The 144,179-nt window shown below is 40.7% G+C and overlaps 2 protein-coding genes and 2 long non-coding RNA genes across 4 annotated transcripts; all 4 read right to left on the bottom strand.

The window, feature by feature from the left end:
* Nucleotides 1–14,953: 14,953 nt before the first annotated feature.
* On the bottom strand, nucleotides 14,954–19,956 carry si:dkey-243k1.3 (endonuclease domain-containing 1 protein-like). The gene is made up of 3 exons (XM_007234516.4): nucleotides 19,590–19,956; nucleotides 17,648–17,804; nucleotides 14,954–15,476 (listed from the first exon to the last, which is right to left on the bottom strand). Exons 1-3 carry the CDS (start codon nucleotides 19,887–19,889, stop codon nucleotides 15,088–15,090), a joined length of 846 nt encoding a protein of 281 aa, XP_007234578.1. The 5' UTR covers nucleotides 19,890–19,956; the 3' UTR covers nucleotides 14,954–15,087.
* A 9,627-nt stretch (nucleotides 19,957–29,583) lies between these two features.
* Nucleotides 29,584–138,061, bottom strand: dpf1 (double PHD fingers 1). The gene is given in 13 exon segments (XM_049467158.1): nucleotides 29,584–34,191; nucleotides 37,037–37,118; nucleotides 38,699–38,811; nucleotides 38,900–39,019; nucleotides 69,584–69,715; nucleotides 83,064–83,142; nucleotides 86,974–87,063; nucleotides 93,545–93,672; nucleotides 95,179–95,286; nucleotides 99,721–99,881; nucleotides 108,836–108,865; nucleotides 137,939–138,039; nucleotides 138,041–138,061. Coding segments are annotated over 13 exon segments (1,236 nt in total). The 3' UTR covers nucleotides 29,584–34,120.
* On the bottom strand, nucleotides 45,747–46,963 carry LOC125782610 (uncharacterized). The gene is made up of 2 exons (XR_007425330.1): nucleotides 46,047–46,963; nucleotides 45,747–45,993 (listed from the first exon to the last, which is right to left on the bottom strand). It is a non-coding gene; the product is annotated as an uncharacterized LOC125782610 (long non-coding RNA).
* Nucleotides 47,015–47,454, bottom strand: LOC125782611 (uncharacterized). Its single transcript, XR_007425331.1, has 3 exons — nucleotides 47,350–47,454; nucleotides 47,187–47,296; nucleotides 47,015–47,133 (listed from the first exon to the last, which is right to left on the bottom strand). It is a non-coding gene; the product is annotated as an uncharacterized LOC125782611 (long non-coding RNA).
* Nucleotides 138,062–144,179: the final 6,118 nt, after the last annotated feature.

Raw genomic sequence — 144,179 nt, 5'->3', positions numbered from 1 at the left:
TCACATGGTGCATAAACCTACTATTTGGCCACCCATAACCAGAGCTCAATGGTTCAATGGATGCAAAGTTCAATGGATGCAAGAATTTTGAAGGTGATATCAAAGAAGGGTTTCAATGTTAACGTGTCACTTGGCCTGTGAGGATGTTTTGATCCTTATTATTAATTGTGTCATATTTATCATATGCGTATACAGTATCAGTCAAAAGTTTGGACACACCTTCTCATTCAATGTTTTTCTTTATTTCTTTATTTAATGTATTTTCTACACTGTAGATTTGTCCTCCACAGTCCCCTGATCAAAACCTGATCAACTGAGATGGTGATTTGTAATGAGCTGGAGAAAAAACGTCGACTATTGTTCAGCATCTCCAGGAAATCCTTCAAGATGCTGAGAAAAAAAACTTGACAATATGTGTCATTAGAAGTCATTAATGAGCCAGTAGCAGTCAGTAGGGGTCATTTGGGATTTGTATGTCATACAGTGGGAAAATTTTTCCCACTGTATGAGTGAAAACAGATGAAGCAATGTCATCAAAGCTTTCAGAGATGAGTCATTTGACAGGAGAAAGTGTACTCGCTATCTTTTCTCCGCACATCACTCTTGTCATTGTGACTGCAGAGTTGCAAAGTAGATTTTAATCTTCATTTTGAAAAGTCCAACAGCCTACTAACAAATTGACATCAGTCCTACACTGCAAAGAGTTTATTGTGCATTGTGATAAATTCACAGTTATTTACCCTGGAGAAAGGTTACTGTATAATAAGAAAAAAATAAAATTACACCATATACTATAAAAAGGTTTTAGTTTAAACCATAGACTTTGTATAGCTGGACAGAGCATCATCTCTCAAAAGTGAAGCCACCACAGGTCGGGCGCCCCCTGCTGTTCGGTTTCAGAAAGCTGTGTAACCCCACCCATCCCCATAGGTTTCAATGGCAAAACAGACAACTTTCAATCACGTTTTTTTCCAATATACAGTAATTCTACCTCCATTATTTAAATGCAGCAGCTAGTGTAACCTCTGCTTATATTGTCAATTTTTTTTAACCCCACATAATTTTTTTTAAAAACGTTATTCAGCTCTATTCACAAAAGGTGTGGTTATTGTAAAAGGGCTGGTTATGGGCGGGACCAATAACAGACTGTCAGCTCCGCTCCGCTCTGCAGTCTGTGACCGCGGGGCAGCCCTCTGGGGCAGGGTTATTTAAATGAGTAGGCTGTCTCTCCACAGTCTTTCTCTCTCCTCTGGTCTTTACTGTGCAGACTCTGGTTTCAGGATTGCCAACATGGAGGAAGATTTTGGCTTCATTTTACATTACATTACATTACATTACATTTGGCAGATGCTTTTGTCCAAAGCGACTTATAATAATGAAGTACAAAAGTAATAGGAATTAAGATAAACCGTTTTTAGATAGGGCTTAAAGGAGGTCGAAGGGAAATAAAGGGATAGAGAAGTGAAGGAGGGGAAGAAGGAAATGAGGTTAGAAGTAGTGTGTTAGAGGTGTTAAGAGAGTAAGTGCTCTTTGAAGAGCTCTGTCTTCAGGATTTTCACTGACACGTGACTAGGGTTGCAGCGGTAACCGGTTTCACGGTATACCATGGTATTAAAATGCACGGTTATCATACCGTGTGTGTTTGCTTATTACCGGTAAAAGGCAAGCCAGCGGAGAAACTCACCCGCGCATGCGCAACTCTGCTCCGCTTCAGCTACTCAGCACACAGCGGTGAGAACAGCAGAAAGTGCATCAGACTAAACAAATCTCCGTCCGCCTAAAAAAAGGCTAAACTAATATCTGCAGTGTGGGACTATTTCGGATACCTGCCGAACGCACCCGAGGATGGTTATCCGATTTGTAATCAATGTGGCCGTAAAGTCACAGCTAAAGGTGGACATACATCAAACCTGTTCTCCCGTCTCCGAGAACACCACCCCGCTGTGCAGCGCAAAGTGTGTGTTTAGTTTATAATTTTAATCTGAACCTAAATAAAACCGCTTTGTAGTCGTGCACAACCCCTGCGGTAAGCGCCCGCAAAAGCGCCGAGTTATCCGAAATTTGGGCACGCAGGTACAGTGCGTGCTACGATGGATTCACGTGTCCGTGTAAAGGTCCTGGCCGGACTGGATGTGAAAGACGCCATTCAATTACATGCCTTCATTTTCAAATTCTGACGTGCCTGTTTTTCATATGTTAAAACCAGACTCGATGTGAAAGCCTTAAAATAGAAGTCTCTGTTGTGAGGATCATGTCAGAAATAAATCCCCTCTTTCTGCAGTATCTGGTTATATACCAACTTGGCAGTAAAACGGACGTTTACAACAGTTGTTGATCAGACACTGACCCAGGCTCAGTTTATCAGATATTAAATAATTTAAACTTAAATAATTGTACTGAATATTTTAAATACAGGATATATATATTTTTTTATTTTTATATATATATATATATATATATATATATATATATATATATATATATATATATTCATATATATATATATTTTTATATACAATCTTAATGCCCTTAAGAGTAGTGGAAAAACCTGGTTTCCTTCACCTGATGGTGTACAGCTTATTTTTTTAAGGAGACATTATCTATATAATTGTTCCAGGTTTCTACAATAAATAGTTAACTGAACAAAAAACCTTTGTTGTAATTTCTTTAAGGGTCAATATAATAATATATGTAACAAACTGTGATACCGTGATAACCGTGATACCGTGGTATTTTCTGAGACGGTTATCATACCGTGAAAATCTCATACCGTTGCAACCCTACACGTGACAAACACGTGAGGCTGGCCGACCCGCAGACCCTGGAGTCCGCGGTGGAGGTGGCGGAGGTGGCATCCTCTCAAGCCATCCTGGACCGTGGGGGGTGTCGTCGGTTGCCCGTGACCCCAGAGGTGGGGTCGGAGCCGGTCTGATGCCCAACTGGAGTGCTGGCGCTGCGGGGGGCGTGGCCACAAGCGAGCGCACTGCAGCCGGCTGGGAAACGGAGCCGGGACCACCCAGTGAGGGTTACGGTGGCCCCAGGAACGCTATGCTTACCCTCGGGATCTGATTCCGGAACTGCCGGACTTTTTCCTGAAATGCACATTGAAGCTAGCGACGGAGGTAGCGGCCGAGTTTGTGACTGACAACAGCCAGCGCATCGCTCTCTCTTCAGTCACCGGGGATCCTATAGGTCTCCTAGGATTAACGGAGTTGACGATTGATGTCGGTAAGGGGCCCTTTCAACAACAGTTCTGGGTAGGACGCATCAACGACCCGTGCATTCTGGGCAAGGACCTGCTCTCACGCGTCGGAGCTATCATTGACTGTGCACGGGGCTCGGTGCTGGTGACTGGACTCCCCGTAGAGATAAGCGATGAGTTAGGGGTAATGTGTGTGATTCGGTGCGTGATACGGCAGAGGGTCCGCTGGATGCGGGGTTGAGTGTAGATCCGATAGAGGAGATGCTGGAGCGCAGTTGTGTGGGTTTATCTGGTCCCCAACAACTCCGTTTGCGCGAACTGATCGGCCGTTTTCGCATGAGTTTCGCTGTGTCTGAGCGCGAGTGTACTAAAACTAGCCTTGCGGTTCATTTGATAAACACGGGTGACGCCCAGCCCATCAGGCTGAGGCCGCACCGTCTGGCGTTAGCAAAGCGCGTAGCGGCGGAGCAGTTAGTCCGCGAGATGGCGAGTACGGGCATTATTGAGCCTTCGAGCAGCCCATGGTCGGCCCCGGTGGTCCTTGCGAAAAAGAAGGATGGAAATTGGCACTTTTGCGTGGATTATTGGCAACTTAACGCTGTCACGAAGCTTGACTCCTACCCGCTACACAGGATCGACGATACGCTGGACCAGCTGTCTGGCTCGGCCTGGTTCAGCTCGTTAGACCTGAGGAGCGGATATTGGCAGGTGCCCCTCGCAGCGGGGGATAGGGAGAAAACCGCTTTCTCGCTCGGCTCAGCCCTATGGCATTTCACGGTGCTTCCGTTCGGATTGTGTAACTCGCCGGCTACTTTTGAGTGTCTTATGGAGCGTGTTTTATGCGGGGTTCCGCGGTCGTGCTGCGTCGTTTATTTGGATGATGTCTTGGCGCACGGAACCGACTTCGACTCCGCACTGTCTCACCTTGAAATGGTGCTCGGCGCGATTCAGGCGGCTAACCTGAAGCTCAATCCGGCAAAGTGTAATCTGCTAAGGCAGCGCGTGAGCTTCCTGGGCCACGTAGTGAGCGGTGCTGGTGTGGAAACCGATCCCAAAAAGACGGAGGCGGTCCGTGACTGGCCCACACCGCGAGATGCAAAAATGGTTCGCAGCTTCGTGGGGCTCGCCTCGTATTACAGGCGGTTATTAGGGGGTTCGCGGACGTGGCAGCGCCGCTTCATGCTCTGACTAAGCCTAGTGTGAAATTCCGCTGGTCTGACGAGGCGGAGCGGCTTTCGAGGAGCTAAAAAGCCGGCTGTGCAATGCTCCGATTCTAGCGTATCCGAAGGTGTCTGAAAGTTTCATTGTGGATACTGATGCGAGCGACCACGGCCTCGGAGCAGTCCTGTCGCAGGTTCAGGACAGCTCCGAGCGCGTAATAGCGTACTATAGCCGCCGCCTGGACAAGGCGGAGCGCAACTATTGCGTAACGCGCCGGGAACTACTCGCGGTGGTCGAAAGCCTTAAACATTTCCGAGCGTACGTGTATGGGGTGCCCTTTCTGCTGCGCACTGACCACGCCTCGCTACAGTGGCTCATGCGTTTCCGGGAGCCCGAGGGCCAACTCGCGCGCTGGTTATCTAGACTCCAGGAGTATTGTTTCGAGGTTGTGCACCGCCCGGGCCGTGGCCACAGTAACGCGGATGCTTTGTCGCGCCGGCCGTGTGTGGCCGCCGACTGCAAACATTGTGCTCGTGCTGAGGAGAAATCTGCTGAGACCGCACGCTGCGCTGCAATCTCCGGGGATGTTACTGGCGCTGTCAGGGTGGCTCAGGTGTCCGTAGAGCAGCTCCGCGATGCGCAACGGGCGGAGCGCGAATTATCGTGGGCAGTACACGCGCTCAGTGCGAACGTCACACCGTCGTGGGGGGAGGTGGTGCCGCTGGGCCCGATTGCTAAGGCGTTGCGCTCCAACTGGGCTAGTTTTAGTTTGTCCGACGGCGTGCTGTGCCATACCTGGGAGGATACGGCGAACGGGCGGCACGTTTTTCAGGCGGTGGTACCGCGGGCGCTTAGGGGATCGGTCCTACGGGGAGTTCATGGGTCACCTGGGGCTGGGCACTTTGGTGTCACCAAGACTCTGAAGCGCCTGAGGCAACGCTTCTATTGGCCTGGGTGTAGAACCGACGTGGAACTCTTCGTGCACTGCTGTGACGTGTGCGCTGCCAAGAAGGGCCCCTCGAGGGTGCCCCGCGCCCCACTTCACCCTTACCAGTGCGGCAGCCCGATGGAGCGGGTGGCCGTGGACGTGCTGGGCCCCTTTCCGGTGATGGACTCTGGAAATCGCTTTATTCTGGTGGCGATGGACTATTTCACGAAGTGGCCAGAGGCCTACGCGGTGCCGGACCAAGGGGCGGTCACTGCTGCGGATATCCTGGTGCGGGAGTTCTTTTGCAGATTCGGGGTTCCGGAAGAACTGCACAGCGACCAGGGGAGAAATTTCGAGTCGGAGGTCATGGCGGAGGTCTGCCGCATCCTGGGAATCCATAAGACCAGGACGACGCCCCTTCATCCGCAAAGTGACGGACTGGTGGAACGTTTTAACCGCACGCTGGCAGCACAGTTGGCCATGGTGTCGGACAAGAACCAGCGTAACTGGGACAGGCACCTGCCGGTAGTGCTGCTGGCCTGTCGCTCCGCCTGTCGCTCCGCCGGCTCTGCTTATGTTCGGGCGCGAACTGAGGACGCCGGTTTCCCTGGCTTTTGGGGCGCCTCCTGATGGGGGCGGGTACGCTTCGGACACGCCCACTTTTGTCTCGGACCTTATGTCTTCGCTGGAATTAGCACACCGTCTAGCGCGCTCCAACCAGTCTGCTGCCGGACAGAAGCAGAAGCGTGCGTACGACACGCGCTGCTTTGGGGACCCGTTGGCGGTGGGGGCGAGGGTTTGGCTATATAACCCTCAGAAGAAGAAGGGACTGTGCCCGGTCGGCCTGGGTGGGTCCGTGCTTGGTGCTGTCCAGGCTGGGAGAGGTGGTGTATAAGATCCGGTGGGGCAGACGCACTATGATTGTGCACCGTGATAGGCTGGCCCCCTATAGGCCGAGACTGTTGGACACTGTGGACGGTGGTGCGGAGCCTGCCGGCCTTGCACTCGTGCCTGACCTGAACTCTGGCTCTTCGGAGCCGCTGGCAGACGGTGCCGTGCCCGGCCCCTCCAGGCTGCCGTGGGCACGGAGGCCGCCCGCCCGCCTTAATGACTTTGTTTGCGACTGATTGTAAAAAAAAAAAAAAATGTTCTGTTGTACACGGGGTTTGTGTTGGGTTGGTGGGGTCGCCGGGACGGCTGACCCTTGGGAGGGGGGCTATGTGGCGGCTCTGGGTTGTGTGTGTGGCTGCCTGCAGGCATGTTTCTGTTCTCCTGTGTGCGAGGATGACAGGGGTGGGGCATCTCCCTTGGGAGGGGTTATGCAGAGAGGGTGGGCACCACTCTGGATCTGCCATCTGGGAGACACACAGCTGGGTTGGTGGCCTTTGGGCTATTTGAGCTCTGTGGGGATGGTTTTAGCTCTCCTAGTCTTGTTAAAGACTGTAAGTGAGTGGCAAGCCGGTTCAATAAAGGAGCTGTTGAGCATTAAGCATGAGTCTCACGGGTCTTCCTTCCTCTTCCACGCCACAGTATTGTCACGCCACAGAGTACAGGTGTTCATGTGAGTGAAAAACCTGGGTGCAGATTCCCACCAATGTGCAAAAAAAAATAATTACAAAAAGAATAAAAAAATAAAATATAATATAAAATAGACATACAGATAGCTTTACAGTATAAACACTATACAGAATACACTCAATAACAATAAACATAATAACTTACACACATCTAGTGTGTGTGTGTGGAAGTGATGAAATAGTCCAGTAGGTGACAGAATAACTAGGAGTAAGTGCAGGTAAGGAATGAGTTGAGTGGGGAGTACAGGGGGCAGAATGCTGTGTAAAATGGGAAGTCTGATAGATGCAGTGTAAAGTAAAGTGCAGGGGGCAGAGTTTGTATGGGTGTCAGTGGGGTGGGGTGGGTTGGGTAGAACAGTGTTCTAAGGCAGCGCCCTGCCTTACCTTAATTTTCCTTAGTTTAAATTTTTGACTGTAGACAATGAACTCTATTCTTATTAAATGTGATGTACATATATATTGAAGGATATATACAGTGCCCTCCATAATTATTGGCACCCCTGGTTAAGATGTGTTCTTTAGCTTCTCATAAATTGAGTTTTGTTCAAAATAATATAGGACCACGATGGAAAAAAAAGTAAAGTCCAACCTTTAACTCAAGTAAATTTTAAGGGGGAAATAAAATCCCCCTTAAATAAATAATTAAAAATAATTATTCTTCATAAAATCACCTGTTCCACAATTATTGGCACCCCTAACAATTCTTAGGAAATAAATTTAATAAAAGTATTTCTGTCACTTCTACAGTAGTTTACGAAGTTGATCAGAGTATGTAGGAACATTTAATTAGTAATTCACAACTTCCTGTTTCCCTGGGGTATAAATATGACGTGACACAGAGGCCATTTATCTTCAACATGGGAAAGACAAAGGAACATACCATTCAAGTGAGGCAGATGTGTGTTGACCTTCACAAGTCAGGCAATGGCTACAAGAAAATCGCTACTCGCCTACACCTGTCCACATCTACTGTCAGAGGAATTATTAAGAAGTTTAAAACAACTGGAACAGTGGTAAACAAGCCTGGACGAGGACGCAAGTTTATTTTGCCACCACGCACAGTGAGGAGGATGATAATGAAATAAAAAGTTCTCCAAAGCTCACTGTTACAGAATTGCAACAAATGGTAGCTTCTTGGGGTCACAAAGTCTCCAAAACAACCATCAGGCGCTATCTACATGCCAACAAGCTGTTTGGGAGGCATGCACGGAAGAAACCATTTCTCACTCACAATCATAAACGCAAACGTTTGGAGTTTGCTAAGCGGTACTGGGACTTCAACTGGGACCGTGTGCTTTGGTCAGATGAAACAAAGATAGAGCTTTTTGGCAACAAATGCTCTAAGTGGGTCTGGCGTAACACAAGAGCTGAGTATGCAGAAAAGCACCTCATGCCCACTGTGAAATACGGCGGGGGATCAGTGATGCTGTGGGCCTGTTTCTCTTCTAAAGGCCCTGGGAACCTTGTTAGGGTGCATGGCATCATTAATGCTCTAAAATACCAGGCCATTTTAAAACAAAATCTGGTGGCTTCTGCCCGAAAGCTGAAGATGGGTCGTCACTGGGTCTTTCAGCAAGATAATGACCCTAAACATGTGGCCAAATCTACACAGAAATGGTTCACCGCACACAGAATCAAGCTCCTCCCATGGCCATCTCAGTCCCCAGACCTCAACCCCATTGAAAACCTGTGGGGTGAGCTGAAGAGGAGAGTGCAGAGGAGAGGACCCAGGTCGTTGGATGATTTAGAGAGAATGTGCAAAGAGGAATGGTCAAAGATCCCTCTTTCTGTATTCTCCCATCTTGTGAAACATTACAGGAGAAGATTAGGTGCTGTTTTGTTGGCAAAGGGGGTTGTACAAAGTATTAACATCAGGGGTGCTAATAATTGTGGCACACATGATTTGATGTTAAATAATTATTTCTTAATGTGGGATTTTTTTCCTACTGAATAAATTCACTTGAGTTAAAGGTTGTATTTTACTCTTTTTTTCCATCGTGGTCCTATATTATTTTGAACAAAACTCAATTTATGAGAAGCTAAAGAACACATCTTAACCAGGGGTGCCAATAATTATGGAGGGCACTGTATATTATATCCTTCAAATATCCAGCTGTAAAGAAAATCTGATGAAGCAATGTCATCAAAGCATTCGAGAGTCATTCGACAGGAGGAAGTTCATCTGCTATCTTATCACCGCATCTCATTCTTGTCATTGTGATTGCAAAGTTGCAAAGTAGATTTTGAAATTAAGTTTGAGAAGCCAATGATATGCACATAGCTTAACAGTACAAAATTACAAAGAAATAATAAAGAAAGTGGATATCTGAAGATGTCTGTAGGAACGTGTGTGAAGATTTGCCATTGGACAGTAGGACCATGCATCATGCTTGTCACTCTGATTGCAAATTTTCGCTTTTTTTTAATGAAATATATGTGATCACACACAGTACAGTCAGCAGTGAAATGCTATTGGGATGGAAGTTAAAAACTTAATTTAAATGTGTGGAAGAACACTGTTTGAGTCATTATATATATTTATTTTTTAACTTGGGACCAAGGGGCGGTCACTACTGCGGATATCCTGGTGCGGGAGTTCTTTTGCAGATTCGGGGTTCCGGAAGAACTGCACAGCGACCAGGGGAGAAATTTCGAGTCGGAGGTCATGGCGGAGGTCTGCCGCATCCTGGGAATCCATAAGACCAGGACGACGCCCCTTCATCCGCAAAGTGACGGACTGGTGGAACGTTTTAACCGCACGCTGGCAGCGCAGTTGGCCATGGTGTCGGACAAGAACCAGCGTAACTGGGACAGGCACCTGCCGGTAGTGCTGCTGGCCTGTCGCTCCGCCGTGCCGGAGACGACGGGATTCACGCCGGCTCTGCTTATGTTCGGGCGCGAACTGAGGACGCCGGTCTCCCTGGCTTTTGGGGCGCCTCCTGATGGGGGCGGGTACGCTTCGGACACGCCCACTTTTGTCTCGGACCTTATGTCTTCGCTGGAATTAGCACACCGTCTAGCGCGCTCCAACCAGTCTGCTGCCAGACAGAAGCAGAAGCGTGCGTACGACACGCGCTGCTTTGGGGACCCGTTGGCGGTGGGGGCGAGGGTTTGGCTATATAACCCTCAGAAGAAGAAGGGACTGTGCCCGGTCGGCCTGGGTGGGTCCGTGCTTGGTGCTGTCCAGGCTGGGAGAGGTGGTGTATAAGATCCGGTGGGGCAGACGCACTATGATTGTGCACGGTGATAGGCTGGCCCCCTATAGGCCGAGACTGTTGGACACTGTGGACGGTGGTGCGGAGCCTGCCGGCCTTGCACTCGTGCCTGACCTGAACTCTGGCTCTTCGGAGCCGCTGGCAGGCGGTGCCGTGCCCGGCCCCTCCAGGCTGCCGCGGGCACGGAGGCCGCCCGCCCGCCTTAATGACTTTGTTTGCGACTGATTGTAAAAAAAAAAAAAAAAATGTTCTGTTGTACACGGGGTTTGTGTTGGGTTGGTGGGGTCGCCGGGACGGCTGACCCTTGGGAGGGGGGCTATGTGGCGGCTCTGGGTTGTGTGTGTGGCTGCCTGCAGGCATGTTTCTGTTCTCCTGTGTGCGAGGATGACAGGGGTGGGGCATCTCCCTTGGGAGGGGTTATGCAGAGAGGGTGGGCACCACTCTGGATCTGCCATCTGGGAGACACACAGCTGGGTTGGTGGCCTTTGGGCTATTTGAGCTCTGTGGGGATGGTTTTAGCTCTCCTAGTCTTGTTAAAGACTGTAAGTGAGTGGCAAGCCGGTTCAATAAAGGAGCTGTTGAGCATTAAGCATGAGTCTCACGGGTCTTCCTTCCTCTTCCACGCCACAGTATTGTCACGCCACAGAGTACAGGTGTTCATGTGAGTGAAAAACCTGGGTGCAGATTCCCACCAATGTGCAAAAAAAAATAATTACAAAAAGAATAAAAAAATAAAATATAATATAAAATAGACATACAGATAGCTTTACAGTATAAACACTATACAGAATACACTCAATAACAATAAACATAATAACTTACACACATCTAGTGTGTGTGTGTGGAAGTGATGAAATAGTCCAGTAGGTGACAGAATAACTAGGAGTAAGTGCAGGTAAGGAATGAGTTGAGTGGGGAGTACAGGGGGCAGAATGCTGTGTAAAATGGGAAGTCTGATAGATGCAGTGTAAAGTAAAGTGCAGGGGGCAGAGTTTGTATGGGTGTCAGTGGGGTGGATTGGGTAGAACAGTGTTCTAAGGCAGCACCCTGCCTTACCTTAATTTTCCTTAGTTTAAATTTTTGACTGTAGACAATGAACTCTATTCTTATTAAATGTGATGTACATATATATTGAAGGATATATATATTATATCCTTCAAATATCCAGCTGTAAAGAAAATCTGATGAAGCAATGTCATCAAAGCATTCGAGAGTCATTCGACAGGAGGAAGTTCATCTGCTATCTTATCACCGCATCTCATTCTTGTCATTGTGATTGCAAAGTTGCAAAGTAGATTTTGAAATTAAGTTTGAGAAGCCAATGATATGCACATAGCTTAACAGTACAAAATTACAAAGAAATAATAAAGAAAGTGGATATCTGAAGATGTCTGTAGGAACATGTGTGAAGATTTGCCATTGGACAGTAGGACCATGCATCATGCTTGTCACTCTGATTGCAAATTTTCGCTTTTTTTTTTAATGAAATATATGTGATCACACACAGTACAGTCAGCAGTGAAATGCTATTGGGATGGAAGTTAAAAACTTAATTTAAATGTGTGGAAGAACACTGTTTGAGTCATTATATATATTTATTTTTTAACTTGATGAGTAACACTAACACCTTTTACAGTATGCATACTGTGTTTGTCTCCCCCCCCCCCCCCCCCCTTCACTTACTATCAGTGTGTAGCCATTCCCCACAGGCTACCTTCCCCAATGTGTTGACTTAAAATATATATATTGTGGTACAGCTGACACATACAACACACAAACACACAACCTGAGAAATACAAAAACACACACAGAGTGGATGTAAGTAAAGCTAACAAGGCAACAGCTCTATATTGTGGTCAGTAATATACATTCAGTAGAGGAGAGCAGTGGTGAGAAGTCAGTAGGGGTGAGTAGTGTTCAGTTAGGGGTCAGTGGAAGACAATATGTTTCAGTAGAAGTCATTAATGAACCAGTAGCAGTCAGTAGATATGAATGTGCAGATGTGTAGAAATGATTGGGTTTAGTAGGAGTGAGTAATGGGTTAATAGGTGTGAGTAAGGAGTCAGTATGGATGTGTAGGTGTGATTGGGGTTAGTAGGTGTGAGTAAGGGATCAGTAGGGATTTGTAGGGATCATTGGGGTCAGTAGGTGTGAGTAAGTGGTCAGTAGGGATTCCTAGGGAAGATTGGGTTTAGTAGGAGAGAGTAAGGGGTCAGTAGGGATTCCTAGGGAAGATTGGGTTTAGTAGGAGAGTAAGGGGTCAGTAGGGATTCGTGGGGAAGATTGGGTTTAGTAGGAGAGTAAGGGGTCAGTAGGGATTCGTGGGGAAGATTGGGTTTAGTAGGAGAGTAAGGGGTCAGTAGGGATTCGTAGTGAAGATTGGGTTTAGTAGGAGAGAGTAATGGGTCAGTAGGGATTCGTAGTGAAGATTGGGTTTAGTAGGAGAGAGTAATGGGTCAGTAGGGATTCGTAGTGAAGATTGGGTTTAGTAGGAGAGAGTAAGGGGTCAGTAGGGATTTGTAGGGATAACTGGGTTTAGTAGGAGAGAGTAAGGGGTCAGTAGGGATTTGTAGGGAATATTGGGTTTAGTAGGAGAGAGTAATGGGTCAGTAGGGATTCGTAGTGAAGATTGGGTTTAGTAGGAGAGAGTAAGGGGTCAGTAGGGATTTGTAGGGATAACTGCGTTTAGTAGGAGAGAGTAAGGGGTCAGTAGGGATTTGTAGGGAATATTGGGTTTAGTAGGAGAGAGTAAGGGGTCAGTAGGGATTTGTAGGGAAGATTGGGTTTAGTAGGAGAGAGTAAGGGGTCAGTAGGTATTTGTAGAAATGATTTGGTTTAGTAGGAGAGAGTGAGGGGTCAGTAGGGATTCGTAGGGAAGATTGGGTTTAGGAGGAGAGTAAGGGGTCAGTAGGGATTCGTAGTGAAGATTGGGTTTAGTAGGAGAGAGTAATGGGTCAGTAGGGATTCGTAGTGAAGATTGGGTTTAGTAGGAGAGAGTAAGGGGTCAGTAGGGATTTGTAGGGATAACTGGGTTTAGTAGGAGAGAGTAAGGGGTCAGTAGGGATTTGTAGGGAATATTGGGTTTAGTAGGAGAGAGTAAGGGGTCAGTAGGGATTTGTAGGGAAGATTGGGTTTAGTAGGAGAGAGTAAGGGGTCAGTAGGTATTTGTAGAAATGATTTGGTTTAGTAGGAGAGAGTGAGGGGTCAGTAGGGATTCGTAGGGAAGATTGGGTTTAGGAGGAGAGAGTAAGGGGTCAGTAGGGATTCGTAGGGAAGATTGGGTTTAGGAGGAGAGAGTAAGGGGTCAGTAGGGATTCATAGGGAAGATTGGGTTTAGTAGGAGAGAGTAAGTGGTTAATAGGGATTCCTAGGGAAGATTGGGTTTAGTAGGAGAGAGTAAGGGGTCAGTAGGGATTTGTAGGGAAGATTGGGTTTAGTAGGAGAGAGTAAGAGGTCAGTAGGGATTTGTAGGGAAGATTGGGTTTAGTAGAAGAGAGTAAGGGGTCAGTAGGGATTCGTAGGGATGACTGGGTTTAGTAGGTGTGAGTAATGGGTTAATAGGGGTGAGTAAGGAGTCAGTATGGATGTGTAGGGATGATTGGGGTCAGTAGGGGTGAGTAAGGGATCAGTAGGGATTTGTAGGGAAGGTTGGGTTTAGTAGGAGAGAGTAAGGGGTCAGTAGGGATTTGTAGGGATGATTGGGGTCAGTAGGTGTGAGTAAGGGATCAGTAGGGATTTGTAGGGATGATTGGGGTCAGTAGGTGTAAGTAAGGGATCAGTTGGTATTTGTAGGGATGATTGGGGTCAGTAGGTGTAAGTAAGGGATCAGTAGGTATTAATAGAAATTATTGGGTTTAGTAGGAGAGAGTAAGGGGTCAGTAGGGATGATTGGGGTCAGTAGGTGTGAGTAAGGGATCAGTAGGGATGATTGGGGTCAGTAGGTGTGAGTAAGGGAATCAGTAGGGATTTGTAGGGATGATTGGGGGCAGTAGGTGTGAGTAAGGGATCAGTAGGGATTTGTAGGGATGATTGGGGGCAGTAGGTGTGAGTAAGGGATCAGTAGGGATTTGTAGGGATGATTAGGGTCAGAAGGTGTGAGAAAGGAATCAGTAGGGATTTGTAGGGATGATTGGGGTCAGTAGGTGTGAGTAAGTGATCAGTAGGGATTTGTAGGGATGATTGGGGTCAGTAGGTGTGAGTAAGGGATCAGTATGGATGTGTAGGGATGATTGGGGTCAGTAGGTGTGAGTAAGGGATCAGTAGGGATGATTAGGGTCAGTAGGTGTGAGTAAGGGATCAGTAGGTATTTGTAGGGATGATTGGGGTCAGTAGGTGTGAGTAAGGGATTAGTAGGGATTTGTAGGGATGATTGGGGTCAGTAGGTGTAAGTAAGGGATCAGTAGGTGTTTGTAGAAATGATTGGGTTTAGTAGGAGAGAGTAAGGGGTCAGTAGGGATTTGTAGGGATGATTGGGGTCAGTAGGTGTGAGTAAGGGATCAGTAGGGACTTGTAGGAATGTTTAGGGTTAGTATTCAGTAAGAGGTCAGTTGAAGTCTGTAGGGGTCAGTGGGAGTGTGTAGGGGTCAGTAGAAGCACACTTTACAAAGACATGGCTGTGGAAGAAGAGGGTACAGGCACTGGACTGTCCTGAAGTTATGAATTGTCTCCAGTATAGTTGACGAGATAAAACATGAAATATCTTGGGTTCATGCTTTCTACAATCAAACAATCTAGTCCAAATGTCTGAAACAGACTGTATGTTGTACTCTTTTATTATTGACAGGAGTAAAATTATAGAGGAGACACAGATCAACAGAAAGGCTGTTAAGATGTACCACCTTATTAATATAATAAACACCCATACCAGTGGTTGGATATGCTTTTTTTTTATTGTGTTTTTGAATCTTGAACAGTTTTTACAGAACATGCTGCATCTTCAAGTTCATGATGTTATATGTGATGTGTATCTTTAATAGCTGATTTAAGAATTAATAATACATTCTGTTACTGGCACTGGTTGTAGAACAGCTCCCCTACTGGAGTGTTGGAGTATTTCTGAAGGAACTGAACCAGCTTACTCAGAGTGTACTCCTCAACTAAATTCTGGTCTGTGTTGAGGGCAATTGCTGCTCCGCTGCTAACCGGACGGCCGTTGTTGTCGGTGCAGCAGTAGGCGTTCCACACGTACTCTGGGATGTTGACCCGTTGGACGTTATTCTTGATGATCCAGTTGTTGGCAGAGGGGATGGCACCAACCAGTACGTAGGCCTTGTCGCACTGAGACTTGAACATGCTAGCCAGTTTGGACTCGTGATTAGCCCAGGCATTCTGGTTAAGTTTTGGGTTTTGTGGCACAATATTAGTGAGGGTGAATGTGGCGTTACGGCTCGGGACTAGAAGTGAAAAAATAAAATAAGACAGTATTAGACATGAGACACCAGGTATAGAAGAAATATAATACACCATTTAACCCCTAACAGGCCTTGGCCTGTATACAGACTACAAGTGTAGTTGATACAGATCCCATTTTCTCTGCTGTAAAATTATTTATTTACATTCTGAAACATTGACGGCTTTGGAGACTCTCCTTTTAAACACTTAGAAAAGCTGTTTGTTCAATCTCTGCTTCACTTAATAATTTCAGATCAGTAAGAGGAATAAACCCTAAATACTGCATATTCGAAAATAGACATAAAATTTAGACAATGATAAAAAAACAAAAGATTAGACACTTTCTTGTATTCAAGAAAATATTGAGTGTAAAATGATCATAAAAAGTTCAGGAAAGTGCCAATTTTATTATTTTATTCATTATATTTGGACAGGTGCATATTTTCTTCCCATTTTTAAAAATATTTTTTTACAATTACAGTTCGGATTTTCAGTAGTGTTTCTTATTAAACATGAAGCCTTAAGTAATGTTTTACTTAATCCTCAAGATATAGGTGTGTTATATCAGGCAGAGAAGTTACAAAAACAAAACATTTCTACTTTGTTTTATAATTACCATTTTCTAGCCTTCATTTATATTTCTGTAAGGCCCTTTCACACAAATGACAATTATTTGTGTAAAGGATCCTTCAGACAGTTTGATACGTTTTTAAATCTTCTATTTCAACTCAAAAAAGTGTATTAAATCTACAACTATAATAAATATCCACTCGTTCTGTTTCTTTGTCCACTTTTGCTCTTTTTAACCGTAGAATGTCTAAAGGTATGATCTCTTTTGTACGGCACACAGACCGTGTTGGTTAGACATCATTAGGTCACATTTTTAGAAACTCAATCATTACTTCTTTTGTCAGGTATTACACTTACAGTACCTGAACTGCTGCCTGTGATGGAACATGGCAGCACTGTTCAAATTTGACACTGGTCAAATAAAATCATATCAAAATTTGGTAAATTATTTGGTTGCAGACTGTTGTTTTCCAATCACACAGAATTGTGGCTGTAGAGAGCTGCATATGCAGCTTGAATTAGGGCGTTTCAGCGTGTATTCGTTCTCGTAATGACAGGAAAAGTAGACCTTGCGCCATTTGAAACACGCAAAATACACTAATGCTGATTCTCTTAATAAATCAAGGGCGTATTTTGTGCGCAACATGAAATAAACCAATCAGCATGTCACTTGCCATTCCCTTTAAGAGCCAGGTGAGCTCTGACTTTGGTGAATTGCTATTTTAACGGTCCAGCTACCTGCACATGTCCAACACTTCTCAGCGGAGGAAACTGACCTGCTTGTTCATATGCTGTGAAGGTGCACCAGCAGCTCATTTACAAGAACAGCAATTTTATTTTATTTACTATTCTGTTTTATGTTAATATAAAAGTTGCAGTTGTGTTGCTGTGTGTTCACCTGCATGACCAAGATAGCAATGAACATCTGACTGTTGTCAAGGTTTTTATCAGTCAGTTTAGCAGCAAATTAAACCTCTGTTTAATTTGCCAAGAAATTAAATCTAGCCACACCAGAAATGTGCCTGAACACACCTCTTTTCCAGATCACCACGTCCATCATCGTAGATATATATTTATAAACTCCATTGCTATTTAAACGATGCAGATGGAAAATTCACTGTTGTCGGTGTGTAAGATACCAATGATCATGTAAGATAGCACCCACTCTCTCTGTATCTCCATATATCTTTTTCTCTCTTGCTCACTCTCTAAAGTACGTTTGAAACGTTTTAAAGGGAGTAACAATATATTTATTTTATTAACGCAAAACACATTAATAGGCAAAAACAGTAATACATTTTTTATTATTATTTTATGAAAAATTTGAAGAACAGAATGCTATTAAAACACTGTTTTTGGTTATCAAACAGACTCAAATAATATTTTATAGCATTTTATAGCAGTCCACTGGACACGAATAAGCTGCTGAGCAGCTAGAATCATCTAGGTATTTTTTAATGTTTCAGTTTGTAAATTGGGTTGAAATTTGATGGGAACAGGGCTGCTGTGGAAACGTATTTATTGCAGTGTCGCAGCCAGTATTGCATCATTCCTTAACAATATCAGAGTCAGAGGAGTGTGACTGACTGTGGTTAGTGAATACCTGCATGATGTCCGTTGGGATTGAGGTGGCCTCGGTCAAACCCTGAGTTGGTGTAGTCTTCGTTCAGGGCCTGACGCTCACCCTGGTACACACCGGGATAATCCAGCCCCAGATAATACCCGTCCCGCATCTCACCGGCCCAGTTCTGATTCACCAGCTGGAAAACACAACTTGCAATGTAAAGCAGGGGTGGGGGAAAAAAGGTTGATATTTTGATATATTATTTTGTTTTAGTTTGCAATACATTATGGATATGTGGTGACAAATATACATATAGTTATTGACACATAGGCGCTGTAAACTCCCTGATTCCCACCCCCAATTAGACTTACTAAAATCATTGTTTTATTACTCTACATGGTGGCAACACACACAGATATCATAGCGATACCACAGCAACACACACAGATACCACAGCAACACACACAGATACTATAGAGATACCACAGCAACACACACAGATACCATAGAGATACCACAGCAACCCACACAGATACCACAGAAACCCACACATGTCACAGCAACTCATGTAGGTACCACAGCAACCCACACTGATGCCACAGAAACCCATACAGATACCACAGCAAGCCATACAGATACCACAGTGAAGGTGTGGTTATCTCCAATCACACCCTTTACTAGCAAACCCTACAGATACCACAACTCACACTGATACCAGAGGAACGCATGCAGACAACACACAAACCCATACAGATACCACAGCAACCCATACAGATACCACAGCAACTCATAAATATGCCACATCATCCCAAGCTGATATCATACCAATCCATAAAGATGCCACAACAAACCATACAGATGCCACAACAAACCATACAGATGCCACAGCAACCCACATAGATATCACAGCAACATACACAGATAGCACAGCAACCCATGCAGATACCACAGCAAACTCTACAGATGCCACATCAACTTATACAGGTAACACAACAACCCACACAGATGTCACAGAAACCCATACCGAGTACCACAGCAATACATGCAGACACCACAACAACCCACACAGATAACACATCATCCCATACAGATACCACAGCAACCCAGAGATACCACAGCAACCCACACAGATACCACAGCAATCCATGCTGATATGCTTATGACGTCTGAACACACATATGATCTGATTATTTACAACAAATAACAATGCGTTAATGGTCTTAACAGGTCTGAAATAAGAAACAAATCCAGTATGCCTGCAGTCTGAACACAGCCATAGTGAATCTGATTTTAAAAAGTAACATTTGACATCTTTACACTGCCTGAAAAAAAATTAGATCTACGTCACACGAAATCAAAATAAAATCACTTTACCTGGTAATATGAATGTAGTCCTTAATGCAGACTAGGGGTGGGACAAAATAAAGATATGATGATATAATGTAACGTTTTGTTCCATTCTGTTATCAATACATGTTGTAACATTTTTATTATTGTTTTTTTTTTCTGTAAGCCTATGTTACATAGTTTAAAGAGATGTTATTGTAGTGTAGTTTTAGTGGGTTCTACCTGCACATTTTAACAGCATCAGAATGGTTGCAATTTATGGCAGTTTATGACTATTTTACAACATTGGAATAATTAAAGCCATGCCTTGAAGAGCTACAGTCAGTGAATTTGTGTTAGAGCGACGTGAGGGAGCTTAGCTATGCAGTTTATTCTACTTTGTTTCGTACTTGTTTTTATCTTATTTAATTATTTAGGAGTATTTTATCCTCTCCAGAGTGAAGTATTGTAGAGAATTGTCTTGTGATATATCGAGTATCGCAGAATCACAGTATCATGATATCATCATTATCGTGGACAACATATCATGATAATATCGTATCGTGATCATTAATGCAGACACAAGTCACAGCAATTGATTATCTGTTTTATCATCACTATTTAATATCAGCTGCTAATATTAAATTAAACTCACCTGCGGCTCCACAAACCAGCGCGTCTCCCTGCCGCCGCCGTTACTGGGCCCGAAGATGTAGGCGGAGTAGACAGCGATGCGCTTGTATGTATCGTACAGCGTGGCAAAGTGAAACGTGTTCTGGAAACGCTGGCAGAGCCTGGCAGCACCTGGTGTAGCTGATCCATACTGTGGCACGTTATTTTTGTAGAAGAACTTTATACAATCCGGCTCATTCTGGAAGTTAGGCACCACGTCAGCCGCAGTGAAGACCAGGAGGACGCTCACCGTGAACCACAGAAACCCACAGAACCCATACATGATCCAGCACTGACACTAAAATCTCCAAACCACAACTTCACTACTGACCAACAGAAATCCAAGCTGACCCTCCACCCTTATATACACCGCCTTATCTCTCTTTTTTACACTTTTCCCTTTTTTTTTTTTTTTTTTTTTTACACATTATCAGACTTTAGACAAGGTAACCCAGCAACAGGGAGGGAGTGAGGTCATGTAAACAGAGCATTCATTTCCTCGTTGGTTGGGTCAGTGTTTTTTTATTTGTAGTTTTTACAGAAAAATTCTACCCAAACAGAACACTAGCAATTATCAGAAATATTTTTAATGAGGAGATCGGTCACTGGTGGAAAAATGACTGGGAGTTCTTGATACCTTTTTAATGGATAAAACCCCACCCTTCAACTAAAAAAGCCAATCAACAGCTGTTTATTTTTAGAGTAGAGAGTGCTTGTGGGGAAACCTGTGGAGATCTGGGTAAGCGCAGGAGTTGGCATAAAATGACAAATCATGTTTTGAACAACACTGAGCACAAACAATACAAACTGTTGATGAGGTTTTTATCAGATTGTATCAGTGGTGTTGAATATGTTGTAAAAATGGTAATTAGATTTTCAGTTTGGAGTACTTTTCTCTCCCCATTGAATCAGATAGATGGCTGGTGCTGCTTAACATTTCCCAACCCTGGTTTTAGAGCCACACTGCACATTTTAGTGTTTCCTGCTCTAAAACATTAGCCACATTAAATCACCACAGCTAGCAGTTAACCATTAGCAACAACAGTAAGCCATTAGCATAGCATATACTCTGGCTCACACCACCTCTAGAATTCCCTCCTTTAGCCACCAGGCTAACCCAACACTGAGGACAGTACTAATCCTAGCACATGTCTCGTCACACAGTCGGACTGAGAGTAGGGATTGTTAGTAATTTCTCAGATTTGGAAAAATATAATCATACACTATCAAGAGAACACACATCAGTTTTCGCTATATTTACTTATTACTCATGATAAGTAAGAAAGGTGATAAAACATGATAAGTAAGAAAGGTGTTGTTTCACTGTAACTCAGTGAGAATGATCCAAAACGAATTAAGTCATGATTTACAGACTAACTCTAAAGTAAACTGTGTCACAGTAGTAGATTGAGGTGTGAGGTTGTGTAAGTGTAAGTGTGTCATGTGTGGAGTTTCTCACGGTCCTTCATGAGTAAACAGGAACTGACCTGGTCTCACCTCCAGCAGATAATAACTATAAAGGTGCAATGGAAAAATTAAAGCTTCCAAAATAACATGTTTGTGTACAGCCGACAGAAAACAACTAAGACCCGTCAGAAAAGCAGTACACTAAATATATAGATGTATAGAGAATTATCACAAGGTAAATTTTAATGTTAGGTAGAAATACAAATAGTTACACATAAATGTACAATGGGGAAAATAGGTGTTTGACAATGGAGAGGTCTGTCATTTTTATCGTCAATACAGTTATTATCAAAAACATTTTCAGACTCGCAGCTCTCAACCGGTCAGATTACCTATTTGTGTTGCCGGCAAAACCACTGGCGGCAGCTGATGGCAAGTCAAGAACAGAGGCTTTCTTAAGAGATGTAATTTTTTTGCATTGTTGTGTGAGTCCAAAGCCCATCTATGCTTTAAAAATATCTTTTTCATTATAAATCCATAATATTTAAGTTAAAATACACATTTTTGTTGTGTCCCTGGGTTTCACTCATTCCTGTTACTGTAAAACATTACCCAATCTGAAACATCTGGAACATCTACAACAGGATGTTACATCAGCTGGTTCTTCTGAAGAGTATGGGAAGGCCAAAATTAAGTACCCTCATTTGTTTTTCTGTATCTTTATATTTTTGTAACTATGGCTGAGGATGTCAATCTCAACACTTTGTCCTGTTACCTAAATTAATTCCTAGATCTTTTTGTTTATTTTTAAAATACAATTTTTGGGAAAATCACTAAAATGTGCTTAGTGTCCTTATGCTATTACCATAGCCGCCATTTAGCTATTTTTTATGTCTTTGCTAATGTTATGCTAAAAACTCATTCCTGTTACTCAAAACATAAAAAGTAACAGGAATGAGTGCCAGTGACAGAAGTGAGTTCCAGTAACAGGAGTGATTTTTTTGTGATAAATATCAGTTATTTGGATCAGTTATTTTGGAATGAATGGACTTGCTTTTAAACATGCTTTTTTTAAATGTCACATGAGTTTTCTAAACATCTTCGGCTTAGAAACATTGTAAAAAATTAAGTTAAACTGCCTGAGATTGACCACTACATGTTTTGAATAGTAAAATATATGTGTTATTAGATATAGAGAAAAGAAAAGGTAAACAAAATAAGTTTAATTAGGAAGAGCAAACAAGCTAAAAAGCAAATTGCACCCATTTGTTGGAATGACTCTTATATTATGATCATTGATGTGTCAAGTCGATTGATTTACCTCGGTTGACTTACCTATTGTTCAGGTATGAAAAGAGATTTTTAGAGAACTCCTATCACATATTAGTCAGTACTTGAATTCCCTGTCCACCCATCATCTCTCAGACTCAGCTGCTCCTGCGGTTCTGGTGTTTTTCTCCTGGTGAACAGTAGATGGCAGTGCAGATGAAGGTTTCAGGTTTATAGTTTTACACTGGCAGAGACTGTACTCAGTTGGGAGGAGTTCATCGGGCTTCTGTTTTACATAGTTTGAATTGATTGTGTAAAATCTAAGAGCTCAAAGAATGATTGTAAAACTACAAAACTGAGTCTCCACATAAAGGTTTAAGGAAAAAACATTTCTGACAGGGCCTAAAGGAGGCCAAAAGGAACAGTGGGATAGAGGAGGAAAGGAGAGGAAGAGGAAAATTAGGTTAGAAGTAGTTAGTTTGTTAGATTTATCCATGAAGGGTAGAATTTAAGGTGGACTAACTATGACGGAAACCAAATTTAACTCCTTGAAGGTGGAACAGATTAAATAATCAGCTGGAGAACACTAAATATGTAACAGCTGCAGAACATAAGGTGGAATGGAAGAAAACGAAGCTAGCATTGCTGTTTATTCTCCAGCTTGCAGCTTTATGCCACCTTAAATAGTGCATCGGTTTGGTCCAAGCACTTGTAACTGCTTCACTGTTAAGGTAAAGGTGAAAATAAAACCTCAAATAGGTTAGTGTCAGTGTAACTGTAAAAATAGCTGCAGTATTTAAGGTGGAACTAGTGTGATTATGGCAGTATTTAAGGTGGAACTAGTTTGATTTGGTGGAACAGAAACTTTGACGAATTCAACTAACATCAGGAAGTAACTACTCCACGTTTTTTTAAGAAGAAATAGAACAGTACCGTATATTTCACACTATAAGGCACAGTGGAATATAAGGCACTTGACACTAGTCACTATCAATGAATCAACTTTCTGGTCTATTTAGATACATAAGGCGCACTGGATTATAAAGCACATTATTTGACACTTGTAAGGAACAGGGTGTCACCGCTAACCGCTAGCGACCGACAGCGATACACTGAGAAACCCTGAGGTGTGTTTCGGTAAGCCAGGGCGATATTAGCTAGTGGCTCGTCCCACACAACCTGTTTTAACATGGTAAATGTGCAGACCCACCTCTGAATGGCACAGTTAGTGGCTAATAGTGATAGCCAGGATTAGCAGCAGGCTACAGGCAGATAATACTCACCTCTGAATGGCAAAAGAACTAGCACTTAGCGCGGTTAGCGGCTAATGCTAATACTGCTCCAGTTTTGAGTCTCTGTGTTGGAGAAAGTTCACTAAAACTCCTGTATAACGCTGTACTTCAGCGGAGTGGCTTTACTGCTCCTTACAACTTGATTGTCGATTTAAAAAACAAAAAATTAAAGGATTTTACAGTGTGCCTTATAGTGTGAAAAATTACGGTAAGAAACTTTCAGAGTGTGTTGGAGTATTTGGGGGAGCTTAAATGAGTTATTAAACTAACAGTGTGTTCAGTTTTCTGTTTCAGAGTTTGTTTACTGTTGGACTGCTGAGTTTTATAAAGAGCCGACACCTCTAAATATCCTTCCCTGGTTCTGAGTCCTACATCTTTACTTATTAACAATTAATAAGAACGATCACAAGTTTATCTGATGACTGTTCACTTTCATTTTCCTCTGATTGATACAGACATTACTCTCTGTAACTGGACGTAACGGGGCCCTTATTAAAATTACTCTTGACATCATCAGTGACATCACAAACTTCACCCTTTTTTATTTTTAGAAAGACTGTAAACACTAATATTAATATTAATATTAATTCACCTTAATATTTCTCATATTGGTTCCATACTAAGTTTAAACTATCAATCAATAAAAACCATGAACATGTCTGCAGCTTTGGCTCAACCATCAAATACAGATTTTCACTAAAATTGTCCACCCTGTCATGCAGCTCGCTGTAACATCTTGGAAGCATGACAGAAAATAAAAAGTAAAAATAAAGTGATTAAACTGGTAAATAGAATTATAATAAATAGAACAATTCATGTTTTGTTTGTAGGGCCAAAAATAAATATTTTGTAATAAGTATTTTAATCCACATTTTGTATTTTTGAATTAAACCTGACTTTGAATACATTTAAAATATGTAATGAATTAATTCATGTGTTTAAATTGTAACAATGCTTAACAATAATTTATATATACATATATAATACAACTGCACTTTTATGACACTTTCAGTGTCACACGGCTTGTTTAATGAGGTTTAGGAATCTGAGGTTAGATATTACACATTTCTGAAGTGTGGAATCTTCTGACTTTAGGGTGAAGTGTGAGGAACATTCACACTGTTATTATATATGGTATGTGTGTGTGTTTTATTTTACAGTGTGTGTGTGTGTTTTAATTTACAGTGTGTGTGTGTGTTTTATTTTACAGTGTGTGTGATGTGCCCTGGCTCACGGGTGGCAGCAGCAGTGGCACGCTGTGTGAACAGTGAGTAATGCCAGCATGGTCCTGATGTGGCATCCATCCAGACAATAGGAGGAACAGCACCGCTGTGGGACCCACACCTAACGCCTTACAGAACCAGAACAGAACCGTTAAAAAAGAAGATGAATTAAAGCACCTCTCAACCCCCCACCCCCAGCAAGCCCCCCCACCCCGCTGTCCTCCTATAGCCCCTACAGTCCATGCATGTTAGATTTATTCATACAGTATATTTATGCATGACTGCCCCCCCCTCGCCTTACACACACCCCATCCCATTACTGTAATCCATCACCCCGCCATCCGCCATGCAACCAGCCCCCAGAGTTACCATGGCAACCACCTCAGGCCTAGCTCCACACAGCCCCGCTCTGATTGGCTGCCGGGCTCCGGCAGTCTGAGCCTGTCTGCTGGATGTGGTAATTGGCTTGGAGTCTCCAATCACCCTTCGATACATGCGCACACACACACACACACACAGACACAATCACAAACACACACTCAATTACACACACACAATCACACACACTACACAAACACATACACACAATCACACTATACTTACATCTTGTGTGGACTGTCCAATCACATAATAACTGTATCTAAATTAACGCTAACCCAAACCTTTAAATCATTTCACTCTTTTACATTTTCTAGTTAAAGTTCCCAAAAAAGAATTCAGAGTTGTGAGGACCACCATTTCTTTTTACATACTGCTACAGCTGGTCCTCATAAAGGTACCAAAATGTGTACGACCACACACACATATATATATATACACACTCTCACAATTACTTGCAAACAGACACAAATGAACTGGTACGTGATAATTCCGTCGAGCGCGATGGAGTTGTGTATGGTGTGAAGAAGCTGAGATGGAACTCAGTGTGAGGATTTGTCTTTTTCTCGTTAGTTTTTGGCGAGGGGGAGGGGTGTGCGAGTGTTGGGGTGCAGGGCAGAGGGGGTTTAGATGTGGTGTGGTGGTTTATGAAAGAATCCACACTGCAGTCTGAGCTGCTCAAAGTCAATTTTTAGTTAAAAGAACATTTTCTACATCTACGTTTACATTATCGTTGCTTTACCTGATTTTGAGTGGGACTTTACAATTTAGTCCAAACCAAAACAGCAGGTGTGAACGGTGCCGCAAATCACAGTCCGGTGTTCTCAGTCCGGGTCAGCTGAACCATGGTCGACTTCGTTTTTTGTATAGTTTAAATGGTCCAAAGGCTTTTGACAACATGAAACAATAGAAGAAGATAAGAAAGCAGTTTTGTGCATAGAGTATTACTGTAAAACTACAACTGAGTCTTCTAAATTGTCTCATATCTTTAGGATGATAAACCAGACATTGACATTATCTAATGCACAAAATGATTTACTAATAATTGAGATTTTTCCAAATATTGTTTAATTAAAAACTAATTTCAATCTGCTCCTACAGTTCACATCCAGTCTTCCCAACACTGATCGTAAGACAACGAATGAAGCAAACAAATCAATTCAATTTTTAAAGATGTAAAATTATTTTCAATATGTTCAATTACAATTAAAATGTAGATGAAAGGGTCTGTACACAGTTACTGCTTTAACCTGCAGAACTTCCGTTAATACCAATATAAACACATTTTAAGGTGGAATAATTATAACGGCGGTTTAGTTTAGGCATGTGTAACTGCTTTACTGGTAAACGTGGAAGTAAAACCTCAAATAAGCCAGTGTCAGTGTAACTGTGAATATTAGCCAACAACATGAAACAATAGAAGAAGGAAAAGAAGCAGTTTTGTGCCAAAATTTGTCTCTGGTTGTCAGGTATGTCACGGAGCAGAATAGGTACAGCAGATTATGTGCTGGTGATTCTGTATCTACTATAACTGTAGATTAACCCTTATTTATAAACAGTAAGAAAATAAATCTGAAAATCCGAAATCTGTTACACTGTTACACATATCAGGACTATAAGTAGACACACAATTAACATTTTATGCATCAGCCTAGTAGTGTGGCCAACCAGCAGTGCAAATGAATTTTTCCCTTTAAACCTGAAATAAAAAATATTACATAATTAATGCTTATGCTCAGAAATACTCAATATATACAGTGGTTTGGGCAAGCCTGATAATTTTTATGATATTCCTTTTATATATATATACAGGGGTTGGACAATGAATCTGAAACACCTGTCATTTTAGTGTGGGAGGTTTCATGGCTAAATTGGACCAGCCTAATTGCCAATCTCGATTAATTGCACATTGCACCAGTAAGAGCAGAGTGTGAAGGTTCAATTAGCAGGTTAAGAGCACAGTTTTGCTCAAAGTATTGCAATGCACACAACATTATGGGTGACATACCAGAGTTCAAAAAAGGACAAATTGTTGGTGCACGTCTTGCTGGTGCATCTGTGACCAAGACAGCAAGTCTTTGTGATGTATCAAGAGCCACGGTATCCAGGGTAATTTCAGCATACCTGGACCAACCACATCCAACAGGATTAACTGTGGATGCTGTAAGAGGAAGCTGTTTGAAAGGGATGTTCGGGTGCTAACCCGGATTGTATCCAGAAAACATAAAACCACAGCTGCCCAAATCACGACAGAATTCAATGTGCACCTCAACTCTCCTGTTTCCACCAGAACTGAATGTCACCACAATAAATTATTTTGGTCTAAAACAAGGTGTTTCAGTTTCGTTGGAAGGAAAAAATGGTGTCCTCTATGAATCGGATCATCTTTATTATCTTTATTATAACAAGCAGTGAACATTTCTCCATTTATAAACACATCAACTGACATGCGCTTTTTATCTTACCGCTTTTCTCAACATCTGATTACAGAACATTCTTAGAAAGATGTTGGTGAATGAGGCTCAGTTACGACACATCTTTATCTTTATCTGTAGGCTTGTCAATCCCGACAGGATACACAGCAAAAAAAGAAAAATATCCAAGTCAGTATGATCTCAAACACATTACTCATTCTCAGTAGTTTTGTATTCATTTGTTTATTTATTTATTTTGATCATGGACATTTACATGAAAGGAACCGTTCACACTCTCCGGTGCGGGAACATCTCCGCATGGCAAAATGAAACAAAAACGAGTAAAGAAAATGTAAAAAATGAGCAAGAGATGCAAGCAAAGATCACAGCACAACAATCTACAGGAAGAACCGAGCCCGTCCCTGGCCCAGACCGACCCCAGCGGGTCACCGCGTCCAACACAGAACCAACAGAACCAACAGGCTCAGAACAGAGAGAGAGTATAAACGTTTTAGAGGCTGTATAAAAGTCCCTCTTCGGCTCCTTTAAATGGAAATTCAGCATTAAAAAATAAAAAAATCTCTTCCCTTTGTTTTTTTGTTGTTTTTTTTTTTGACGTGGAAAAAAATAGAAAAAAAAATCTAGCTCATCACACACAACATCCACTTTGGAGCATTTCTGTTTTAGTGTTTTTTTAGTTTTGAGAGTGAGTTTAAGAGAAAGAAAGAGAGAGAGAGAGCAGAACAATGTTTTCAATTTGTCTATTTGGACACAACCACGGCTCGAAGGGCAAGTTATGGCCAAACGTACACGCATCAACTGTACATTTACTCGCCCGTACACACACACACACACACACACACACACGATACATCATTCAAGATGAGGATACAATCAAATCACATGAATACAATCAGCCCCTCCCTTGTACTGCAAATGCCCTCCCCCATCCCGTTTACTCCCAAGAAAAGGCCAGTAAACCAACAAACAGTGTTTAACACCCACCCTTACTTACGTACCAAACTTTTAGAGATGTCCCAACCTGTATCTGAGTCTCTTACAAGCCGAGGACCACCGGTGGGCTGTGAAGAACCCTCTAGTGCCCTCTAGTCTTAACCTGGCGTCACATGTTGTCTATGCTGGATTGAAATTGAGCGTTTTTAGAATGTCAAATTGAAAGCGAAGAAGCAAAATATAGTATGTACTATATTATGTGTTGGTATTCACAGATATTTGATTATGTTTCGTTCAGAGAACCTTCAGCTTGCTCCTCTTGAGGAAGTGCACCGTTGAGAGCTGTAGAAGCTCCATCTCTTATGTTTATTTCACAGATGAGATGTTTGAAAGTTGCTTTCAGAGACGGCAGACTTTACCAGTAAAATGTTGAAATGTTCTTTGTGCCACTGGTTGCAGCACAAAACCAAAGCATGACACACCCGCCCACATGCTTAACAGTTGGAAAGGTGTTCTTTTAATGATGTTATGTAAAAAAAAAAAAAATGTAATTATTGTGTCCTAAATTTATTTATAAGGTTTTGTGGAGAGCATGTATAAAATGGCTTAAAACTGAGCTTTTGTCTGTCTTTCTATCACTTATACCATCTTTAACTTAAGCAATAATACACGAGAGGGAGCACAAACCTGTGTATTATTGTGATTATACCACAGTTCCATTATCGCTGTTTAATAAAAGATTTTGGGTTAAACAGGCAGAGAAAATGCGATCGGTTTGGTTATAAAATAGTTCCATAGCTTCTCTGCTTGGAGCTGCGCTGTAAGCTCTGCATTATTGGCCATTTCGTTCAAAATTGTGGAAATCTAAGCTTACAGTAAATAAACTGAAGCGCATTACTCACCCAAATAAACGTTTTTCAAGAGAGAAATCTGTGTAGATTAAAGTCCAGCCACCGCTCGTTTGACAGAAAGAAATTGTTTGTTTTAAGAGTAAAATTTTTGTTTACTTTGACGAGACCTGCGGAATTACAAGATTACATTCAACTTAAAATACCCGATATTGGAACTGGAAATATATACACTTAAGCTTTTATTTTAATAATAACAATTCTTAACCTGATATTGGTGACTGATAATGTGTGTAATAATGCCTATTTTTGAATCGCTGGGCTTATTTATTTGTGTGGTCCGCGTCTTTGCCTGCGCCACCTACTGGAAACATTCCGTTTCTGCACTGTGCCTATGGGATCCAGTGCCCCAAGTGGTGAATAATGACATCGCATTTGGATTGTATTTGGTTTGTAAGCGCTGCATCGTTACTAGGTTACCTGTATGTGAGTAATACAATTAATATAACAACTCTTCTAATCAGATTGGGACATCCCTAAACTTGGTGCAGAGAACATGGCTCAACTCAGCGTACAGAGCTGAAAGTGTGATTTTAGCCTGGAGGATTCACTACCTTCTTTTTGTAGCCTGTGACATTTCTACATGCAAAAACTTCTCTCTTATCTGAAAAGGGTTCTCATAGTGCCTCTGTTCCAATCACACTCATGGCTGTGCAAAATAGTACAAAAAAACATTGTAAACATACTAAAAAGGGGGATCTGTAGGGTAATGAAGAAAAGTGTTCTGCTGTGAGTGAAATTTCTTCACTTTCTCCATCTGATGGGGTCCTGTATCACCTTTTATCTTTTTCTACTGTTAAAAACAGTTTCTGTAGATAAAAAAATAGAAACAGGTTGAGTGATTTCTCTTATTCCAGGAACACAGAATTAAGTAGCAGAAAAAAAAGTTTGGTTAGCACATTTTAATGCGTGAGGCATTAGAACATCTTGCAGGAAGTCACATGACATGGATGTTCCAATCAGAAACAGACAGAGCGACAGTCTATGTACAGCAAGTATCTCCCAATTTAAAGCTCATGGGGATGAAATGAAAGAACACGAAAAGTCAGACAGTCCCGGGCAGTGTAACGTTTACAAGTTCAGTTTTCTGACTGTTTCAGACTAAAAAAAACAAAAAAACTTTGGATGTAAAGTAAAGTAGCTTTCCCTTTTTCCCAGTATAATGAAGAATAAATGTTTTTTTGTATCAATTCAGTAAAATTTTGTAGTTTTGAATTTCAGGAAAAAGGAATCTTTTTCAAAAAATCTGATGCAATTCATTCTGTGATGTGTAATCCAACCTGTTTAAGGTACTACATGCAAAAAAGAAAAAAATCAGAAATCTAATTAATATTAATAATGTTAACTAAGTTTCTAAATGTGATGAGCAGAAATTACTTGAAAATAAAAAAGGAAAAATTCTTCCTCACTGCTCTACTAATACTAATAGAAAAAATGAAAAAAAAAAAACGTTTTAAACACAACTTTCTATTTTTGAATTTAGTCTCAAACAGTTAGAAAAGTGAACTGATAAAAGTTTCTCTGACCAGTCCTTTAGGTAGGCCACAGATGGACTTTGGGTTTGAAGTATTCACCTCAGCACAAGGTCAAAAGCATGCTGGCACCCTCACTGATCATCTTCTGGTTCTTCAGCTTTTTCCCCGTTTTCTTATTTATTTGAAGCAGGCTGCAAAATACTGTGAATTACACAGTCCCATAACACACACAGCATTCTTACAGGAAAGAAATCGCTCAACAGAACGAGTTACAAAATCAGAACCGGCTTCGTTTCAGTTGAGCGAAAGAAAATGTGAATAATACAAAAAGCAAACGATACAGAGAACGAAGGGCAAACGCGTGGGTCAAATCATCCCCAAAGTCCCGCCTCCCTTCCATTTAGTTCTGTTCACTGCCCAGCACTTACACAGTTCCAGTTCCACAGGAAGTTTCGCGCGCACACACACACACACTAACACACACACACACACAGACGCAACATCCCCCCCGAGAGGGTTACAAACACATTATTGCGAATTAAGTGTGCTTTCATCATCATCATTTTTTTTTTGTTATTTCTCTCATTCTTAAAAGGTTTATTTCAAAACAATCTAAAATTTTACAACATGCACCCAAAATGATCATATAAAAAGAATTGAATCAAACATGCCCTGTTTTTAAAACAAGGCCAGAAGTTAGTCATTAATTAATATACACCCTGGCGAGCACATCTGGACAGAGAGAGAATCTTACGTTGGCTTTTTAAGAAGAAATGGACGAGTGGGGGTCAGTCAAAATGTACAGTTGGAGCTTTTTTTGTAGAAAGCTAGAAAGTTTTGTTTTTCTTTTCTTTTCTTTTCTTCGATGCACAGAAAGAACCACCCAAGCTTTGAATGGTGACATGCAGCAGACCTCCGCAGTCCCACAGTCCTCCAGCTTAAAGGGGTATAAGTTCAGAAAAAAACCTCAGGATGCCAAGGTTCCTCTGTGTTAAAGACGGTAAAGTTAGATAGAGCCTCACAAATAGACTCCCAAAGAAAAAGAAAAAATAAGTATCCCAGAATGCACTGCAGAGTCTCATGGACCTCGCGGGTCTCGGGTTGTCTGACGAGCTTCTTGCAGCTGAGGGCAATGTGTCAAACTCCACGAAGCAGCAGAGTCACACCTCGAAAAGGAAGCTGAATTATAGATGGACTCATTTTTCTCTACCAACTTTAATGAGTTCTTCTCTAATTATAGTCTGAATAAGACCAATTTTGCTGCTAAATACAGCGTCTCCAACATGTGAGTACACCCCTCACATTTCTGCAAATATTTTATTATATATTTTCATGGGAAACTTGGATATAATTTAGAGTAGTCAGTGTACAGCTTATGTATCAGTATAGATGTACTGTTTACTGTATAGATTTAATTAAACTCACAGAAATTCATGTCTAAATATCTGCAACACAAGTGAGTACACCTCACAGTGAACTGTGCCCATGGAAATCAAAGGAGTATCAATATTTTATGTATATGGAGCTGGTGAATGACATTTTGCACTCCTCCACCTTCTGCTTGAGGATGCCCCACAGTTGCTTAATTGGGTTTAGGTCTGGAGATATACTTGATCAGTCATTCGCCTTTACTTTCAACTTCCTCTGCAAGGCAGTTGTCATCTTGGAGGTGAGTTTGGGGTCAATATTGTGTTGGAAAACTGCCGTGTGTCCAAGTTTCCAAAGGGAGGGGGATCCTGCTCTGCTGGCAGCACTCATGTAGCCCCAGACCATGATGCTACCAACATCATGATTGACATCATGAGGCATTGTATTCCTAACCAGGACACCGCCATACAGGCTGGACACCATCTGAGCCAAACAAGTTTATTTGGATCTCATTAGAACACTGGACATGGTTGCAGTAATGCATGCTCTTGGACTTGCTTGTCTTCAGCAAACTGTTTGCAGGCTTTCTTGTGTATCGGCCTCAGAAGAGGCCTCCTTCTAGGACAGTGCCATGCAGACAGAGTGGATGCAGTGTGTGACAGTGTGTGGTCTGAGCACAGCATAATGACCTCCCACCTCCAGATATTATGCTGAACACATGGACTCAACTTCTTTGGTGGACACTGATGAGGCCTGTTCTGAGCAGAACCTGTGCTAGAAAACTGCTGTATGAAATGGCCATAGTGACATATCTCAGTTTCAGGGTGTTAGCAATCTTCTTACAGCCTAGGCTATCTTTATAGAGAGCAACAGTTCTATTTCTCATGTCCTTAGAGAGTTCTTTGCCATGAGGTGCCATGGGGGCCCATTCACATCTTGAACCTTGTAACTCTTGTAAAAGAGTGTCATGACACAATTGAGGGACAAACGACAAAATTGGGTACAATTTCTACGTTTACTGTGGTGTGTTCACTTGTGTTGCAGATATTTAGACATTAATGTTTGTGACAGTAAATCTATACTGCTATACAAGCTGTGCAATGACTACTCTAAATTATATCCGTGTCAATTTTATAGTCTTTCCCATCAAAAGATATAGTAAAGTATTTGCAGAAATATGAGGAGTGCACTTACTTTTTGGAGATACTGTACATTAGTGCTGCTTGCTGGTGTCTAGCTTCCTCACAGTGAGCTGCAGAGACTGGGTGGCGTGATTGGTTGGCATGTTGGCTGCAAAGATTGTTTAAAAAAAAATCCCGCTGCAGTAGAGCATGGCGAACGAGGGCTGCTTATGAGAACGGGGAGACCATATGGTGTTTCCTCATCAGCGGGTCCTGCACTTTTCAATGGGATACTTAGGGTCTCTTCCTGTTCGAGTACCCTCTCAAGCCAAAACATTAACTCAGGGAGCGAGGCCAAGCACTGCCGAATAAACTCACATAGCCAACGAAGAGGCTCCACAGTTCGTAAAGATGTGGAGAGATCCAGAGAGGCTGGAGATCGAGGAGATGTGGCAGGAGGCCATTCAAGGCCTGGCGATCGTGCGAGAGCGAAAGATGCGCTCTTCAGAGTCAGTAGGTAGACGAACGTGCAAGATGAGGGGCAACTTGATCTTGCCGTGAACTGGATGGTCAGGAGATGGAGCAGTCTGTGTGTTAATGTGTTTGGGATTGGGTTGGGGGTTCTTTGGATCTGCCAGGTTGGTGTTGGTGGGCTCATGGTGGCAGAGGTGGAGGCAGGGTGGGCATAGCAAGAGGGCACAGGGATTAGGTTAGCGTGATGTAGGCAGACGCTTTTTCCTTCAGCTGTCGGAGACACAGGTGGCAGCTCCAGCTCCCTGCAAAACAAAGGCCACCATGGTAACACCTGAAGGAAGTGGGGCATTTCTTTGCCAAGTGGTCTTGCGTTATTACAGTGCATGCAGTGTAAAATTCTAAAGGAGAATTTAATTTAATAAGATTAGTTTTTCCGCAGTGTTTGGTAGTACGAAACACAGTACTGTAAAATAAAAATATATACATTATGGTCTAATCAGTTCCATACTTGTGATGAATAAAATTCTAATAAACTAGGGCTGCAACGATTAGTCGATATAATCAGATTACATATTTACTTATTAAATTTAGTACTTCCCACGTTTAAACAAAATCTAGATATTCAAATGCCTTTTGAACCTCATGTTCAGCTGTTTCTACTGTTTTTAGAGATTTTTAGAGGACATGAAAGTCAGAAATAATCGTTGACTAATCGACTATTCGAAAAAATAATCATCAGATTAGTCGACTACCATAATAATCATTAGTTGCAGCCCCACCAGGGGTCTCAAACCCGCGGGCCAATTGCAGCCCACAGAAGGCAATTCTGGCCACCTGCACTCTCTGTCATGGTACATGTCCACTAGCACTTAAGCCTCGACCCATCCTATTCATTTCAATGGAAAAAGCCGATGCATGACGTGGCGCATGCTGGGTTGCGTTGAGATGTTCAGCAGCTGCGTCCAGCAAATCAGGGGACAGCAGGCTGCGACGCCACACACATACAAGCCTCACAAACACAGAACAGGCACCTTCCAACCACAGAAGAGAAGCTGAAAATGCCGGAATATGGATTAATAGAACTATAGATTACAGTGAGGTTGATTAAAAATTCTAAATCTTAAACATACGATTGACTAAATCTGTTGCTTCATTTGAATAAAAAAAATGTCACGGACACACCCATACGGCAAGCCGAGAGATCTGGCAAGGCAGAATGCATTAAAGAAAAGTGCTAGTGCACATGTAGAGTGAATCGTTGTGGCCCAGCCTTACTCAGACTCTACCTCCAGCAGTCCCCAGGTAAGATGAGTAAGATGAGAACCCTGCTCTAAACAAACCTCTATCATTCGAATTATATACATTTTTGAAGGAAACGCAACACCTGGTGCTATTTGCAAATCAACCACCTACTCAAATATAGCTGATATAATTTATAGTGTGTAGTTCTGGAAAGCATCACAAGGCCGTGTCTAAGACTCCAAATGGTGAAGTCTGCAGGCCTCACTCGCCTCAGATAAGCTCAGCATTCGTGATTTTTGTCACAGGCTGTCTTTCACTTCCTTGTCCCTCTGCCTTGTTGTATCCTGTCCACCTTCCCTTCCCAGATAAGGTTGTTCCAAAGCCTAGGCTACAACCGAGGTAGAGTCTTGTCCTTCTTTTCTTTTCGGTCTTTACCTTTCCTGTCCTGTCCTTTTTTTCCTGACCTGTTTTGTCCCGCTCTGCTCTCCTATTTTTTTGCTCTTTACGTTTCTGACTTTTCTTTACTGTTTTGTGCTTTCCTATCTTTTTTGTCTTTTCCCTGGCATGTTCTTCCCTGCCTTCCCTTTCCTTTCTGTCTTTCTTTCTTAACCTGTCCTGTCTTGCTTTCCTGTCCTTTCCCTTGTCTTTATTTCCTTTGCTTTCCTATTCAGTCCTGCCATTTTCTTTCCTGTCCAATCCTCCTCCTTTCTTTTCCCCTTTCAATTCCTGCCTTTCTATTTCCTGTTTCGCTGAATCAAAGGAAGGGTGCTATCTTTTCTGTCTTTCTTTTTCCTTTCCTGTCTTGCTCTTTCCTTGTCATTTCTTTTTATGTCCTTTGTTGTCCTATTGTCTTGCTCCTTTCTTTTCTGAATTTTCTGTACTGCCCTGACCCTTTCTTTTATGTCTTTTTTTAACCTGTCCTGTCTTAATCTTTCCTGTCTTTCCTATTCAGTCCTGCCATTTTCTTTTTCTGTCCTGTCTTTTTCCTTTCTGTCCTGTGTTGGCTATTCCTGTACTTCCTGCCCTGTTGTATCCTGTCTTTCTCCCCTTCACAGATAAGGTCAGCATTCATGAATTTTGTCATACGCTGTGTTCCAAAGCCTAGGCTGTAGCCGAGGTAGAGTTCTGTCCTTTTCTTTTGTTTCCTGTCTTTATCTCTTCTGTCCTGTCCTTTTTTCCTGACCTGTTCTGTCTTGCCCTTTTCTATAAAGTCAGCAGTCTTGACTTTCGTCTATTTCAAAGCCTTGTCTGTAACCAAGGTAGGGCCCGCTCCATTCCTGTCTTACTTGTTCCTGTCCTTCCCTTTTTTACTGTCCTATTTCTTTGTTTTTTCGATTTTCTTGCTCTTTTCTTTTATGATTTTTATTTACTGGCAATTTTCTTCCTGTCTATCTTTTCCATGACATATTCTGTCCTGCACTTTTCTTTCTTTCACTTTCATGTCTTCATTCTTAACCAGTCTTTGTCTTTCTCTTTCCTGTCCTTTTCTTGTATGTACTGTATGTACCTTGTTGCTGTCCTATTCAGTCCTGCTCTTTTCTTTCCTACCCAGTCCTTCTCTTTTCTGTCCTGGCTATTCCTGTACTTCCTGTCATTCTGTGTCCTACCCTCTCCTCTCCTGTCCTTTCCTGCCCTATTTTGTCTTGTCCCTACAAATATTTCCAAAGGTCTGTGCAGTTCTTTTTACCATGGAACACAATACTAGTTTCTGTCCCACTACATTTATCATATCAGTGTATTTAGTGTGAGAAATGTGTAAAAATGGTGACGCAATGGTAACAATTGGTTTACATGTAATTAATAATTGTTTAGTAAATCTGGAGGTGTGTGGTGTAAATATTCCCTCCTTTCAACAAATAAGTTAACTGACTATTTATTGAATTAACATATCAATAAAAATCATACCTTCTGGAGGTTCTGCCATTGGTGGGCTGAGACAGTACATATGGTACCCTCGGTCACAATCATCACAGAATAAAAGTTGATCCTGCAGGAAAAACAAACCATAGAAATTAATAGATAAATACTGACTGTGTAGGCCAGAGTGTCATTCACTCATTTCCTGAGGTCAAACACACTATGGTGTGATTTCTCCTCTCGGACATGTCTAATTCTCCACATTTCATTACATTTAGTTGGTGTAGGTGTAAATTAGCTAGGAACTCTGACCTTCTGTGACCAGAACTGATGACCTCTGGTGTTCACACTACACAACTTGTCTTGTAATTTGAATTATACCTTATACCTTCACTCTAAAAATAAAGCCTTGGGTCAATAACAAAAAACAATCTACCCAACGGTTTGCAATAGACTTTCTGAGTTGTTTCAACTTCTTGTTGAATTACATTGATCCAAAAAAGTATGGTGAATTAGGTTTTCAGTTAAAGTAGAAAGAATTTTTAAATAGCATGAACTTAATAACTGTCTCCGTCAACAGATCATTTCATTTTTTAGTTGCACAAAAATCTATTTACATAAATCCGAGTAACATAATGTGCACAACAATAAATTTTTTGTTAATGTAAGTTAGCTACTGAAAATTCATGACTATTACTTATCCGTCTTATTGTCAGTCATATAAGTATTGCAGTAATGCAGATATGACCAGCTGGACTCAGACAGCATAGTCTGTATGCACTCAGCAACACAAAACACAGTAACTTGCTATTAAAGCCTTCAAAATAAAATCCAGCCAAATTCATATAAACTTATTTTATGAACTAACAACAGGGTATTTTTTTAAGTATTGGCTAATGACCATCAGAATTAGATTTTAGAGTGTATTATATATTTTACCCGGGGAACCCACAATGAATCTGTCTGCTCTTAGCATAAAAAAATACAGAAAAGCATATGCGATGAGACAATTTATTTTTCTTTCAAAAGGTCTATAAGTATTGGCTGAAAAATATATGGTTGTATTACCCAGTGTCTTACACTCTTATTAGCTGTAGCTAGTTGCTACACTATCTTTCAGTCTCAATACTTTTCACACCAGTGGCATTAGAGTCACTGACAGGTACAGATATTAAACAAGATAGATACTGGTTGAGGTTTGTGAGGTATCAGGAATCCTTCAGTGATAATTCAGCAATCACCCGTCCTAAAGAGCTTTCTTTTTTCCATTTTTATCCCATTTTCTCCCCACTCAATAGGACTCCCCCTATCACTAGTAATGCCCCAACACCAGGAGGGTGAAAACTAGCATATGCCTCCTCCGATACATGTGAAGTCAGCCATCGCCTTTTTTCCAACTGCTGCTGATGCAGCATTACAGAGTAGTATCACAGTGCTCTCGGAGGAAAGCGCAGCGACTCGGATCTGATACATCAGCTCATAGACGCCTTGTCCTGAGCGACCTCACCCTTTGGAGTGATGTGGGGAAAGAGCGCCATCTACCCACCCAGAGAGAGCAAGGCCAATTGTGCTCTCTCAGGGATCTGGCAGCTAATGGCAAGCTGTATGACCGGGATTTGAAACCAGTCATTTCCTGATCGTAGTGGCAGCACTTTAGACTGCTGGACCATTTGTAGACCTAAAGAGCTTTCTGAAGTGAACAGTACTAACGTCGTTCTCAGAGGTGCCACAGAGGCTGCAGGACTTGCACTCGATGCACTGCCAGCGGTAGGTTCTCACCGCCGCCGTCATGTTGACTGTGAACTGCAGGCAGGACGGGTGGCCTACAGGAACCAAAACACATGTTTTAGACATGTGCAGCACTTCATACTGACAGAACCCTTCAGCTACTGATGTGAGATTATTCTGCACCTGATCGGCCGCAGTCCGCACAGGAGATGAGGTCCTCCGGGCAGCCGGTCTTCTTGGAGCCTCCCAGGCAGAAGTCACAGTAACCGTTGGGGATGACCGAGCCGTCTGCAGCTTTTTTGGCTGCAACACAAGAGAAAGCAGAACAAGAAATTGATCCACAAGAGACCATATTTAAATGAGATGTGAGCGTGGCCATTGCAACAAGGCAAGCAAACCAATCAATTGCCTATGGCCCCAAGCTGGCCTGGGCCCCCAGACAACGACAGGTTACGAATTAAATGTCACGCCAAACTGTGAGAACCCCTCTTTAAATTCTGTGACGGTCAATGCAGGAAAGTACAGTGTCACGATTATCAGAATCCCCCTCAAGGGGGCGCCTCCCACAAGTTACTGACAGTAGCCAACCCTTATAAAACAATAATATATGACAATATATTGGAAAATATAGTGCAATATATGAAATAATACTTTTTTTGTATGTGGAAAAAGTACATATATTGTTTAATATAGAGCAATATATGCATGGACCATGTATGTCTATTGGTAAATATAAAAACATGTATTGCAATAAAGACAAAATCTTCAAACTGCTCTTAACTAAATATATTAACATACATAAATATATATTTTATTTATTACAATTCCATATATACAATATATGAAAAGCAGCAATTCCTTATGTATTTTTTAATATATTGTAATATATTAATTACTATATACTGTAACACCATATATTATGAATGAACAACTTTATTGTCACACCCACAAGTAACATATTAGTCTTTATATTTTCAATATTTTTTTTAATCTAATATCTGATATATTCAGTCACATATTAATCAGTAACACATACTGTATCCATGAAAAATTAACTTGTTAAATCTTTCCAATTTACCAGTACATTCTTGTGAAATTAAATAATAACATATATTGACAGGTAATATATTGGGACATATATTTTCTTTCCGTAATGGAAAGGAAGAAAAAGAAGAGAAAAAATTGTACAAGTGATAGTTTACCACGTAAATTAGGCCTGTGTGTGCAAACAGTGTAATATAGCAGCAGGTAGGCTGGCAACAACATATATGGGTAATGTTTATGTTAGTTGCCTGCCTGGCAGGGTCACGCCTGGTTCTAAAAGCACTCCTATCTCTCCCACATTCAGCTCTGCCTGCAATCTGCAGTCAGCGGACTACATTGCCTAGTATGCACCACACACAGATACTACACTCATTCCCGATCACTTGACACAGCACATGACAATTGCAGGAAGTAGATCACCTGAGTACTAGCCCCATAAAAGGGGCTCATTGATTATTCTATCCTCATACAGCGTGTTTTCTATTGCCTGTTGTGTTTATCTCTCGTTTTTAACCTTGATTTTTGCCCAATCTCCCTCTGATATTGCTTTGCTGTGTATGACCTCTGGACTATTTACCTACCCTGGTATGATATCTCTAAGTTACTGCTGTTTGGCATTGTTGACCGTTTTGTGTTTTACCATCCTTTTGCCTGAAACTTTTATTAATAAAGTATATTTGTTATCTGTATCTGCGCATGCCTGAATTCTGCTCCGCCATGCTAGGCAGTCAATGCTAGTAATGAACTAGAACAGTCAGTGCAGCTTTCTTCGAACGGGATTATAATATGTCTACACACTGTAATATATGTTATATGAGCAGAAAAAAGCATGTCTGTTCCACTGAACACTGCAATAGCCTAATGTACTTAGCTTAAGTTTTGACAAAGGTGATGTAGTTTTCTGCTATGCTAGCTGCTATTCTTCTGTGATAATCTATCCACACACTAAGAAAAGTAAGTACAGATTTGTACTCGCTGGGGCTGTTCCTTATATTGAGGCACAAAAAAGTACTTTTTTTGTACCCATGTTTTTTGTGCCAGTAAAGATTATAAACATTCTCTTTAATTGAATGTGTGTCAAGAACATGATGATCCAAAATTGTCTGGATTTCAACTAAAAAAATTGCAATTTAAATATATATTGTTTATTAGTACAGTGATACAGAATACTAAATGTACCTTTTGGCTAGATAAATATGACAAATCTGTACTTCCTGCTGTTAGGAAAGACTTCGTACTTCAGAGGGAACATATCTCCTCCCTGTAAAGACCAATATTGTACCTTTAAGGGTACAATTATGAAGAGTGTACCTTTGAGTACAAAAAAGTACTCATATCGTACCTCTGTTTTTAGAGTGCACCAAAGGGGGGGTAGGAATAACCTATGATGTAACAATGTGAATAACCTACAGTATAGTCCATTTTGCTTGAGGCCCCCAAATGCCTTGAAATGGCCCTGGGTGTGAGTATGCCTAAAGTAATGAAGGACATTAAAAGAGAAATAAACAATAGAAGAAGGAAAGGACAGGACACAAATAGAAAGAATAGGAAAGAGAACCACAGAACAGGAAAGAAAAAAAAGGAAAGGAAAAAGAAAGAAATAGACAGACCAGAACAGCAAAGGACAGGAAATGAAAGGACAGGGAATGGCACGGCAATAATAGCAGGTAAGGATAAGGAAGGGCATAAATACAGGGCAGGGCAAGAGGAGGACACTAGAGGAAAGGACAGAATAGGACGGGAAAACATCAAAGGACATGATAAGCAGAGACAAAAATGGACAGGACAACAAGAAAGGAAATGGAAAAATGGGAAAGGACATTAAAAACAATACATTAAAAAGTAGCAATAACAAAATGGGAAGTGAGTACAGAAAGGAAAAAGCAGGAAGAGAAGAGGAAATTAAACAAAGGGAAGTGGAAGTGGATCTGTGCCAGTCGACAGTCAGTCAGTCCCAGCTGGTTTTTCTCTCCATATGTTAGTTGTAGTTGGGGAGAACAGGCCCACTGAAGCCTGGGCCTTTCCTGCTCAGCCACTGTAACAGCACCACGGCGGCGGCAGCAGGGGGGCGGACGGCGGGGGGGAGGGGCTAGTCTCCGGTGGGACGCCACAGTCTCTGTTAAATATTGTCACAGGAACAGAGGGAGGGCCGGCGCTCGGAGACAGGTGTGCTGCGGGACGCTGCTTTACACTCCGTAACGATTTCATAATGTCTCGCGCCTCAAACAGGGAGGAAATACCAGTGTGAATAAAACTATTCTGTTAATCAGATAATACACACAGAGAGGACTGATTATTATGCTGGTATGATATAAATATATTATCAGTATATTATTAATATATTATTAGTGTATTTTAGTAACATAAATGGTTTTAAATGAATTAAAGAGGGAGGGAATACCAGTGTGAATAAAACTATTCTATTTACTAACAGATAAAACACACAGAGAGAGGACTGATTATTATGCTGATATGATATCAATATATTATCAGTAGATTATCAGTATATAATTAATATATTATAATAACATAAAATGGTCTTAAATGGCAATAATTTTTTGCGTATAAGATTAACGTAATTATTTTTGGGACAATATATTTTCCAAACCAAAATAGACATTGGGACAGGCCTGGCTCCTACAGAAAACGTTCACACGTCTGCACTACACCCAAACACACACACACACACACACACACACACACTATTCGTAGTAATGACAGGCGCTGTGTGCTGGGCTGGTGATTTGGAGAGCTCGGGTCCTCTCCAGTGAGGTCATTAATCCACTCCCCTCTCCAGAGATTCTATCAATGGGGGGAAGGGTGTGTGTGTGTGTGTGTGTCTGTTTCTTTGCTTTTTTCCCCGTTTTTTTGGGATTCCACTGCCCGTTGTGTCTCTAATCCCTGGAGAGAGAGCCTCGGATCAGGATGAGAGGAAGACTGGAGATGATGGTGCAGAATAAAAACCCATGATCCAAACGGGGTGATAAAAAAAAAACATCATGAACAGTTTGTAGAATTTGGCTCCAATAATTCACAAAAAAATAGATTTTACAGTTTGTTCTGGCTACTTCACTTACGCAGATCTCCTTAGCAAGGGGGCGGGGCTTACCCACTAAAACGCTTAGCCTTGCACCACTGTCAACGTAACCAAAAAGATGATTGGGTCTTTTTTATTTGAAGGGCGAGAATTTTTATGACTTCATAAGAACTCCCAGTCATATTTCAGTCAGTTGGCTGATATTTTCATTAGTAACGTCTCTAAAACAGCACAGCTCCACAATGGCCTGCACTATCATACAGCAGACCAGGACTGTGGTGCTGCCCATGGTGCTGAAACAGCCTCAGACTGCCTAGAGTAAAACAGCCTTACAGATTTATACAGTACTTATAGACTTACTTATAGACTACTGTAGCCTGGCTGTGGCATATTAAGTAATATTAATTAATATTGATTAATCGTATAAAACAATTTTGTCAAAACCATCCAGCTCTAGCTACTAGAAGTCTGTTGCTCCTCATACATTCATTGCAAAATTAAGCAGTTATGAATGATTTTCTCATCCTGCAACTCTAACGTCAGAAGATGGAGAAGGTGGAGGTGTGAAGAGAAGGTGGAGGTGTGGGGGAGAAGGCTGAGATGTGGAGGAGAGAAAGTAAAAGAAAGGAAAAGACGGTGTAGGTGCATGAAAGAAGGTAGAGTTGTGAAAGAGAAGGTGGAAGAGAATGTGGAAAATAGTACAGAATATAGAACCTGGTTCTGTTTCAGAGTTCTGGTTCTGAGTTTTTCTCTGTGCTCTCTGGAAGTAATCCAGCTGCTGTTGTCATTTTTGCTCATCAGGGGGTTTGAATCTGGATTTGGTACCATGTTCCTTATAAACATAGCTAAACAAATGCAAGTAACTGTAAGTGACCTGAATAGCTTAAGACAATGGTTGTTACATAAAATATCACCGGTATAGATCATGTGATCTGGTCGTGACACTATGAGGCCAGTAAGGTAAATTACAGTATTAATCTTGAATGTCCTACATTAGCAGCAGAATAGGGTTTTTTATTATGCAGTTCAGCACACAGCGTGCCATGCTGCTGCCCACCATCCTAAACCAGCACATATATACTGACTATACAGATACTGCAGAAAAATACTGTACACACACATCACACCATCAAATCACTACTACATTATTTACAGCATCTGTTACTGACTGATGTTCATAACATGAAGGATAGAGAAGGAAAAGGTGGAGGATAGGAAGAGAAGGTGAAGGTGAGAAGAAAAAGTGTGTAATTATGATCTACAGGGATTGGACAATGAAACTGAAACACCTGTCATTTTAGTGTGGGAGGTTTCATGGCTAAATTGGAGCAGCCTTATGGCCAATCTTCATTAATTGCACATTGCACCAGTAAGAGCAGAGTGTGAAGGTTCAATTAGCAGGGTAAGAGCACAGTTTTGCTCAAAACATTGCACACAACATTATGGGTGACATACCAGAGTTCAAAAGAGGACAAATTGTTGGTGCACGTCTTGCTGGTGCATCTGTGACCAAGACAGCAAGTCTTTGTGATGTATCAAGAGCCACGGTATCCAGGGTATTGTCAGCATGCCACCAAGAAGGACCAACCACATCCAACAGGATTAACTGTGGACTCAAGAGGAAGCTGTCTGAAAGGGATGTTCGGGTGCTAACCCGGATTGTATCCAAAACACATAAAACCACGGCTGCCTAAATCACGGCAGAATTCAATGTGCACCTCAACTCTTCTGTTTCCACCAGAACTGAAAGCTCCTCGTAGGTTCTAGCGGGAAACTCGAAATCACGCCACTTTTCTCAGCCAATCACCAACTCCCACCTGTCCTTAAAAGACCTCCCTCATACCTGTTCTCCCCTGCTTGCAGACGCTGACATACGTTTTCGGGCGCAGGTCGTTGCCGCGTGGCTTCATGGTGTTTCTGCCATTTGTCATTGCCTGCTCTCAGTTTGCCGTTTTCGCCCGTCTGCGTGGCTGCTCGTTCGTAGTTTGCTCGATTTCCTGCTCGTAGGCTCCATGTTGGTTTGTATTGCTCTCTGTTCTGTCGCTGGCGTTTTGGTTGGAACCTCGCTGTGTTTGCTGTTGGCGGTCTGGGTTCCTGTTTTGCTGGATCACGTGACCGTGTCGCGCTTGCCTTCGAGGCTTGCTGCTCCGATGCTTTGTCTCGGCTCGCAGCCGTGTGCTGAATCGTGCTGGTTGTTTCGGCTCAGTGTCGATTCTGCGGCATTCTGGTCTAGTGCTGAGGCTTTTCTCTGCGGTGTTCGGATAGTTGCTTGGTGTTTTTGCGTTTTCCACGGCTCTGTCCGGTGCCTGTGGCTGAGTTTGTACGCTTCGCTCGAGAAGTCTGGGTTGGATGGCTGTTTTTAAACCCGCTCCTGCTGGCACCCGATAGTTTTAGCTCCGTTTTTTACGTTTCTGCTGCTCCGCACGCCTGCTTGTGTTGCTTACGTTTAGTGCTCGAAATTAACTTGGGTTTTTTATTGAACCAGCAATGTGGCGCTGATAGCCTGCTCCCTTCCTACTGTCCACACACACACGCCCACGCCTCAGTGGAGCTGACCCTTCAGGCACTGCTTGCAAAGTGTTTCGTTCATGCAGCACCAAAACCTAATTTGATCGATGATAAATAAACTTAGTGTACTTGGTTAATCCTCGTTCGTTGTGATCTCATTCTCGCGACGCTCCTATGGTTCGTTTATCGGTCTTGGGCTTTACTGTTGCTGAATGTTATTGATGTGTCGTTCGCGATCGATCCGGCTCAGGAGCCGACTCTTCGAAGTCACCTATTGGAACCGGCTCTATTATGGGTGCAGTTTTCTCCATTTTATATACCTTTGTGTTTTACACATTAATTTAGAAGCACTGTATTTGATATTTGTATTGTGGCATTTTTTTGTTATGGAGCTGCTTTAATACTTTTTCGTTTTGGGTGATTTGTATTGACTGTTTCATTTGTTTTAAGTTATTTTGTCGAAGTGGCGCTATTTTGTAAATTTCATAATTGGTTGTAATACGTTTTTTGTTATAAAGCATTGTTATGCAGCTGCTTTGCTCGTCGCAAGTGCCTATTGCGCTGCTTCTTATCTCGGACCGTACCCGTTCAATTGCTTTTCTGTACTCGCTTCCGTGCTGCTTATTGTCTCGGGCCGTGCCTGCTCTACTTACTGCTTTAATGTCTCGCTTTCTGCGCTGCCTATTATCTCGGGCCGTGCCCGCTTTAATGCTTTAATGACTCGCTGTCCGCGTTGTTTACCTCGGGCCGTGCCCGCTCTAATGCTTTAATGACTCGCTGTCCGCGTTGTTTACCTCGGGCCGTGCCCGCTCTAATGCTTTGCTGTACTCGCAGCCCGCGTTGTTTCTTATCTCGGGCCGTGCCCGCTCTAATGCTTTGCTGTACTCGCAGCCCGCGTTGTTTCTTATCTCGGGCCGTGCCCGCTCTAATGGTTTACTGTACTCGCAGTCCGCGTTGTTTATTATCTCGGGCCGCGCCCGCTCTAATGCTTTGCTGTACTCGCAGCCCGCGTTGTTTCTTATCTCGGGCCGTGCCCGCGCTAATGCTTTGCTGTACTCGCAGCCCGCGTTGTTTCTTATCTCGGGCCGTGCCCGCTCTAATGGTTTACTGTACTCGCAGTCCGCGTTGTTTATTATCTCGGGCCGCGCCCGCTCTAATGGTTTACTGTACTCGCAGTCCGCGTTGTTTATTATCTCGGGCCGTGCCCGCTCTAATGGTTTACTGTACTCGCAGTCCGCGTTGTTTATTATCTCGGGCCGCGCCCGCTCTAATGGTTTACTGTACTCGCAGTCCGCGTTGTTTATTATCTCGGGCCGTGCCCGCTCTGCTGGTTACTGTACGCGCAGTCCGCATCGTTTATTATCTCGGGCTGTGCCCGCTCTAATGCTTTACTGTACTCTCAGTTCGCGTTGTTCATAATCTCGGGCCGTGCCCGCTCTGTAATGCTTTAATGGCTCGCAGTCTGCGCGGCTTCTTATCTCGGGCCGTGCCCGCTTTAATGGTTTGCTATACTCGTAGTCCGCATCGTTTATAATCTCGGGCCGTGCCCGCTCTAATGCTTTACTGGCTCGCAGTCCGCGTGGTTTATTATCTCGGGCCGTGCCAGCTCTAATGCTTTACCGTACTCGCAGTTCGCGTTGTTTATTGTCTCGGGCGTGCCCGCTCTAATGCGCTACCGTACTCGCAGTTCGCGTTGCCCGCGTGCCCGCTCTATTAACCTGGACTCGTAGTCCGCGCTGCTGCGATCGCGGGCCGTGCCCGCTCTAATAACCACTGGACTCGTAGTCCGCGCTGCTGCGATCGCGGGCCGTGCCCGCTCTAATAACCACTGGACTCGTAGTCCGCGCTGCAGCGATCGCGGGCCGTGCCCGCTCTATTAACCTGGACTCGTAGTCCGCGCTGCTGCGATCGCGGGCCGTGCCCGCTCTAATAACCACTGGACTCGTAGTCCGCGCTGCTGCGATCGCGGGCCGTGCCCGCTCTAATAACCACTGGACTCGTAGTCCGCGCTGCTGCGATCGCGGGCCGTGCCCGCTCTATTAACCTGGACTCGTAGTCCGCGCTGCAGCGATCGCGGGCCGTGCCCGCTCTAATAACCACTGGACTCGTAGTCCGCGCTGCTGCGATCGCGGGCCGTGCCCGCTTTAATAACCACTGGACTCGTAGTCCGCGCTGCTGCGATCGCGGGCAGTGCCCGCTCTAAATACCCACTGGACTCGTAGTCCGCGCTGCTGCAGTCGCGAGCCGTGCTCGCTCTTATACCCTCACCCATCTTGTTCGGGATACCTGATGTTTGAGTAAGTAATTTATGTACATATATATCTATTTATTTATATATCTATTTAATATATCTATTTAATTGCAAACAACTGGAGGCGGTTGTAAGATTTTTATACAGACGTCAAATGAATATACTGTTATAACGTACTGCCACGACAGCTCGCGCTCGCTCAAATATCCTACTCCTTATGCTCCTAGATATCAACACGGGCCGTGCCCGTTCCTATGCTCATAGACTCATAGTCTGAGTTTTTTCTGCACAGCGGGCCGTGCCCGCTCTTATACCCTTTGGACTCGTAGTCCGCGTTTTGCTGCACAGCGGGCCGTGCCCGCTCTTATTCCCTTTGGACTCGTAGTCCGCATTTTGCAACGACGGCGTCCAAAAGTTGTGCCCCTCAAAGGCTTAATGTATTGTTACCCTGCGTTCACACTGGAAAGCGACAAAGCGACAGGCGACCATTCATTTCCTATGGCAGGGCGCGATTTGTCGCCGCGACACGCGAGAGGCGACAAGCGACAAAGCGACAGAGCGACAAGCGACACGGAGATGAATTTTTCTCAACTTTATGCAAATGAGTTATGACGCGGTGAAGCGACATTCTAACCCGATTGGCTCCTAGCTTTTCTTTGGACCAATCACAAACAAGGCGGTTCGACGTCCTCAAGCTCCTGCTCTCTGAATTTCTAGTTTCTTTCCCGGTTCTTTCTGTTGAACGGGGTGGACCCACATCAGTCTGTGGGAACGGCTGCGTTTCTAGCGCAGTTAAATCACAGAAACGCACAAGAGTCCAGCAAGTTTGGGAGTTATAGCTGGAGAATAAAGTGGCCAAGTGATTCCTTTTTTGTGCCTTTTTTCTTGTCGGAGGCTGGACCATGATAAACGCGGGCGTTGAGCTTGACACGCCCACAAGCGACAAACGCTGGGCGACACAAGCGACTCGTCGCGTTCCAGTGTGAACGCAGGGTTAGTCGGCAGTGCTTTCTCATGCTGATCACGTCAACGTTACGCTTATCATACGCTTCTAAAATAGCCTCAAGCAGTGTATACAAGTACTTTGTATACAACGAACCTAATAAATGTATGCTATCAAAACATGAGCGCAACTACTGTAATACACACGTACTCAGCAAATAACACTTTAATCTTGAACGCCTTATTCAAGCTTGTTTATAACTGTTTTCCTTCCAGAATACGTGAACCAGGTAAAGGATCCTCCTGTGGGTAATTATATCTTTTTATAATTTTGGGGATAGGCTCCGCCCCCGCCATACAAGTACGGCAGGATCTGCGAGGTTCCAGACGCTGCGGACCTGGGCTTCGACGGGGCTTTCGCCAAAGACTCTATATACACTATATTCACTATTACTAATTGTCATACGTGTTTATTGGGATTAAATCTTTCTTGCTGCACTTTGTTTCTAGAGTTTTCCTGCTAGAACTGTCCGATAGGACAATAAATGATTGTGGTCTAAAATCAAGTGTTTCAGTTTTGTTGTCCAACCCCTGTATATAGCAATTACTAATTACATAGTGCAGACATCCAAGTAATTGCAAATATTTAATTGTTTCTTAGAACTGTAAATATATTTACTCTACAAATGCTCTCTCTCTCTCTCCATCGGTAAATACTGCAATAATTGGGACAGCACCTCTGGTACTGTGCTGCATGTGATCCACGATGAAATGGCGTAGTGCCAACGTTAAGAGACAAATTGGCCCATTGGTAGTTAAATAAAAGCTTGTGTTACTCAGACAACTGCAGCGAGGGGTAAACACTGTGTGATGGTGGAGGAACGAAGGAACGTGATGGAGAGAAGAGAAATTCTCTGGATTACTGACGCTCAGAAACTTCAAACACCACCACAGAACCACCACTTCCTCCTGCCTAATCCCGCCCACCTCTCCACCGAGCGAGAGGGGGGAGTGAGTGAGTGACAGAGATAGAGAGAAAGACAAAGAGACAAAAAAGAAAGAGAGTGAGAAAAAGAGTGAAAGAGAGAATGAGAGGGGGAGAGAGAGAAAGCAAGAAAAAGAGTGTGAGAGAGAGCGAGAGAAAAAGTGTGAGAAAGAGAAAGACAGGGGGAGAGAGCAAAAAAGAGAGAGAAAGTGAGAGAGAGCGAGAAAGAGTGAGAAAGAGAGAGAGAGAAAAAGAGTGAAAGCGAGAGAGTGAGAAAGAGAGAGTAAGGAAAAGAGTGAAAGAGAGAGTAAGAGAGAGTGAGGAAAAGAGTGAAATAGAGAGTAAAAGGTGAAGGAGACAGAGAAAAAAAAAAAAAAGAAAAAAAAAAAAAAAGAAAGTGAGAGAGTGAGAAAGAGAAAGAGAGGGGGAACAGAGAGAAAGTGAGAGAGAGAGCGTGATAGAGAGAGCGAGAAAGAGAAAGACAAAAGAGAGAGAGAGGTGGGGAGGAGTAGGTGAGTGAGTAAGAGGGTGATAGTGAGAGAATAAGGAGAGAGTGAAAGGCTAGAGAGAGAGAGTGATAGAGAGCAAAAAAGAGAGAAAGTAAGAGAGTGTGAGAAATTGACAATAAAACTACTTGACTTGACAGAGCAAGAAAGAGAAAGAGAGAGTGAGGGAGGGAGTAAGAGAGAGTGAGAAAGAGAGAGTGAGGGAAAGAGGGAGAGAGAGAGAGAGAGAGAAAACGTCTCTCTCTTCCCAGTCATATATCAGTCAGTGGCTGATATTTTTTTATTAATAACATCTATAAAAAAGCACAGCTCCACAACCTCATTATCATACAGCAGACTGGGACCCTGGTGCTGCCCATGGTGCTGAAACAGCCTCAGAATTTATTTGCAGAAACTAACAAAAAAGATGCAGAGCTTTCAGATCTCAAATAACGCAAAGAAAACAAGTTTATGTTCATAACGTTATAAGAGTCCAAACATCAATATTTGGTGGAATAACCCTGGTTTTTAAATCACAGTTTTCATGCATATTGGAATGTTCTCCTCCACCAGTCTTACACACTGCTTTTGGATAGCTTTTTGCCACTCCTGGTGCAAAAAATCAAGCAGTTCAGCTTGGTTTGATGGCTTGTGATCATCCATCTTGATCTTGATTATATTCCATAGGTTTTCAATTTAGTAAAATCAAAGAAACTCATCATTTTTAAGTGATCTCTTGTTTTTTTCCAAAGCTGTACATAACCTGTCAGAGAGGCGTGTGTAAATAGTTTACAAAGATCCACTACACAATTACACAATTTTGAAATTGTGTAATGAAGAGACACAACAGTCTCTCTTCCAACACACAGATAAGTACCAGCATCAATATTTATTTTAACATATTGTGATTAATACCAACATAAATGTAATCTAACACTGATTCTTATATTTAACCTTTATGCATGTACTGTTAAAATCTTAATTCTAAGGACGTTTTCACACCTGTAGTTCGTTTCTCTGGTCCGAATCAGTTGATGAGTTCGTTTACTTGGAGCGTTTACTTTCTCCCTCTGTTCAGTCTGGTTTCACACAGGCATAAATGTAAACGCACCAAAATGCGCACCAATAAACACGCAAGCAGGCTGTGTCCTGTGATTGGTCAGAGCGTGGTCTGGCGAATATACATATACAAAAAAAGTAAATATAGCGAGAAGATTCTGTGTTCCAGCGCATATATGTGTTTTTACACTGAACGCTGAAACGTTGCGCTTTTAAACACAGTGTTTCTACGTGCAGCGCAGATGTAAACATAGTAAACAGAGTTACGCGGACGTGAGCAGTGAACGCAGCACGACCGCGCGCGCATGGACACAGCGTTTGTTCACAGCTGTGGTAATTCGCGTTATCTGGCTAATATATCAGTTTAAACTGTGCTTGCTTTATAATTTCAAATAAATGGACTATATTTCATAGCTGGATCAGATCGAGACCGGAATACGTTCTCACCAAAGCGAACCGCTGCAGAGTTATTTTGGTACCGGACCGAGACCACCTCCTCTAGCTGGTCTCGGTCCGGTTCTTTTGATCCGCACCCGAGTGCGATTACTGTTTTCACACCTGCTCAATCGAACCGCACTAAAGTTACAAACGGAGCAGAGTTCGTTTTAACCGGACCAAATAGTGCTGCTGTGAAAACACCCTAAGAGGAAGGATTTACACCACTATATAAATGTATATATTTAGAGAGAGAGAGAATAGTCAGATTGTGAGTGTTTGGGTAGAAAGTGATATTCCTTTCTCTCTCCCAGTGCAGCACTCGTCCAATTAGAGAGAGAATACAGGCAGAACCGCACACTTCACAGCTCTCAAGTGTGTGTGTGTGTGTCCCTATGGGAATTAAAAGACAGAGAGAGTACTCCTCAAACACCCTCTTCTCTCTCTCTCATTCTCTCTCTTTCTCCCTCTTTCTCTCACATCTCTATCTCTCTGTCTCTCCCACTCTCTCACAGTCTCTCTCCCTCTCTCTCTCTCTCTCTAGTTCTGTTCGGGATCGGGTTGTCCCTGGTCGGGGCTGCAGTCTTATTGAATTAGCACGTCTCCAGGAATTACCCACAACCACCTGTTCACACTTACTGACACCCCATACACTCCATATAAACACACACACAGTCTCAGTGTGGCCATCAACCAGCGAGCAAGAACAACTAAACATTTCAGTGAATGGCTCGGTTCTCCATCTGAAGAGCGCCGCGAGACCCACAACCTCCTGCTGTAGCTCAGACTGCAGTACCCACAGCCGAGTCACAGGAAATTACACTGCTATACGAGCACTGGGAGGCGCTGTCGAGCACAGTTTAAAGATTTATTTATATCACTGTATACCATATTGTACTGTTAGTGTTATTATCTTAATTTAATATGTATATATAGTCTTTACACGTACATATTACTGTCCACTGTATGTTTTTATGCTTTTTATGTAGTTCAATTACATCTGAAGAACCCTGTGCTGATTCTTGAGTGATGCATGGCAAGCAAAAGTTTAAATCATTATGATTATGATTATTCGATTTAATTTTATTAAAAGTTGTCGCAAAGCAGCTTTACAGAAAAAAAAGGTTCAGAGATCTCTTATGAGCAGCACCACAGTGATGCCAATTATTGTGGTGACACAGTGGAAAGGAAAAACTCCCTTATGACTTCCTTACGTTCTTACATTTCCTGCACCATGCATCCTACTAAAAACAATGAGTTGCTAGCTTCTGTTTACAGCAGCTAGTTGTTGTTAGCTATCTTGTATAAGTAAGTATAGGTTAAAATAGGATCTCTGGTTGATTCTGCTCTTTACAGAGACCTTAAATATATACTAGGGAAGCATGGTTTAACAACATTTGCTTGGCTGCTAGAGCTGTAAAACTGACTGTGGGTGGGGCAGGTAGGCGTTCTCTGCTGCAGTGCTGTTAGCCAATCAAAGGCGATATGTTTGCATGTATGAATATTTATGAGCAAGAGCCAAATCCTGTCTTTCTTCAGAGACCATTAATTCAGTGATCTAAAACAGGTCTAAATAAAAACACAAGAGCACTTTTTTTTCACAAAAAAATGGCTGATATGGCATTCATTCATTTCTACTAGAGATCACAACTAAACATTTTAAAATGAATGAAAAAACAATGGAATGAGGCCTTTAAGTCATAAAACTATAAGGTGAAAATATTTGTTTACAGATCTGAGAGAGAGAGCTGACCCAAAAACCCACACTTTCTGTGACTGAACAGAAATAGACATTGTCTTTTAAGCTATTGCCCTAGCCTTAATTCTCAGGTTTTCATTATAAAAAGGAAACCCCTAGGGTGAAAAAGTTGAGAACCCCTGTCCTAAAGCACAGGCCTGTCACAAACTGCAAGGTGCAGCTGTTAAACATGGTGGTGGGAGCATCAAACTGTAAGGCTATTCTGCAGCCAGAGGAAGTGGTACACTGCACAAGGTAGATGGAGTTATAAAGAGCTGGACTGAGCCGAGTCTATCTAAGCTGAGACGAGTGTGAGTGAGGAGAAACACTTCGGGTCTGTCAGCAGCTCGTCTGCTGGAGCCAGTCAGCGCCGCTCACATGTACGGCACCACACTCGGCATTCGGGCCCATCGCCGCCGCAGTCTGAGCAAACCCTCCCACAGCAGCGGGTACAGAGCATATTGGCACCGAAACAGGGCACACACTGCAACACATTAGCAGATGCAGCCGTGCAGATTAACGTGGATATAAACACATACAGATACACACACACATACACACACACACACACACACACAGTACTCTGAGCTGAGATTTATTGCCAGTGCATTTTTGCATAATAACTTTTTCTGGCTTACTGCATTCCCCGGTTTTTATCGTGACAAATGAGAGAGTGCCTGTCCTGATTTCTAATATTCCGCATGCCTGCACACACACACACACACACACACCTCTTAAGAAAACCAACTTTGCAAGAGAAGGGAAAAAAGAACAAGCCTTAACTACCAACAGTTCTTAAGAAGAAATATCGGTAACACTTCCTAACACATATTCATAATGCATTATGTAGCATACATACCACCTTATAATGACGCCATAAGCCAGTGTAATAACCCATTAGTACTTACAGGGGCATACATACCACATTATAAAGTAGCAACACTTGCTAATATATATTCATAATGCATTACATAGCATACATACCACCTTATAATAATGCCATAAGCCAGTGTAATAACCCATAAGTACTTATAGGGGCATACATAAGTTATAAAGTAGCAACACTTGCCAACGCATATTCATAATGCATTACACAGCATACATACCATCTTCTAATGACACCATAAGCCACTGTAATAACCCAATAACCCATAAGTATTTATAGGGGCATACATACCACATTATAAATTAGCAACACTTCCTAATATATATATATATTCATAATGCATTACAGAGCATACATAATACCTTATAACAATGCCATACGCTAGTGTAATAACCCCTAAGTACTTATAGGGGCATACAAAGCATGATATAAAGTAGCAACACGTGCTTACACATATACATAATGCATTACATAGCACACATACCACCTTATAATGATGCCATTAGCCAGTGTAATAACCTATAAGTACTAACAGGGGTATACATAACATATTATAAAGTAGCAACTCTTGCTAACACATATTCATAATGCACTACACAGCATACATACCACCTTATACCGATGCCATAAGCCATGTAATAACCCATTAGTATTTATAGGGGGATACAAAACACATTATAAAGTAGCACTTGTTAACACATATTCATAATGCATTACACAGCATACATACCACCTTATAATGATGCCATAAGCCAGTGTAATAACCCATAAGTAATAACCCATCACACTTCTCTACCTGGCAATCCAATGGACGAGAGTAGGTTTTTTGCAGTTTCCAGGAGATCAGTACTTGTCTGACTGCAATGAGCTGAGTGTAAAGTTTGGTGGAGGGGGGATTATGATTATGATGTGGGGTTGTTTTTCAGGAGTTGGACTCCGCCCCTTAGGTCCAGTGAAAGAATTCTTAATGCTTCAGCAGAGCAAGGGATTCTGGACAATTTCATGCTCCCAACTTTGTGGGAACAGTTTGGGGACGACCCCTTTCTGAACTGTAAAAAAATAAATTTAAAATTGTTCTCCTTAAGGTGATTTTTAAGTCAGCTAAGAAAGAAATATAAAATTGCACCATAAACTATAGCAAACTAGTTGCCTTAACTAACATTATTAAGTTTCTTGTTGAAAGTTGGCCGAACTAAAGCATTTGTGTTGGCAAAAATTAACAAGTTGTAGTTGAACACTACTGCACATGCTCAATGTTACTCTTTAGTTAAACAGGGTCTACTGAGCAATTCTGCAGGGGTTTTCACCTGATGTTGGTCATGCTATTTGCATATTGGATGTGTCCTCCCATCTCTCACTCACCATCAGTGTGTAGTCATTCCCCACAGGCTGCTGCCTTCTCTTGGGATTTGTATATATGTTATATTATAGTTAACTGCCTGGTCTCAGTGTTAAAGGCTATAAGAGCAAGTTACTGTGATATTTTTCATTACCACAATACTTATATGACTGACAATAAGACAGATAAGCAATAGTCATAACTTCTCAGTTGCTAACTTACATTAACAGAAAATGTAGTGTTGTGCTCATTTTGTGAATTTTATTTATGTACAACTTGATCTTTAAGGATGGTCAGCAGAACCTTAAAACACATACCATAGAACATAAATGAGTCCAACTAACAACAAACACAAAGTGATTTTTTAAGTTAGACTAAATAGTAAGACTCCTTATTTAAAGTTTTATGCATACAAAAAATTAATTATCTGAACTAAAGATTTCTAGTTGGCACAACTATCTTTCTTTTTTTTTTCAAAACTTAAAAGTTTGAGTTGGCCTCAAAACTCAAAATCTAGTGCAGTAAGTTTTCTTAATGCAAATTTACAGTGTGTTCCAACATGGCTACTGCACACCAGTGCACAAAGCAAGCTCCATAAACACATGGATGAGCTTTGAGTTCAGTGCGGAAAGTTCATTTGAAAGAATGGTCAAAAATCCCTATAAACACTCCTAAACCTTGTGTAAAACCTCCAACAGAAGAGTTGAAGCTGTTATAGCTGTAAAGGGTGAAGCTACATCATATTTATCCCTATGGATTAAGAATGAGAGATCCCTCAAGGTCATATGTGTGACAAAAGAATTTTGTTAAAAAAAGTATTATGTATGATATATCATGCATTTTAAATGCATTAATAACACATTATGAATACATGAATGAATGAATGAATGAATGAATGAAGTTATTCACTTATATAGCACCTTTCTAGAGTGCCAAGGAAGCTTTACAATTTACATGGATAACACTCAGCACTCATCCATCTACACACCGGTAAGAAGCGGCAGCCAATAGCGCACAGCATACTCTTAACCGGAAACACCCGTCCACATGGAGGACTGCATATAGACGTAGGGAGAGTGGGACATGTGTGAAACTATTCTCTCAAGACTTGATCTCAGTAGACTATTGGTCACTACTGAAACAGTGTAACAAGATGTGGTGGTGAAACTCCAGCCCTTTTCTGCTTTTTGCCCTTTTCAATCAATTTTAATGATGCTGTTTTTTTATTTTTCCCTTAGCAGTGTACTTCTGTAGAGAAATGTGCATAACTGACAGTAAAGTAGGATACATCCTCCAAATCACTCTAAATATCAGCTGTATTTGTTGAATGTATATGAAGTACGGCTGCACGATATTGGAAAAATTTTGACATTGCAATGTTTTTTTTTACTATATATATTGCAATATTAAACAATACAGGATTCATGACATCACCAGCCCCACCCGCGTGCTGTTATGAATCAGTGATCCTGACTGGCCGAGAGCTGAGTCAGTGATATAGAGTCAGCCGATTACTCAAAACCTGAGAAAAACAGCAAAACAACAGTAACTGTCCCTTTAATTTGGCATTTGAATGGTCTTTTAAAAGGTAAATAAGAGCGTTTTTCTGGGATTAAAAGCGTGATTTCAGCTTTAACTGGAAATATTTGCACAAAACTGTGCCGAACCTAGGTGCACAGCTTTCGACAGGCTGTCAGCTGCTGCGTTTACAAGCACGTGCCCAGCCATGTGGAGGCAACACGGTTAGCTCATGTTTACAACCACTCCCCCTTGCTCTTCTCAGGCAGCAGCTTTTCACTTCTGATTAATAACAGATTGATAAACGTAGGGTTCATAAAGTCAATGTAAAGAAAATGTCATCAATTTATGTATTCTGAATTCTGTCAATTTCTATGACAGTCCATTCATTATGAAATGCTCATATAGGGAGCTTTCAAATCAGCATAAACGAGTCGGACAGAGATGATTAACATCTGTATTAAAACCGCAATGCACATATACCACACACACACACACAGACTATATTACACTGCAAACACACACACCACAATACCACCCTGATTCTGTATCCTGCTTCTCTCATTTCATATATGCCTCTCCTGCCTCCACTCCACCACACCCCTCCCCGTCCACACTGGTCCAGTCAGCAGGCCGGGCTGCACATCACCCCCCCAGCCTTAAGTGACACTGCACTGCCACAGATCTCAGAGCTTCTGCTGCATAATAAACCTGATCTATGGTACAATCAGTCCAGCCCACACACACATACACACACACACACACACAGCTACACCCAGGAAGGTTATAAACACACACACTCTCACATATATACACACCACATATTCTAAGACAGGGGCTTACAAGTGCTGACACTAACATCTAGTCCCTGAACCACAGCAGATGTTTTAGCTTTTTTACTTGTGTAAATTATGTGAAGCAATTTTGTGAGTAAGATCAGTGTGCTCATGGTAAGGCCAGGTGAATTATGGGAGTTGTAGTGAGGGCTGATAGTGGGTGCAGGTGAATTATGGGAGTTGTATTGAGGGCTGACAATAGGTACAGGTGAATTACGGGAGTTGTAGTAAGGGGCTGATAGTGGGTGCAAGTGAATTATGGTAGTTGGAGTAAGGGCTGATAGTGGGTGCAGGTGAATTATGGGAGTTGTAGTAAGGGGCTGATAGTGGGTGCAAGTGAATTATGGTAGTTGGAGTAAGGGCTGATAGTGGGTGCAGGTGAATTATGGGAGTTGTAGTAAGGGGCTGATAGTGGGTGCAGGTGAATTATGGGAGTTGTAGTTAGGGCTGATAGTGGGTGCAGGTGAATTATGGGAGTTGTAGTAAGGGGCTGATAGTGGGGGCAGGTGAATTATGGGAGTTGTAGTGAGGTCTGATAGTGGGTGCAGGTGAATTAAGGGAGTTGTAGTGAGGGTCTGATAGTGGGTGCAGGTGAATTATGGGAGTTGTAGTGAGGGCTGATAGTGGGTGCAGGTGAATTATGGGAGTTGTAGTGAGGGCTGATAGCGGGTGCAGGTGAATTATGGGAGTTGGAGTGAGGGCTGAAAGTGGGTGCAGGTTAATTATGGGAGTTGGAGTGAGGGCTGAGAGTGAGTGCAGATAAATAATGGGAGTTGTAGTGAGGGCTGATAGTGGGTGCAGGTGAATTATGGGAGTTGTAGTGAGGTCTGATAGTGGGTACAGGTTAATTATGGGAGTTGGAGTGAGGGATGATAATGGGTACAGCTGAATTATGGGAGTTGTAGTAAGGGGTTGATAGTAGGTGCAGGTGGAAGTATTGTTCCATTTCTGAAGTTGTGTTTCTGGTATTTAACATTTGTTCACCCACAGTGTAGTGTGTACCGGGATTACACTAAGGAATCTAATATTACTACCCACAGTGGACAGTCCAGTGGGGGATATTGATGGTGATCGGTGGCATCTGGCTGGATTTCTGCGAACAGATAAGATACTCTGGCAGACATTTAGAGCTTGTATTTGTATTAAAGCTTACGTTGCACGTACCCCATCTTACTATTTTTTATAGATAGTAGATTATAGATTAGCAGTTTATTCTGTATGCTTATATTCTAAGAATTGTGTATGCATTTGTAGTATGGTTATGGTGTGGCTCGGTTCTGGTAAAATCAGTTCTCAAATGATCAGTACTAGCATTGAATATTAACTACATATAAATACATATAAACCGCCATATAAATGTAAATATAAGTGAAAATTAATATTAGTAATGTGTTTTTAATGCAATACAAGGCTTTCTGGAATCGCCACTGTACCAAAACCTGCAAAGACTAAAAATAAATTAATAAATAAATAAGTGCAGCTCAGCCTCGAGACAATAGTGGTTCTGCGGAATGCCTGTTTTTTCTTACTGCCACTGCATTTATGTGTGTGTGTGTGTGTGTGTGTGTTTGTGTCTATATACGTGTGTGTGTGTGTGTGTAGAAGGCAGTAGAGAGACAAAGACAGAGGGGCGAGTGTGTATGTGGGGTGGGGGTGGCGAGGTTATCCCGATATAGCTCAAATTACTTTCAGAATTCAATCCCTGTCCTGCACTGCACCCCCCAACACCCCGCTCAACACCCATACAACCCCCAACACCACCACATCACCCCCCCTCAGCCCTCTGTCCCGCTCTTAATACAGAATAGCAAATGAGCCAGACTGCAATATCACTCTTCCCCCCCAACTACCCCCCACCCCACCTCACCACCACGTCTGGGCTCATATATATGGTAAATCATAAAGAGAATTCACTAACTCTCTCTCTCTCTCTCTCTCTCTCTCTCTATCTCACTCTCCCTTTCATGCTGCTGCCACACACAAACACACACACACACAATCACACACACTCCTCAAAGCACATTCAGCTCTAAACTCCATGGCCTCCCTCCCTCCGCCACTGCAGCGACGTACATATAACAGCATATTCTTTATAGCTCTAGCCGAGCCGGCCTGCCTGGCTGGCTGGCAGACTAGCTGGCTGGCTGGCCGGTCGTCATGGCAACAGCATCGCTAGGCAACAGCCGCAGCTCTTCCCGTCGCTTTGTTGCGTACGGCAGCGCGAGCCGGTAGCAGGTACCAGCCCGGGCCTCGCCACGTCGGGCTGGAGAGCAGGTGGGGTGCGAACGGGCCCGGCTCACACTAAAATATGATAAAATATGATAAAACATGCTAACTGTACAGGACCAGTCGAGCCCCTACAGACAACAGTGCAGCTAACAGCTAAAATACTGTACACACTCACCCCCTTACTGCACACGTATTCACAACATTACAGATAAGACTGATAACACTATTAATAGCTATGCTACCTACTGTATATCACTCTGATTTACTCTCATGCTAACAGTGTTCTATTAGCCCACCAATTAGCTTCATCCAAACTGTATCGCAATCTCAAGCCAGCTAGCACTGATGCTAACTGGTGCATATACAGCTTTATTAAAGCCCAGTCTGCAGTTTACAGGATGCTGATTGGTGGTCTATAATACAGCTGTAAATTCACCAAATAGCATTAAACTGCATCACAATCTCAAATGTATTAGCAGTGATGCTAACTGTTGAGCCTTGGGCTTTACATGACACTCATTGGTGGGCTGTAATACAGCTATAAACTCACCAAATAGCATTAAACTGCATCCCAATCTCAAACCACCTAGCAATAGAGTAAATTGTGAACATAAATTGTAAAATTGTAAGCTGCATTATAGCCCACTGTGCAATTTATATGATGCCAATTGGTGGGCTATCTCAAACAAATCTCAAACTAATTACAGCTGATGCTAACTGTTGAGCCATCACTGCAGTTCACATGATGCTGATTGGTGGGTTGTAACAAAGCTGTAAACTCACCAATTAGCACTAAACCGCATCACAATCGTAAACCATCTAGCTAAAGGGTAAATTGTGAACTTACAGCTGCATTAGTTTACATGATGCTGATTGGTGGCCTGTAATAAAGCTATAAACTCAACAAATAGCATTAAACTGCGTCACGATCTCAAAATAATTAGCAGTGATGCTAACTGTTGCACGATAAAAAAATGGTACTGATGCTAACTGTTACTGCCATCAGTGCAGTTTACATGATGCTAATTAATGAGCTGTAATACAGCTGTAAAATTGCAGCACAGTCTCAAAGAAATTAGCACTGATGCTAACTGTTGGGTTTGTAGCTGCCTTTTTGCCATCAGTGCAGTTTACATGATACTGATTGATGGGCTATAAGGCTGTAAACTCACCAATTAGCACTAAATCGCATCACAATCTTAAACCACCTAACTATAGTGTAAATTGTGAACTTACAGCTGCATTAGTTTACATGATGCTGATTGGTGGGCTGTAATACAGCTATTAACTCAACAAATAGCATCAAACTGCATCACAATTTCAAACAAATTAGCACTGATGCTAACTGTTGGGTTTATACCTGCCTTTTTGTTATCAGTGCAGTTTACATGATACTGATTGTTGGGCAACACCTATAAACCCACCAAATCATGTCATATAAACTGCATCACAATCTCAAACCCACTAGCAATATTGCTAAATGGTGAACTTACAGCTGCATTAAAGCCACTGTGCAGTTTTTCTGCATTATATCCCACCTGCACTGAGCCAACCATGCTAATTAGTATGCTTGCAGCTGCATTATTGCTCACTGTGCAGCTTACACAATGCTAAATCGTTGGCTATGATGCAGCAATAAACCTACCAATTAGTATCCAAACAATTATTGGGTTTGCAGTTGCACTACAGCCCACCATGCAGTTTGCATGATGCTAACTGGTGGGCATTAATGCTGCTAGAAGCTCACCGATGAGCATCAAACTGCATCTCAATCCAATTAGCACTGCTGCTAACTACTGAGCTTACAGCTGCCCTATAGCCCATCATGCAGTTTGCACTATGCTAATGGGTGGGCTTTAATGTACTGTGGGTGTAAACCCACCAATTAGCATCTTCACAATTATCACACACTTCAAACCTCAGACTGCATTATAATCTTAAACCCATTATCAGTGATACTTTATGATGCTTTTATGAGGCTTTTAACCTCATTACAAGATGCATGATCCAAACTGCATGACTAAATCATCACATACTCGTCTCAAACTCACAATCTCAAACCAACCAAGCTAATTAATGGGCTTGTAGCTGCATAGCAGCCCACCATGCAGTTTAGATTACGCTAACTGGTGGACCATAATGCATTAGCCATAAGCTCACCAATTGGCATTAAAATGTCACATCACCACAATTATCACGTACCGCAAACAAACATTGTTAAATTTGAGTGACATTAATTAATGAGCAATAATGTCGTTATAGCATTTAGGTGGGTTTATATCTGCACTATACCACACCGTGAAGAAGTGTGTTGGTATATACTGCACTGGCTGCTTGTGTATTCATGGTTGGACATGGTTTGGCTTCAGGAAAATGGGCTACAGTGTGATTGATCATGCATGTCGAGACTAAATTGAAGCACACTGATTCTTTCTCTTCCATTTCTGACTCTCATAACTTGCATATTGCTGGCAAAGGTTTATCAGTTGCACTGATTAATACACTCACTAATGCATGCCATATTGCGGCAAATTTCGGCATGCCGTTACAGTGGTGTGAAAAAGTGTTTTTGCCCCTTCATGAGTTCTTATTGTTTTGCATGTTTGTAACTCTTAAATGTTTCAGATCATAAAACTAAAAAAGTGTTTTGCCCTCCCAGTTAAAACATAACTTAACTGTGTATTACAGTATTAACTTACGTGTAATTACGTATTAACGGTGTATTACAGTTGGGTTCTCAATTAAAAAATAATTTAAATTGAACCTGCCTGACAAAGTAAAGTAGACTAAACAATACTCGAAAGCTAGACCTCATGCCAATATTCAAAGAAATTCAGAAACAAATGAGAAAGTAAGAAAGTAAGTGAAATCTATCAGTCTGGAAAGGGTTATAAACACATTTCTAAAGTTTTGGGGCTCCAACAAATTCTATAGTGAGAGCCACTATGCACTAATAGCAAAAACGTGGAACAATGGTGAACATTCCCAGGAGTGACCGGCCGACCAAAATTACCACAAGAGCAGAGCGAAGGTCACAAAAGATAAAACAACATCCAAAGAACTGCAGGCCTCACTTGCCTCAGTTAAGGTCAGTGTTCATGACTCTACCATAAAAAAGACACTGGGCAAAATGGCCTACATGTCAAAGTGCCAAGACTCGTTTCAATTTTGCCAGAAAACATCTTGATGATCCCTAAGACTTTTGTGAAAATACTTGGTTGGCTGAAGAGACAATAGTTGAACTTTTACATGTAACTGAACTTTTTGTCCAATTACATCTGGCGTCAAGAGCAAGAGCATCATACCTACAGTAAAACATGGTTATGCTAGTGTGATGGTCTGTGGCTGTTTTGCTGCTTTAGGACCTGGAAAACTTGCTGTGATAAATGGAACCATGAAATCCACTTTCTACCAAAAAGTCCTGAAGAAGAATGTTCAGCCATCTGTTTGTGACCTCAGGCTAAAGTCAACTTGGGTTCTGCAGCAGGACAATGATCCGAAACACACCAGCAGGTCAGCTCTGAATGGACTAGATTTTGAAGTAGACTTTGGATTGGCCTAGATTTAGATCCTGACATGAAACCCATTAAGATGGCACGAGGGGGCAAACACTTTTTCACACAGGGCCATGTATGTTTAGAAATTCATTTAAAAAACTTCATTTTGTGTTTACTGTCGTCTTTGATTAATATTTAACCCTAGAACGCTAACACCGGGTAATTTTCACCCACACAGTTGTTTTCATGTGATTTTCATTGTGTTGCTGCTGTCTGAGTTGCATGGGACTTTGGGGAGCTTCAGGTGCTCACTGATGTCATTAATGTTATGGTTGATTCCCTCCTCCCATCTATGTTTTTGTCAAGAGGCATGGGTTCGGTTGATTTTCGTCTGGCGTTAGTAATAGGGAGTAACACATTTTATGGGTGTAATTTACTTAATGTCGATGCTGATGTGTTTGTGTGTTTAAATCAGGCACTTGCATGTCCCAGGAATGGGTGGACCAAAGACCAAGTTCTCAGCAGCATTATTATTATTTTGTTAGGACATTACCTGTTAAGGATTATATGTTTTTTCAATAATGTTCAATGTTTCTGCTCTTTTATAGGGTAATCCATGGTACTTTTTATTAGATTTTATGTGATGTTGTATGTTGTAAAATTAAAGAAGGGTTCTTTTTTTCAGTTCAGTTCAGTTCAGTTTTTTTATGGTGAATTGGTTTAATGGTGCTGTATTACTTGAATGTCCATCACTATTAGAGGTTGTGATAAACTACCTAGCTAATGTTAGCTTAACTTAGCCATCAATCAAACATTTTGTCTGTATTTACTGTGTTTTCCTGCATCTCTGCTTATTGAGCTTTTAAAGAGAATGCTAAAGCTGCATCACGCTGTGTTCACCTCCTATTGTATTCCATACCTGGCATCCCGGGGTGTGCAAATAGGGGAATGGGTGAGCCAGTGGGCGGGATTAGAGGCTGAAACATAAACAGATTTCTATTCAAAAATGAACATACTGGCTGAGGTTCTACTATAAAGATAAAGATGCTAAACATGTTTCCTGAATATCTGTTCACACATCCTCATCATTTTATCAGATAGTACAGAAATAACATACATATTCGTATTTTACAGGCATGATATCAAATGTTCCTTTTCTTTTTGCTGTTGAAAAGAAACGCAGGTAAATTGTGCCTCAACAGAAGCTGAGATCACATATGGCCGAGCACTCGAAAGATCATCAACACGAACTGCATCAACACTCTCTCGTTTGGCAGCACAAACACATCACACTTCATTTACATTAGAAACAGGCTAGCAGGTGGAGTGTGATCAGCGGCGGTGACGGACTCTCAGATCTTACACTGTCGTTTACAGACTGAGGATTATACGAGTTTATTAATGATCGGTTTAAACATCAGCTCACATTAAGTACCTTATGTGATGATTATTATTATTTTTAATTCTGTTGATACTTTCGTATTTTTATTTACCCATTTAATAATTTATTTCTAATTCTTTCCCATTTTCTCTCCAATTCAGAGGACCACTTACCCCACCCATCATTAATACAAACCACAACACTAGGATGGTATTGGCAAGTGCACATCTCCTTCAATACAGGGGAAATCAGACTCTGCCCCTTTTTCAAGCATTATGGAGTGTACTGCTGAGAGAGCGAGAGCGAGAGTATGAGAAGATGAAAAAGTGAAAGAGAGCGAGAGGGTGTGAGAGAGAGCGTGAAAGTGAAAGAGAGACAGGGTGTGAGAGAGAGGGTGCAAGACAGTGAGAAAGTTAGAAAGAGAGAGAGGGAGAGAGAGAGAGAGAGAGAGAGAGAGAGAGAGAGAGAGAGAGAGAGAAAGAGAGAGAGATAGATAATGGCACAACGGGAACAAACAACCCACAATCCAAAATAATGTGACCTAGCTAGGCCAATATTGTGATCACTGTCCCCACACTCTCACGCTCTCTCTCTCTCTCTCTCTACACACACACACACACACATATATATGGTACATTGGTACATATGGTACATATATGCATGGTACATTTAATTCAGCAAAGTGTTACTGCATTTCAGTTCAATGCACTACCAGCACTTTGTTATACTTTACAGTACCAGTAGATAAAATGGTAACTTGCTCTTTTTACCTACAACACTGTGTCCAGGCAAAAAAAAAAACATTATATTATATATAACTGAGTACCCAAGGAAAGGTTGCTCTGGTGGGAAGGACTACACACTAATGGTGGATGAGGGTTGGGGACACACACCCAAATAATATGCAAATAAATGATGCCAAGAGCCGAGGTTTTGTGTAATATACTAAGAAATGTTAGGTAGACTTTACCTAACATTTACAAATTGCAAATTGCTGCTTTAAACGTATGATAAATAGATTCTACAGTTTGTTTATACTCTATAATTAGGTAACAGGGTGGGGCGGACGTCTTGTTGTCTTCAATCAAAGAAGTAAAATATGTGGGTGTAGTTTAATTAACTCTCTGTGGAGTATGTTGGTCAGTATGTTTTTACTTGGTTTATTTGGGTTTACAACACTAAACAGCATATAAATCCCTATCAGTTAAAATCACACTTCTTACCATTATAAAACAGTTTTAGCTGTTCAGGGCCAGCAGGTGATCTTTTTCCCTTCAGAAAATGATTTTCTTTCAGGTTTAAATTAAATTACATTTTAAAAAACTATATATTTTTGTGTTCACACTGACTGTATTTCCCATTTAAATATGCAAAACACAATAAATCATACGGGGGGGGGGTTTATTTCCTCGCCTGCTGACGGTTTGATTGTCTCCGTAACCAGCGGTCTCAGTCTACACCTCCACCCCTGTGTGTGCCAGGGCGCATCTGCGGGGGAGGGGCGGGGCTTCTTAACTCAAACTACTGGAGTCACAAAATCCAATTTTCAGGTGCATATCTGGAGGGGGGCGACCTCCAAATGCAAACACACACACACACTCACACACACACCCTGACACATTCACATCAATGCCTAGCCAACCCCCCACACAAACCACACACACACACCATCCACCACCACTGCACACTCTCTTCTTTACCACACGCACACACACACTCCAACACCACACACACACTCACACACACACACACAGCCTCGACGCCTCATATGAAAAAGAATATGAGCAGACATGAATTTTAATGCAGCTTCTCATCTCGACTCCAACTCGCTCCAACCGGCTCCAGCTACTGCAGAAATAAATAAAAATTCAGGAAAAAATACAGATAACCCACAGATGAATCTTAAATCAAAAGCTAAGAAGAGACGAGGGAGCGCAAAAGAGAGAGAGAGAGAGAGAGAGAGAGAGAGAGATAGGCTTAGAAATGAAAAGGAAATGAGAAGGAGAAAATAAAAAACTGAGAGAAGCAGAGAAATGCACACAATCATAGAAATGCAAGAAATGGGAACGATATAGACATATGCTCAGAAATGCAAGAGAGAAAAAAAAGAGAATGAGAGAGAGAGGGCAAGAAAGAAAGAGGGAGGGAGAGAGAAGCACAGGCACAGAAATGGGAGAGAGAAAGAGAAATGGAAAGAGATATTTAAGAGGAGTGGCAGAAAAGACAAAGGGATGAGACAGAGGAAAGAGCGAGAAAGTGAGACAGAAAGAGAGCGAGAGGAATGTGACTGAAGGGGGAAAACGAGAGGAGAGGAGAACAGAGGCACAGAGAGAGAGAGAGAAAATGGAAAAAGCCAGAATCTCATCTCTCGGCAGAATAATCTGTCATTTATCAAACTGATTGAAAACGGAGAGAAGTAGAGAGGGAGGGGCGGGGCTCCGGCGGTGAAAAAAAGAAAGAAATAAAGCGAGAGAGAAAGAGAAAAGAAGGAAAAAGAGGAAAAGAGAGAATGTGGATTTGGTCGTGTTCCAATACCTCGGCGTACAGCTCCGGTCTGGCGGCGGCGCTCCGGCGTCTAGACGTTTCTTTTTTTGGGGCTTTGGAATATTGCATGAATAATGTATGGCCGAGTTTCATTAAACCCCCCTTATTAATAACACTGCTGCTGGTGTAGCACTGAGAGGACTGTGTGCACAACCTGACAGACTGAGGGGCAATGAAATATGTATTTCCGCACATACAAATACACACACACACACGCACACACATATACACACATTCAAACATATTTCTAAATATTGTACAAAACAAGCATACAGTATAGTAACTGTATTTTTATTTTTTAACCCTACAGCAGGGCTGTGCAGTCAGGAGCCAGAGCGCGAGGTGGTGAGAAGGCAGGCAGGCCTTCACCCTGGTGCTCGGCCAATTAACTCCGGGAGGTAAACGGGCACGCTTTCACAAGGACACGACAACCAGGTCAAATACAGCAGCAGACAAAAAGACTCAGACACTCAGACGAGCAGGCCAAGGCCCATCGGACAAAACACAACTGAATGTGTTCAATCTCATTTACACAGTTTATGTAGTGATAAATAGTTCCTTTGCTTTAAAATAAATAAAATATGAACTTCAGCATCATGCTAATGCTAACTGCACTACATAGTTCTGGTGAAGCGGTGTAGAAAAAAGCTCTTCAGAACTGTGTTGCTCTCTGTTATTACTGTAAAATCCTGTAAAATTACTCCACCACCTCAATCCACATGCTCCTCTCACTTCCAGTGAGTTCTGGCTTAAGCAGTGGCGTGAAGTTAATACAGTATGTACCAGTGTTGGGAGTAACGGCGTCGAAATAAATGGCGTTACTTACACCGTTACTTTTTTCAGTAACGAGTAATCTAACTAATTACTCTGACTGTCACTATAACGTCGTTACCATTTCCGACACCCTGTTACTGCACGTTACTTTAGCCACTCAATTAACTTATTTTTTTTACTTTGCGCAGACAAAGGCACAAGTGTGTGTGTGTGTGCGTCGTGTGTGTGAGTCACAAGGGAGGGGAGAATGAGATAACCGCCTAAGCAATGATTGTTGTCTTTGCTGTCATGCACTCTATTCATCTGGCTTATAAAACACACTCTGAGAAGGTGGGGGCGGGGGGTGGGTGTTACGAGGGCGAGTAACACAAAAGTAATGCAATAGTTACTTTTACTGGTAACTAGTTATGTTTATAGTGGAGTAACTCAGTTAGTAACTCAGTTACTTTTTTGGAGTAACTAGTAATTATAACAAATTACTTTTTAACGTGCCCAACACTGTTAGGTACCCCTGCTGCAAAACCCCACCCCTGCCGACCTACACATTATCATATGAATATTACAATAACTGCATATTCTCTGTCTTAGTTATATAAACTTAATAAACATTAACAGCCAGAAATAGAGCTATAAATAGCAAAAGTACCATTTATGATAGACCACAACATTCAATGCTTAATGTTCCTACAAGTAACGTTACAGCTGTTTAACAAATGTCACTCATTTGTATGCCTACAGTACGCCAGGACAGCCAAAACATTAAGTACACAAAATAAAGTTTTATTCCTGATAAAAGGTTTTCAATTAGAAACGATACAATATTTGTCTTATATGCAATCACAATTCCATGATGGTTAGCTAACTATTGAACTAATCCAGCAGGCACACTGTATTACGACTAACCAATGAGTGTGTAGTACCTTCATCAGAACACTGAGAAGGGGTTAGACGGCCATGGCCCCGCCCCTGTAGTGAAAATCATGAATCTGATTGGTTAAATTGTCCCATGACTTTGCTAATAGCCTCATTACTACATCCTTCACAAAATCAGCAGAAGGGGCCACACAGACACAAGGGGGCAGAAGCCATATAAAAAAAAAAGTTTTGATTGGTTAGTACAGCTGCCAGTCAGATATTTTTTAGTCCTATAGCAACTAAAAAATGCAGATAAATGCTTTGAATTATTTGCTGTTTTTTATTTAAGTTAATTTATGAAATATATGCCTATAGTTTACAATAACTATAATATATATTTCCTGATTAAATTTTATGTAATGATTTACATGCACCTATTGTCACCCCTTCTCTAAAGGCTTAGATGGGCCTCACTGCACACCACTGGGTTTAAGGAGATAAGATAAAATAGTGTAAAAACTCACGCTTGTGGTTGTTCTTGCGTTGGAATGGAAGAGTGTGGCGTTCAGAGTCCTCCTCTCCCTCTTCGTCCGCTAGGTGTGTATGGGTGTAGTGGTAACTCAGGCCCGGGCGGTTCTTGTAACGTTTGCCGCAGACTAAACACACACACACAAAACAAAGAATGAGTTCGATGTTCGATGATGTTTGATCATTTGTTGAATTTTTATATACCGAATACAGTGAATCAGCCAACACACATCTGAAGCTAAAGGCTAACGTAGCTAATCAGTAATAAAAGCCAGTTAGCATATTCAGTGAGCATAAAGACACGTAAAAACAAGATCTATATATCTAGGTTTCAGCTGGAATTATCTTAACAGATCTTTTTATCTATTTTAAATATTTTCCACAAAATAACCATATACAATATTACAAATAACCACATAACCATATATGTAAACACACTGGATGCATCTGTGGACCAATTATCAGTCAGGTTCATTAGATTTATTACCAAAGTTTACCTAATTTTAAAATGTGTCCATTGTCTCTCAGGTAAAGGTAAAGTTTGAGGTACAATATGCGGTACAGCATGAGGTAAAATGTAAGGTAAAGAGTGAGGTAAAATGTGAAGTAATGTCTGAGGTAGAGTGTGAGGTAAGACGTCAGGTCAAGTGAAAAGGAAATTGTGAGGTAAAGATCACAGTAAAGTGTAAGGTAAAGTGTAAGGTAAAATGAAGTAAAGTGTGAGGTAAAGCCTTAGGTACAATACTAGGTAAAGTGTGAGGTAAAGTGTAAATTATGGAATATATTAGACAAAGTGTGTGGTTTAGTTTGAGGGTAAGTGTTAGGTACAGTTTGAGGTAAAGTTTGAGGTAAAGTGTGAGGTACAGTTTGAGGTAAAGTGTGAGGAACATTTGAGGTAAACTTTGAGGTACAGTTTGAGGGAAAGTGTGAGGTACATTTGAGGGAAAGTGTGAGGTACATTTGAGGTAAAGTGTGAGGTACATTTGAGGTAAAGTGTGAGGTACAGTTTGAGGTAAAGTGTAAGGTACAGTTTGAGGGAAAGTGTGAGGTACAGTTTGAGGTAAAGTTTGAGGTACCTTTGAGGCAAAGTGTGAGGTACAGTTTGAGGTAAAGTTTGAGGTAAAATGTGAGGTACAGTTTGAGGTAAAGTGTAAAGTACATTTGAGGTAAAGTTTGAGGTAAAGTTTGAGGTAAAATGTGAGGTAACGTTTGAGGTAAAGTGTGAGGTAAAGTGTGAGGTACAGTTTGAGGTACAGTTTGAGGTAAAGTGTGAGGTACATTTGAGGTTCAGTTTGAGGTAAAGTTTGGGGTAAAGTGTGAGGTACATTTGAGGTTCAGTTTGAGGTAAAGTTTGAGGTAAAGTTTGAGGTACATTTGAGGTAAAGTTGAGGTACAGTTTGAGGTAAAGTTTGAGGTACATTTGAGGTAAAGTTGAGGTACAGTTTGAGGTAAAGTTTGAGGTAAAATGTGAGGTACAGTTTGAGGTAAAGTTTGAGGTAAAGTTTGAGGTAAAGTGTGAGGTACATTTGAGGTAAAGATTGAGGTACAGTTTGAGGTAAAGTGTGAGGTACATTTGAGGTAAAGTTTGAGGTAAAGTGTGAGGTACATTTGAGGTAAAGTTTGAGGTACAGTTTGAGGTAAAGTGTGAGGTACATTTGAGGTAAAGTGTGAGGTACATTTGAGGTAAAGTGTGAGGTAAAGTGTGAGGTAAAGTGTGAGGTACATTTGAGGTCAAGTTTGAGGTAAAGTGTGAGGTACATTTGAGGTCAAGTTTGAGGTACAGTTTGAGGTAAAGTGTGAGATACATTTGAGCTAAAGTGTGATGTACAGTTTGAGGTACAGTTTGAGGTAAAGCGTGAGGTACAGTTTAAGGTAAAGTGTGAGGTACAGTTTGTGGTAAAGTGTGAGGTACATTTGAGGTACAGTTTGAGGTAAAGTGTGAGGTACATTTGAGGTAAAGTTTGAGCTACAGTTTGAGGTACATTTGAGGTAAAGTGTGAGGTACCTTTTGGGGTAAAGTGTGAGTTACAGTTTGAGGTAGAGTGTGAGGTACATTTTGAGGTAAAGTGTGAGGTACAGTTTGAGGTAGAGTGTGAGGTACAGTTTGAGGTAGAGTGTGAGGTACAGTTTAAGGTAAAGTGTGAGATGCAGTTTGAGGTAGAGTGTGAGGAAAATTTGAGGTAAAGTTTGAGGTAAAGTATGAGGTACATTTGAGGTAAAGTTTGAGGTACAGTTTGAGGTAAAGTGTGAGGTACATTTGAGGTAAAGTGTGAGGTACATTTGAGGTAAAGTGTGAGGTAAAGTGTGAGGTAAAGTGTGAGGTACATTTGAGGTCAAGTTTGAGGTAAAGTGTGAGGTACATTTGAGGTCAAGTTTGAGGTACAGTTTGAGGTAAAGTGTGAGATACATTTGAGCTAAAGTGTGATGTACAGTTTGAGGTACAGTTTGAGGTAAAGCGTGAGGTACAGTTTAAGGTAAAGTGTGAGGTACAGTTTGTGGTAAAGTGTGAGGTACATTTGAGGTACAGTTTGAGGTAAAGTGTGAGGTACATTTGAGGTAAAGTTTGAGCTACAGTTTGAGGTAAAGTGTGAGGTACATTTGAGGTAAAGTGTGAGGTACCTTTTGGGGTAAAGTGTGAGTTACAGTTTGAGGTAGAGTGTGAGGTACATTTTGAGGTAAAGTGTGAGGTACAGTTTGAGGTAGAGTGTGAGGTACAGTTTGAGGTAGAGTGTGAGGTACAGTTTAAGGTAAAGTGTGAGATGCAGTTTGAGGTAGAGTGTGAGGAAAATTTGAGGTACAGTTTGAGGTACAGTTTGAGGTAAAGTGTGAGGTAAATTTGAGGTAAAGATTGAGGTACAGTTTGAGGTAAAGTGTGAGGTACATTTGAGGTAAAGTTTGAGGTAAAGTGTGAGGTACATTTGAGGTAAAGTTGAGGTACAGTTTGAGGTAAAGTGTGAGGTACATTTGAGGTAAAGTTTGAGGTAAAGTTTGAGGTAAAGTGTGAGGTAAAGTGTGAGGTACATTTGAGGTAAAGTTTGAGGTACAGTTTGAGGTAAAGTGTGAGGTACATTTGAGGTAAAGTTTGAGGTACAGTTTGAGGTAAAGTGTGAGATACATTTGAACTAAAGTGTGATGTACAGTTTGAGGTACAGTTTGAGGTAAAGCGTGAGGTACAGTTTAAGGTAAAGTGTGAGGTACAGTTTGTGGTGAAGTGTGAGGTACATTTGAGGTACAGTTTGAGGTAAAGTGTGAGGTACATTTGAGGTAAAGTTTGAGCTACAGTTTGAGGTAAAGTGTGAGGTACATTTGAGGTAAAGTGTGAGGTACCTTTTGGGGTAAAGTGTGAGTTACAGTTTGAGGTAGAGTGTGAGGTACCTTTTGAGGTAAAGTGTGAGGTACAGTTTGAGGTAGAGTGTGAGGTACAGTTTGAGGTAGAGTGTGAGGTACAGTTTAAGGTAAAGTGTGAGATGCAGTTTGAGGTAGAGTGTGAGGAAAATTTGAGGTAAAGTTTGAGGTACAGTTTGAGGTAAAGTGTGAGGTAAATTTGAGGTAAAGTTTGAGGTACAGTTTGAGGTAGAGTGTGAGGTAAATTTGAGGTAAAGTTTGAGGTACAGTTTGAGGTAAAGTGTGAGGTAAATTTGAGGTAAAGTTTGAGGTACAGTTTGAGGTAGAGTGTGAGGTAAATTTGAGGTAAAGTTTGAGGTACAGTTTGAGGTAAAGTGTGAGGTACAGTTTGAGGTAAAGTGTAAGCTACAGTTTGAGGTAAAGTGTGAGCTACAGTTTGAGGTAAAGTGTGAGGTACATTTGAGGTAAAGTTTGAGGTACAGTTTGAGGTAAAGTGTGAGGTACATTTGAGGTAAAGTTTGAGGTAAAGTTTGAGGTAAAGTGTGAGGTAAAGTGTGAGGAACATTTGAGGTAAATTTTGAGGTACAGTTTGAGGTAAAGTGTGAGGTACATTTGAGGTAAAGTTTGAGGTAAAGTTTGAGGTAAAGTGTGAGATACATTTGAGCTAAAGTGTGATGTACAGTTTGAGGTACAGTTTGAGGTAAAGCGTGAGGTACAGTTTAAGGTAAAGTGTGAGGTACAGTTTGTGGTAAAGTGTGAGGTACATTTGAGGTACAGTTTGAGGTAAAGTGTGATGTACATTTGAGGTAAAGTTTGAGGTACAGTTTGAGGTAAAGTGTGAGGTACATTTGAGGTAAAGTGTGAGGTACCTTTTGGGGTAAAGTGTGAGTTACAGTTTGAGGTAGAGTGTGAGGTACCTTTTGAGGTAAAGTGTGAGGTACAGTTTGAGGTAGAGTGTGAGGTACAGTTTGAGGTAGAGTGTGAGGTACAGTTTAAGGTAAAGTGTGAGATGCAGTTTGAGGTAGAGTATGAGGAAAATTTGAGGTAAAGTTTGAGGTACAGTTTGAGGTAAAGTGTGAGGTAAATTTGAGGTAAAGTTTGAGGTACAGTTTGAGGTAGAGTGTGAGGTAAATTTGAGGTAAAGTTTGAGGTACAGTTTGAGGTAAAGTGTAAGGTACATTTGAGGTAAAGTGTGAGGTACAGTTTGAGGTAAAGTGTGAGCTACAGTTTGAGGTAAAGTGTGAGCTACAGTTTGAGGTAAAGTGTGAGCTACAGTTTGAGGTAAAGTGTGAGGTACAGTTTGAGGTAAAGTGTGAGGTACATTTGAGGTAAAGTTTGAGGTAAAGTTTGAGGTAAAGTGTGAGGTAAAGTGTGAGGTACATTTGAGGTAAAGTTTGAGGTACAGTTTGAGGTAAAGTGTGAGGTACATTTGAGGTAAAGTTTGAGGTACAGTTTGAGGTAAAGTGTGAGATACATTTGAGCTAAAGTGTGATGTACAGTTTGAGGTACATTTGAGGTAAAGCGTGAGGTACAGTTTAAGGTAAAGTGTGAGGTACAGTTTGTGGTAAAGTGTGAGGTACATTTGAGGTACAGTTTGAGGTAAAGTGTGAGGTACATTTGAGGTAAAGTTTGAGCTACAGTTTGAGGTAAAGTGTGAGTTACAGTTTGAGGTAGAGTGTGAGGTACCTTTTGGGGTAAAGTGTGAGTTACAGTTTGAGGTAAAGCGTGAGGTACAGTTTAAGGTAAAGTGTGAGGTACAGTTTGTGGTAAAGTGTGAGGTACATTTGAGGTACAGTTTGAGGTAAAGTGTGATGTACATTTGAGGTAAAGTTTGAGGTACAGTTTGAGGTAAAGTGTGAGGTACATTTGAGGTAAAGTGTGAGGTACCTTTTGGGGTAAAGTGTGAGTTACAGTTTGAGGTAGAGTGTGAGGTACCTTTTGAGGTAAAGTGTGAGGTACAGTTTGAGGTAGAGTGTGAGGTACAGTTTGAGGTAGAGTGTGAGGTACAGTTTAAGGTAAAGTGTGAGATGCAGTTTGAGGTAGAGTATGAGGAAAATTTGAGGTAAAGTTTGAGGTACAGTTTGAGGTAAAGTGTGAGGTAAATTTGAGGTAAAGTTTGAGGTACAGTTTGAGGTAGAGTGTGAGGTAAATTTGAGGTAAAGTTTGAGGTACAGTTTGAGGTAAAGTGTAAGGTACATTTGAGGTAAAGTGTGAGGTACAGTTTGAGGTAAAGTGTGAGCTACAGTTTGAGGTAAAGTGTGAGCTACAGTTTGAGGTAAAGTGTGAGCTACAGTTTGAGGTAAAGTGTGAGGTACAGTTTGAGGTAAAGTGTGAGGTACATTTGAGGTAAAGTTTGAGGTAAAGTTTGAGGTAAAGTGTGAGGTAAAGTGTGAGGTACATTTGAGGTAAAGTTTGAGGTACAGTTTGAGGTAAAGTGTGAGGTACATTTGAGGTAAAGTTTGAGGTACAGTTTGAGGTAAAGTGTGAGATACATTTGAGCTAAAGTGTGATGTACAGTTTGAGGTACATTTGAGGTAAAGCGTGAGGTACAGTTTAAGGTAAAGTGTGAGGTACAGTTTGTGGTAAAGTGTGAGGTACATTTGAGGTACAGTTTGAGGTAAAGTGTGAGGTACATTTGAGGTAAAGTTTGAGCTACAGTTTGAGGTAAAGTGTGAGTTACAGTTTGAGGTAGAGTGTGAGGTACCTTTTGGGGTAAAGTGTGAGTTACAGTTTGAGGTAGAGTGTGAGGTACCTTTTGAGGTAGAGTGTGAGGTACAGTTTGAGGTAGAGTGTGAGGTACAGTTTGAGGTAGAGTGTGAGGTACAGTTTAAGGTAAAGTGTGAGATGCAGTTTGAGGTAGAGTGTGAGGAAAATTTGAGGTAAAGTTTGAGGTACAGTTTGAGGTAAAGTGTAAGGTACATTTGAGGTAGAGTGTGAGGTAAATTTGAGGTAAAGTTTGAGGTACAGTTTGAGGTAAAGTGTAAGGTACATTTGAGGTAAAGTGTGAGGTACAGTTTGAGGTAGAGTGTGAGGTACAGTTTGAGGTAGAGTGTGAGGTACAGTTTAAGGTAAAGTGTGAGATGCAGTTTGAGGTAGAGTGTGAGGAAAATTTGAGGTAAAGTTTGAGGTACAGTTTGAGGTAAAGTGTGAGGTAAATTTGAGGTAAAGTTTGAGGTACAGTTTGAGGTAGAGTGTGAGGTAAATTTGAGGTAAAGTTTGAGGTACAGTTTGAGGTAAAGTGTGAGGTACAGTTTGAGGTAAAGTGTAAGCTACAGTTTGAGGTAAAGTGTGAGCTACAGTTTGAGGTAAAGTGTGAGGTACATTTGAGGTAAAGTTTGAGGTACAGTTTGAGGTAAAGTGTGAGGTACATTTGAGGTAAAGTTTGAGGTAAAGTTTGAGGTAAAGTGTGAGGTAAAGTGTGAGGAACATTTGAGGTAAATTTTGAGGTACAGTTTGAGGTAAAGTGTGAGGTACATTTGAGGTAAAGTTTGAGGTAAAGTTTGAGGTAAAGTGTGAGATACATTTGAGCTAAAGTGTGATGTACAGTTTGAGGTACAGTTTGAGGTAAAGCGTGAGGTACAGTTTAAGGTAAAGTGTGAGGTACAGTTTGTGGTAAAGTGTGAGGTACATTTGAGGTACAGTTTGAGGTAAAGTGTGATGTACATTTGAGGTAAAGTTTGAGGTACAGTTTGAGGTAAAGTGTGAGGTACATTTGAGGTAAAGTGTGAGGTACCTTTTGGGGTAAAGTGTGAGTTACAGTTTGAGGTAGAGTGTGAGGTACCTTTTGAGGTAAAGTGTGAGGTACAGTTTGAGGTAGAGTGTGAGGTACAGTTTGAGGTAGAGTGTGAGGTACAGTTTAAGGTAAAGTGTGAGATGCAGTTTGAGGTAGAGTATGAGGAAAATTTGAGGTAAAGTTTGAGGTACAGTTTGAGGTAAAGTGTGAGGTAAATTTGAGGTAAAGTTTGAGGTACAGTTTGAGGTAGAGTGTGAGGTAAATTTGAGGTAAAGTTTGAGGTACAGTTTGAGGTAAAGTGTAAGGTACATTTGAGGTAAAGTGTGAGGTACAGTTTGAGGTAAAGTGTGAGCTACAGTTTGAGGTAAAGTGTGAGCTACAGTTTGAGGTAAAGTGTGAGCTACAGTTTGAGGTAAAGTGTGAGGTACAGTTTGAGGTAAAGTGTGAGGTACATTTGAGGTAAAGTTTGAGGTAAAGTTTGAGGTAAAGTGTGAGGTAAAGTGTGAGGTACATTTGAGGTAAAGTTTGAGGTACAGTTTGAGGTAAAGTGTGAGGTACATTTGAGGTAAAGTTTGAGGTACAGTTTGAGGTAAAGTGTGAGATACATTTGAGCTAAAGTGTGATGTACAGTTTGAGGTACATTTGAGGTAAAGCGTGAGGTACAGTTTAAGGTAAAGTGTGAGGTACAGTTTGTGGTAAAGTGTGAGGTACATTTGAGGTACAGTTTGAGGTAAAGTGTGAGGTACATTTGAGGTAAAGTTTGAGCTACAGTTTGAGGTAAAGTGTGAGTTACAGTTTGAGGTAGAGTGTGAGGTACCTTTTGGGGTAAAGTGTGAGTTACAGTTTGAGGTAAAGCGTGAGGTACAGTTTAAGGTAAAGTGTGAGGTACAGTTTGTGGTAAAGTGTGAGGTACATTTGAGGTACAGTTTGAGGTAAAGTGTGATGTACATTTGAGGTAAAGTTTGAGGTACAGTTTGAGGTAAAGTGTGAGGTACATTTGAGGTAAAGTGTGAGGTACCTTTTGGGGTAAAGTGTGAGTTACAGTTTGAGGTAGAGTGTGAGGTACCTTTTGAGGTAAAGTGTGAGGTACAGTTTGAGGTAGAGTGTGAGGTACAGTTTGAGGTAGAGTGTGAGGTACAGTTTAAGGTAAAGTGTGAGATGCAGTTTGAGGTAGAGTATGAGGAAAATTTGAGGTAAAGTTTGAGGTACAGTTTGAGGTAAAGTGTGAGGTAAATTTGAGGTAAAGTTTGAGGTACAGTTTGAGGTAGAGTGTGAGGTAAATTTGAGGTAAAGTTTGAGGTACAGTTTGAGGTAAAGTGTAAGGTACATTTGAGGTAAAGTGTGAGGTACAGTTTGAGGTAAAGTGTGAGCTACAGTTTGAGGTAAAGTGTGAGCTACAGTTTGAGGTAAAGTGTGAGCTACAGTTTGAGGTAAAGTGTGAGGTACAGTTTGAGGTAAAGTGTGAGGTACATTTGAGGTAAAGTTTGAGGTAAAGTTTGAGGTAAAGTGTGAGGTAAAGTGTGAGGTACATTTGAGGTAAAGTTTGAGGTACAGTTTGAGGTAAAGTGTGAGGTACATTTGAGGTAAAGTTTGAGGTACAGTTTGAGGTAAAGTGTGAGATACATTTGAGCTAAAGTGTGATGTACAGTTTGAGGTACATTTGAGGTAAAGCGTGAGGTACAGTTTAAGGTAAAGTGTGAGGTACAGTTTGTGGTAAAGTGTGAGGTACATTTGAGGTACAGTTTGAGGTAAAGTGTGAGGTACATTTGAGGTAAAGTTTGAGCTACAGTTTGAGGTAAAGTGTGAGTTACAGTTTGAGGTAGAGTGTGAGGTACCTTTTGGGGTAAAGTGTGAGTTACAGTTTGAGGTAGAGTGTGAGGTACCTTTTGAGGTAGAGTGTGAGGTACAGTTTGAGGTAGAGTGTGAGGTACAGTTTGAGGTAGAGTGTGAGGTACAGTTTAAGGTAAAGTGTGAGATGCAGTTTGAGGTAGAGTGTGAGGAAAATTTGAGGTAAAGTTTGAGGTACAGTTTGAGGTAAAGTGTAAGGTACATTTGAGGTAGAGTGTGAGGTAAATTTGAGGTAAAGTTTGAGGTACAGTTTGAGGTAAAGTGTAAGGTACATTTGAGGTAAAGTGTGAGGTACAGTTTGAGGTAAAGTGTGAGCTACAGTTTGAGGTAAAGTGTGAGCTACAGTTTGAGGTAAAGCGTGAGGTACAGTTTAAGGTAAAGTGTGAGGTACAGTTTGAGGTAGAGTGTGAGGTACAGTTTGAGGTAGAGTGTGAGGTACAGTTTGAGGTAAAGTGTGAGGTACAGTTTGAGGTAGAGTGTGAGGTACAGTTTGAGGTAGAGTGTGAGGTACAGTTTAAGGTAAAGTGTGAGATGCAGTTTGAGGTAGAGTGTGAGGTAAATCTGAGGTAAAGTTTGAGGTACAGTTTGAGGTAAAGTGTAAGGTACATTTGAGGTAAAGTGTGAGGTACGGTTTGAGGTAAAGTGTGAGCTACAGTTTGAGGTAAAGTGTGAGGTACAGTTTGAGGTAAAGTTTGAGGTACAGTTTGAGGTAAAGTGTGAGGTACATTTGAGGTAAAGTTTGAGGTAAAGTTTGAGGTAAAGTGTGAGGTAAAGTGTGAGGAACATTTGAGGTAAATTTTGAGGTACAGTTTGAGGTAAAGTGTGAGGTACATTTGAGGTAAAGTTTGAGGTAAAGTTTGAGGTAAAGTGTGAGATACATTTGAGCTAAAGTGTGATGTACAGTTTGAGGTACAGTTTGAGGTAAAGCGTGAGGTACAGTTTAAGGTAAAGTGTGAGGTACAGTTTGTGGTAAAGTGTGAGGTACATTTGAGGTACAGTTTGAGGTAAAGTGTGATGTACATTTGAGGTAAAGTTTGAGGTACAGTTTGAGGTAAAGTGTGAGGTACATTTGAGGTAAAGTGTGAGGTACCTTTTGGGGTAAAGTGTGAGTTACAGTTTGAGGTAGAGTGTGAGGTACAGTTTAAGGTAAAGTGTGAGATGCAGTTTGAGGTAGAGTGTGAGGAAAATTTGAGGTAAAGTTTGAGGTACAGTTTGAGGTAAAGTGTGAGGTAAATTTGAGGTAAAGTTTGAGGTACAGTTTGAGGTAGAGTGTGAGGTAAATTTGAGGTAAAGTTTGAGGTACAGTTTGAGGTAAAGTGTAAGGTACATTTGAGGTAAAGTGTGAGGTACAGTTTGAGGTAAAGTGTGAGCTACAGTTTGAGGTAAAGTGTGAGCTACAGTTTGAGGTAAAGTGTGAGCTACAGTTTGAGGTAAAGTGTGAGGTACAGTTTGAGGTAAAGTGTGAGGTACATTTGAGGTAAAGTTTGAGGTAAAGTTTGAGGTAAAGTGTGAGGTAAAGTGTGAGGTACATTTGAGGTAAAGTTTGAGGTACAGTTTGAGGTAAAGTGTGAGGTACATTTGAGGTAAAGTTTGAGGTACAGTTTGAGGTAAAGTGTGAGATACATTTGAGCTAAAGTGTGATGTACAGTTTGAGGTACATTTGAGGTAAAGCGTGAGGTACAGTTTAAGGTAAAGTGTGAGGTACAGTTTGTGGTAAAGTGTGAGGTACATTTGAGGTACAGTTTGAGGTAAAGTGTGAGGTACATTTGAGGTAAAGTTTGAGCTACAGTTTGAGGTAAAGTGTGAGTTACAGTTTGAGGTAGAGTGTGAGGTACCTTTTGGGGTAAAGTGTGAGTTACAGTTTGAGGTAGAGTGTGAGGTACCTTTTGAGGTAGAGTGTGAGGTACAGTTTGAGGTAGAGTGTGAGGTACAGTTTGAGGTAGAGTGTGAGGTACAGTTTAAGGTAAAGTGTGAGATGCAGTTTGAGGTAGAGTGTGAGGAGAATTTGAGGTAAAGTTTGAGGTACAGTTTGAGGTAAAGTGTAAGGTACATTTGAGGTAGAGTGTGAGGTAAATTTGAGGTAAAGTTTGAGGTACAGTTTGAGGTAAAGTGTAAGGTACATTTGAGGTAAAGTGTGAGGTACAGTTTGAGGTAAAGTGTGAGCTACAGTTTGAGGTAAAGTGTGAGCTACAGTTTGAGGTAAAGTGTGAGGTACAGTTTGAGGTAAAATGTGAGGTACAGTTTGAGGTAGAGTGTGAGGTACAGTTTGAGGTAGAGTGTGAGGTACAGTTTGAGGTAAAGTGTGAGGTACAGTTTGAGGTAGAGTGTGAGGTACAGTTTGAGGTAGAGTGTGAGGTACAGTTTAAGGTAAAGTGTGAGATGCAGTTTGAGGTAGAGTGTGAGGTAAATCTGAGGTAAAGTTTGAGGTACAGTTTGAGGTAGAGTGTGAGGTAAATTTGAGGTAAAGTGTGAGGTACGGTTTGAGGTAAAGTGTGAGCTACAGTTTGAGGTAAAGTGTGAGGTACAGTTTGAGGTAAAGTGTGAGGTACAGTTTGAGGTAAAGTGTGAGGTACAGTTTGAGGTAGAGTGTGAGGTACAGTTTGAGGTAAAGTGTGAGGTACAGTTTGAGGTAAAGTGTGAGGTACATTTGAGGTAAAGTTTGAGGTAAAGTTTGAGGTAAAGTGTGAGGTAAAGTGTGAGGTACATTTGAGGTAAAGTTTGAGGTACAGTTTGAGGTAAAGTGTGAGGTACATTTGAGGTAAAGTTTGAGGTACAGTTTGAGGTAAAGTGTGAGATACATTTGAGCTAAAGTGTGATGTACAGTTTGAGGTACATTTGAGGTAAAGCGTGAGGTACAGTTTAAGGTAAAGTGTGAGGTACAGTTTGTGGTAAAGTGTGAGGTACATTTGAGGTACAGTTTGAGGTAAAGTGTGAGGTACATTTGAGGTAAAGTTTGAGCTACAGTTTGAGGTAAAGTGTGAGTTACAGTTTGAGGTAGAGTGTGAGGTACCTTTTGGGGTAAAGTGTGAGTTACAGTTTGAGGTAGAGTGTGAGGTACCTTTTGAGGTAGAGTGTGAGGTACAGTTTGAGGTAGAGTGTGAGGTACAGTTTGAGGTAGAGTGTGAGGTACAGTTTAAGGTAAAGTGTGAGATGCAGTTTGAGGTAGAGTGTGAGGAGAATTTGAGGTAAAGTTTGAGGTACAGTTTGAGGTAAAGTGTAAGGTACATTTGAGGTAGAGTGTGAGGTAAATTTGAGGTAAAGTTTGAGGTACAGTTTGAGGTAAAGTGTAAGGTACATTTGAGGTAAAGTGTGAGGTACAGTTTGAGGTAAAGTGTGAGCTACAGTTTGAGGTAAAGTGTGAGCTACAGTTTGAGGTAAAGTGTGAGGTACAGTTTGAGGTAAAATGTGAGGTACAGTTTGAGGTAGAGTGTGAGGTACAGTTTGAGGTAGAGTGTGAGGTACAGTTTGAGGTAAAGTGTGAGGTACAGTTTGAGGTAGAGTGTGAGGTACAGTTTGAGGTAGAGTGTGAGGTACAGTTTAAGGTAAAGTGTGAGATGCAGTTTGAGGTAGAGTGTGAGGTAAATCTGAGGTAAAGTTTGAGGTACAGTTTGAGGTAAAGTGTAAGGTACATTTGAGGTAAAGTGTGAGGTACGGTTTGAGGTAAAGTGTGAGCTACAGTTTGAGGTAAAGTGTGAGGTACAGTTTGAGGTAAAGTGTGAGGTACAGTTTGAGGTAAAGTGTGAGGTACAGTTTGAGGTAGAGTGTGAGGTACAGTTTGAGGTAGAGTGTGAGGTACAGTTTAAGGTAAAGTGTGAGATGCAGTTTGAGGTAGAGTGTGAGGAAAATTTGAGGTAAAGTTTGAGGTACAGTTTGAGGTAAATTTGAGGTAAAGTTTGAGGTACAGTTTGAGGTAGAGTGTGAGGTAAATTTGAGGTAAAGTTTGAGGTACAGTTTGAGGTAAAGTGTAAGGTACATTTGAGGTAAAGTGTGAGGTACAGTTTGAGGTAAAGTGTGAGGTACAGTTTGAGGTAAAGTGTGAGGTACAGTTTGAGGTAGAGTGTGAGGTACAGTTTGAGGTAAAGTGTGAGGTACAGTTTGAGGTAAAGTGTGAGCTACAGTTTGAGGTAAAGTGTGAGCTACAGTTTGAGGTAAAGTGTGAGCTACAGTTTGAGGTAAAGTGTGAGGTACAGTTTGAGGTAGAGTGTGAGGTACAGTTTGAGGTAGAGTGTGAGGTACAGTTTGAGGTAAAGTGTGAGGTAGAGTGTGAGGTACAGTTTGAGGTAGAGTGTGAGGTACAGTTTGAGGTAAAGTGTGAGGTACAGTTTGAGGTAGAGTGTGAGGTAAATCTGAGGTAAAGTTTGAGGTAAAGTGTAAGGTACATTTGAGGTAAAGTGTGAGGTACAGTTTGAGGTAAAGTGTGAGCTACAGTTTGAGGTAAAGTGTGAGGTACAGTTTGAGGTAAAGTGTGAGGTACAGTTTGAGGTAAAGTGTGAGGTACAGTTTGAGGTATAGTTTGAGGTAGAGTGTGAGGTATGGGAGATGATACTCACTGTCGCAGACGTACGGCTTGTCTCTGTCCTCTATGGAGGCCGGGTCCTGTCTCTTCCTCATTCCACCAACACCACAGGCCTGGGCAGGGGGCGGAGCATCACGGTCATTATCACACACACACACCCACACACAAACACACATCACACACCCACACACAAACACACATCCACACAAACACACATCACCCACACCCACACACAAACACACTCACAAAAACACTAGATTTAATATAAAGTATATTATTCCATTAATCTTGTTATGGGGAATTAACTGACATTTCTCCATAATTTAATCACATATATACATATATCACATATATATATAAATATAAAGTGGGCTGGTATATAATGCTCCATTCTAGAGAATCACAGCTAATATTGCAGGTTTTCTTTTTTTAATGGAAGAGTTTCATGAACTCTGTCCATGTGTGTAACAGAGGTGAATGGAAGCAGATCTCTATAGAGTTTAATGCCCCAAAATGTGTTTCAGAGTGCATTTATTCAGTAGTATTCATTACTAATTGTATGCTTAAATAGAAAGTTTAATTACATTTGGGGTGAAAAATACAACCCTGTTATTTTCCTCAGAACAAAACATGCTGATTGTTTTATTAGCTGGTCATTGTGACAGCCCATATGAGTAGCATAGCCTAGCCTAACATAGCAAAGTAGACAGACACAGAATTTAAGGTGTGTCGAAACTTTTGACTGGTACTCAATATTCCCATCACCATCATCATCATCATCATCTTTTTTATTACCTTTACCATAATATATTCTCACAGGTAGTGCTGATGCGTAAAGTGTGTATTTCATTTCCGCTCACACTCTTCAGCTTATCGGGTCTCACAAAGTGGTTCTGATCCGGAGTGTGAACTTTACAAGCGTGTGAATATCAGAATATCAGAGATATCTTGATACTGGGATTCTGTGATACTCAAGTCAATTTTCTACGATACTTTTACTTTACAGCATCTATGTTACTGAAGAGGATAAAATACTCCTTATTAATCAAAGCAGAAGTAAAGAAGAACGATGCTCCCTTTAGAGGATAATAAGGAATGCACCAACATTAAATGTTTTCTTTAAATGTATTTCTAATTTTGTATCCCATTTTTTCCCCAATTTACAAGGCAAATTACCCAACTCACTCATTAGGACTACCCATATCACTAGTGATGCCCTAACACCAGGAGGGTGAAGACTAAAGCAGTAGCATTGCCGATTAGCATCACAGCGCACTCGGAGGAAAGCGCAGTGACTTGGTTCCAATACATCAGCTCACAGACGCCTTGTGCTGATCGACATCACCCTTTGGAGTGATGTGGGGAGAGAGCGCCATCTACCCACACATAGAAAGCAGGGCAAATTGTGCTCTCTCAGGGCTCCAGCAGCTGATGGCAAGCTGCATGAATGGGAGCAGCAGCACCTTAGTCCTCTGGACCACCCGGAGTCTAACATGAACATTTTTGACCAAAACCGAAACTAATCAAAATAAATGAACCATTTGGCCCAACACCAAATGAAGGTTTTCAATCATTTTGCACCAATGCATTTAGTAATCAGCCTAAATGTATGTTCACTTTGGTTTAAAAAAAATAAAGGCAATTACAAAACAATTTAATTATAATTAAGACATTTTAAATATATTTAAGAGGGATTTTAGGGAAGGATTTTAAAAATCCATAAAGGAGGAGATTACATTTTACATTACAATGTAACATTAAATACATGAAAATGTCATTCTAAAAATGTGGACTAAAAATATTAAATTAATTAGTGTAAAAGAGCTAACTGGGCTCAAATACGAAGACACTCAGTGTCACTGACTCAAATCACCAGAATCACTTGGAGCACTAACAGCTCCATACAGAATCATCAGCATGCTAATTATGACAGTAAGTGTGGGAGAGTTAGGGCTCAGATGCGTCACATAATGTAAAAAAATTCAAAGCCATTGTTTTTTTTAATGAGGGATCACACACCATTGCCAACACTGCCAGCGCTGACACTTAGTGACTCCCAGTACTGCCACAAGTACCATGTGCTGACAGTATCACGATGAATTAAATCCAGAAAGAGATCAAAAACAACAAATTAAACTTGGCTGGAAATTTGTACTGGAATAATTAGTGGTTGGACAAAATATTGATATTGAGATGTATTGGATAGTTTTCATTTGCAATATATTACTGTATTTTTTGCACTATAAGGCACACCGTATTATAAGGCGCATTTTATGCAACACTAATAACTAGTAGTGGGAACAGGGGGTGTCGCAATGTTTATCTTCTAAATTTATCAGACTTGCCTGACTCGTCTGAAATGTTTTTTCTTTCAAGAATTACTTACCTTAGCTTAGCTTCAGACGAGTCAGACAAGTCAAACGAGCGCTGGATGTAAATCTACACAGATTTCTCTCCTGAAAACTATTTATTTGGGTGAGTAAAGTGCTTCCATTTATTTACAGTAAGCTTGGATTTACATATTTTCACTAAAGCTGGAGCATTAACATTAGAGGCTAATCGCTAGGGGTAAGCAGCTAATGCCACCCGACAGAGCTACACTGAGGAACCCTGTTTCGGTAAGCCAGGGCGATATTAGCTAGCGGTTCGTCCCACGTAGCTTGTTTTAACAGGGTATTATCAGTGCAGCACTGATAATACTCACCTTTGAACAGCAAAATAACTAGCGCTGTGGTTGTAATGCTAGCAGGTACTGCTAATGCTGCTCCAGCAGTGCTATCCGGGGTTAGCAGCAGGCTACAGGTTGATACTACTCACCTCTGGATAGCCAAAGAGCTAGCGCTAAGCTAAATGTCTGTGGCTGTATATTTATAAAAACATGAATATTGGTTCAGTATCAGCTGATACTCAATGTTTTAATACTCTGATCAGACTTGGAGCACATGACCTGGATCAGAACATCTCTACTTTAATGATGGCAGCTCTGTAAAGGTGGCAAAGTAAAATGAAAGTAAATATGCAGTAACTGTCCAATTACAGGGCTGCACAATACTGATAAAACTGATATTTAATTTGCTATATATGTTTTACGATATTAAAATTCCTGGAATCAATGATCTAACAAGTCTCACAATACTAATAAAGCACTCTGTGTATCAAATTCTGGATTTTTTTTGGTTTGGAGAGATAACCTGCGCCTGGTAAATATAAGAAATTGTAATAATAATTTTAATATAGTGTTACTTAAGTTGGAGCATGACATGTATGATTTAATTTGCTTTATGTGACACTGCGCCGCCTGCGATGTGACTATCACTTATGCAGATATAGCAATTTTGTCCTCTTTTATCATCAGCTTTTTTAGTCCTAAGGAGTATTTTCTAACTCGTAAAAGCAAAATCAAACAAACTGCTCTGATTTGGCAAGACTTGGCAACACAATACATAGCACGATACAGGGTTCCGATTCAGTATAACGCAATTCATTGTGATCGTTTTAATAAACTTTAATAAAATCTGAGTAAAAGAGAAGTTACATTTTCATCCAATCAGAACAATCAGATATTTAATGGCAAGTACAACATCGGTTTCTAGTGGGCGGGGTTTAAACACAACACTAAATGAATCACTTCTGACACCAATCTTTACATCTAAACAAATTACAAAATAATTACAAAATAATTACAACAACCACAGTATTGCCAAACAAAATATTGCAATAAGTTATAATCTCAATATTTTTGTACAACCCTAGCTCTCACCTAACTGTGAGCCCCTGACGGACCTCACTGAATCTTCTCGGCTTTGGGAATCAGCTACATATGGCTTTGTGGTCAACCTGGTGTCATACACTCTACAGCCTGAGGAAACGCATGTTTATAACCTATATTTAGCAGGAAGGGTCTGGTGCTGAGTGCGGTTTTGGCCCCGTGTTTTGTACCGTACCCGTCCTTTGGTGCGGTTCTTGCGCTTGGGAACGTCCTCCTCCATTTCTTCAATATCCAGCTCATGTGGGAAGTCTCCAACTAGCAGCTTCTGCAGAAACAAACACAGTATTGAGTTATCCACCGTATTCTTATACTCTTAGTGTAATTATGTGGATGCACAGTGCCTTGCAAAAGTATTCCGCCCCTTGAACTTTTCAAGCTTTTGCCACATTCAGGCGTGCTAAATTATTCGGCCCCCTTGCGTTAATACTTTGTAGCGCCACCTTTTGCTGTGATTACAGATGCAAGTCGCTTAGGGTATGTCTCTATCAGTTTTGCACATCAAGAGACTGAAATTTTTGCCCATTCTTTCTTGCAAAACAGCTGGAGCTCAGTGAGGTTGGATGGAGAGTGTTGGTTTGTGAACAGCAGTTTTCAGCTCTTTCCACATATTCTCGATTGGATTCAGGTCTGGACTTCTACTTGGCCATTCTAACACCTGGATACATTTATTTGTGAAACATTCCATTGTAGATTTTGCTTTATGTTTTGGATCATTGTCTTGTTGGAAGATAAATCTCCTTCTCAGTCTCAGGTCTTTTGCAGACTCCAACAGGTTTTCTTCCAGAATGGTCCTGTATTTGGCTCCATCCATCTTCCCATCAATTTTAACCATCTTTCCAGGCCCAAACCATGATGCTGCCACCACCATGTTTGACAGTGGGGATGGTGTGTTCAGGGTGATGAGCTGTGTTGCTTTTATGCCAAACATAACATTTTGCATTGTGGCCAAAAAGTTTTTTCGATTTTGATTTCATCTGACCAGAGCACCTTCTTCCACATGTTTGGTGTGTCTCCCAGGTGGCTTGTGGCAAACTTTAAATGAGTCTATTTATGGATATCTTTGAGAAATGGCTTTCTTCTTGCCACTCTTACATAAAGGCCAGATTTGTGCAGTGCACAACTGATTATTGTCCTACGGACAGATTCTCCCACCTCAGCTGTAGATCTCTGCAGTTCATTGAGAGTGATCATGGGCCTCTTGGCTGCATCTCTAATCAGTCTTCTCCTTGTTTGAGGTAAAAAAAGGTAAAATATCCAATAAATTTTGTTCCACTTTACAATTGTGTCCCACTTGTTGTTGATTCTTCACAAAACAATACAATTTCATATATTTATGTTTGAAGCCTGAAATGTGGCAAAAGTAAAAAAAAAAGTCCAAGGGGGGCAAATACTTTTGCAAGGCACTGTATAATCAGTTATTAAAACATAAACATACACCTCTTTCCCAGCTAACATTTTCTGAATGTTACAATTAATGTTCTTAGAATGTTCAATCTGCAAAATTTTGTTTTAATCTCTGACCCCGCTCACTGCCCCGCCCATTCCGCAGTCCTATTTCCACACCTCAGTTTGCCAGGTATACAACACAATAGCAGGTAAACACAGCATGCTGCAGCCTTAGCATTCTTCTAAAAAAAAAATAATAATAATTTGGTCCTTTGGTCCAGACTGAGGTTCTTGCCACCTTTCATATTTTGTCTGGTTCAGACAAAAACTGAAAAGTCTGAAAGTTCGATCCAAACAATGCAGACATGAAAGCAGCCTTGAATTACATCCACTGACAGTAAAAACCACATACAGAAATTACATTTAATCAAAAACATCACAAAACCCCAGCATCTGTTTCTCTAATAAAGCCAAACTAACGAGTCCGGTTCAGTCACTGAACAGACAGATGAGACTGAAGCTCCTGAAGGTAAGCAGAGAAGCTCTCAGCACATCAGGGCTCTCCGAGGCTCGTCAGGACGCAGTCGACTCCAGCACATAAACACTCCAGTGTGTCACTATAACGCAGTAAACTGCAGAGCGGTGGCCGTTAGCGCAGCCATTGTCATCAGGCACTGACACAGTAAAGGGTCGGTACGGCTCTGGGATCATCTTCAATCACTCACACTCTCTCTGTTTAGTGTACAGGACGTTATGCTGCACTAAAACATTTACTCTTAAGTACACACTAGAACATACGCTCTGTTTGTGTATGAGTAAAAACACATTATAGTTTAATCTCTCTTTTAAACAGACCCTTATTTTACAAAGCAGCAAAATACATAGCTATCCATAATACAGCCTCTATATCCTACCTTAAATACAGTGGTATTAAAAAGGTTGGGTGGCCATGATCATTTTCATATTTTCCTTCTTCAGTTCAGTCAGGTTTGATGGTTTCTGATCACGTACAGCTCGCTTTAAATCATTCTACAGATTTTCAATAATATTCAGGTCTGGGGACTGAGATGATCATTCCAGAACGTTGTACTTGTTCCTCTGCATGAATGATTTAGTAGATTTTGAGCAGTGTTTATGTTTAGGGTTGTTGTCTTGTTGAAGTATCCAGCCCTGTCACAACTTCAACTTTATCACTGATTCTTAAACATTGTTCTCAAGAATCTGCTGATATTGACTGGAATCCATGTGACCCTCAACTTTAACAAGCTTCCCAGTACCTGCACTGACCACACAGCCCCACAGCATGATGAACCACCACCAAATTGTACTGTGGGGAGCAGGAAAGTCATACATACCACCCTCCAAATAACTTAAATTTTAGTTTCTTCAGTCCACAGAACCTTATTCCAAAATAAAGCTGGCTTGTTTAAATGTGCTTGAGCATACCTCAAGCGACTCTGTTTGTGGCATGTGCTCAGAAAAGGCTTTGTCTGCATTACTCTCCCATACAGCCTCTCCTTCTGTAAAGTGCACTGAATAGCTGAACGATGCACAGTGACTCCATCTGCAGCAAGATGATGATGTAGGTCTTTGGGGCTCTGGAGGTCTGTGGGTTGACTATGACTGTTCTCACCATCCTTCTCCTCTGTTTATCTGAGATTTTCTTGTTCTGCCACTTCAGGCCTTAACTAGAACTGTGCCTGTGGTTCTTCCATTTCCTCACTATGTTCCTCACAGTGAAAACTGGCACCTGAAATCTCTGAGAGAGCTTTCTGTATCCTTCCTTTAAACCATGATTTTGAACAATCTTTGGTTTCAGGTAATTTGAGAGTTGTGTTTTGAGGCTCCCATGTTGCCACGCTTCAGAGAGGACGCAAAGAGGAGAAAAACTTGCAATTGGCTCCTTAAATCTTTCTTTCTCATAATTGTATCTCACCAGTGTATGTAGGTCAAAGGTCAATGAGCTTACAAAGCTATTTTTTATGTTCCAATAATTATAATGTCCAATAATGTTAAAGGTATTCAAATCATTAAAACATTAAGGGTGACCAAATTTATGCACCTGCCTAATGTAGTTTAAAGAACTATTGATTATGGGTGCTCACAGACCAGCTCCAAAGACCTACATCATCATCTTGCTGCAGATGGAGTCACTGTGCATTGTTCAACTATTCAGCGCACTTTGCAGAAGGAGAGGCTGTATGAGAGAGAAATTCAGAAGAAGCCTTTTCTAAGCCACAAGCAGAGTTACTTGAGGTATGCTAAAGCACATTTAAACAAGCCAGCTTCATTTTGGAATAAGGTGCTGTGGGCTGATGAAACTAAAATTGAGTTATTTGGAGGGCGGTTATTTATGCATGGTGGAAAAATAACACAGCATTCCAAGATAAACACTTTACTGCTCCCCACAGTAAAATGTGGTGGTGGTTCATCATGTTGTGGGGCTGTGTGATCAGTGCAGGTACTGAGACTCTTGTTAAAGTTGAGGGTCTCATGGATTTCAGTCAATATCAGCAGATTCTTGAGAACAATGTTTAAGAATCAGTGAGAAAGTTGAAGTTGCGCCGGGGCTGGATCCTTCAACAAGACAACGACCCTTAACATAAACTCTGCTCAAAATCTACTAAAGCTTTCATACAGAGGAACAAGTAAACATTCTGGGATGATCATCTCAGTCGCCAGACCTGAATATTATTGAAAATCTGTGGTGTGATTTAAAGCGGGCTGATTATGCTCAGAAACCTGAATCAAATCTGACTGAACTGGAGATGTTTAATAAAGAAGAATGATCCAAAATACCTTCAACCAGAAGCCAGACTCTGATTTGAAGCTATAGGAAGAGTTTAGAGGCTGTTATTTCTGCAAAAGAGGGTTTATCTACTAAATATTGATGTAATTTTTCTGTTAGGGTGCTAAAAATTAAAGCACCTGCCTAATTTAGTTTAAAGAATTATTGCACACTTTATGTAAATCCTAGAAACTTCATTTCACTTCTCAAATATCACTGTGTTCGTCTGCTATATGATATATTTAATTGAAATTGCTGATCTGAACAACCAATGATTTATAAAGACGAATCCTGAAAATTATCAGGAGTGCCCAAACTTTTTCATACCACTGTATATATTGATATTGAATTATTGCCCAGTCACAGACATACTGTGTAGCACAGTATACCAGCAGGTGGTTAAACACGTTTAAACAGCCCGAATCGTAGCTTAGGCAGGAAAGCACACACTCCCAGGAGGAACGCTGGAGCCTGGAGGGGAAGCTGGAGCTCCAGAGAGCTTGTGTCCTGCAGGGCTGTGCACGGATACAATCAACAGATCACAGGTCCTCTCCCAGATCAGCTCAGAGGGCTGCAGAGAGCCTCTTAATTGAGGTGCAAATTGGCTAATTGTCGACCCCAGGGATAGATGTCAAGTCTGGAGCGTGTGTGTGTGTGTGTGTGTATGTGTGTGTGTGTATGTAGATGTTTCGGTGCCTTAGTGAGGACCTCACAAGCATACTAGACATTTTGGTGGTTCTTACTATTAATTTACAAAAAAAGGTACTTTAAATTAGAAAATCCTAAAGAATAAAATGAATTACTTTTGGTAATTGAGGTTAAGGTTAAGCTTAGGTTTAGGTGTAAGGGTAGTATTTGTGAATTGGCGGTCCTCACAAGGATAGCAAAACCGACGTGTGTGTGTGTGTCTGTGTGTGTGTGCAACGGGGGGGATGCCACACTGAGAGTGATGACAGCTCATCCAGGGCTGGTTCACGGGGACACATGGACACACACACACACACTCACACACACACAGATACATACATGTCGCGGTTGCGTGCACACAACAGTAAAACTCACACACACCCTTAGACACACACACCCGCATGCCCACTTTGTAGTTAACGAGGAACTGTGCCAGGGGGCGTGTCACTGCTGCAGGGAATTGTGTCAGTGCCAAACAGTGCCACCGACACTACAGAGAGTGTCTGGAGGAGCGCGAGAGAATATGAGCGAGAGTCCAAACCAGAATAGCAGGTGTGAAAGTTCCCGCAAACCACAGTCCGACCAAAAGTCTTACTAGCTTGTTCCGGATCAGCTGATCCACAGTTCAGTTTGTCTTTATTGGAGAGTTTAGACTGTATTTAGATCAATTAAAGGAAGTTGATTCAGGCTATTGTCACCCATTAAACAATAGAAAAAGAAAAAGAAGGGGTGTTGTGCTAAAATCAGATTCCCCCTTGTTGTCAGGCACGTCACACAGCAGTATGGGCTGCTAATGATTCTGTATCTACTGTAACTGTAGATGAACCCATATATATATATATATATATATACAGTAAAAAAAATCTGAGAGGAATCTGTTACACTTATTCCTCTGCAGGACAAACCTGTACTCAACTAGCAGAGAACATTTAGCATGTAGCGGTTAGCATGTAATATTACAGCAGTAATGTTACAGTAATGTTCTGAAAAACTGTAATGTTATTATGGTTGTGGCATAATTGCACACTTTTTCTCACATAAAATTCCCAGCAAGACAAATATTAACATTATGTAAACCTAAAAGTAACATTCACTCAGTCACTAAACTGCATTTTGAAACCAAAAAACTGACTAAATACGGACTTTTTCCACTGTGGGGCCAAATAGTTACTAAAATTTGTTACACTTACCGTTTGCACCATTGCTTAGTCAGAACCAGGAAGTGCATGGAACAGAGCATCTTAGCTAACTAAATGCTAAATGGTCAACATGTTTTTAAGCAGCTACCAGCCTCGTCCAACATCACTAACGCTGCATTAGGATTTTGGAAGTGAGGGAGATGTGCCTACGACCTCTGTCACCCAATTGATCACTAGGGTTGACTCGGCTGATCTGGCTGGCTAGGCAGGTGTCCACTTTCTCCCTCACCAACAGGGTGTTTCTCCTGGCGTTTCACGCTCAGTGGAAGAGGACAGGATCCCCGGCGGACGAGCATAATTGGTATACAAGTAGTTGCTCTCCCCTGCTAGAACCTCCAAACAAGCTAAAAAAGCAATGCTAGCGACCAGGCTCAGCCAACATCGCTAAAGCTTCCCAACGTTATGTTAGCAATGCCAGCCTCAGGGGGTATTCAGTGTCACTATGGTGGCCACCTGGCCCAGCTAGCAAATCGGTAGATCCCTCAGTGTTTAAGCCCCTCCCACTGAACAGTTTTGTGGCCCCAGGAACAGTTAGCTGAGAAAATCAGAGAAAATCAGAGAAAATCAGTCCTAGCTCGGTTCAGACTCCAGTGTGAAGACTTCTTTTAGTGTAAAAAAAATCCTGCTCTTAGCACCCTATTAAGCGTGCACTCCACCTGAGGATGTGGATTGGGCGGCGGGCGTACCTGACACTCGCTCATGGCCTCTTCCTCCTTGGTTTCCACCTTTTTGTCCAGCGGCTCTCCACTGAGCAGGGACTCCAGAACCGGACCCTCAGGAACTCCGCCTTCCTTCTTCAGGGCTGCCTCGTAGTCTGAGTCACACAAACAGCTCTGATTAGGACCTTCCCCTATTCTCAATTAAAATATTCATTTATGAATGTAATTTAATAGATCAGTATCAGATACATTCATCAATCTACTAAGCTTTTAAAGGGAAAACCCACCTCATGTTTACAATTTGTGAGCAATATATTTACATGTCAATTCTTGCCAGATGCTGCCGGTCACCATCATTACCCCCCCACTGCTCTGTCCACTGTGATGATGTGATGTGGTAATGCCTTCCATGACATACTTTTTGTGAGATATCATGTTCCTGCTTCATGGAGTTTTATCTATTGCTATAATATAAAATGACTTTTTTCAGTGTAAAATGTAAGTGAGGTATATTAAACACTGGTCAGTGTGCTCATTGTAAGGTCAGGTGAATTATGGGAGTTGTAGTAAGGGTCTGATAGTGGGTGCAGGTGAATTATAGGAATTAGAGTGAGGGTCTGATAGTGAGTGCAGGTAAATTATGGGAGTTGGAGTGAGGGCTGATAGTGGGTGCAGGTGGATTATGGGAGTCGGAGTGAGGTGTGATAAGGGGTGCAGGTGAATTATGGGAGTTGTAGTGAGGGCTGATAGTGGATGCAGGTGAATTATGGGAGTTGTAGTGAGGGCTGATAGTGGGTCCAGGTGAATTATGGGAGTTGGAGTGAGGTGTGATAGTGGGTGCAGGTGAATTATGGGAGTTGTAGTGAGGTCTGATAGTGGGTGCAGGTGAATTATGGGAGTTGTAATGAGGTCTGTGTTTTGGGTATGTAACATTCCTCCATCCACAGTGTGTAACAAGAATGTAGCAGGAATGTATCAGGAATATACCATAGACAGTTAATATTACCACCCATATTGGACAGTGCAGTGGGGATAATGATGGCGACCAGCAGCTTCAGTCTGGAATAGTCCATCTGAATAGAAGTAAGACATCCAAACTAAAGGCAGAAGACCCTGCCCACATATTCCATGGGTCAGTGCAACATTTTTTAGTTTCCATGAATTATGGCTCATATCATGAGACCATAGTAGTTCCTATCCTATGACTTTTGCCTTGTCCCTTGGAAGTGATTGGCAGCTTTTTGTACCATAGTTAAATTTGATTGGTCTTATGAACTTTATAAATGAAGTTGAAGTACGTTGTATCCATTTATCAGACATCTAATATGTCTGAAACCAATTACACTTCCCATAAATAGGTCAATTAACGTTTTTTTTGTTGATAAATATAGTTTTTTTCTATTGTAAAGTTGTCCACTCTTTCCCTCAACATAACATTAAACTTCTCTGATTTTTCCATCGCTTCAGAAACAAAATGTAGAACATGCTGAGTAAATATGTAATCTGTTGTGCTTGGATATTTCAGTGGAAATTAAATGTGATTCTGTACCCAGCACTTCATGTAGTGCATTTCAGTTACAAATGAATAAAAAATTGATTTTCAATTGTGTCGGTTAATTGTTGCAGCATCAACTCCTCATCTTCGACAGTACGACTCTTACCGATCTTAAACTCGATGGGCCCCAGCCGCGGGTCATCCAGGATGTTTAACCGCTTCTTCTTGCGCCAGCAGCGAGCCGGGTAGGTGTACAGCTGACCCGGCGCCACACCTGCTTCCAAAACCAAACGAAAAACAGTTTAGTCAGCGCTATAGCTCCACCCACTCTGCCTCTAATGTCTGCACAGGCAGAATGCATGGCTAGAGGCTGGATTTTATATGCCTGTGAAAATGGGACAGAATAAAACAGAATTAGGTGTGTCCCAATTAAGGTGGGTTTATAAAAATATATATTTTTAAATGAAAATCTATCTTTTTAAAATTATCTGCTATTGATTAATATAAACTGTAACATTTAGAAAACTTTTTTACTAACAAAAAAAAGTGATCATCTCAGCAAACACTAAACCTTCTTTTAGCCAGAGCTAAACCTGGGGCAGTGTGACTGTGAGCTGTGACAGGAGGACGAGAACTGTGGGGAGGACGAGAACTGGAGAGATGGAGAGGTTGAGGACTGGAGAGATAGAGAGGAGGACAGCTGGAGAGGATGAGAGCTGGAGAGGTGAAGAGATGAAGAGGAGGAGGTTGGGGTTGGTGGAGAGGAGGAGAGATGGAGAGGTGGAGAGTTGGAGAAGAGGTGAATAGTTGGAGAGATGGAGAGCTGGAGAGGTGAAGAGATGGAGAGGAGGAGGTTGGGGTTGGTGGAGAGGAGGAGAGATGGAGAACTGGAGAGTTGGAGAAGAGGAGAGGTGGAGGGGTAAATAGTTGGAGAGATGGAGAGCTGGAGAGGTGAAGAGATGAAGAGGAGGAGGTTGGGGTTGGTGGAGAGGAGGAGAGATGGAGAGGTGGAGAGTTGGAGAAGAGGTGAATAGTTGGAGAGATGGAGAGCTGGAGAGGTGAAGAGATGGAGAGGAGGAGGTTGGGGTTGGTGGAGAGGAGGAGAGATGGAGAGGTGGAGAGATGAAGAGGAGGAGGTTGGGGTTGGTGGAGAGGAGGAGAGATGGAGAGGTGGAGAGTTGGAGAAGAGGTGAATAGTTGGAGAGATGGAGAGCTGGAGAGGTGAAGAGATGGAGAGGAGGAGGTTGGGGTTGGTGGAGAGGAGGAGAGATGGAGAACTGGAGAGTTGGAGAAGAGGAGAGGTGGAGAGGTAAATAGTTGGAGAGATGGAGAGCTGGAGAGGTGAAGAGATAGAGAGGAGGACAACTGGAGAGATGGAGAGGAGGACAGCTGGAGAGGTGAAGGAGATGATAAGGAGGGTTACAGACTGAGGATGAACTTCTCTTTATTTCCCACTGAACTGCTTTTTACAGTACATTTAGCCTCAGCACTGCTAACACTCTCTCTCTCCCTCCGTGTGTGTGTGTGTGTGTGTGTGTGTGTGTCCCTTAATTAGTTCCCCCCCTAGTCAGTACACAGGAATACATATCAGAGTTTTAATATGAAGCTACTTATGCATTATTTTAAGAGATTCACAAGGAACATGCCTCATCTCACATTTTAAACTATCATTTAAAAATTTTATTTTTTACTTTTATAAAATGTCTTTACAGTTTTAGATAATTTTGTGACATGATATTTTTTTCTAATATTTGATTTTATATACATATTTTTGTTAGTTTATATAATATGCATATTTAAATGGAAATTATTTATATGGCTACTTATTACGTGTTTATTTTGTGAATTTTGTGAAAAGAATTGGCATTGTTTCAATAACAATATAAAAAAAAATGAATAAAAAAAAATAATAATTGACAACTTGGATTTGTTTGTTCTTTAGTATTGAATCGGAAAAGATACTTAAAATCAAATGACTTGGACTCAAGAGCAAAAAATGTGGGACATCCCAATTTCCATGTGTTCTTGTCAGCTGTGTTCCAAAAACTCTGCAATACTGTGTCACCAACCAGAGGTGTGTTTAGTAGAGCAGTGGTGTGTGGTTTGGGGTGCAGGAGTCGTCCAGACAGTCAGATTTGAGCACAGCACCCCAGAAATACTTCTAGCCATACACTAGCCATATTTACTAGGAATAAACAGCATATGATAAGTAGGCCCATCAATAATAATCAGCAGAACATCACTGCCATAAATCAGCTATCTGTGCTGAATGCCGGATGCCGGTTAGCGTGAGCCGGCGTGTGAGCTAGTACGTGGGCTGGCGTGGGGCCAGGCGGTTCAGCAGAGAGCAGCAGCGGGACAGATGATGGCGTTTCCTTCGGGAGTGGGCAGAACTCTACTGTACAGTCTTATTAAGAGAAAACCAATACAGTAAAGCACATGAACACTGACATCAATAAACACTGTCCACTGTAGGGCTGGAAAAAATATTGGAAAAATTTTCCATTGCTTTTTTTCAACGATATATATATATTGCGAGATTAAACAATGCAGGGCCCATGATGTCACTAGCCCCGCCCCCACCCACGTGCTGTCAGTCAGCGTCGAGCACTCAAAACCCGAGGAAAACAGCAAAACAACAGTAATCAGTCCTTTAATGAGGCATTTTAATGGCTTTTTAAAAGGTAAATAAGAGCATTTTTCTGGGATTAAAACCTCGCGCTCCCCCTCGCACTTCTCAGGCAGCGGGAGCCTGTCAAGCACACAAACACAGAGACAACGCTGTGTAATCTACTTCTTGTGTCAAGAAACAAAACATTTCAATTTGCAATTGCAATTGATTTTAGCCCTGACTGTCATCTGTGCTGGTTGGTTCTAGTCAGCAGATGTTTGCTTAGTGGGCGTGGCCAGTTAGGGAGAAAATTTTGAATTGTTTGGGGGTGGAGCCCTTCGATTTTTTGCTCCTGAAGTTGGTTCAGACCTGTCGCAGAACATCAAACACGCTTTTTTTTTATAACACTTTTTATTTAAACATTACCTACTAAGTTGCTTCATAACCCATTCATAAGCACTGAATAATGCATTTATTACGCAATGCTTTAATATTTATGTAGAGCAAATGGCAGTACTAATTAATAAAAGGGTAATAATGAATGAAAAGTGTGTTACCATTTTAGTCTGAGGGCCTTAAAAATCCTTAGAGGCTTTGCAGGTCTGAAGGTTCTGAGTATATTTATTTTTTTTATTTTAGACACAGACATGGATTCTTTTACAAGCTGTGCTGGGCATAGTTTTCTCAGCATGATTAGATAACCATACCTGGGGCCACAGAACCCTTTTAGTGGGAGGGGCTAGCCAGACCGGGCCAAGGGACAGTAGATCAGCCCAGTCCCCGGCACTGCTAAAATGGTGTTAGCGGTAGCCCCCTGCAGTCTATACAGACCATGCACAAACCACGGTTTCTCATACTAAGCAGTTTTTCCTGTTTTAGTTTTTGGTCAGCACTAATGGCAGACTCATTAAGAAACATAACAGGCACTCTAGCGGACACTCCATCACTTTTTTGACAATGTTTGGCAAAGTTTTTTTGGAAAGAAATAAGAGAGGCAAATGAGCTTAACATATTAAAACCTATTTCATTAGATCCTAAATTGTTTTTAATAGGTGTATATCCAGAAAATCACAATAACAATAAATATGAGATGATACTAATGGACCTTATATTGGCAAAGGGAAAAATATATATAATAGCACTGTATTGAACAAAAAAAAAATTAGAATATTTATTTAGACCAAATATTTCATGTCAAAGAAGTCAAATGCTGCAGAGCATCCCATTTAAAAAATAATGTTTATTAAGAAGGATAAACAGGGAGTTTTTGACAAATTTGGGGACCCTTTCTGTTTTATGTAACACATATGTGTTTATGTAACTTTAGACAGGTCATAAGATGTGGGTTTTCGGTTTTTATTACTTTATCTAAAAATGGCGTAAAAAAAGAATTTGCCCCTTACAGATTTCTTTTGTTTTTGTTTATTGCCATACTAACTTTTTTAGATTATCAAATTAACTTTAATATCAGACAAATATAACCAGAGTAAATAAAAAGCACTTTTTAAACAAATCTATACAAACCAGTCTAGCTCTGTGTAAAAAAGTGTTGTTTGTCCCCCCATAAATTAACATTAATTAATCACATTTTTTGGAAAGCTTAGTTGAATTTCACCACTAACCACAACCAGGCCTGATTACTACCATACCTGTAGAATCAAGAAATCACTTAAAAAGAACCTGTCTGAAAACATGAAGCAGATAAAATAAATAACAACATTGTATGACCCAATCTGAAGAAATTCAACAGAAACAGATGTGAAAACAAAGTTATTGATCATCTATCAGTCTGTAAAAGGTTAAAAAAGTTATTTCTAAGACTTTTGCAGTCTAGCAGACCGCAGTAAGAGTTATTATTTACAAATGGTGAAAACATGGAACATTGATGAACCTTTTCATGAGTGGCAGGCCTAGCAAAATTACTCCAAAAGGGCATGAACAACTCATCCTGGAGGTCATAAAAGAACCCAGAACAACATGCTGCAGTTCTCACTTGCAGGTCAGTTTTAGAGGAACTAGGTGGTGGCAGCAGGGGGGAGATTTTCCCCCTGGTGCCCCTTAAGTCTAGCAGTGCTTTACCCACAGGCAAGTACCCACCTGGGCCTCTGTGATTCTTCTCCATCCATATGTAGCAGTTACTCTGTGCTACGCCCGTTTGAGAGTCCAGGAACGGCAGACGCATGGAGCGCTCGGCACACAGACGGGCATTATAGCTTCGGCAGTGTTCAATCGCATCACGGTAAAACTCCTCGCCCAGACTGGAGACACACAAACACACACTACGGTTTTAATCAATTCAGAGACAGTGTTAACTTTTGAAGGTTTGATCCAGCAGAACCTGAGCAGAACTATTTAGTGTAGACCAGGGGTCGGCAACCTTTGAGACATGGAGTGCCAATTTTAACATTTCTTGTCAATGAGTGTGCCACTATCAACAATAATGGTAAAAAACACACACAAACTACGGGAATATGTTCTACAAATTTGGATTTTTTTTCCATAGAAAATGTGCTTTACAAATAAAATTATTATTATTATTATTATTATTATTATTATTATTATTATTATTATTATTATTATTGTTGTGTAATCAGAATAACAGTGAGTCCAGCTCTGGATTAACGTGGCTTTATAGATAAGCGTAATTTGCACTGAATTAATATATCTTGCCTACCAGTCAGTGTGATCCCTGTCCTTGCTTTTCTTGGCTGAGCTTTCTTATCTGGGGGTTGTAGTTTGTCACTTTTAATTGTAAACATGACTCGAAATTGTCCGTCGTCAAACGGCTGTGGATAGGGCTCAGCACACTTTTCATGTGCGAAAATACCTGCTCACACAGGTATGTTGAGCCGAACACTGACAAGAGGGCCAATGCAATGCTCTTGAGACAGCCGAACTTTTCTAGTGCAGACAGGGCCGCTGCTAAGGTTTTGGAGGCCCTAAGCATAACTGGTCAGGGTGGTTTTTTAAGCTGGAAGCTCTGTCATCTGTTGTAACGCTATTAGGTGGGCTAACTGATTTTGATTAGGCTAAATTTAAACATGGGTCTGTGGGAAAGTGGGCGGGAGCTGAGTGCAGAGCGTTGAGGAGCGAATTCGATTGAAGGGTCGTGCTGTCAGTCTGATTTTTTTTTTTTTTTTGCTGATGCTGGTTCAGCGTGTCGCGTGCCAGTGATTATGCCTTGGCGTGCCAGCAGTGGCACGCGTGCCATAGGTTGCCGACCCCTGGTGTAGACAGTTATTACACAAATATTGGGATATATCATATTGTTTTGATATATACAGTATACCTGTGAAGGATATTGGTAGTTAAATCGTGTGAATCTGACATCAATAAATCCATAAATTCTGGTATTTGATTATTTAGGAGTATTTTATTCTCTTTAGTAACACAGCTGTTCTGTGAGAATTAGAGAATTATCTTGTGATATAATAATATCATATCATGAGATGATCTGTGATTCTCACCCCTATAAACTCTCACTAGTTCAAAAGTACACTACTGCAAAAACTGAACACTAAACTTTTTATTTAGCATAAGTATAACAGTGTCAAACAGTACCACAAACAGGGTCCTATCTTACACCCTGATGCGTTGCGATGCTCACTGCTATCTTACACCCCACCAACAGTTTATTTTCACTCCTTCCCTCTGCATTGTTTAAATAGCAACGGTGCGGTGTGGTGGTCTGGAAGTGAGGTGTGTTCAGGTAACTTTCTATAGAATTGCTATCTTGGCAATGGAAACACAGGAGCTCCACCGACTGAATACAACCTAAACAGACGTCAAAAGTGAGATGTTCATTGCTATCTTGGTAACACAGGAGCGCTGGGCATACACCCCCACTTATTACACACACATGAGCACACAGCAGCACAAACTTTTAAATCTACAATAAACAGAATACTACATAAAATAGCATTGCTTGTTCTGTAAATGAGCTGCTGGAGTCCCTTCACAGTGAAGGAGCAGATGTGATGTGATATGACGATGTACAGCACAGGTATTATACTGTTTAGAATTATATCATATCGACAGAAATTAAGAAACGTATCAATGTTGGCCATATTGTCCAGCACTTCTGGTACAGTAATTGGGGCTTATATAATGCCAGTCGTGCCTCTAAATTAGTTTTTTTACATTACTGACTTTTACTTCGATAGTCTTACTAGTTTTTCTTAGTTTCAACTAGTTAGGGTGCTGCACCACTGGCCACTAGCAGGGCAAAAGTGGAGTTGGGTCCCTATCTATAAAAACCCGAGTAAAACCACACTTCTCTGTTGCACCTTTGTAGAGGGGTGACCAGTAACAGACAGTAAAAAGAAAAAGAAAAGAAAAAAGAAAATACAACAAAAAAGAAAGTTAAGTCATAAAAGAAAATCAAGACAAGGATAACGCTAATGGGGAGTGTATAAAAAACCACCTGTGTAATTTAAATTCTTAAAACAAAGTAAAAAGGAGATTAGCCTAGATTGAGTTGTGTTTTAATTTGGTTTCTTGTTGAGAAAGCTGTCTTTTGAGTGTAGCTAGAGTAGCATTTGTTCTGCTTACCTCCTTTTTTTCTACACCTCTTTTTAGACATTTGTTTCTCCACCCATTTTCTAGTCTTCTCTGCAGAGAAACATTTCAAGTTCCACAAGCTCACTTTTTCTGTTCTAAGAAAGTATTATAAGTATAAAAGAAAAGACAATATAAATAATAATAAATCATATTCATAAATAATGTAGAACTTATATAACTAAATGAAATCCTTTCATTTTGCTGTGCATTTGGATCCAACACCTCCCTCTCCTATAACATTTAGGGCCCTATTTTAGACTGCGGATCATGCAGCTGGATTTAGGGCTTGTTGGTGTGTCTTTGATATCGTGGGGGCAAAAAATAATATGCCTTGCACAGCTTGAAAGGTGCAAAAGGCATGCACTAATTCTCTTAATTAATCATGGGTGTGTTTTGAGCATAACGTGAAATAAACCAATCAGTGTGTCACTTGCCATTCCTTTTAAGAGGCAGGTGTGCTCTGACTTTGGTATATTGGTATTTTAACAGCGCAGCTCTTTTGGAAACGAACCTTCTCATTCATGCTGTGAAGGTGCACCAGCATATTTTACTCTTTATTCTTTTAATAATTTCATTTGTGTGTATGTGTAACGAGCAGCGATATTTGTGCACTGGTGATAAGAATGGACTCAGACGATTGACTGTTGTCTAGGTTAATTTCAGTCAGTGGTGCACCTGTATTTTCCGCTGCCGAAATAGCAAGACACCAGAAATGTACCTGAACACACCTAATTTCCAGACCACCACAGCCATCAGCGTAGATATATTTCCAAACTCAGATGCTATTTTAATGACACGTGAAGGCATGATAATAGACTGTGGGCATAGCGTAAGATAGCGATGAGCATCGCAACATGCCTTGCACAGGGTGTAAGATAGGGCCTAATAAATCTTAGAGTCTTAATAAATCTTATATATGTTCAGGTCTGATGGCGAGAGCACGGAAACGTAAGATCAGCAGACTGTATTGTCTGAATAAGGTGGTGGCGGGGGGGCATGCAGAGCTCACGTGGTAAAGAAATGCTCAGTCAACGTTTTCCTTTTCTCCAGCAGCGGAGGAGAGTACGGGATGCTGAGGTATGTTCTGTAAACACTGTGAATTTTATTGCAGGATCTGCAAATACAGAACCCTCACTCTGCAAACCCAGCACTGAATTTACTCACCTGCTCTCCGACAGGGTTTAAATAGAATAGATACTGGGCTTTTTAAATAAAACAGTTTGCTGTTTGACCAGAATTTGCTTCAACCAAAAGATCTAGTTTCACTCCGGATCAGGTAATCCATGGTCTGGTTGATTTACAGTGTAAAAGACTCTAGATGGTTCTGACTGTATTCAGATCAATTACGGGAGGTTGAGTCAGCCTATCATCCCCCATTAAACAATAGAAGAAGAAAAAGAAGAGGTGTTATGCTGAAATCCATCTCCTTTTGACAATGTGTAGGAGCGTCATGCAGCAGTTTGGGTACAGCAGATTACGGTGCTGGTGATTCTGTATCTACTGTAACTGTAGATTAACCCTTATTTATAAACACAAATAAATGGAATCTAATTCTGGGAGGGGCACAAAATTCAGCACAACATCTGTAAAAGTGACACACCAAACTCACTGCATAATTCAAACCAATCAGTGTGAAGTATAGAGAGACTCCGCCCACTGTAAAACCAAAACTAACTGGACTAATGCTGTGTTCTCTTTGATCTCGGATTTCTCAATTTTCTAGTTTGAAGCAGGAAACTTCTGCTGCACTTCCCCACAGCTCGAAATTCCTACTCAGAAAATCAAGAGAGCCTTGCCAACTCTGAATTCAAAATCCAAGATGGCCGCTATGCACAACAACAGTAAAAGTAGAATTATTATACACTTATGATCACTTCTATTTATTAGTGTATCATTAAATCAGATATCACACAGTACTGTACTACCTCTATCTGTGTGCATGATTCAGTTGTGTGTAAATAAGCTAAATACTGTATAATGTGTTGCTATCAACCAGTATAGCTAATAATGCTAACTTAGAGCAATGATATCTAATAACTGAATGTTTAATTAAAATGCAGTCAACTGGGGCGTGACGTCATTCTCATCTTTGACATCCAACATAAATGTAATGCAGCATAAATGTACAGAATACCACATAACAAACACATCAACTGTGATCTAGACTTTCAGACTTCTTCTATTGTTTTCTATCTCTCTATACCTCTCTCTGTTTTTTACTTTATCACTTTTTAACACTCTTTATCTTTAACTCTCACTCTCTTTAATTTCTCTTTTATCTTTCTCTTGAACTCATTCTCTCTATTTTTAAAACTCTCTTTTTAACTCTCTCTTTAACTCTCTCTCTTTAACACTCTTTCTCTTTAACTCTCACTCTCTTTAATTTCTCTTTAATTTCTCATTCTCATTCTCTCTATTTTTAAAACTCTCTCTTTTTAACTCTCTCTTTAACTCTCTCTCTTAAACACTCTTTATCTTTAACTCTCACTCTCTTTAATTTCTCTTTTATCTTTCTCTTTAACTCATTCTCTCTATTTTTAAAACTCTCTCTTTTTAACTCTCTCTTTAACTCTCTCTCTTTAACACTCTTTCTCTTTAACTCTCACTCTCTTTAATTTCTCTTTTTATCTTTCTCTTTATCTCATTCTATCTATTTTTAAAACTTTCTCTTTTTAACTCTCTCTTTAACTCCTTCTCTTTATCTCTCTTTTTAAATCCCTCTCTTCAAATCATTCTGCTTTTAACTCTCTCTCTCTTTAACTCCTCTTTATCTTTCTCTCTTTAAATCATTCTCCTCATCTCTCTCTTTAACTCTATATTTTAAATCCCTCTCTTTAATTCTCTTTATCTCTTTAAATCCCTCTCTTTAACTCTCTCTATCTCTTTAACTCTGTCTTTTAATTCTCTTTTTCTTTCACTCTTTTTTAACTCTCTCACTTACTCTCTCTCTCTCTCTCACTCTTTAAATCTCTCCATTTAAAACTCTCTCTCACTTTCCCTTTCTCTCTTTAACTCTAACATCTCACATTTTAAACCTCTCTCTCTTTAATACTGTCACACCTTTAGGCTTTTATGTCTTGTATTTTTCAGTTCCTGTCCTGCATCTCTATTTGTTGCTGTTTTCCTTGTTTTATTTACCTACCCCGTGTGCTGCAAGCATATAGTCCTGTCTCCACCCTAGCCCTTCCCTAGCCATTAGTGTTGTTACTTTGTGTCTTGTTTGTAACTCCGCCCCCTCGTTTACCGGTCCCAGGTGTTCCTCATCCTCCTTGTGTATTTAAGCCCCTCTGTTTCAGTGTTTAATGTGGAGTCTTTCGTCCACTACTTTGCTGCGTATGCGTCAGGTTTGCTTCTGATTCGGGTAATATTGTTTTCTTAGTTTTAATCGTTTTTTGTTCTGGTCTTTGTTATTAAGTTTCCCAGTTTAGTTTTTTTGTGTATTTTGCATTTTCGGTGTTTGTTTTCTGTTCTGCTTTTGTTTATCTTGTTTATTAAATAAATATTTATATATCTGCACTTACATTCACCCTTTCATCTGTGACTAACGCTCTTTCTTTAAATCTCTTTAAGTCACTTTAACTCCCTCTCTCTCTTTCTGTCTCTTGCACACTCTGTAATTGAAAATAATGGGTATCAGAGCCTCGTTGGTCAGTACAAGTACTAGTACATTAGTAAGTTATAAGAAACTCTGTGTGTGTTATATTATGTACGGATCTTTGTATTGTGAATCCTGTTCAAAATCAAATAGAAAACTTAGGTATAACTACATACTTATTAAAGTGATTATGATACTCAACTTTTTCAGTTTTCTATTGTTGTTATTATTATTATTGTTGTTGTTGTTGTTATTTATACCTTATTGCAGTAAAAGTTGACGTTTAAAAACAGCATATACGAGAACAGAGCTACTGAACACTCTGAACCTACCCATCCTTACACTAATACACAGCTAGAGGAGAATCTGGGCCCGAGCAGAATCACAGGGAGCGCTGGTGATCTATCACAGCTCACTGTAAACCAATCAGAGGCTGGACTGAAGCGACACCAGTGCAAAAATGAAGCCAAATTGCATCACGTCCCAGTGAGTATATTGCTAAACTCGGCCCAGGGACCAGAGCTGACACTGGCCGGAGGGGACGTCCGTGATGTAACTGAGAACACATCGGACACCGTGATTGGTGGACTGACCCATTTTTGCCAGCGGGGCATTGGAGGACAGCTGAGTTAGTGCTGACTGCACTAAACACAAACTCTGCTCCGGTTCGGTCCGGTTTTATGAGTTTAAAACTTTCTTTCTCCTTTCAATTTAACACTATCAGTTTCTCCATCACTCTGGTCCTTCGCCTATAGCTGGGCCTGTAACGATAATTACAACAGCGATTTATCAAACAATATCTAAACATGGCCGCAATTATTTTAGCTCTTCTAAATATTGCCCATATATTTTTTTGTAACTGATATGAGCCTGTTAATGCGAATGAGCTGGCATGTCAACTTTGTTTAAAACTAGTGGAGTTATATAACAATGGTTAAATATCCTAAATAAGTGGACATTTAGGACATTTAAACATTTTTATATTGAAATTCCAATCTCTAAATATTTCTTATAATAATTAAATTAAAAGGCCCCTGACAATATGCTATTAGATTATCAATATATTAAAAAAATGTGTTCAGTTTCGGTATTCAGTCTTTGGCCAAATGTTTAAATAATATCATTTTTATTTTTAGATTTTTATTAAGAAAAGCAAACAGTTCCCTTTAAAGTTACAAGCTGCTTTTATATTGAAAATCACATTAAAACAGTAATTTAGTTAACCACCCAGTGCTAACTAGGACTCCCCAATACATTATTTTAGTGTTGTAATCGCAGTAATACCAAAGGAACCAAAGGATTTTCCTTTGATGCCAAAGGAAAATTCACACTGTTTTTCAGCGTGCTTTTCTATATCTTTTTTTTATTACTGTAAATACAGAGGGTATATCATTAATATCAGCAGTGGCTGCTCCTGCCAAATCTCTCAGAGGAGCAAATATTGTCTGTGACAGAAATGGCTCCCTACTCCCTCATTAGTGTTGCACTATATAGGGAGAGACTATTTAGTTCACTAAGTAGTGATGAAACAAGAGTGAATGCGGACACGCCCTCATCATTACCATGCGCCCGCTCTGGTCATTTAAACATGAACACCTGAACTGCGTTTAAAACTCCATAAACACAAGAACTGAGCTCTGAATTAAAGTTAGTGAAGCTCTGAAAGAGAAACGTCTGAAATCAACAGTGTACAGCGGCTCACACTGTGGCCAGGTTGGGTAAATTCTGTCTGAAATTGACTGGAGGAAAGGTTGGGCTTTTTAATTAACTCATCAGTGTTGTAGATATTTAACACTATCCTTGCAGAAACAGAGCTTTTAGTTTTGCTGATGGAAATCTGAATAAGCAGCGTTTGTGTTGGTTATTATGTTTAAGTATTTACTTCTTTCATTGCCTTCAGGTTTATTTTTATGTAATATACTTATTTTTATGATTGCATTGATTCTTGTGTTTTTTCATACAATACACCAATCACATATATACAATACACACATGCAGATAAAATATATTTTTGTAACTGGTGATATTTAAGATAAGGTATTTTATTTAAGATCATGTTAAAATAAACCCTTTTATACTGTTGATATGCTGAACATCGGCTGTTTTTTGGGTGGTTTTCTCTGCATTTTGGCAGATTTCAAACACATTTTACCTAGTGACTTGGATCCCAATGTAAGAATCTGGCAACCCTGATGGTTCACTGTCCGCTCTGTTTGTTCGACTGTCTGTTGATTAATAGCGAGACTCGCCATGCATTCTGGGACACATTAAACTACTAGCATGCAGCGATATTTACTATAAATCATGATGCATATTATGCATGATGAGTTATGGGAGTTTATAGTGTTGTTCTAATTCCACTTTACAAATCGGACAATCAGAGAAAAATGAGTGTACTGCTGACGTACTCAATAGTACCGTGATTAGTAAATAGGGAGCCATTTTGGTCAATTTTAACAAAAAAAATTACATCTAACTAGACAATAGTCAAACTGCATTACACAAGTATTTTGTAATCACTACACAGCAATATAAATATATTTATCTTTAATCTAAAGACTGTACAGTATTTGTGAACTGTATTTCCAAGAGTTCAGTGTAAGTGCTTTTTGAATACAATTATTTTTGTTCTATTATGACTGAACAATTAACTGTGATCATCAATAACATCATCTTTCAGTTTACCCTCAACAAATAAATAATAAACATGAGGAGAAACTTTACCAACTTTACTATTAATCTTTACATTAAAAATACTGTATCTTTCACACAAACCATTTAATTCAGTTTTCATCAGACTGTGGCCTGATGTCAAATAAATAAAATACACACTGTAAAACTCAAAAATCGCTCACTAGTATTATAATTTGACTCATCTGTGTTTTAGCCAGAAAGACACTAAAAAAAGTTCTTCCAAATTTATGCAGTCCTAACATAAAAAATATATACATTTCTGAGTTAGACTGAATGTACTGGGCTATTCTAAAGTGAGGTACAGTATTAGTACAGAAGTGATAGGCAGGGAGATGGGCTGGGTGTGAACTGTATTGGGCGTACCTGTTCTTTATGACGGTTCCACTCGACTGCCTAAAAAACAAGACAGAGAGAAATTCTGATGAGAGAAAATCAAATAAATTTTACACCATGCAGTTAAAATCAAACATATAGGACCTGTTATAGACAGTATAGACAACTACATTACTCAGAAAAACATCACATTGTTCAAAATCTAGGATATTTTCACACAGCTTTCACCAATTTCAGGAGAACCAGAGTTCGGTACTCTGGACTTCTACTCGCTTCAAAATAGCTTATACACTCGACTTAATGAACCAAACCCATGGAGCCATGGCGCACCCAGGCCAGGAAAAATAATTCTAATGTAAAAAAAACGTTCTTAGTTTACCGGAACTTTGGAACCATTTCACAGTTTCTACAAGAAACAAACAAAACACTGTTATCGTCAATTGAAGACACAGTGATCAACCACCTCTAGACCACAATCGTTTACACTTTTAAACAAAAAAAATATAACCTGAATCATATCAAAAACATTTACTGAAATTCTCAGATAATTATGTTGTGTCGCCAGTCATCTCCCACCTCTAATCTACAAGCTATCATTCTCTCAGCACTAAGGGTGAATCACAGGGCATCACATTATACAATATTTTCACGATACACTGCCCACGATACGATACCGTTATTGTGTAATACTCAATACATCACAATGTAATTATCTACAATACTTCACAGCATTTGTATTATAAAAAAGGATAAAATACTTGTGTTGCTTACTGCTTCAAGTTTATTTTTTATTAAATATAATGTTGTTTATTTTTTGTGTAAAAAGCAAAGAAAGTGTATTAGATCATTTACTTTATGTTGGATAATGTTTTTGGAAGATATTAGTGTTATTTCTTTGGTTATTTATCATATTATGTCACTTCCTTTTTGGGTCACTTCCAGGGGATTTCAAGAGCTGTTGTTTTGATTGTCAGGAAGCTAGTCAAGCTCATTCTTCTCCATCCATTCAAAGCAAAATATCATAGAGGCAATGCTGTAAGTTTATCCTACAAAATTAAAGTTCAGCTATCAGTGGTGATATGGTTGGGAATTATGTTTGTTAAGTTAATTAAAAATGCATTGTTATTGTGTGAGAAGCTAACAGCATGGTTACTGCTAGTCAGAGTGCAGGACAGCTTTGTATGTGCTAATGTTTCCAACTCCCCCGCTCATGCAGCTTTTCCATCAGCTGCCAGTGCTCAGAGGGAGCAAAATTGGACCTGCTGCCTCCAGGTGGGTAGATGGCGCTCTCTCCCCACATCACTGAAGGGTGATGTTGATCAGCACAAGGTGTCTGTGAGCTGATGTATCAGAACCAAGTCGCTACTTGGCAAATGCTGCATCAGCAGCAGCTCGAAAAGAGGTGGTGTTTGACTTCACATGTATCGGAGGAAGCATGTGTTAGTCTTCACCCTCCTGGGGTTGGGGCATCACTAGTGATAGGGGGAGTCCTAATGAGTAGGTTGGGTAATTGGCTGAGCAAAAAAACTGAGGAGAAAATGGGGAAAAAATTGAAATAAAGAAAAAAGAAAGGAGTCTGACTTCACATGTATCGGAGGTTCGCTCTTCCTCGTATCGGGATCATTACAAGTGATGGAGGAGTTCATATGAATAGGGATGGCGTAATTAGATTTCCAAACTGGGTAAAAAATATAGTTAAATTAAAAATAAAATAAAAATGTCATATCAAACCCTTACAACTCCATGTTTGCTGATTTATGTTTTTACACCACTTTAGAACACCAGCTGCTCACTCTTTTTACACTGTGAAAAAATAGCAAATAAAACTCCCATAACAAATAATAACAATCTCTTTACATTTAACAGACATTACATTTAAAACCGAGCACCTTTCTTAAAGCTGGTGTTTTGGCGATGTTGGAGCGTTTAGTTTGAACGGAGATGTGCTTGATGTTCTGCAGGCGGTGTGGTGTACTGGAGAAGAGAGCAGGGCTGCTGGTAATAGAGGGAAAATCAATAAGAGAAAACAGAAGCCCGGAGCAAAAGAAAACAGCCAGGGTTTAACTTGCTGTTCGTGGCACAGAGGGCATGAGCAGTACCCGCCGGGAGAGGAGGGCATGCTGGCGTATTTAGCATGTGGAAGCGTTTCTATTGCGCTTTATTCAGAGTGGAAAAAGATGAAAGATCAGTTGGAATGTGTGCATATGAATGTGTGTGTTGCTGTGGACCAGCACTGCAGAATCATATGATAGAATAAATCGTATTTATATAGTTTTTACAATAAACAGATCGAAAGAGCTGCAATAACTTGTGAATAACAGCAAATTCAAACTGCATTACCGCAGTACAGCAACAGAGGGAGCTCTTTTTACTGAAGACTGTGATCATGTGATGTAACAAGGCTGGAGCCAGAGCAAGGGTAAGCTGAAAGCAGAGTTGCCAGGTTTGCGATTTTCCTGCGAAATTGGACTTGTTTGAAATTTTAGCCATGGGTGAAAGTTCATGGGTAATGGGGTGCGTTCTTTTGGGCTACTTTTAAAAATTACCACGGGCGCCAAAAAAACAAAAAAAGTGGGTGTTGCCTTGGATGTTACATCAACATGGTGGGCAAACTTGTAGAGGTCCAGATTAAATAAGTTTGGGAGATAACCTATTGCAAGGACTAATAAATAAAACCTTTTTAATTTTAGATTTGACTGTGAAATTCCCGTATGATAATTACAAAAATTAAATTAGAAAAAGCCTTCATCGTTTTATTTTTATTTTTGTCACATATGACCCATGCTCAAGTGAAAATGTTTATTGCAAATAAAGTGATTTAATTTTGTTTTTAATTTTGTTATAATATTTTCACACGATTGGAAAGAAAAAGTGCAAAACGATATTGCAATTTTCATTTTAATTTCTTCATTTCAGTTTTATTTTTGGCAGGATTTACCTAACATACACAATAAAGGACAGCATGAAAAGGAGAGAGAGAGAGAGAGAGAGAGAGAGAGAGAGAGAGAGAGAGAGAGAGAGAGAGAGAGAGAGAGAGAGAAAATCACAATGTAACCAGGAACCAGAAATCACAAGGCGATGAAAAGAATGGTGAGGAGAGAAGAGAGTTCAAGAGGGGCAAGAACAGAGATGAGTAAAAAGTCTTTTTTTTTTTTTTTTTTGCTAATTATGTTAATATTAAATGTTCTTGACTGGGATATAAAACTGATATAAAATAACTAATAAAGCACTAACTTTACATTACAATTTATGACTTTATAATCACAGTGTTTTTCAAGATTCTGACGGTTTCACAGTATTTTTTTTTATCATTACTTATTGCATGACTGGGCTTTAATATAGGTTTGTGAGTAACTGTACTGTTAGGAGTACATATGATATAAAACACCAAGGCCTTAAAATAAGGCTTTGCTTAGTATTGGGTTTACTTTTTCACAAAATTAAACAATATATAAAGAAATTTGACTTTATCAGCAGAAAAACAGCTGAAAAATATAAACAATATACCTTAAAAAGAGATACGCCAACAATTTTAACACAACTTCCTTTACAAAATACAAAAATATTTGTAATAGTTCCATAAACACTATAAATGGACATAAAATTCTCAATGTTTAAGTATTCAAAGAGATATGTTTCAAAAGCTCTATTGCACAAGTAAGACACAAGTTTAATATCAATTTACTATATGTTATTCCTGAAGCCATTAGAGGCATTGCAGCATTACAGCCATAATTCCCTTATTTGTCCAGTCAAAAAATACATTCAAAATATCCTTTGAGCAACAGTATTAATATATTTAAAAGGGCTGTAGTTACTGCTCTATTTTACTGGGATAAAAACACTCATTGAGTGAGAAACAGAAGCAGGAGCTGATTTCTCTGCAGGAAGGAGCTAGACCAGCGCAAATACAGCTGCGTGTTCTTCTCTGATGGTTCAGTTCCGCATGGAGCTCCACAGCACCTCTAGTGGTATGGCGGTATGAGAGAAACACATATCAGTTCAAGTTCCCCCTGCGGTATACCGAATGAACCGGAATACCACCCAGCACTACTTTTGGCAATACAGTGTAGATAAATCTGTTCATGTGGGATACATTTAAGACATGCTAGAGAGTAGTGCTGGGTGGTATACTGGTTTATACGGTATACTAGATAATGCAAGCCAGTTAGCATAACAAGCTAACGCACTGGAAGTGTAGATCTGTGGAGCTAATTAATACTCCTGCGTCGAACCTACGGCGTAGCCTACGCGTCGGCGCGTACCCTACACCCTGCCCTATGCCGTAGCTCGACGCACACTGGAAATATAACTACGCGTCACGGACAGTTGCGGTCCGCCGGGCCTCGCATCCTAATAAAATCTGATTTCTTCATATATTGTAATTTTGTGGGACAAATTAAACCAAATAGTAACCAAAGCCTTAATTTAAAGCCTTGGTGTTTTATATTATATGTACTCCTAACAGTACAGTAGCTCATCTATAAATCTATATTAAAGCCCAGTCATGCAAAAAATTATAAATAAATAATAATAATAAAAAAACGTGATATACTGTGAAACCGTCATAATCTTGGAAAACACAATGATACACATTTTTGGTCATACCACCCAGCACTACTAGAGAGTTAACCCGAAAACGTCCCAGTCAATGTTTTTACTAAAATAATTCTCATTCTTTTTTTTTAAGGGCCATAACATCCAAGTTACACAGACTGTTACTACACAAAATGCATTTGCGCTAGTACTGAACATCACTCAATATTTAATAAAACGCCTGCTATCAGAATTACACCATGTTTGAAGTTTTAACACACACACACACACTCGAACACACACACACAGGCTTCAAAACAGCGAGTGTGTGATGTGTGCTGGGGGAAGTGAGTTAAAAGTGGTGGTACTAATTCTCAAAGCTAAAGAACAGAGGGAGAAAAGGCACAGATATGAAGCTGCTGGTCCTGAGCTTCCTCCTTCTTAAGCCCCTCCCCCTCCCCCCGACTCGCCGCTCCTGGAGCTCTCGGAATATCTCAGCTCTTCAATAATAAGTTGACAGCTGTAGAAAATGGCCGCTCTCGATTTGGTTGCTTCTCTGCACAATCTCATTACGTTGCACTGTGCCCGCGTGTGCCCGCGTGCCCTTGAAAGCTGGGTAAAGTGTTTTTGCTGGAGGATGGCGGGGAACTGACTGTATGAGAAACGCAGCAAAAAATAGGCCACAATAGCTGGAAGCAGCAGCAGCTTCGTCACACCATACACTTCCAGTTACCTGAGGAACGCCGTTCTGATCCCTCAGTTTCAGTACTCTCTAGAATTAAAGCGATAGTTTAGACACAGCTCACTTCTCAGCTAAAATGCAGCTGATTCTTTAGTTTTAGATTTTAGGTCAGCAATAATGTATATTTATTTTTAAATAATGTATTTCTACATTACAGCTACATGGACAGCTACCCAACACACTCATTAGAACTATAAATGCCCCCCAACACTAAGAGGGTGAGGATACACCTCTTATTGAACTGCCACCAATCAGTGCAGCAACACTGGGCAGCATCACAGTGTGCTTGGAGAAAAATGCTGGATCCCCAGCTTTGATACATTAGCTAACAGACGCCTGTTCCCACCAGCATCACAATGTGAGTGATGAAGAGAAAGAGCGCCACCTAATGTACCCATCCAGACAGAAACAGCACAACCTACTGTACTCTCTCAGACACTGGCTGCTGATGGAGAAACAGCATGACCTACGGTACTCTCTCTCTGACTCTGGCTGCTGATGGAGAAGCAGCATGATCTGTTGTACTCTCTCAGACTCCGGCTGCTGATGGAGAAACAGCATGACCTACTGTACTCTCTCGGACTCTGGCTGCTGATGGAGAAGAAGCATGACATACTGTACTTTCTCGGACTCCGGCTGCTGATGCAAAAGGAGCATAACCTGGGATTCAAATTTACAATTCCCAGGTCAGAGTCCACTTTAATGGTCAGCTGATATTATTGCTGTTTTTATTTTTTATTTTTTGAACATACTTTTATCCATTCGGTATTGCAAAACGATCACACAGATGACCACCAAATCCATATTTGGAGGCACCAAGATCAGCACTAAGATCCAGAAGGCCTGGTGTTATACAATGTCAGATCACCTTTGGTCTTCAATACAGGCGCTTTCACAGCCCTACTTTATGTTAATGACGTCCTGCAACCACTGGCACTCAGGTGCACTATTCCAACAGGACAATGCTCATCAACATTAGGGGTATATATTAAAAATTGGTTTCATTTGTGATACATTGTGGATATATGTTGTCAAATATGAATACTTTTATGGAAATACAGGCGCTCTAAACTTCCTAAGCCCCACCCTTCGATTAGACTTAGTAAAGTAACTGCTTCTTTACTCAACATAGTGGTGCTATAATGAAATAAATCGAATAAAATCTGTAGTAAAGTATATTGGTAGTTAAATTGAGTGAAACTGACACCAATAAATCCATAATTCACCATATTTTATTATTTAGGAGTATTTTATCCTCTTCAGTAACACAGATGTGAAGTATCACAGAGGATTGTCTTGTGATATATAACAGAGAATCACAATCACAGTATGGTGATATTATTGTTTTCATGAGCAACGTATCGTGATAATATTGTAAGATCGTAAGATACCCTGTGATCCCCCACTCCAACTCATACCTTTATATGTATTGAGGTGTTATCTTGTAAATGAGGTTGGTTGACCAGCCACGGCTGGCTTGACTTGTCCATGTAAACAGCAACTAGCAATGGCGACTCTGGGAGAAATCAAATCCACATTCACTGCAGAAAACCCCGCCCACATATCCCACAGGTCAGTGCAGCATAGCTTCAATGGGACATGGCAAAATCATAGGACAATAGGATACTAGTCACATGTATACTGGACACTGGCTACATTATGAAGAAAAAATGATGTAAATTGGGCCGTTTTGCAAATTGTCACTTTAAAAGGTCCAATTTACACAAAATGGAGTGGCTTCCAGAGTAATGCTCTTTGTTCCAGACTGACTTATAAGGGCAGAGGATGGTAGTCAGCAGGAAAAATGGTAAAAGGTACATGCAGATTTTTGTCAGCAACAGGCGACGCAGCTTAAATCAGCAAGCATCTTCAGCAATTACTCAGGAGCTTTGATTACATCTCAGTTCATTATAACTCACTATTCAGAGTCGCAGCAGAGTGGCATGTGCCAGCCGTCGCCTCGCTGGCAGCATGTCGAGTCTGTTTGGTGCAAAGGAAAAGCCTCCGAATTCGAATTTGCTGCTTTCGTCAACTCAAATAGCTATTTTAGGCTGTTGCCTGCATCATTTGGGGGATTTGTTCACTACAGAGCAAATCACATATGGAACCAAATGTGCAACAGCACCAAGATTAATGTTTACTACTTGGGAGGCACCAAATAATTGCCAACCGAAAATATTAATATTAACCATACATTTAAACAAGAGTGCTATTCTAATCATACATTACCTCAGTAGTGCTGTTCTATTCACGAGTTTGTCTGCTGACCCAGTTTACGGTCAGCGGTTGTGATAAATGTTCCTCAGCTCTGGTGAGGTATAATTATGATTGGAAAAGCACTGTTGAGGTAATTGTATGATAATAATAGCACTGCTGAGGTAACTGTATGATTAGAATAGCTCTACTGAGGTAAATGTATGATTAGAATAGCACTGCTGAGGAAAATGTTGATTAGAATAGCACTGCTGAGGAAAATGTATGATTAGAATAGCACTACTGAGGTAAATATATGATTAGAATGGCACTGCTGAGGTAAATGTATGATTAGGATAGCACTGCTAAGGTAAATGTATTATTAGAACAGCACGGCTGAGGTAAATGTATGATTAGAATGGCACTGCTGTGGTAAATGTATAATTAGGATACCTCAGTGAAAAAAGGCCAAAAAAGTTATTTCAGTGCGTCTCTTTTCGCAATACACACTCGAGAACAACAGGCCTGACCAGACAAAGGAATAAACAATGGGGGGCTTAAGGATGGGGGGGGGGTGCCCAAATATAAGAAAAGACAGAATAACTGAAGGTAAAGAACAAACACCATCTCCACACAAGGCAGACCGAGGGGAATTATGGGTAAAATCAAAAACAGAGCAAATAGCCAGCAGCATCCGAGCTCTGGTGCCAGGAAGAGGTATCAACACACACACACACACACACACATATACAACACAAATGCATACACCAAACACACATATACAACACAAACAGATGCACACACATATGTAACACATACACACAAACACTCTCAGCCTTACACACACACACAGACTCTCTCTCTCTCTCTCTCTCTCTCTGTCACACACACACACAAAATCCCTCTCCTGTAACCCAGTTTAATCTGGGCCAGTATAGAGGATGGTAGGGCTGTAGATATGGCCAGTGATCTGACCCCTAAAACCACAGCTCCCAGTACACTGACCGCACTGCCCCAGTGCCTCACCACCACTGCTCCAATTAGTCCCAATTAACACAGACCTCCCCTAACAGGATCAGAGGCTCCCCCTAGAGGAGACGGCCGGTCAGCAGAACCTGAACTGCACAAAACACACAGATCACACTGTACACATTTATTTACACATTTAAACTTCATCTTCTACTGAATAAAATATCAACAGCAGTATTAGAACAGTATCACTTAAAGTAAACTATCATCTACTGCAATGTGAAAAATATATATACGTAGATATATTTACTTTCTTTGGAATTAATAAAGTATATATATATATATATATATATATATATATATACAGTGAGTCCAAGAAGTATTTGATCCCTTGTTGATTTTCTTCGTTGGCCCACTAATAAAGACATGATCATTCTATACTTTTAATGGTAGATGTATTCTAACATGGAGAGACAGAATATTAAAAAGAAAATCCAGAAAATAAATCTGAGGAATATATATATTAATTGATTTGTATTTCATGGAGTGAAATAAGTATTTGATCCCTTAGTATTCATTAGCAGTTCTGGCTTTTACAGACCAGTTAGACACTCCCAATCAACTTGTTACCTGACCTGAAGCCACCTGTTCTCACTAATCACTTGTGTGAAAAACACCTGTCCACATAATCAGACAGATCACACAGATTTCAAGTCTCCAACATGGGTAAAACCAAAGAGCTGTCACAGGACCTCAGAGTCAGAATTGTTGACCTTCACAAAGCTGGAATGGGCTACAAAAAGATTAGTAAGGTGTTGGATGTGAAAGTAACAACTATTGGTGCAATTATCAGAAAGTTTAAAGAGTATAACATGACAATCAACAGACCTCGGCCCGGTGCTCCAAAGAAGATTTCGCCTCGTGGGGTGGCAATGATGCTGAGAACGGTCAGAAATCGTCCTGCAACCACTCGGCAGGAGTTAGCAAATGACCTGAAGGCAGCTGGGACCACAGTTTGCAAGGAAACAATTGGCAACACTTTGCGCAACAATGGATTCACATCCTGCAGTGCCCGAAAGGTACCCCTGCTGAAGAGAGCACATGTGGAGGCGCGCCTCAAGTATGCCAATGATCATTTGAAAGATGAACCAAGTTATTGGGAGAAGGTTTTGTGGTCAGACGAGACCAAAATTGAACTTTTTGGCCTCAACTCCACCCGCCATGTGTGGAGGAAGAAAAATGCTGCCTATGACCCCAAGAACACTGTGCCCACCGTCAAGCATGGAGGTGGAAACATAATGTTTTGGGGGTGTTTCTCTGCCAAGGGTAAAGGGCTACTTCACCGCATCACTGGGAAGATGGATGGAGCCATGTACCGCACAATCCTGAGGGACAACCTCCTCCCCTCTGCCAGGGATCTGAAAATGGGCCGTGGTTGGGTCTTCCAACATGATAACGACCCTAAACATACAGCAAAGGATTGGCTCAAGAAAAATCACATTAAGGTCATGGAGTGGCCCAGCCAGTCGCCAGACCTCAATCCGATCGAAAATCTATGGAGGGAGCTAAAGGTCAGAGTTGCCAAGCGACAGCCCACCAACCTTCATGATTTAGAGAGGATCTGCAAAGAAGAGTGGGCCAAAATTCCCCCTGGTGTGTGTGCTAAACTTGTGGTTAACTACAACAAACGTCTCACCGCTGTGCTTGCAAACAAAGGCTTTGCCACTAAGTATTGAGTGTGTTTGGCAAGAGGGATCAAATACTTATTTTCCTCATTGAAATACAAATTAATTAAAATATATTCTTTAAAATTATATTCTGGATTTTTGTCTTGATATTCTGTCTCTCCATGTTAGAATATATCTACCATTAAAAGTGCAGAAGGATAGTGTCTTTATTAGTGGGCAAACAAAGAAAATCAGCAAGGGATCAAATACTTCTTGGACTCACTGTATATATATATATATAGTTTATACTGTGGGGAAAACAAATATTTGACACAGATTTTTGTTGCTGGTTTTCCCACCTAACAAGAAGAGGTTTTATAAGTTCACTTCAACTGTAAGAGACAGAATCTATAGAAAATCCAGAAGATCTAATTGTATAATTTTTGAATAATTAATTTGCTTTTTTATTGCATGAAATAAGTATTTGAACCTGTTTGAACATGTTACCTGTATTAAACACACCTGTTCATACACTGAACCAAACACACTCCAACATCTCCACCATGACCAGGAAACTGACAGGTTAGGAGATGAATCGGGATGGAGGGGGATGGGGGGGGGGGGTTACAAAAAATGTATAATATAATATATTATAAAATAATATCAGCCCTTTCACCAAATAAACCAAATTTTACTGTCATGTTAAATGCTTCAGCCCTTTCTGATATTATAATTACTTTATTAATTAGGTCCCGTGATTAAAAGCAGAAACAAACTTCACAAAAACGAACAATACCTGTAAGGGGCAGACTGGATATTTGGCAACCGACATTATTTTTTCGAAAATGGCAAAAAAGCACATTCAGTTGAACAGAGAGAGAAAAGACTGAATAATTTATAGTGAACAAAACTGACTATTTTACTATAAATTATATTAAACTGTTTCCTCTAACATTAGGATTTTTCATCAGTGGTGGCAAAAAACACATTCATGCTATTTCATTGATTTAGTGTTGAAAAAAGTTACAAAATAAATGAAACCCAATTATGAACATATAATTTCATAATTAAGTCTTGTGATGAGATGCAATAGCAAATTTTCAGAAATAAACAATAGCTGTCTGTCTGTCTGTCTGTCTGTGAGGGGATGCAAAACCCTCAGCACTGCAGATCTGAAAGGTCTGGATGGGGTGACAGAGTTTGGAGGGTTAAATCCATCCACAGCTTTAGTGAACGTCGCTGATCGAGACTGGAGTCGTACTGGGACTGTTAAGGACGAAGAGACACACACACACACACACACACACACACACACACACACCCATCCCGCATCACTATTGGAATTACACTATGCAATTCTCCACTCCCCCCCCCCACAGTACTCTACCAGTCAAATGATTTATCCCCTACCTTTTTCATCTCTCTCTCACTCCCTCCCTATTTCTCTCTCTTTCTCACTCTCTCTTTCACTCTCTCCTCTCTCATTCCCACTCTCTCTTTCACTCTCTTCTCTCATTCCCACTCTTTCTTTCACTCTCTTCTCTCATTCCCACTCTCTCACTCTCTCCCTCGCTCTTTCTCTCTTTCACTCTCTCCTTTTTTTCATTCCTACTCTCTCCCTCTCTCTGTCTTTCACTCTCTCCTCCTCTCTCATTTCTCCTCTCTCCCTCGCTCTCTCCCTCTTTCACTCTCATCTCCTCTCTCATTCCCACTCTTATTTCACTCTCTTCTCTCATTGCCACTCTTTCTTTCACTCTCTCCTCCTCTCTCATTCCCACTCTCTCCCTCGCTCTTTCTCTCTTTCACTGTCTTTTTTTTCTCATTCGTACTCTCTCCCTCTTTCACTCTCTCCTCCTCTCTCATTCCCACTCTCTCCCTCGCTCTTTTACTCTCTCCTTTTTTCTCATTCCTACTCTCTTCCTCGCTCTCTCTCTCTTTCACTCTCTCCTCCGCTCTCATTCCTACTCTCTTCCTCGCTCTCTCTCTTTCACTCTCATCTCCTCCCTCATTCCTACTCTCTCCCTCGCTCTCTCTCTCTTTCACTCTCTCCTCCTCTCTCATTCCCACTCTCTCTCTCGCTCTTTCTCACTTTCACTCTCTCCTTTTTCTCATTCCTACTCTCTCCCTCTCTCTCTCTCTCTTTCACTCTCTCCTCCGCTCTCATTCCTACTATCTCCTCTCTCATTCCCACTCTTGTCCACTCTTTCACTCTCTCCTCCACTTTCACTCTCACTCTCTTTTATCTCTCTCAGTGTTACATTATTTAAGCCACATTTTACCAATGGTATAACACTACTATTTCTAAACTAGTTTCTTAGTTACTGCAGTTTATACTGGTCAGTATGTGTGAACTTACTTATTGCTATGTTAGGAAGGTAAGGATTTAAATACTTGTCTATTTGCTACAAGTGTTTGTGGAGGCTTCCACTAGAGGCCTCCACCCACCACAGCAGCAAGTAAGTATGAATGGGAATGAATGGAGCAGAATGCTCTAGTTAAAAATAGTAACTAACTACTTGTCTAGCATATTTCTCAAAAAAAGCAAAGACATCCCACTTGTATATGTGTATATTTACACAGGTTTTAGGTGGGGAAAAAACCCTATTACTGCTACTGGGAGCTGATTGGTTGGGGAGCTGATGCTGCAGTTACAGCCAGAGCTCATTTAAAAGATCAATAACTGGAGTTTAAGAGGTTTTAAATTATGCCTTTGGTAGTGAAACCGTTGGTATTGTTCTGTGTTGAGTACACTGACAGTACTGGCATCCACCTGCTATTAACAACCAGCAAGTAATTCAGATCAGAACAACAGTTAGCATTGCAGCAAACCTGCTGAGGCCTGCTACTACGTCTGTTAGCATCATAACTTTAACATGAATTTACCAGCAGACTGACTGTTAGCATTGTGGCTAACCCTCAATTCTAGGCTGTGTCAAGTGTCAAGAGTCTTCTGGTCAGACAGTTGTCACGCCGCCTGACTCTCCTCCCGCACCTCCGGACTCTATTTCCCAGAATCCAATGGTTTATGACATCACCGTCAGTCGCTCTCCTTCGCCCAATCACGTTACGCTCCAACGCTCAGATTCACCTGTGTTCTGAGGAAGTTCCGGGTTATGCTCATCATGTATTTTGTATTTAAGGCTGCATTATGTATTCTATCTTTGCGAGGTATTGTCGACTTTGGTTGCATACTAAGCGTTTCTCATGTGTTCTTCTAGTGCCTTCTCGTTTCTGGTTTATCGGTTTATGTCTCTTGTTTTGCCCCTTTTGGATTTAATGTTTGGTTGGACTGTCTTTTGGTTTCGAACACGGACTGTTTATTCTACTATGGCTCTGGTATATGGTGAGATTATTGTTTGTTTGGCTCTGATATATGTAAAATCTGGTTATCAGCCTGTTAATAAACCAGTCTTGTTCATTTGACTCGGCTAGCGTTGCTCCACTCTGTCTAGCGTTACAACAGTATTAATCAATGGACAAATAGATAAACAATTAGCAAATAATAAAAGACATCCATGTTCATATTTTTTTTACTGGTTCGGTTTGGTAGCCTTTTGATCAAAATAGGGTCAAAAATCTAAAGACATATTTGGGCAGTCCTAGATGTCCTAAGAATAACGCCTTCTATGAACTATTTGTATTTTTAAGTGATCTGTAATACAGTATTTGCAGCATGTGTTGACCAAAATTAAAAATGTTATATTGTATTATAAATGTGCACAATTGTTCAGTTCTAAATATACACTGGGTCTATCAAATGTTTTTAAGAAAAGCAATTTAAAAAAAATTTAAAACTTTTTTTTTTTTTTAAGGAGCCTTTAAGATGTTTTCTATATATTTTTTTCCAGGCAATATAAACCATACATTTGAGCACTGACATGGTTTAGCTATTTAAATGTATTCCACCATACCAAAAATGTACAGAACCTTCAGAACCAGCAGCTGGTCTCTCATGACGGCACTGGTGCTCTATTTTCAATATACCAAGCTGTCAATATACCAATACGCAGAGTTCTTATCTACTGCTGAAAATCCTCTGAACCATTTGCTCATTATAGTGAATTACAGCCTTACTTTCGCTGGCAAAGCCTGTCCGCGTCCATAAATCACCCCCAGCGCCGGGACACGATCCTGATGTCCGGCCTCACTCTCAACCAGTCACCTGCAGCAGTGCCAGCCGAAACAGCTACAGATCACCTCACACCCAGTACCAAACACAGAACCACAAACACACAAAAAACACCAAGCATCCTAAATCACCCACGCTGTCTAATCTATTCCAACAAGAAACAACTGCCTTGCCCGACTCGAAATGCTCAAAAGGCATGTGCTGATTCTCTTAATGATACTGTATATAGGTTTGTTTTGGGTGGAATGTGAAATAAACCAATAAAGATGTTAATTGTGCCAGATGACCTCTGACTTTGGTGGATTGCTATTTTAACTGCGCAGCTACCTGGACGTGTCAAACGTTTCTCAGCACTAAATAAAATAAGGATGGAAACTGACCTGCTCATTTACACTGTGAGTGATGGTGCACCAGCAGCTCATGTATGTAAACAGCAATGTTATTTTCATTTAGTATTCTGTTTATTGTTGATGTAAAAGTTGTATTTGTGCTGCTGTGTGTTCGTGTGTAATCTTGGCACATCTGTGCTGCCAAGATAGCAATAGAGTCAGTGGTGCATCTGTGTTTTCTGTTGCTTAGAAAGCAATGCACCATAAATTTACCTGAACACACCTCATTTCCAGACCACCACTGTTGGTGAGGTGTGCAGGGTGTGCACACTGTTCTTGTCTGTTACTCAACACTAGAGATGTGCTATATTATATTGTGTATGTTCATACTGTTCATTTTTAAACAATAAAAAGATACTAGCAGAATTATGTGTTGAAAGCAATCTATGTATATTTGAATTCAAACATTCCAGCTATTTAAAACAAATAAAATCAAATACTGCACCAGGTTAGCTGGGATGCTAACAACAGGATTAACAAGATTGGGTTTTGCCACAATGCTAACAGACACAACAGCTGGGGTTCATACCGGGTTTACCCGCGATGCTGACCTCAGTTATGTTTCGATAAAAATATCCATATTTGACAACACATATCGACAATATATCACAAAGTACAGGGGGTTGGACAATGATACTAAAACAACTGGTTTTAGACCACAATAATTTATTGTCCCACCGGACAGTTCTGGTAGAAACAGGAGAGTTGAGGAGCAAGTTGAATTCTGCCGTGGTTTTATGTTTTTTGGATACAATCCGGGTTAGCACTCGAACATCCCTTGCAGACAGCTTACTCTTACAGCGTCCACAGTTAATCCTGTTGGATGTGGTTCGTCCTTCTTGGTGGTATGCTGACATTACCGTGGCTCTTGATGCATCACAAAGACTTGCTGTCTTGGTCACAGATGCTCCAGCAAGACGTGCACCAACAATTTGTCCTCTTTTGAACTCTGATTTGTCACCCATAATGTTGTGTCCATTGCAATATTTTGAGCAAAACTGTGCTCTTACCCTGCTAACTGAACCTTCACACTCTGCTCTTACTGGTGCAATAATGTGCAATTAATGAAGATAAATAAGTGCACCAGGCTGCTCCAATTTAGCCATGAAACCTCCCACACTAAAATGACAGGTGTTTCAGTTTCATCGTCCAACCCCTGTAAATGACACAATATATCACAATATTGATATTGACAGGTTAAAAACAGTGTTTAACCTGTCAAGTGAAGTCAACATACTTACCCATTTACATTAATGTATTCTCTTCTTTAAACATGCACAACTGAATATATATTGTGAACAGGAACAATATTGAGGTCATGATCATTTATTGTACAATAAATTGATACAGAAATGATCATGACAGGTCTAGTGATGTGTGTAGTGACGATATATGTTTAGAATTCAGTATATAGTCCACACTTCACTCTCAGCTCTCTCTCTCTCTCTCTGGTGACTCATGGCCACCTTTTCACTACATCATTCTGCCTCACAACAGGCATTCAGATTCAGCTCATTTCTTTAGTGATGTCACTACCTCACTCCACTCAGGCCAACGCTGGGCTATTTCTAAACAACAAGGCCACGCTTACAGATCACCTCAAAGAAAACGGGCAGCGGGAATGTTGGGACGGTGTTTGGTCAGTGATGGGATTTTTTCAGCTCTTCAGTAATGTCTGAGGCTCTGCAGATAGAGGATCCTTCCATGTGACAACAATCAAAAACTACAGCTGTAAATCTCCTCTGATGGAACGGCGTTTGGGCGGCTGCCTGGGATCCACACTGCTGAATTACTTTAAACACCCAGGCTGATTCACACCAGCACACACATACCACACACACACTGCACACATACCGCACACATGTACCACACACACACTGCACACACATACTGCACACATGTACTGTACACATGTACTGCACACACACATGCACACATGTACCGCACACACACATACCGCACACACGCACTGCACACACGCACTGCACACACACCGCTCACACTTAACTCACAACACACGTACCGCACACATGTACTGCACACACATACCACTCACACATACTGCACACACATACTGCACACACTCACTGCACATACATACTGCACACATATACTGCACACATGTATCGCACACACATACAGCACACATGTACCGCACACATGAACTGCACACACATACCACTCACACATACTGCACATACGTACTGCACACATGTACTGCACACACATACCGCACACATGTACCACACACATGTATCGCACACATACAGCACACATGTACCGCACACACACACTGCACACACATACCACACACATGTACTGCACACACATACCGCACACATGTACCGCACGCACATACCGCACACATGTACTGCATACACATACTGCACACACGCACCACACACATACTGCTTACACTCACTGCACATTCGCACTGCACACACGTACCCCACACACATACTGCACACATGTACCACACACACACACACACACACACTGCACACAAATACTACTCACACTCACTGCACATACATACTTCACACACTCACTGCACACACATACTGCACACGAATACTGCACACACGCACTGCACACATACTGCACACATGTACCACACAAATATACCACACACTAGAGTTTAGTCTGTCTGCCCAAACAGGGCCGAGATTTCCCACCACTTTCCTCTGGCTCTGTCGGGTCGGGCTAAAAAAAAAGGTGAAAATTACATAAGTCTATGTTTTTTAATGCTATATTTATTTTTTATAAAGCTATGATAACGTTAAAGCGTGAAAATCACACTATCGTGAAGTAAAAAGTCATACTGTGATTGTAGAAAAATGTACATTTTATAATTGTGCATGTTATGACGTGACTGTTATAAACAGTGCACACTCAGCTCCTCCACTCGTCTGCAGCCGGAGTTTTCTGCACTGTTAAAATTAAAAAGCTCCACACTTCGCTCAATCTGTGCACCGCACACCTCATGAGGGTTCGGATGAGGCTCCCAGGCAAGACAATGAAAACTTTGAGGTACAGGAGGTACAAGCACCTACAGCACTGAATTGTAGTTAAACACTACCACACACACATACCAAACACACATGTTCTGCACACGCATGCTGCACATGTAACGCGAACATGTATCACATAAATACTGCACACGTTCCACACACGCATGCTACACACATGTAATGCACACACGTACGAAACAGATGTACCGCACACATGTACCACACACACATTACACATACCAAACACATACCGCACACACACAAACACACACATGTACTGCACCTTTGTACCACCCATATACCTCACACAGACAGCACACACACGTACCGCACACTACACAAAGAAGCCTATAGTGGCAAAATCCATTAACATGTAGCAGGCAGAGCACAGCAATGCAGATCCTTCCAACAGATTCTCGCTGTTCAGATGCTTTAAAAAAATCAGCACAGATGTAGAGAAATACAGGCTGTGAATACACGACACACCCAAGGACACACACTGATACACACACACACAACCACGTACCAATATACCGCACATTATCCACACACTGTTAGTAATTACACACATATAATACAGTGCTGCACATCAGAACAGCGGTGTGAGGAAAGAGCAGTGCGAACGCGATTTCTCACCGCTTTATGTCGCGATTGAAGATCTAGAAGGAACATTTGTTAGATGTGTTTGTTTAAAGGCCTGCCCCTTAGGGACGCTCTGTGGAGACCAGCCTGCGACTGTGTTCCAGCATGGAGAAACCCATTCAATCACACTGTCCTGCTCAGCTCCACATTCTACAGCTCCAACAAACGACCTCCTGTAAGAGTCTGGACACTGAAGAGATGCCCAGGAAAGGAGTCCCGGTAGATTTACAATTAGGGCTGGATATCGGCAAGAAATTGGTGATATAATACATATCATGATTCAAAGGTTACAATTCATTATAACATAGTACATAAGACTGCGATATTGTAAGCCGATATACTGCAATTGTTTAAGTCAAATGTTAGGAAAAATATTTTATATATAGCTCTGGAAAAAAATAAGAGACCACTTCAGTTTCTGAGTACACTTAGTAAAATTAACTTTGGTGTTTTATTCTATAAACTGCAGACACAATTCCTCCCAAATTCCAAATAAAAATATTGTCATTTAGAGCATTTATTTGCAGAAAATGAGAACTGGCTAAAATAACAAAAAAGATGCAGAGCTTTCAAACCTCAAATAATGCAGAGAAAACAAGTTTATATTCATAAAGTTTTAAGAGCCCAGAAAACAATATTTGGTGGAATAACCCTGGTTTTTAATCAAAATTATCATGCATCTTGGAATGTTCTCCTCCACCAGTCTTACACACTGCTTTTGGCAGTATATATATATATATATATTGACATATATATATATATATGTGTGTGTAGCTTTTTACAGTGTTTTGATGTTTAAATTAGTTAAAAACTCTTTCTGTAATCAACATAAAAGGGCCTCTATGCCACTTAGTTTCCCATTTATAAGCCTAATATCCCTAAACAGTGTGTTGCTTCACATTGTGTGTTCAAGTGTGTTTCTCCGAAGTGTGTTTGAGTTTCTCCCTTTAGTGTGTGTTTTTTCCACTGTGTGTTTAAGTGTGTTCCTCTGCTGTGTTTTTGACTGTGTTTCTCCGCTGTGTGATTTAGTGTGTTTCTCAGAAGTGTGTTTGAGTGTGTTTCTCTGCTGTGTGTGTTTGAGTATGTTTCTCCGCTGTGTGTTTGAGAGTATTTCTCTCCATGCTAGTGTGGCTTCCACAAGCCCCACCTTTAAACATAAAGAGGCACGGGTAGTGCCAGCTCAGATTTTGCCTCTCCAGGCAGGGCCCGTGCTCCAGGGTCTAGTTCTGAACTTTATGCTGATTAGACTGAATCACCAGGAACCGACACCTGCCCTCGCTCTTCCTTTACCGAACTGCTGGGACGCTCCCAGGATCAGATCGTCTGATGCTCCTCCCACAAGTACTTTCACCTGACGGTCCACATCGCACGCCCGCTCCACGAGACGGCACGTCGCAGCACAACGCATGTGACCTACTGATGGTGCTTGTTCACCACAAGGTCCCTGAGCTCCAGTGCAATGACTGACAGTCAGTTAGGTAGCTTTGGAGAAATAGGTCATAGGGCTAAAAATACCTACCTCTCTCGTCCTCTCTCTCTACCTCTCTTTCTCTCTCGTGCTGAAGAGACAAAGAATATCTCTGGAAATAAAAAGGAAGGATGCCAAAAGCGGCCTACCGGTTTTAGAGGGTGAAAAATGCTGCTAGTTAAAGACATATTAAAAGAGCCAGGGTAGGTGAAAAAGCAGAGCGATGAAGAAACAGAAAGGCCCAGAACGAAAGCCTCACTCTCAGGCCTCAGTGCACTCGATACCATCCTATACAATCCATTACCTTCAAAACCGTAAGCAGCACAGCAGAACAACCATTAGAAGTAGGGGTGGGACAAAGTTTCGATATTGTGATATCTCATTTCATTTTCTTTTGCAATACATTTTGGATATTTGGCTTCAAAAAAAGGGTAAACCTGCGATGAAGAACACTGAATGATCAATTCTAACACCAAAAATATTCATGTGTATTTTATTCTATTCACCAGATGCCTTAAAAGTATCATAGAGGATTGTCTTTTCATCTTAAGTAACACAAAAACAATGCAAATGATTCAAAGCCCTAATTAAAACATCAGCATCTTCAACAGGAAGGCAGAGCAGCTGAGTTGAAGTAAGATTCAGATAGTAAATACTTCAGAAGTATACAGTATGAAGTGTGAACAGGTGTGAACGAGATAGAGTGCATCTGGAGGAAAATCGTAATCCCATCACTCAAACCACCATCACATTCAGACGAGATCAGAGACGCTTATGATCATGTTATTATTATTATAGTAGTGTGAACACCAAATCGTCTCGATATGTGCGTCCCTGACAGCAAGGCCCGCCCACGTTATCCATGCCACCATCCCTGCTGAACGTACAGTAGTTAATAATTGCAATAAAACACCGCCTTGCGGGTTAGCTGAGCACGCTACAATAACAAACTAATGGATAAAGGTGACACTTGTAGCTGAAGCAAAAGCGAAACAAAAAAAAATTGGAAGACAGATTAGATAAGATAAACTAATTCGATTTGCCTGCAGTCTGAACACAATATTACTGTGGCCCCTCCTCAAGCTCTACAACAGTCTGGCAATTTATACTTCTGCATTACATCAATGTGTTGCCTACAGCGTAGCCTGTGCGAGCGCCCTACGCAGCAGAGCGTGTTTATACTTATGCATGCTTACGTCCACTTCTCTGCATCACTCTGCTCTTTAAACTCTACTTCACTCTACTCCCATTCTACCTCTTACTACCTCACTCTACTCCCATTCTACCTCTCACTACTTCACTCTACTTCACTCTACTCCCATTCTACCTCTCACTACCTCACTCTACTTCACTGTACTCCCATTCTACCTCTCACTACCTTACTCTACTCCCATTCTACCTCTTACTACCTCACTCTACTCCCATTCTACCTCTCACTACCTCACTCTACTTCACTCTACTCCCATTCTACCTCTCACTACCTCACTCTACTTCACTCTACTCCCATTCTACCTCTCACTACCTTACTCTACTCCCATTCTACCTCTTACTACCTCACTCTACTCCCATTCTACCTCTCACTACCTCACTCTACTTCACTCTACTCCCATTATACCTCTTACTACCTCACTCTACTTCACTCTACTCCCATTCTACCTCTCACTACCTCACTCTACTTCCCTCTACTCCCATTCTACCTCTCACTACCTCACTCTACTTCACTCTACTCCCATTCTACCTCTCACTACCTCACTCTACTCCCATTATACCTCTTACTACCTCACTCTACTTCACTCTACTCCCATTATACCTCTTACTACCTCACTCTACTTCACTCTACTCCCATTATACCTCTTACTACCTCACTCTACTTCACTCTACTCCCATTCTACCTCTTACTACCTCACTCTACTTCACTCTACTCCCATTCTACCTCTCACTACTTCACTCTACTTCACTCTACTCCCATTCTACCTCTCACTACCTCACTCTACTTCACTCTACTCCCATTCTACCTCTCACTACCTCACTCTACTTCACTCTACTCCCATTATACCTCTTACTACCTCACTCTACTTCACTCTACTCCCATTCTACCTCGTACTACCTCACTCTACTTCACTCTACTCCAATTGTATCTCTCACTACCTCACTCTACCCCCACTCTACCTCTCACTACCTCACTCTACCCCCACTCTACTTCACTCTTATCTTGTTACGCCTTACTCTTTATCATTCTTCCTCTCACTACCTCACTCTACTTCACTCTACTCCCATTCTACCTCTCACTACCTCACTCTTATCTTGTTATGCCTTACTCTTTATCATTCTACCTCACTCTACCTCTCACTACCTCACTCTTATCTTGTTATGCCTTACTCTTTGTCATTCTACCTCACTCTACCCTCACTCTACCTCACTTTTATCTTGATATGCCTTACCATTTATCATTTTACCTTACACTACCTCACTCTGCAGCCACTATACCTCACTGTATCTTGTTAAGCCTCACTCTTTATCATTCTACCTCTCACTACCTCATTCTACCCCCACTGCCTCACTATTTACCATTCTACCTCTTACTACCTCACTCTATATTGTTATGCCTCATTCTTTATTATTCTGAAGCTGAGAAGAAGCCGGACCATTTTGTGATTCAGACTGGCTAAACGTTCAGAATTAGAAAGTGCAGAGTCCAGCAGAAGCAGAGGAAAGTGCTACGCTAGGCTGGACTGCTCAAATCAGAGGAAACGGGGGATGAGTGAAAGCAGGGGAGGGATTAAGGAAGACTAATCCACTGGAAAAGGTTAAGAGATTCCCAGTCAAGTGCTGCCTGTTAACGCATCACCAGTTATCCAGTCAGGAATTATTTTATCTGAGTCTACACAGAAAAAAAAGGTACTACTCTGTTTCAGCATGGTATTCTGTTTAGAATATTCCACTGCAGTTTTGTGTATTAATTTGTGTATTAATATTAAAATCCCATTTAATATTGATTTAATGATTTAATAATGATTTAATAAATGATCAGCATTGGATTGATATGTTAGATTTTAATACAATTTAAAAAGATATACATAGACAATTATATATGTATTATATATGTATTTAAGCTAATGCACTTAAACTAGCCCCATCATGATGATATTATCATTTGGATGATATATTGTTTCAGAATTAGTGCAATAAATGGTATTGTTGTCATCCTTATTAGACTATTTTATGCCACTAATATAATGAAAATATACTACATCATAATAATGCAATTACACCTTTGTAAAGAGTAATGCAATTCTAATTATTATGGTTATTCTGATATTGAATGAAACTGGAAATTAAATATGTTTGTCAAAAACAGTGTTTAAATTAGCTCAGAAATACAGTTAGCATTACCATAGTCGTTAGCCATTGTGCTTGTTAGCTTATCCACTATTGTGAGCTTCATAAATAAAATTCATCAGGCCAACTCATATACTTATACTTGTGAATCAAGAAAAACAAAGACCAGCCAATTTTTTTTTTATTTGGACTATTTTATTTTATTTGAACCTTTCAAAGTAAACATTTGTTCAAAACATGGTCACATTTATATTATATCTATTAAATTCTCATTCTCTATTTTAAACTCATTTTAAAGAGAAATGCCTCAGAGTGTAGTTAGTTTATAAGACATATTTGAGTAGCCAGTGACTATCTAAATATAACCTCTGACATGTGTGACTGTCTTCTACAAATTCTTTATAAATTTTAAGTGATTAAAGCTAAATTAAACTATTATAAACTGGTCTAGTTTTACAGTATCTGTTATCGATTGATGTTCATTACAGAGAGCTATGGTCAGGTCACTACATTAAGGCTGAGCCCAATAGGCAGAACACTATAGATACTTTAGCCTGGATGATGTACAGCACAAGTGTATAATATATATTATATATAATTGTTTTAGAATTATTAGGCGCAGAGTGGTCCAGCAGTCTAAAGCACTGTCATAATGATTGGGAGATTGCTGGTTTGAATCCTAGTCATGCAGCTTGCCATCAGCTGCCAGAGCCCTGAAAGAGCACATTTGACCATTCTCTCACTGGGTGAGTAGATGGCTCTCTCCTCTCATCACTTTAATGGGTGATGTCAATCTGCGTCCGAAGCGTCTGTGAGCTGATGTATCAGAACAGAGTCGCTGCACTTTAAAGCACAGAGAGCATCATGAAGACCAAGGAACACACCAGGTAGGTCTGAGATACTGTTGTGGAGAAGTTTAAAGTCGCATTTGCATACAAAAAGATTTCCCAAGCTTTAAACATCTCAAGGAGCGCTGTGCAAGCGATCATATTGCAATGGAAGGAGTATCAGACCACTACAAATCTAACAAGACCTGGCCGTCCCTCTAAACTTTCAGCTCAAACAAGGAGAAGACTGATCAGAGATGCAGCCAAGAGGCCCATGATCACTCTGGATGAACTGCAGAGATTTACAGCTAAGGTGGAAGAATCTGTCGACAACAACTATAACAACTATAATTTACAAATCTGGCCTTTATGGAAGAGTGGCAAGAATAAAGCCACTGTTAAAAAAGACATGCTGTTTGTACAGCAAGCATGTGGAAGAAGGTGCTGTGGTCAGATGAGACCAAAAGTTAGGCTTTGTGTGGCTGAAAAGTAACACTGCTCATCACCCTGAATACACCATCCCCAAAGTGAAACATGGTGGTGGCAGCATCATGGTTTGGGCCTGCTTTTCTTCAGCAGGGACAGGGAAGATGGTTAAAATTAATGGGAAGCTGGATGGAGCCAAATACAGGACCATTCTGGAAGAAAACCTGTTGGAGTCTGCTAAAGACCCGAGACTGAGACGGAGATTTATCTTCCAACAAGACAATGATCCAAACATAAAGCTAAATCTACAATGGAACAGTTCACAAATAAACGTATCCAGGTGTTAGAATGGCCAAGTCAAAGTCCAGACCTGAATCCAATCGAGAATCTGTGGAAAGAGCTGAAAACTGCTGTTCATAAACCAACACTCTCCATCCAACCTCACTGAGCTCCAGCTGTTTTGCAAGGAGGAATGGGCAAAAAATGTCAGTCTCTTGATGTGCACAACTGATAGAGACAAAGCCCAAGCGACTTGCAGCTGTAATCACAGCAAAGGGGGGGCGAATAATATTGCACACCCCAATTTTCAGTTTTTTATTTCTAAAAAAAAAAAAGGAAAATATCTAATACATTTCATTACACTTCACAGCTGTGTCCCATTTGTTGTTAATTGTTCATAAAAAAAAATATTTTATATCCTTATGCTTGAAGCCTGAAATGTGGCAAAAGTTTGAAAAGTTCAAAGTTCAAGTAACTGTAGTAATCATACATGAAAAGTCACAGATTTATTGATATTTACAATGTATTGACCACCTCTACTTTAAAAGGTCCTAGTGCTATAAAGCACACATATACGTACTGGCTCTGAGATCCCGTGTTCAGTGCTCTATAGCGTGTTTTTGCTGAGTCTAATGATGAGCCTCTCCAGCCCAAGTTATCGTTACAAAACTATACTGCATTTTAACTAGGTCCTTGGAGAGCGGTCACTGAAGGTCGGCATGTCAGAATAAATCAGCTAATGTGCCCGCGTTCAGAGGCCACGCCCCCTCCACCATCCAGCTCTGGATTTTTTGGGTCTTGTTTCAGATATGAGTGTATAAACATGCTGAGGCTCTACTTTACAGCTCAGGCCTGCAGCAGAGCTGAGCATTGGAGAACCAGCTCTGTCCAAAAACACCGACACCGGCTTACACCTGCACACACCGCAGCTCACCGCTGTAGACTCGGACAACAGCCAGCCTCTGGAGATCAGGAAAAAAGGGCTGGAGACTGAAATGTTTGGCCAAAACTGAAAACAAAATGTAAGGCCTTATCATTCAAGATGCAGAAAACAGGAAGAGAATCAAGGAATCGGAGCATAATCCAAATTAATTCAGATATAAACAAGAAATACACTAAATTAACTAGAAAATCTAAAACACTGAATAACTAAAGAGCAGAGTAGCGTACATACATCATACACAACTCATATAAAACACCAGAACTTACCCTATCTTACCAGCATAGTAACATCATGCTGATATCAAACATCACCAATTAATTAATCTCAGAACACAGCTAGCATCCAAGCTAACACACTCCAATCCTTACTGCTGAGTTCAGCTGTTAGCTAGCATTGAGCATCTAGCTGCATTCCAGTGTTCTAAGATAAATAACTAAAGACACTACTAAACTGTCAGCATAATTCATATATTATTTCAAAAACCCGAAACCTACTAATCTAACCACCACAGCACCATCCATCTGTTATCAAACCCCAGAACCTACTAATCTAATGAGCACAGCATGATCCATCTGTTATCAAACCCCACAACCTACTAATCTAACCAGCACAGCACAATCCATCTGTTATCCAACCCCAGAACCTACTAATCTAACCAGCACAGCTCCATCCATCTGTTATCAAACCCCACAACCTACTAATCTAACCAGCACAGCACAATCCATCTGTTATCCAACCCCAGAACCTACTAATCTAACCAGCACAGAACCATTCACCTGTTATCAAATCCCACAACCTACTAATCGAACCAGCACAGCACAATCCATCTGTTATAAAACCACAGAACCTACTAATCTAACCAGCACAGCACAATCCATCTGTTATCAAACCCCAGAACCTACTAATCTAACCAGCACAGCACAATCCATCTGTTATCAAACCCCAGAACCTACTAATCTAACCAGCACAGCGCTGTCCATATGTTATCAAAACCCAGAGCCTACTAATCTAACCAGCACAGCTCCATCCATCTGTTATCAAACCCCAGAGCCTACTAATCTAACCAGCACAGCACCATTCATATTTTATTAAACCCCAGAACCTACTAGTCTAACCAGCACAGCACCATCCATCTGTTATCAAACCCCAGAACCTACTTATCTAACCTGCAGTCTTCAACCTATCTTACCTCCAATCTTTAATTCGTCACAGAAAACAGCATTGCCACCATTTTTGGTTTTATAATAAAAGAATCAATGAACACCAATGGCTGTATTTGCTAAAATAAATAGTTTGTAATAGTTTTGTAATGTTTTAGTAAATAAAGGTGCAGCTATAATAAACGTGTGTAGTGTTGTAAGAGAAATACAGTACAGTACAGTATTTATACAGCATCTTTTACTGACTGATGTTTACAACAGGGAACGTCTATAGGTTAGGTTAGAGTTCAAGGATTCAAGGAGACTTTATTGTCATTCACATCACATGTGGTACATGAGGTGGAATGAAATTGAGTTATAGCACTGCTGATGTAAATTTATGATTAGAATAGCACTGCTGTCCCTCATGTAACACAATATATTAAGATTCTAAATAAGTTTGGGTTGGTTTCAATAATTTTTTTTCTTGATATGAAGTAGTTTGGTGTTCACGGTGGACCTCCACCACACTCTACCTCACTTTACATTACTTTACCTCACTCTACATTACTATGCCTTGCTTCACCTCACTTTGCCTCACTCTACCTCACTGTAACTCACTTTACATCACTATGCCTTGCTCCAGCTCACTATGCCTCATTGTACCTCACTTTGCATTCCTGTACCTCACTCTGCATTGATGTACCCCACTTTGTACCGTTTAACCCTCCTCCACCCCTCTCATCCAAACTTATCGCAATAATGATAAAAAGACCTTAATCTTACAGCCTCCAGCATCCTATTTTTACTATATTTTACTATACTATTTTCTGCAGCATCCCTAACATCTACTTCACCACAGTCTTACCACATCACACACAGAACATGTGCATGAGAAAATACTGAAATATTGGAGTATCACACCACTACGGTTTGCAATACTGCATTAATTCTCAAAATCACAGTATACATATACATTCTTATTAATATTTGTCCTAAAGACTTAAAAAAAAACTATGAAGGAACATGTGTGCAGAAAATGTCTTTATCCTTCACAAACACCTGATAAAAATAAACAACTCATGTGGTTTAGAACAAAGCGCAAAGTGAAGGAAAAGCAGTGAACAAGAGCTCAGCACTTCTAGAACTCCTTTAAGACAGCTGGAGAACCATTCCAGGTTCTCCCTATTGAAGCTATTGAGCGAACCAGCCAAGAGTGGGCAAAGTTGGCGGCAAAGCAGTTTTTTTTTTTGGTTCAGACAAACTGAAAGGTCCAGATGTTAGGTGTGAAAGCACTATAAAATAATAGCAAAAACACTACAGTTACAGTGAGCGTGTGATTACTGTATTGAGGGGACACCCTGTAAATGGTCTACAACTAGTCTGGTAGCATGCTTTGGCAGAGCAGCACAAATCGACAGAACACCGGCGGCTCGCAGGGACAGTGCTCCAGTCAGTCCCACACAAAGGAATCTGACTGAGCGGCTGCAGCTCCGTCTGCGAGCGACAACCTGCAGAATTCAGCCTCACAACCTTCCGTTCCACCTTAAATGGCGCAGCCGCTGGAGCGGTATTTAAGGTGGAATTAAAAATGATTAGTAATTGAAATGAGGAGGTTATTAAATGCACGAATTCCGTTAGAGAGCGGATGAGAGGGCCCAGATACCGGTAAACCAGAACACCGGTGATTTCTCCGATTCGCGCACGAGACGAGTCACTGTCCGGAGCCGGACCCGAATTCCCACGGTAACCGGCGTCGCGTGACCCACAGCCTGCATACTAATGAGCGGCGCGAGCCAGTCTCCTCACACACAATGCACACAGGTGAAATAACCCCCCCCCCCCCCCAACCCCAACATCACCAAATACCACCATCACCCCTCCACCAGCACCATCACCGTACCGTGAGCTCCGTTAAACGCGCGCGGGGAAAAACAGCCGCTTTTTGCACGAGACGCGAGTCCTCGCGCAAGTTCCCGCGATCGATGGTGCGCCGGCTCGCGCTAAACGCGCTATTCTAACATTCCAGCAGACCGGCGCGTGCACAGTGATCGATATCACAATCAGCCCTGCGTTCCCCATCATCACCATCACTACTATCACCATCACAGGCTATACCTGCTAATGACATGTTAGGAGACGCTGCGATAATAATAATAATAATAAGAATAATAATAATAATAATAATAATAATAATAATAATAATAATGACGTTACGTTCGCTAAAGAACTAAACCACAACCTCACAGCAACCCCGCCGACACTTCTCCAGTCTATAATAATATCCACAGCGATTCTGCTGTAATTCTGATGATCATTCCCACCGCGCGCTCACTCACTCACTCTCTCTCTCGCACACACGCGCGCGCTCCCACAAAAAAGCGCAATAAAAACGCTGCAAATAGAGAATCGCCCTCAGGAGCGCGGTACTCACGATTTGAGCGGGTTCTGCACTGCCGTGGCCATGTTGATATAGAATGATAGAATGTAAGGCTGCAGATCCCCGGCGTTGGACATGAAGCGTCCCAATATATACAGCTATTCCACTTTCATTCATTCTCTGGGGCTGCGGCTGCCCGCGCCAGCCAATAGGAGCGTGGCTCGCCAGCGGCAGCGCACGGGAGTTGTAGTTCTTCTACAGGCGGCCGCGTTACAGCGGGGGGCGGGTCTATACTACAACAACCAGCATGTACCACGGTCCAAAAGGGTCCAGCAGTCCCGCCCCCAAGACCAAACACAGCTGTACAGTCAAGGTTGGACTGCATGGGCTCTGTATGGGTGTATGTACACACACACACACACACACACACACACACACTCAACACACATATAAAATAAATAATATATGAATATATGGATAAAGTACCAGTGTGTATGACATTTCTGTACTATCTAAAAATTGGTGATAAGGACGTGTGATCAGTTATTAAGGAAACATGCTGTGGTACTATCTATCCTTACAGCAGAGTTTCAGCCAGTAGATTCTTCTCTGAATTGTTTGTTACAGAATGTAAATCTGTTTGTGTATTAAGTAGTGGAGTCAATCAACTAAAAAGCAACAAAAACATATTTCAACACAACAACCCTATTCTAAAGTCGTAAGACTTTAATAGTGGCTATTTATATTCTTTATTTTTATATTTGCTTTCTTTCAAATGTGTTAACCCATTAACCTTAACATCACTAAAAAAAATGGGCCCATGGTACATTTGTTGGTTACATTGTCTATGTGCATGTAAAGAGGAGTCAGATTTTTTTCAGATACTTTTTCTTCTTTTATTGTTTAATGGGTGACGTTAGATCAACTTTCAGTAACTGGTCCGAAAGTCCAAACTGTCCAGAAAAGTTTTTCACACAGTAATGAACCAGATCATCATATAAGTATAAGTATCTTTCTAAAAAAGCTCCATGAGCAGAGACAGAGTAAAACACAAGTAAATACGGGCAATGCATTTGATATATTGAGACACCCAGAAGTACTACAAGACAGATGCTGAGCTGCTACTATTCTCCTGAACAGGATAGCACTGAGGTACATTATCTGAAAAGGCAGGGGTCATCTAAAAAAATCTAAAAATCCCAGTTTCCCTACTATTAAATATGAATTGTTAAGTCTTTATAGGCAATTCAGTTCAGTTTATGGCCTTTTTGCAACCTTACTGGGCAGTTACAGAGGTTGGGCAATGAAACTAAAACACCTGTTATTTTATTATGGGTGACATACCAGAGTTCAAAAAAGGACAACTTGTTGGTGCACATCTTGCTGGAGCACCTGTAACCAAGACAGCAAGTCTTTGTGATGTATCAAGAGCCAAGGTATCCAGGGTAATGTCAGCACACCACCAAGAAGGACCAACCACATCCAACAGGATTAACTGTGGACGCAAGAGGAAGTTGTCTGAAAGGGATGTTCGGGTACTAATCCGTATTGTATCCAAAAAACATAAAACCACGGCTGCTCAAATCACGGCAGAATTCAATGTGCACCTCAACTCTCCTGTTTCCTCCAGAACTGTCCGTCAGGACAATAAATTATTGTGGTCTAAAACCAGGTGTTTCAGTTTTATTGTCCAAGCCCTGTTTATTTACTTGTATTACACCAGCCTCATATCTGTTTTTAATGGGGTGAGAAATACTGTAAACTTTAATTACTGTAAAGGGTAAATAAACTAAGGTCTAATTACCATTTTAACATATTTTACATCATTAATAAAATCTGATAAAAACCTGAACAAACAGTTTTATCAAAAATGCACTTAAAATTTGTTTTGGCAACTGTGCTTGCGCAGATCTCCACACTGAGTGGGCAGGGCTTCTCAACAAGCAAACTGACCTCCTCCACTGGCAGAATATACAGAAAGCTGATTGGCTATTTTTGTAAAGAGCAGAATGTTGTCCCTAAACAGGCGACATATTGACGATATATTTCAGTCAGTGTATGATTTCCTTATTAATAATTTCTCTCATCGTATAAATTGAATAATTTCATTCATCGTATAAATACGATGAGTACTGATTTCAAACATGACTGAAAGGCAGCATTTGCAGTGTATTACTAGAATCTGTAAAGTAGCAATTCCAACTCCAGTAATATTATCAGTGCAATAAAATGAAGAACAGAAACACAAACATTTACATTTAAAATACATTATAAATACAAATACATTAACTGATTACTTACATAGTATGACTCCTCATTGGACTGTGGTAACCATTTTTGTTTTGTTTGTGTGGAATTTATATAATTTTATTAATCTTTCTCACACAAACACACACACACACACACACACACACACATAAGGAATGTCTCTGGACTCATGTGGTGTGCGGTACTGGCTGTGAGTGTTATAACTTGTTGGATTGTATGGCACCACCTGGAGCAAACATCTGGAGTAGCAGGAGGAACACTGCTCAGATATTCAGCCTGAGACACCGCTGAGCTCTAATTACACAATCAATACTATTAGTCTTTTAGTTTACAGGCATAATAATTAATAACCATATTAATATCCCTGCTGATCATAAGTGTCCACTGTGGCCTCTCACACTGAGTGTGTTTACATTCACTTAAATAATTAGTTAACTCCAGTAAACTCCTTTAGGCCCTGTCTAAAGATGTTTTTACCTTTAACTTCTATTTCTTTTGTATTTCACTATTGTAAGTCGCTTTGGACAAGAGCGTCTGCCAAATGTTATGTAATGTAATGTAATCAGATTACAAACCGATTTTGAAGTCATCAAACAGTACACTCTAATTTATTAGATCAGAGTGAAGTTTATACATCTGATTAATACATCTGATAAAGAGAGCTGTACTTAAATCAATTATGAGATTTCTGATTGTATACTCATAACTGGAGTATCCTGGTATGTCTCAGTACATATATGATCTCTAGCTGATGTATGATCATATTGCAGCTCCATGTGATAAAAGCAATAACAGAAGTAAGCATAGTAATAACACTAATATCACATCAATACCCCTATAAATCTTTTCTGACAGATCACATGATCAGCACCCCTTATATTTAATGTAATTCTGGCTTTTTAGGACCACCACAGTTGAGATCACCACAAAGTAGCTATTATTATTTGGGTGGTGGGTTATTATCCAGCACTGCAGTAATTAGCACTGATTAGCATGGTGGTGGTGTATGAGGTGTTAGTGTGTGTTGTTCTGGTACAGTGAGTGTATTAGATACAGCAGTGCTGCTGGAGTTTTTAAACACTGTGTTTAATCTCTCACTCTCCTCCACTCTATTACACAGTCCTACCTAGCTCCTAATAATTAAAGAACAGGTGAAAGTAGGATAATAAAAAAGTATGTACTGAAACAGATACTGAACTACAGTCTGTAATTATTATAGAAATACAGAGTGTCCTATATGATCAGTGAAGCTGAGCAAGCGATGATATGGATAATGGGTGCATACTCTTATACTTAACCACTGTATAGAAGTTTACTCTCTCTATCCATACTTATATTTTCCCTACTAAAAATACAGTTATAGGTATAATAATAATAATTACTTTATTACTAGTAGTAATTGATATTCCAGATATCTTTACTGTGATGTAATTCTGGACAGGAATAGTGCAGGTCAATAAATCTCTAATAGAAAGTTATCCTGACTAGTAATAATGTACATTTAGAATATGTGCAGATTTAGATCTCTTTAATATAATTTTATATATTTTTATTTTGTCTAGCAATAATAATATTATTATTGATATCTAAATCTACAATTTTACAAGTTATAATTACAGAGTAATTCCACATAATAATCCAAATTATAAGTCGCTTAATGTGTTAGCACCTACATACATTACTGTCTGACAGATTATATTCCAAATCCTACATTAGGTTAATCAGGAGCTGCTTTACTGAATATTCCCAGAATGAAGTACAAAAAACTGGTGAAGCAGCTTTCTGTTTTTACGCTCCAAAATTTGGAACTCGTTACCAATTAAAATGCGTCAGGCATGGAGTGTTACTAGCTTTAAAAAACAGCTAAAAACCTTTTTTTAACATAGCTTTTTATTAGCTTCTTTTCTGTTATTTATAACTTTGTTGTTCTTTATTCTGTTTATTTTATTCTGTATTTTATTTATTTATTTTTTATTTCATATTATTTAATTAAACCTTTACTTTTTAACTGTTTTTATTTGTTTGATATTACTTATTGTGTTACACTTTTGTGTTTTATTTAATTTCATTGTGAGGCACTTGGAGATGCATTTTTATGTATAAAAGGTATAAATAAAGTTTATTTTTTTGCTGTTTGATGCAAAAGGAAATTCACACCATACTAATGTTTTATGATAACAGAGATTCATTTATATTTGTAATTCATAGTATTGTAATTCATAAACATATTGCAAGTAAATAACCAAATTGGCTACAGATATATAATTTCTTTCCTAGTATTTTAAATCATAATTTCAGATATCTACACTGTAATTCAGAATAGCACAAATGATGAAATTTCAGCAAAATATCTCTAATGTAATGTCATTTTGACTGGTATTAATATACATTTAGGACGTGAGTTTTAAATCTCTATAAAATAACTGGTTTGCCATATCCTCCTGAATTGAACCAGTAGTGAAACAGTAACCCTGAAAGCAGTCAGGGTTCAGTGTGTTATCCAGCAGGTGGCACCAGCAGGTCTACTGTATTTTTAAAAGCCCAGCTAACAAATAGGACAAAAAGTAACATTCTACATTCTATTCAATAAATATACAGTTTCTGCTGATGCTATATTTTGAACACAAGCACACCTTTCTGCTGCACAGCACGTTTGTATTACTCCTCTGGTGAGAACTTCACTATAACTCAACAGGGAGAGTTTACGGGAATTTTAAGCCGCAGTATCCCTTTAAAACTGGACTTAATTTAGCAACTATTAAACATCCATCTCACTCATTCCTGTTTCAGATTTTCATTTATGCATCTGATTTTGTATTTGGTTATCAAACTTTAAAATTCTAAGTTGTTATATAGAATTAATCATGAATTATTATTTTTCAACAGCAAATTTCACCAAGTTTAAAACACACAAAAAAATGTGAAAAATCTAATGCATAAATCAAACCATTAAATATTTAAACTTCATTAAATCTCAATGATTTTTTAATCCCTTGTACTCTGTGGATTTCTTATATCCTAAGGATAATTGGCATAAAGGTGGTCAAACTATTATGCTTGATTAGTGTATATTTCATAGCCTTATATTCATTATTCCTAAGTAAACACTTGGTACTAGCTATATTAATTTATAGCTATATTTATGTAAGATTTTGCCACAGTAACCAAAACATAATTCAATATATTAATTGTATTATTACTGTTTAAGTAAGTAAGTAATGTTGATTTATGTAGAACTGTACTAGCACATCTCACAAAGTGCTTTACAGATAAAATAAAAATAGATAAATATATAAAAATAAACAAAAATAATCTACAACACAAAAGATCGAAGAACGAAGGTATCAAATGTCAACATAATCTTTAAGATTCAGAAACAAGAGTTTAGATCGGACTCAAAAAATCCAGCTGGACCTTATCCAAGCAAAGAATCTAAAAACATTGCTAAAAAACAAGAGAATAAAATAAGTTTCTTAAAAATATGAACCAGTGCTGAAAGTCTGAGGTCAGCAAGGAGATCGATCCACAGTCTGGAAGCTGCAAAAGCCTGGTCACTCTTTAAGTTTAGTTTAGTTTGTGGAACAGTCAGTAACCCTTGTTTGGTGGATCTTACAGATTTAGCATTATTAAGTGAACATAAATGCTCAGTAATATAAATGTAAGCCTCATTATGTACAACCTGCTGGATTCTACAGAATATCTCACCGGCACCCACATTAACACTAAAGCCAGATCAGAAGATGCTTTGCACTTGGTTTAATTAAAATGCTCATCATTGAGTGAATCCAGAAATTAACCCGATTCTGCCTTTTGCTCTGAGAACTTTTCACTGCTTTCTGTAAAAACTTTATAATTCAGTATTGTATTCTTACTTTCAGTCCTTTAGTCTAATAAACTACTGCAAACTTAATTACAAAAAAATGTTGAATACTTCAGTACTTTTATTAAAGTGTGTAGTACTTTTACTTCCACTTGAGTCTAGGTCTTACATGCCTTAAAATCACATCCACATTACTAACAGACAGCC

This window comes from Astyanax mexicanus, chromosome 18 (genome assembly GCF_023375975.1).
Source record: "Astyanax mexicanus isolate ESR-SI-001 chromosome 18, AstMex3_surface, whole genome shotgun sequence".
NCBI classification, from domain to species: Eukaryota; Metazoa; Chordata; class Actinopteri; order Characiformes; family Acestrorhamphidae; genus Astyanax; species Astyanax mexicanus.
The sequence above is the reverse complement of the archived record's forward strand: the minus strand, read 5'-3'. Positions and strand labels throughout refer to the sequence as shown.

Bases quoted from the DNA above. Each gene is read 5' to 3' on its own strand.
- si:dkey-243k1.3 (XM_007234516.4), bottom strand. From the start codon at position 19,889: ATGTATGGGTTCTGTGGGTTTCTGTGGTTCACGGTGAGCGTCCTCCTG. The intron at 17,805-19,589 runs GTGAGTTTAATT...TGTGTTTTCCAG, and splicing joins GCTGGTTTGTGGAGCCGCAG to CTGGTGAATCAGAACTGGGC. The intron at 15,477-17,647 runs GTATTCACTAAC...TTTCACTTCTAG, and splicing joins TCCCAACGGACATCATGCAG to TCCCGAGCCGTAACGCCACA.